Source organism: Chaetodon trifascialis, chromosome 5 (genome assembly GCF_039877785.1).
Source record: "Chaetodon trifascialis isolate fChaTrf1 chromosome 5, fChaTrf1.hap1, whole genome shotgun sequence".
In the NCBI taxonomy this organism is placed as follows: Eukaryota; Metazoa; Chordata; class Actinopteri; order Chaetodontiformes; family Chaetodontidae; genus Chaetodon; species Chaetodon trifascialis.
The window spans coordinates 5,014,589-5,120,848 of record NC_092060.1 but is presented as its reverse complement, the minus strand read 5'-3'; the positions used below and the strand labels follow the sequence as shown (position 1 = coordinate 5,120,848).

Sequence of the window (106,260 nt, the reverse complement as noted above, 5' to 3'; positions counted from 1 at the left end):
AAGATAAATCCTGCAACTGATGAGTTAAATACTGTAAATGATGATGTAAATACTGCAAATGGTAAGTTAAATACTGCACCTGATGAGTTAAATCCTGCAAATGATGAGTTAAATCCTGCAAATGTTGATGAAAATACTTCAAATGATGAGGTAAATCCTGCAAATGATGATTTAAATACTGCAACTGATGAGTTAAATCCTGCAAATGATGAGTTAAATCCTGCAAATGTTGATGAAAATACTTCAAATGATGAGGTAAATCCTGCAAATGATGATTTAAATACTGAAAATGATGAGGTAAATACTGAAAATGATGACTTAAATACTTCAAATGATGAGTAAAATGCTGCACACAATGAGTTAAATACTGCAAATGATGATGTAAATACTGCAAATGGTAAGTTAAATACTGCACCTGATGAGTTAAATCCCGGAAATGATGAGTTAAATCCGGCAAATGATGAGTTGAATACTGCAAATGATAATTTAAATACTGCAAATGGTAAGTTAAATACTGCAAATGATGAGTTAAATCCTGCAAATGTTGATGAAAATACTTCAAATGATGAGTTAAATACTGCAAATGATGATATAAATACTGCAAATGGTAAGTTAAATACTGCACCTGATGAGTTAAATCCCGGAAATGATGAGTTAAATCCGGCAAATGATGAGTTGAATACTGCAAATGATAATTTAAATACTGCAAATGATGAGTTAAATCCTGCAAATGATGAGTTAAATCCTGCAAATGATGAGTTAAAACCTGGAAATGATGATTTAAATACTTCAAATGATGAGTTAAAAACTGCACCTGATGAGGTAAATCCTGCAAATGATGAGTTAAATCCTGCAAAGGATGAGTTAAATAGCGCAGATGATTAGTTAAATATCGCAAATGATTAGTTAAACATCGCAAGTGATCAGTTAAACGAGTTAAAAGGTAAATACTGCACCTGATGATGTAAATTCCGCAAAAGATTCGTTAAGTTCTGCACACAATGACTTAAATACCGCAAGTGAAGACGTAAATACTTCAAATGATGAGGTAAATCCTGCAAATGATGAGTTAAATACTGCACCTGATGAGTTAAATCCTGGAAATGATGATGTAAATACTTCAAATGATAAGGTAAATCCTGCAAATGATGAGTTAAATACTGCAAATGATGAGGTAAATCCTGTAAATTTTGAGTTAAATCCTGCACATGATGAGTTCAATCCTGCAAATGATGAGTTAAATCCTGCAAGTGATGAGATAAATCCTGCAACTGATGAGTTAAATACTGTAAATGATGATGTAAATACTGCAAATGGTAAGTTAAATACTGCACCTGATGAGTTAAATCCCGGAAATGATGAGTTAAATCCGGCAAATGATGAGTTGAATACTGCAAATGATGATTTAAATACTGCAAATGATGAGTTAAATCCTGCAAATGATGAGTTAAATCCTGCAAATGATGAGTTAAATCCGGCAAATGATGAGTTGAATACTGCAAATGATAATTTAAATACTGCAAATGATGAGTTAAATCCGCAAATGATGAGTTAAATATTGCAAATGATGAGTTAGACAGTAAATAATGAGTTAAATACTGTAAATAATTAGTTAAATATCGCAAGTGATCAGTTCAATGAGTCAAAAGGTAAATACTGCACCTGATGATGAAAATTCCGCAAATGATTCGTTAAGTTCTGCACACAATGACTTAAATACCGCAAGTGAAGACGTAAATACTTCAAATGATGAGGTAAATCCTGCAAATGATGAGTTAAATACTGCAAATGATGAGGTAAATCCTGTAAATTTTGAGTTAAATCCTGCAACTGATGAGTTAAATACTGTAAATGATGACGTAAATACTGAAAATGGTAAGTTAAATACTGCACCTGATGAGTTAAATCCTGGAAATGATGATGTAAATCCTGCAAATGATGAGTTAAATCCTGCAAAGGATGAGTTAAATAGCGCAGATGATTAGTTAAATATCGCAAATGATTAGTTAAATATCGCAAGTGATCAGTTAAACGAGTTAAAAGGTAAATACTGCACCTGATGATGTAAATTCCGCAAAAGATTCGTTAAGTTCTGCACACAATGACTTAAATACCGCAAGTGAAGACGTAAATACTTCAAATGATGAGGTAAATCCTGCAAATGATGAGTTAAATACTGCACCTGATGAGTTAAATCCTGGAGATGATGATGTAAATACTTAAAATGATAAGGTAAATCCTGCAACTGATGAATTAAATACTGTAAATGATGATGTAAATACTGCAAATGGTAAGTTAAATACTGCACCTGATGAGTTATATCCCGGAAATGATGAGTTAAATCCGGCAAATGATGAGTTGAATACTGCAAATGATGATTTAAATACTGCAAATGATGAGTTAAATACTGCAAATGATGAGTTAAATCCTGCAAATGTTGATGAAAATACTTCAAATGATGAGGTAAATCCTGCAAATGATGATTTAAATACTGCAACTGATGAGGTAAATACTGAAAATGATGACTTAAATACTTCAAATGATGAGTAAAATGCTGCACACGATGAGTTAAATACTGCAAATGATGATGTAAATACTGCAAATGGTAAGTTAAATACTGCACCTGATGAGTTAAATCCCGGAAATGATGAGTTGAATACTGCAAATGATAATTTAAATACTGCAAATGATGAGTTAAATCCTGCAAATGATGAGTTACATCCTGCAAATGTTGATGAAAATACTTCAAATGATGAGTTAAATCCTGCAAAGGATGAGTTAAATAGCGCAGATGATTAGTTAAATATCGCAAATGATTAGTTAAACATCGCAAGTGATCAGTTAAACGAGTTAAAAGGTAAATACTGCACCTGATGATGTAAATTCCGCAAAAGATTAGTTAAGTTCTGCACACAATGACTTAAATACCGCAAGTGAAGACGTAAATACTTCAAATGATGAGGTAAATCCTGCAAATGATGAGTTAAATACTGCACCTGATGAGTTAAATCCTGGAAATGATGATGTAAATACTTCAAATGATAAGGTAAATCCTGCAAATGATGAGTTAAATACTGCAAATGATGAGGTAAATCCTGTAAATTTTGAGTTAAATCCTGCACATGATGAGGTAAATCCTGTAAATTTTGAGTTAAATCCTGCACATGATGAGTTCAATCCTGCAAATGATGAGTTAAATCCTGCAACTGATGAGTTAAATACTGTAAATGATGATGTAAATACTGCAAATGGTAAGTTAAATACTGCACCTGATGAGTTAAATCCCGGAAATGATGAGTTAAATCCGGCAAATGATGAGTTGAATACTGCAAATGATAATTTAAATACTGCAAATGATGAGTTAAATCCGCAAATGATGAGTTAAATATTGCAAATGATGAGTTAGACAGTAAATAATGAGTTAAATACTGTAAATAATTAGTTAAATATCGCAAGTGATCAGTTCAATGAGTCAAAAGGTAAATACTGCACCTGATGATGAAAATTCCGCAAATGATTCGTTAAGTTCTGCACACAATGACTTAAATACCGCAAGTGAAGACGTAAATACTTCAAATGATGAGGTAAATCCTGCAAATGATGAGTTAAATAGCGCAGATGATTAGTTAAATATCGCAAATGATTAGTTAAATATCGCAAGTGATCAGTTAAACGAGTTAAAAGGTAAATACTGCACCTGATGATGTAAATTCCGCAAAAGATTCGTTAAGTTCTGCACACAATGACTTAAATACCGCAAGTGAAGACGTAAATACTTCAAATAATGAGGTAAATCCTGCAAATGATGAGTTAAATACTGCACCTGATGAGTTACATCCTGGAAATGATGATGTAAATACTTCAAATGATAAGGTAAATCCTGCAACTGATGAATTAAATACTGTAAATGATGATGTAAATACTGCAAATGGTAAGTTAAATACTGCACCTGATGAGTTAAATCCCGGAAATGATGAGTTAAATCCGGCAAATGATGAGTTGAATACTGCAAATGATGATTTAAATACTGCAAATGATGAGTTAAATCCTGCAAATGATGAGTTAAATATTGCAAATGATGAGTTAAATACTGTAAATTATTAGTTAAATATCGCAAGTCATCAGTTAAATGAGTTAAAGGGTAAATACTGCAACTGATGATTTAAATACTACACACGATGAGTTAAATACTGCACATGATGATGTACATAATTCAAATGTTGAGGTAAATACTGCAATTGATGATTTGAATCCTGCAAATGATGAGTAAAATGCTGCACACAATGAGGTAAATCCTGCAAATGATGATTTAAATACTGCAAATGATGATTTAAATACTGCAAATGATGATGTAAAAACTGCAAATGATGACTTAAATACTGCAAATGATGAGTTGAATACTGCAAATGATGATTTAAATACTGCAAATAATTAGTTAAATATCGCAAGTCATCAGTTAAATGAGTTAAAGGGTAAATACTGCAACTGATGATGAAAATTCCGCAAATGATTCGTTAAGTTCTGCACACAATGACTTAAATACCGCAAGTGAAGACGTAAATACTTCAAATGATGAGGTAAATCCTGCAAATGATGAGTTAAATACTGCAAATGATGAGGTAAATCCTGTAAATTTTGAGTTAAATCCTGCAACTGATGAGATAAATACTGTAAATGATGACGTAAATACTGAAAATGGTAAGTTAAATACTGCACCTGATGAGTTAAATCCTGGAAATGATGATGTAAATCCTGCAAATGATGAGCTAAATCCTGCAAAGGATGAGTTAAATAGCGCAGATGATTAGTTAAATATCGCAAATGATTAGTTAAATATCGCAAGTGATCAGTTAAACGAGTTAAAGGGTAAATACTGCACCTGATGATGTAAATTCCGCAAAAGATTCGTTAAGTTCTGCACACAATGACTTAAATACCGCAAGTGAAGATGTAAATACTTCAAATAATGAGGTAAATCCTGCAAATGATGAGTTAAATACTGCACCTGATGAGTTACATCCTGGAAATGATGAGTTAAATACTTCAAATGATAAGGTAAATCCTGCAACTGATGAATTAAATACTGTAAATGATGATGTAAATACTGCAAATGGTAAGTTAAATACTGCACCCGATGAGTTAAATCCCGGAAATGATGAGTTGAATACTGCAAATGATGATTTAAATACTGCAAATGATGAGTTAAATCCTGTAAATTTTGACTTAAATACTGCAAATGATGAGTTAAATACTGCAAAGCATGAGTTAAATACAGCAAATGATGAATTAAATACCACAAATGATGAGGTAAATACTGCAACTGATGATTTAAATACTACACACGATGAGTTAAATACTGCACATGATGATGTACATAATTCAAATGTTGAGGTAAATACTGCAATTGATGATTTGAATCCTGCAAATGATGAGTAAAATGCTGCACACAATGAGTTAAATACTGCAAATGATGATGAAAATACTTCAAATGATGAGGTAAATCCTGCAAATGATGATTTAAATACTGCAAATGATGATTTAAATACTGCAAATGATGATGTAAAAACTGCAAATGATGACTTAAATACTGCAAATGATGAGTTGAATACTGCAAATGATGATTTAAATACTGCAAATAATTAGTTAAATATCGCAAGTCATCAGTTAAATGAGTTAAAGGGTAAATACTGCAACTGATGATGAAAACTCCGCAAATGATTCATTAAGTTCTGCACACAATGACTTAAATACCGCAAGTGAAGACGTAAATACTTCAAATGATGAGGTAAATCCTGCAAATGATGAGTTGAATCCTGCAAATGATGATTTAAATCCTGCAAATGATGAGTTAGACAGTAAATAATGAGTTAAATACTGTAAATAATCAGTTAAATATCGCAAGTCATCAGTTAAATGAGTTAAAAGGTAAATACTGCACCTGATGAGTTCAATCCTGGAAATGATGATGTAAATACTTCAAATGATGAGGTAAATCCTGCAAATGATGAGTTAAATCCTGCAAATGTTGATGAAAATACTTCAAATGATGAGGTAAATCCTGCAAATGATGATTTAAATACTGCAACTGTTGAGTTAAATACTGCAAATGATGAGTTAAATCCTGCAAATGATGAGTTAAATCCTGCAAATGTTGATGAAAATACTTCAAATGATGAGGTAAATCCTGCAAATGATGATTTAAATACTGCAAATGATGAGGTAAATACTGAAAATGATGACTTAAATACTTCAAATGATGAGTAAAATGCTGCACACGATGAGTTAAATACTGCAAATGATGATGTAAATACTGCAAATGGTAAGTTAAATACTGCACCTGATGAGTTAAATCCCGGAAATGATGAGTTAAATCCGGCAAATGATGAGTTAAATACTGCAAATGATGAGGTAAATCCTGTAAATTTTGAGTTAAATCCTGCACATGATGAGTTCAATCCTGCACATGATGAGTTCAATCCTGCAAATGATGAGTTAAATCCTGCAAGTGATGAGATAAATCCTGCAACTGATGAGTTAAATACTGTAAATGATGATGTAAATACTGAGAATGGTAAGTTAAATACTGCACCTGATGAGTTAAATCCTGGAAATGATGATGTAAATACTTCAAATGATGAGTTAAAAACTGCACCTGATGAGGTAAATCCTGCAAATGATGAGTTAAATCCTGCAAAGGATGAGTTAAATAGCGCAGATGATTAGTTAAATATCGCAAATGATTAGTTAAATATCGCAAGTGATCAGTTAAACGAGTTAAAAGGTAAATACTGCACCTGATGATGTAAATTCCGCAAAAGATTCGTTAAGTTCTGCACACAATGACTTAAATACCGCAAGTGAAGACGTAAATACTTCAAATGATGAGGTAAATCCTGCAAATGATGAGTTAAATACTGCACCTGATGAGTTAAATCCTGTAAATTTTGACTTAAATCCTGCAAATGATGAGTTAAATCCTGCAAATGATGAGTTAAATACTGCAAATGATGATGTAAATACTGCAAATGATGATGTAAATACTGCAGTTGATGAGGTAAATACTGCAAATGGTGAATAAAATGACACACATGATGAGTTCAATCCTGCAAATGATGAGTTATATACTGCAAATGATGAGTAAAATACCGCAAATGATGATGTAAATACTGCAAATGATGATGTAAATACTGCAGTTGATGAGGTAAATACTGCAAATGCTGAGTAAAATACTGCAAACGATGAGTTAAATACTGCACATGATTATGTACATAATTCAAATGTTGAGGTAAGTCCTGCAATTGATGATTTAAATACTGCAAATGATGAGGTAAATACTGCAAATGATGAGTAAAATACTGTACACAATGATGTACATAATGTGTACATAATTCAAGTGTTGAGGTAAATCCTGCAAATGATGAGTTAAATCTTGCAAGTGATGAGTTAAATACTACAAAAGAAGACTTAAATACTGCAAATGACAAATTAAATACTGCAAATGATGGGGTAAATACTGCAAATGATGAGTTACATACTGCACCTGATGAGGTAAATCCTGTAAATTTTGACTTAAATCATGCAAATGATGAGGTAATTACTGCAAATAATGAGTAAAATGCTGTACACGATGAGTAAAATACTGCAAATGATGAGTTAAATACTGCAAATGATGAGTTAAATACTGCAAAGCATGAGTTAAATACAGCAAATGATGAATTAAATACCACAAATGATGAGGTAAATACTGCAAATGATGATTTAAATACTACACACAATGAGTTAAATACTGCACATGATGATGTACATAATTCAAATGTTGAGGTAAATACTGCAATTGATGATTTGAATCCTGCAAATGATGAGTAAAATGCTGCTGACAATGAGTTAAATACTGCAAATGATGATGAAAATACTTCAAATGATGAGGTAAATCCTGCAAATGATGATTTAAATACTGCAAATGATGATTTAAATACTGCAAATGATGATGTAAAAACTGCAAATGATGACTTAAATACTGCAAATGATGAGTTGAATACTGCAAATGATGATTTAAATACTGCAAATGATGAGTTAAAGACAGTAAATGATGAGTTAAATACTATAAATAATTAGTTAAACATCGCAAGTGATCAGTTCAATGAGTTAAAAGGTAAATACTGCACCTGATGATGAAAATTCTGCAAATGATTCGTTAAGTTCTGCACACAATGACTTAAATACCGCAAGTGAAGACGTAAATACTTCAAATGATGAGGTAAATCCTGCAAATGATGAGTTAAATACTGCACCTGATGAGGTAAATCTTGTAAATTTTGACTTAAATCCTGCAAATGATGAGTTAAATCCTGCAAATGATGAGTTAAATCCTGCAAATGATGATGTAAATACTGCAAATGATGATGTAAATACTGCAGTTGATGAGGTAAATACTGAAAATGGTAAGTTAAATACTGCAAATGGTGAATTAATTACTGCAAATGATGAGGTAATTACTGCAAATGATGAGGTAATTACTGCAAATGGTGAATAAAATGACACACATGATGAGTTCAATCCTGCAAATGATGAGTTAAATACTGCAAATGATGACTTAAATACCGCAAATGATGATGTAAATACTGCAAATGATGATCTAAATACTGCAGTTGATGAGGTAAATACTGCAAATGATGAGTAAAATACTGCAAACGATGAGTTAAATACTGCACATGATTATGTACATAATTCAAATGTTGAGGTAAGTCCTGCAATTGATGATTTAAATACTGCAAATGATGAGGTAAATACTGCAAATGATGAGTTAAATCTTGCAAGTGATGAGTTAAATACTGCAAATGAAGACTTAAATACTGCAAATGACAAATTAAATACTGCACCTGATGAGGTAAATCCTGTAAATTTTGACTTAAATACTGCAAATGATGAGTTAAATACTGCAAAGCATGAGTTAAATACAGCAAATGATGAATTAAATACCACAAATGATGAGGTAAATACTGCAAATGATGATTTAAATACTACACACAATGAGTTAAATACTGCACATGATGATGTACATAATTCAAATGTTGAGGTAAATACTGCAATTGATGATTTGAATCCTGCAAATGATGAGTAAAATGCTGCTGACAATGAGTTAAATACTGCAAATGATGATGAAAATACTTCAAATGATGAGGTAAATCCTGCAAATGATGATTTAAATACTGCAAATGATGATTTAAATACTGCAAATGATGAGTTAAAGACAGTAAATGATGAGTTAAATACTATAAATAATTAGTTAAACATCGCAAGTGATCAGTTCAATGAGTTAAAAGGTAAATACTGCACCTGATGATGTAATTTCCGCAAATGATTCGTTAAGTTCTGCACACAATGACTTAAATACCGCAAGTGAAGACGTAAATACTTCAAATGATGAGGTAAATCCTGCAAATGATGAGTTAAATACTGCACCTGATGAGGTAAATCTTGTAAATTTTGACTTAAATCCTGCAAATGATGAGTTAAATCCTGCAAATGATGAGTTAAATCCTGCAAATGATGATGTAAATACTGCAAATGATGATGTAAATACTGCAGTTGATGAGGTAAATACTGAAAATGGTAAGTTAAATACTGCAAATGGTGAATTAATTACTGCAAATGATGAGGTAATTACTGCAAATGATGAGGTAATTACTGCAAATGGTGAATAAAATGACACACATGATGAGTTCAATCCTGCAAATGATGAGTTAAATACTGCAAATGATGACTTAAATACCGCAAATGATGATGTAAATACTGCAAATGATGATCTAAATACTGCAGTTGATGAGGTAAATACTGCAAATGATGAGTAAAATACTGCAAACGATGAGTTAAATACTGCACATGATTATGTACATAATTCAAATGTTGAGGTAAGTCCTGCAATTGATGATTTAAATACTGCAAATGATGAGGTAAATACTGCAAATGATGAGTTAAATCTTGCAAGTGATGAGTTAAATACTGCAAATGAAGACTTAAATACTGCAAATGACAAATTAAATACTGCACCTGATGAGGTAAATCCTGTAAATTTTGACTTAAATCCTGCAAATGATGAGGTAAATCCTGCAACTGACGAGTTAAATCCTGCAAATGATGAGTTAAATACCACAAATGATGAGGTAAATACTGCAAATGATGATTTAAATACTACACACGATGAGTTAAATACTGCACATGATGATGTACATAATTCAAATGTTTAGATAAATACTGCAATTGATGATTTGAATCCTGCAAATGATGAGTGAAATACCGCAAATGATGATGTAAATACTGCAAATGATGATGTAAATACTGCAGTTGATGAGGTAAATACTGCAAATGATGAGTAAAATACTGCAAATGGTGAATTAAGTACTGCAAATGATGATGTAAAAACTGCAAATGATGATTTAAATACTGCAAATGATGATGTAAAAACTGCAAATGATGATTTAAATACTGCAAATGATGAGGTAAATCCTGCAACTGATGAGTTAAATACTGCAAATGATGAGTTATATCCTACAAATGATGAGTTAAATACTGCAAATGGTGAATTAATTACTGCAAATGATGAGGTAATTACTGCAAATGGTGAATAAAATGACACACATGATGAGTTCAATACTGCAAATGATGAGTTAAATCTTGCAAATGATGATGTAAATACTGCAAATGATGATGTAAATACTGCAGTTAATGAGGTAAATACTGCAAATGATGAGTAAAATACTGCAAACGATGAGTTAAATACTGCACATGATGATGTACATAATTCAAATGTTGAGTTAAATACTGCAATTGATGATTTAAATTCTGCAAATGATGAGTGAAATACCGCAAATGATGAGGTAAATACTGCAAATGATGACATATACTGCAAATGATGAGTTGAATACTGCAAATTATGATTTAAATACTGCAAATGATGAGTTAAAGACAGTAAATGATGAGTTAAATACTATAAATAATTAGTTAAATATCGCAAGTGATCAGTTAAATGAGTTAAAAGGTAAATACTGCACCTGATGATGAAAATTCTGCAAATGATTCGTTAAGTTCTGCACACAATGACTTAAATACCACAAGTGAAGACGTAAATACTTCAAATGATGAGGTAAAGCCTGCAAATGATGAGTTAAATACTGCAAATGATGAGGTAAATCCTGCAAATAATGAGTAAAATGCTGTACACGATGAGTAAAATACTGCAAATGATGAGTTAAATACTGCAAAGCATGAGTTAAATACAGCAAATGATGAATTAAATACCACAAATGATGAGGTAAATACTGCAAATGATGATTTAAATACTACACACGATGAGTTAAATACTGCACATGATGATGTACATAATTCAAATGTTGAGGTAAATACTGCAATTGATGATTTGAATCCTGCAAATGATGAGTAAAATGCTGCACACAATGAGTTAAATACTGCCAATGATGATGAAAATACTTCAAATGATGATTTAAATACTGCAAATGATGATTTAAATACTGCAAATGATGACTTAAATACTGCAAATGATGAGTTAAAGACAGTAAATGATGAGTTAAATACTATAAATAATTAGTTAAACATCGCAAGTGATCAGTTCAATGAGTTAAAAGGTAAATACTGCACCTGATGATGTAAATTCCGCTAATGATTCGTTAAGTTCTGCACACAATGACTTAAATACCGCAAGTGAAGACGTAAATACTTCAAATGATGAGGTAAATCCTGCAAATGATGAGTTAAATACTGCACCTGATGAGTTAAATCCTGCAAATGATGAGTTAAATCCTGCAAATGATGAGTTAAATACTGCAAATGATGAGGTAAATACTGCAAATGATGAGTAAAATACTGCAAATGGTGAATTAATTACTGCAAATGATGAGGTAATTACTGCAAATGGTGAATAAAATGACACACATGATGAGTTCAATCCTGCAAATGATGAGTTAAATACTGCAAATGATGACTTAAATACCGCAAATGATGAGGTAAATACTGCAAATGATGAGTAAAATACTGCAAACGATGAGTTAAATACTGCACATGATTATGTACATAATTCAAATGAAGACTTAAATACTGCAAATGACAAATTAAATACTGCAAATGATGGGGTAAATACTGCAAATGATGAATTAAATACCACAAATGGTGAAGTAAATACTGCAAATGATGACTTAAGTCCTTCAAATGATGAGTTCAATCCTGCAAAGGATGAGTTAAATAGCGCAGATGATTAGTTAAATATCGCAAATGATTAGTTAAATATCGCAAGTGATCAGTTAAACGAGTTAAAAAGTAAATACTGCAAATGATGAGTTAACACAAATAATGAGTTAAATACTGCACACAATGAGGTAAATACTGAAAATGGTGACTTAAATACTGCAAATGGTGAGGTAAACGCTGCAAATTATGAGTCAAATATTGCTAATAATGAGTTAAATATTGCTAATAATGAGTTAAATACAGCAAAAAATGAGTTAAATACTGCAAATAAATGCTACAAATGAAGACAAATACTGCATACGATGAGGTAAATACTTCAAATGATGAGTTAAATACTGCACGTGATGAATAAAATACTGCATATGATGAGTTAAATCCTGCAAATCGTTAGCCTAATAGCATAATTGCCTAAGTCATATTTTAAGGTTTTCGGGCGATAAGGCAGGATGAAGCAGCAGTGTCAGGATAGATATCTCAATTTGGCCAAAAAATGACTTTGGAAATTACGCTATGAGGCTAACGAAATCATTAGTTTAATACTTTAAATCATGAGTTTAATACTGAATATGATGAGTTAAATACTATAAGATGAGTTAATTACTGAAAATGAGTTAAAAACTACAAATGAAGACGTAGATCCTGCAAATGATGAGGCAAATACTACAAATGATGAGTTAAATACTGCCGGAAACGATGATTTAAATTCCGCAAATGATGAGTTCAATACTACGCATGGTGAGGTAAATACTGCAAACGATGAGTTAAATACCGCACACGATGACTTAAATACTGCCAATGAGTTAACTACTGCACACAATGAGTGGCTTGATGATACTCACAGTGGTTCCTCGATAAAGTAACTGTCCACAGATCCTGCAGCGTTCTGTACATGTGACAGATACTTCTCTCTGGCCACTCAACAGCTCAACCTGTTGGTCGGTGAAAAGTCCGTTTCTGGCTTCTTGTCTCTGAGCAGCACATTTATACATAAAGTCAACATTCCAGAATAGATTTCTGACATCTTCAAGGCCGCCCAACATTCTACTGTAGAATGTCCTTCATGAAACAAAATGGCTGAATCAATTTATCGATCGTGAAGGGAATGTTGATCTTCAGTTTGTTCACAGAAACTGGATGTACTTCTGCTGCTGCCCTGCAGCTCATGGACAGAATGTGACATCCACATGTCTCTGATGACTTTTCCTTCTTCATTATTCATGATAACATCATTTTTTCACTTTTTCCAGTGTTTTCAGAAGCGTGCCACTGAACCCACGGCCACTTTGGGTGCAGCTTCAGCAGAAGAGGTTGGAGAAAAAAACAAAACCGCCAGATGAGGATGAAGCTGAAGCTTCTCTAGATAGCCCGGAGAATGAGCCCGGCGCTAACACAACGCCAACCGCTAAGTGAAATTAGCATAGCAGGGGATTGTTGGCATATTTAAATATGTTGTAGCGTCCGTCGGTACATAAACCACTATCATCAGCTGGTTTCTCGATTCTTTATTCGTGAATAACCAGGCTTTTGTGGGCCGTAGCCAACACCAAAACAAGCAAACTCAGCTGACCAACTTTTAGCTCAGCTCTGTCACTCGCTTACACACTCAGAACATCCCCCACTACCCGCCCACCTGCAAACAACCCATTGTCATGGGAACGACAATGACTGACAGCCCCGAAGTGTTTGTTACACCCATAATGTGTATTGACACATTACTATGGAGCAAACAAACTGCCTATCTTCACCTGATTGTGTCAGTCTAGACTCTAGAATCACTGATGGAAGTAAGTTTTTATATGACAGCTGCTTCCCCTTACCGCTTGTCGTGTGTGAACGCACCATTAATAAGGAGCTATTTCAGGTTTGTGTGGGCTCACCTGTGGTCACAATGTTTTCCAATTTTTGTTCATATTTTTGGACTCAGTTCCCTAAAGAGCATATAAGCTGGTTTTGGGGGTTGGCCTCACTTAGAGGATAAATACTTGAATCTAACACCATTTCATTAGACTAGAGCTGTCCTATCTAGTCTGATGCGCATGAACTGATGAAGCCTGCTCGAATGAGAGGCGAAACGCCTTCCAAGACAAACTGACAAAGTCCAGTTGCGAACGATTGAATGCCCTGAAGCTTACAATGACCTGGATGAACGAGAATATGCACAGGCAAGCATATAAACTGTATCCAAACACAATCGCCAAATATTAAACCTGTTCCCTCGTAGAATCCCGAAATGCATAGCAGGTGGCACGCAGTAGTCAGGATGGCCGAGCGGTCTAAGGCGCTGCGTTCAGGTCGCAGTCTCCTCTGGAGGCGTGGGTTCGAATCCCACTTCTGACAGGCAATTTTTTCAGCGGAAAACTGCTTGTGGTACGATGCAGGCATGACTCCTGTCAGAACATTTCGACTCTGACGTGAAGTCACAAGCATGGCACCTTCCCCGTATCACCCTATATAATCACAAAAGTACGTCAAAGCCGGATGTGTTATTTCATTTGGTTTCCTCTTTACACAGCTTCACATAAGAATATCCGCAAGAAGGATTTAATTATTAAATTTCACATAATTGTTTAATTTATTTAGTTATCTATTGGGGGGGGGTTCTGTTTTCGTCTGTGGTGAGTTGTTTGTGTGTGGGGTGGGGTGCGGGGGGGGGGAGCACTCAGAACCTTTACTTCAATAAAAGTAAAAATACCATGGTTTAAAATCTTCAGTTTCAAGTGAAAGTCCTGAATTCGAATTTCCATTTATTTCCCCTTAGAGAATCTCAATCCATTCAGAAGACGGTGACATAATTTGAAGTGGGTGTAACTTGTCGTCTTTCAGGTTGATTTGCTGTCGGCCTGACCAATCAGGAACAGCGCATTGAGACAGGATTTCCTCTCGCGATAGTTCATTATAGTTCAAACTGTGTGGCGGTTTGGCAGTCTACTGGTCGGTGACTAAAGGTAATTAAATGTGCTCCTTTGTTATTGTCGTTATTATAGCGATAGTCGATACAGATTCAGTAAATTCTCTCTAGAGTTCCTTCGTTACTCGCCTCAAGGTCTCCGGTTAACGGAGTTTTACAGATAAAAAACAGGCTGTGAAAGTGACGTTATAGCTAGCTAGTTTAACGCCATTACTGTCAACAAATGTAACGTTAAACATAAACGTTAAACCATCCGATGCCGTTGTGTGGAACCTGTTTCCGCATAACGTTGTGCTATCTATCAAGCAGTTGGTGACCATTACAGTTGTTTGAATATCAGTGCTAATATCAGACTCCCTCTATTTATGCAGAGCTGAATGCACAAATCACCACCAGGCTAAAGGGACCCTGGTGTGAGACTTTGTGTCTACAAATAAATACTAATAACCAGTCCCAGAGGGAGACAGAATATAACGTATAACACACGAGAAGCCGCCTCACTAAAAACAAAGGTCTAAGTTGTGGGAACCAAATATACAATAGTGCTCTGCTCTGTCTCAGAAATAAAAGACACACCAGAGATACTTTATACATAAAAATTAACCAAATCCGTCATGGCCTCCTGGGCTGCTGGGTTCCTGTGAGCATGGTGCTTGAAGCATAAATATCCCTTTTTCCTCATCTTTCCAGATGGCAGCAGAGGAGGAGATCCAGCGGCTGAGGAGCCAGCTGAAGGAGCGGGAGGAGCAGGTCCATCAGGCTGCCCAGGCTGGCTTGGACCTCCTCAACCAGCAGATGGAACTGCAGAACAGACTGGATGAACAGAGAGTGGAGATGACCAACGCACTCGAGGTATGATGCTGCACGTGAGGTCAGCTGACCCAAAGACAACAACAGCAACAGAGCTCTCCTCCCATGGCCAGTGGTATCTAGCTTTCAGTTCTGTTCTCTAGATTTTGAGTTATTAGTCTCTGAAAATTCTGCCCCTATGTCAATACAGACCTCGTTATCTGCAGGTTTCAGGGATCCTATTTTGTAGTGCAAAAGCAAGGCGGGGTTCTAGGCTTGCATTTATTATTAGGGCCACGAGTGTCATTCAAACTGGTGCAGCCAACTCATTTTTTCACATTCATGCACTCCCATCTTTTGTGTTTCAAAGTCTCTGGAGCAAGACAAGTACTCCCTGCAGAAGGAAGTGGAGTTAAAGTCTCGGATGCTTGAGTCACTGCAGTCAGACCACGACTGTGTGAAGAACCAGCAGAGACAGCAGCTCCAGGAACAACAAGAACATCTGGAGAGGAGTCACAGCACAGCACTCAGTGAGCTAAATAATAAGGTACAACAACCTGTGGTCCGCTTACAAAAACAAAAGCAATCCCTCATAACAGTGGACATCTGGACATGTCGTAGAAAGAACATCACAGGTGTTACTGATAACAGCAACAAGGGCTCTGACTGTCACACTGTCACGGTTAACTGGAACACTTTGAATAGAACAGAGCTGTGATTTGATGTCTCTGGGGAGGAGTATGAATTTTGATGCAAATTTTGGCCATTAGAAACTGAGGGTTTTAAAGCACCTTAATTGCCTTTCACCTTATATATTATGCAATATAGCAGCTGTGACAATTAGGGCCAAACTGTTGTTGTGTGGAAAAGATAATTAAGAGAGGAGGCTGTTTATATCCATCCATTCGTTTGCATTACAATACTCAAATGTGGTGGAATCAAGAATCTAGCATGTGTGTGTGGGTGTGTGTGTGATCAGTGTCCATCAGAAACACCAAGCAATTAATTGCACACAGTAACAGCTGATGTGTCTTCCCGTATTCTTCTTAGATGCTGAGGCTGCAGTCAGCTCTGGAGGAATCCCAGCTGAATGAGAAGCAGCTGAAACACAAACTTGAGGTGCAGACTGAAACTCTGAATAACAAGATGGAGGAGCTGCGTGCTCTGAACGAACACACGCAGAGCTCCATGACGTCTGAGATGATGGAGGTGCAGATGAAGATCATGGATCTGGAGAACATGAGGGTGAGGGGGGTGTATGAGCAACACATCTGGAGTTGATCTGTTTGTTTCTTTGTTGTAGTTACTGTCATTTATTCATCTTACTCTGTGACCTTTAGGGCTGGGCGATAAAATGATAGCGATATGTCTCGCGATAGACACATCATCAATATCAATAAAAAATGTGTTCAATAAACATTCGATTTTTTTTTTTTTCTTCGGCGGAAGAAACCAGAAGTTGTGAAGCGAGGTTGGTCGCATGAACAAAGGCACTCGCTCTCAGGTAACCGAGCAACGTAGGGAGTAATCGCTAATCAGTGAGAGAGACACGTTAACACACCAATCATGTAACAGTATCAAGTTCGTTTGCGCCATCTCGTTGTCTCGTGTTTGATGCTTCGCGAGGAGTGAGATGAGAAATAGAAAGTGCTGCAGCGAGCGAAGAAATTGTCGATAAAACAGGGAAAGTCAGCTCGCCAGTATGGCAGTTTTTTGGTTTTTAGAAGTCGGACCGTAGTCAGACCAATGCGGTCTGTAACTTATGCAAGACTGTCGTCCCCACCAAGACCGGTAATACCACAAACTTATTTAACCACCTTCTCCTGGTCCTTATTTTAAATAGGTCATAAAAAAATCAATAATTATCGATATCGACCAATATAAAACACTTATATCGTGATAGAGTTTTCAGCCCTATCACCCAGCCCTAGTGACCTTAAACTTTCTGTCTGTGCTGATCCTGATTTTGGTATATTCTTCACGATGCCGTTGCCTTCCTCTGTCAGGTAGAGTTGTATTCATAAGTCAGGTGAATGTTGTTTATCTGCCAGGTGGAGTTGGAGCAGACGCTTCAGGAATCACAGTACAGAGAGCAGCAGCTGGAGCTGACCAATAGCAGCCTGCAGCGCCACCTGGAACGAATCATAGAGGAGAAAGAGGAGCGAGAGAAGGAAGCTGTTTCCTGGTTTAATGCATTAGAGGTAAACATGCCATCATTCAGCTACACTAAATTATCACACTGCAGGTCATAGCTGAAATAAGTAGATTCAGTGGCCATATTTGTTCAGCTTTGTGTTTGTGTGTGTGTTAATATGCTTTTGATCATCAAGTGTTCTAAACACAGGCGAGTAAAGGCTGATTCCAGTACTGACTGGACTGACGCTGCCAGTGCTACATACAGATATTACACCTTGTTAAATCTGTGGATATTAGAGCTCTGTGGCCAGGGTGTCCAGAGGACTTTAATTAGTGTTTTTCACTTAGTCACTTCAGAGGAAACAGGGATTACTTGACGGAAATGTCTCTAATCTGCTATTGCATTCTAAAGCATGTCTCAGTATCCCATCTGCTGGTAATGTAATTCAGCCTGTAAAGGACCAGTGTGCATGGTTTAGGAGGAGCTATTGTCAGAAATGGAATATAATAATCAGAATTATATTTTCATTAGTGTAGAATCACCTGAAAATAAGAATCATTGTATTTTTATTACCTTAGAATGAGCCCTTTGTTGCCATTTCACATCGCTAATATCACACATTATCATGGAGTTTATTGCAAAATATTTTAGATCCATTGTTGCAACATTGACAGAGAGTTACTTACTAATTACCCCCTTACTTATGTGTTACACCACTATGTTTCTACAGTAGACTAGAATAGACAAACCACTGGCTCTTGAAAACATTTACATATTCTGTTAGCAGTATGCTAATTTTATTCTGAGAAATCATCTCACATGGTTTATCGGACAGTGTGTTTGCATGCACCATAGTAACCAGATTACTGTAAACTCCTTTGAGCACACTGGTTCTCCATACTGCTGTACTTTGTGAGTCAGACTTTAGCAGAATGCAAGGATGCATTGATACAGCGTTCCATTCCCTGTGTGAAGTCTTTGTCCTGCACATGTGTACTTGTGAAAAGTAGATGACAAAGTTGGCTACCTGTACGCATGGCCAAGAAATGTGCCTTCTCCAGACAAAATGCAGCTCTGTGTCTGTGTGTTTCTGTCTCTCCACAGAAATCTCGTGATGCTAACCGGGACCTCCAGCTCCAGTTGGACCAGGTTCTGCAGGAGGCCCAGGATCCAAACAGCAAAGGGAACTCCCTGTTTGCTGAGGTAAGAACCAAACTGAGCGTTAGACACTACAGGAATCTAACGGTCTTTGCTGCTCAGTAGAAAACTAAATGAATGAAAGTGAACTTCTGTTAAACTGTTCTACCTAGTCTCAAAATGTCCAACATGCCAACAATTCTCCGTAATTCCAGCTTTATACAGTAATAATCAGTGTGCGTGTGTCAACTTTTCGTATTGCAGTTGGAGGATAAGCGTGCTGAGATGGAGAGACAGCTCATCAGTATGAAAGTCCAGTATCAGTCACTTCAAAAGCAACATGCCTTCAGCAAACAGCAGCTGCAGCGCATGAAGGTATTGTGTGTTGTTGAGGGCAAACGTGAACTGTTGTTTGTCTGTAGTTTGAATGACAGCATGGATGTGTATGTGTCGTGCAGGTCCAGATCGCCACTCTGATGCAGCTCCAGGGTTCCAGGGCTGATCCTGCTCAGCTGGAGAGACTCCAGTCCATGCTCTCAGAGAAGAATGGAGAGATTCAAAGTCTAATGACCAAACTGCAGAGACTGGAAAAGGTGGAGGTAAGTGCTTCAAACCATCAGGTCTTAGAATATCAATGGAAAAATGCCATTGTTCATAGAAATGAAAGCCTGAAATGAAATATCATCAATGACAGAATGTATTGTCCAAATTTTGTGTGTAGATGATGCTGAAGTCACAGCCAGCTAATCCTGCTCCAGCAGAAAGCAGTGATGGCCAAGATGAAACTTACTACACTGACCTGCTCAAAATGAAGCTCAACAACACTGTGTGAGTTTAACCCTCTCCTCGTGCATCACAAGTCAGTGGAGCAGTACTGTACGTCACTTAATGAAACCATTTGCTTTGTTAGTTCCAAGATGTAGCAGAAATCGCCGTTAAAGTTCCAAAAACGTTACTGATGCTTTAAGACCTCTGTCGTCTGGTAAATTTGTATTTTTCATGAATTGCCACAAAGAGGAGGACGGCAGCGCTGACAAACACTGTCTGTCTCTGTCTGTCTTCAGTAAGGATGCCGAGCGTCTAGGAGATGAACTTTCTCTGCAGAGGATGAAGTCTTTATCAGAGAGCCAGAGAGCTTTGGAGCTGGAGAGGAAGCTCTTCTCATCTGAGCGGCTGCTCAAACAGGTAACAAGTGACGCCTGACTGTTTCACAAATCTGTTTGTTTTGCTCTTGTATAGATGCAGTACACACACAGCAGGGAAGGGCAGCACTGTAGTACAGGGAACTCTGAATACATGTTTGAGGTGATCACAGTGTCATCAGCAGCACATCCTTGAGCTACCTCGCTCGGTCAGTGAACATGTTCACCACACTACAGAGAGCAATCGTTTCCTACAAAATGATCCATGATGTAATCTTACAAAACACAAAGACAGAGAAATGGAAACTTCATTTGTGGTTATGGTTGGTGATTCCACTAACTGTTAACAATTATGAACACTGCAGTGCAAACACTAATTATGAATGCCCATATGCAAACACAAGATTGACTTCCATCCACACTTTGTACTGTTTGATTGGATATTTCTGTTCCCTGCTGCAGGCTCAGAGTGATAAGATCAAACTGCAGCTACGAATAGAGGAGCTCCAGCACAAATATGAACCTAAAGGTGACGAGATGAAAACCAAACCCACATTTGCACATTGGACATGTGTCTCTGCTGTTAGGATGGAAATCTGAGGACTTAATGACGTGGATGCAAGTGCATTTCAAATGTTGCTCTGTGAGTGTCTAAACATTGCTGTCTCTTGCAATTTTTATCTCTAGAGGCAAAAAAGAATGTGACCCAGAAGAGAAAGAAAGAGAAGCTTCCTGTTGACATCATACCCTCCTCTGAGGGGACACTTGACAAAGGTGAACCGGTTGTGTCCATAGAGACGGATGTCACAAGTATTAAGACAGCAGAACCTGAAGCACACACCTCTCCTCCTGCTGAGGCAGTGAGCTCCACGCAAGGTGTGTGCATCAGACGTCAGTAACTTTGCATTCTGACACAAGATCAAAATGTGAATTAAAGCTGAGTCCAGCTCCACAACATGAGCAATGCAGATAAACAACAACAAGGCCAACGTATTCTCTACTCATATTATGTGATGGCACCATTGAAATTTGTAGGTGCAGAAACTGAGTCGCGGCCTGCCAAGTGTGTGAAGATAAGTGGAGACGAGCCTGTTGTGATTCCCAACCCCAGGTCAGTGTGTCTGTGTGGAACAGGCCAGGTCACCTTGGGCCTTCAGAGACAAATTAACCATGTAAATACGTTAGCTGTCTTGATGCTGTCTCTGGGTCATTGTTGTCCTGCTCACCTTAGTAGGGGGACAACAGTTAGGGCTGTATTGCTTCTCTCCATGGACTTTGTCTGAATTAATGATGACTCTAAAACTTAACAATCATGTAGTCAGACAAGTGGACAGACAGTTGGACAGGGGCAGTCAATAGAGCCTGCTTGTTTCCATCAAGACAGAACACACCAAAGACGATGATCATGATTTCATGAATAGTTCAACTTAACATGAAGTCAGAAATGCAGGATTAAAACTGTAGTAACTCCAGCAAAGTATCAGTGAAGTGACACGGAGTCATTGTGTATTTGTGATCTTGGCCCAGCTCACCTGTGACTGACTGGGAAAAGGAGATGGAGGAGAACCAGCAGCAGAACAAGAGAGAGGAGAGGAGAAAGAAAAGAACAGTGGAGATGATCCATGTCAGCTCCAACAGCAGTATGGAGAACCAGTGTGCTCAGCAGTAGGACTCATGGGAATGTGCTGGCACACATATGGATGTTTATGTGTTTGTATGTACGTGTGCTGCAGTAATCTGTCTTTTTCATTCAAATATTTCAGTTCTTTTACCTGTTCTGCTCACTTCACTGTATCTGCTCTGCACTGTAATTATGTTTAAGCTATACTATGCAGGAATTGTTAGCTACTGAACATAACATTCAACCTTCCTCCACGACACAACAGAATTTGCAGGCAGACACCGAAACATTCATCTTCTAAGTATGAAGTATATGCAAGATTACAGCACTGAGTTTACAGTTAAGAACGTAAATGCACACATTTACAAACTGCCAGCAGCACCAAGTCTCCAGCGGTCAATGTACTGTACTGGTTTGGGCCTGCAGCTGGAACCTGAGTGGCTTGTGTGTTAGACAGAAAGTCATTCAAAGCTCAAAGCGAGCACTGCAGGCCTCAGGGCTTATGGTGTTAAAAAGTAAAGTTATTTGCATTGGTTGATCGTCAGGCTTAGTGTGTACATGCATTGCTTGTACGTACACTGCAAACTACTTTCTAGGAACGTTCCATTCATTAGAATGGAAATGCTGATACTTTAGCAAGCTAAGTAAGCTAATCTCCACCTACTACTTCACCTGTGCTGTGTTTTTGGCTGGGGGCTACACACCCACCATCCAAAGGGTGCAGGCCAGAAACAGTCTGGCAACAAACAGAAGAAAATAAGAAAATACACCGGCACACATGTCTAGTGATGACTGAGAGGGATTACATTCATATGAGTCTGCATGTTGTTTTTAAAGCAATCCTGTGTAGTATGCTTTTCAGTGTTACAGTATTAAAAACATTTAGCAACATACAGCATTCTGTGTTCAGTGTACAAATCTAGTTATGACAATTCTCTGTTAATGTTGTAACAATAGATCTAAAATATTTTGCAATAAACTGATGTGCGATGTGAAAGGGCAACAAATTATTTTGCATGGTGATGCCTTCAATGCCAGCTAGCAGTCATATCAAACACAAGCAGTAAGCAACACCTGAAGGCAGGTTTTTTTGGGATGAGGTAATGTAATGTTGTAGTATATTGTTTTCGATATGCATTGTTATATAGAGAGAAAATGCTTTCTTCAAAGCTTTAGAGGGAAAAATGATAAGAGAACATAGTTTTCTCATTGTGTAAGCACTGCAAGTCAGAATGTTTAGATGTTTTGTCGCTATGGAAGAGGACCATTGAAATATCCCTCATGTCCACCTCTCAGTCTTAGCCCAGTCCTTCATTGATAATGGTTACTGTACTAGTTTTTTTGTCTAGCTAACAGAATACAATTGTGTATAAAACCGGGGGAAAAAATAGCATTTTACAGTAAGAGTAGCCTCCAAGGTTTGACATCACACATTGCACTGATACTGCCAAGGATATTGTAACCATTATTATTCACACACATAAAATAACTTCCATACATCAGAGTAAAAAGAAAATGTATACAGCATAATATACTGTAACAAAAAACAAGAAAAAATTATATGCAGCCTACAGTGCTGTAAATAAAGCTGGAGTTTCACAACTAACACTTCTTCACTGGTCGCTGTCCACATCCTTCCTCTCCTGGCCGTCCTCCTCACCCTCCTGGCCACACTGCTGTCTGTCTGGTCGTCCACATCACAGCGTATATTCTCCCTTGCAATGCAACAAGGGAGGAAACAGCGTGCATGTCGCAACCATCCCCTACACTGATTGAAGAGGATTGTACTGGTCCTGGTCAAGCTCTATATATACATGTTTGGCAGCATTCACAACCATGGACAGCACCTGTCAGGTAACTAAACATACTGTTTGATTGGTCATCTGAGATGTTTGAAACTCCTCCTTCGTTAGTCAAGTTCTAGTTTCACCTGACTGTCAAGTACTGTAATCAATTTATCAAATGTTCCAAGAGATTCATATATGGTATTCATGATGTTATGTTCTTGACTAATTTTGACAACTGAACAGACTATTTTGCATGTGATGACTTATACAATGAAATGATGCTGACATGTTTTGGAGAGAACAACCATTAGACTGAGAATCAACAATCAGTTTAGATCAAAAAGATCTATTCATTTGGAAATTGTGCTAAATGTAGGCTAACTGAGCTAACTGTTGGCTACCTGTACTTAATCATTTGCAAAGATATACTGAGACATTGAGACATGTACTAAGACATTTGCAATTTGATGAAATGAATGAGAAATTCAATTCTGTTGTGAACACTTGCCAAGTAGTTTGGACGTTTGTCCATGTTATTTCGAGAATATAATTTCTGTTTCAAGAAATGAGCCAAACCAATGGAGAAAAACTATAATATATTAAATTGTGTTATTCACCCTCCACGCCAACCGGTGGCAGTAATGCTCAATGTAGTTTTCCAACCGCTATAACACTCTGACAAAGAAGAGGAGGCTTCACGTGGACCAATGAGCGTTGAGTGGAAAGTCGCACGAGCCTTCAGATACGTGCGGGAAGTTCGGGAACCGTCTGTATGTTTACGTGGGTCAAACCAAGGGAAAACTGCGTCTCACCTGCTGAATCACCGACGCAGGTGAGCTGGTGCTAACATTGACCTGCTGCGTTACCTGATAAAGCCAGCTGCCACCACCATGTCAGTGATATGTCTATGTCGGTAGATAACTAGCAGGTATACTGTAACTGTCCCAGTAATATCAAGTCAGTGAATCTTTGCTGTTCAGCCACGCATGCTGTTGTACTGTCGCTTTCACACACGGAAAGATGAGATATGACACCAAACCCCGTTCAAATTCTGGACTCAGTTATGAATCAGTACTGACAGCTACTTACTTAGTGGTCATACATCTGTCATATGGTGTATTAACATGAGCTCATACCAAAAGAGTAAGTCAAATAAAAGATAAAAAAGAGACAACAAAGGGAGACAAACAGATACATGTTATATTTTCCTAATGTACACTTGCAAGGCAACAATAAAACAGCACATTTGTGAATGGAGTCTGGTCGGATTAGAGAGTCTGTTCCTTTCCCACGTTCAGCAGCAGATCCAGTTCTAACAGGTCTTCAGTCAGGCTCTAGGATGTGCTGCTGATGTTTGGCTGTGCTCCTCTGTGTTTCAGTCATCATGAGGCTGAAATCCAGCAGTGTGAGAGGAGCTTCCCTCGGCGGCTCGACCCTGGCTTTCCTCTTGTTGCTGCATTGCTGTCACATAACCAGCATTCTTGGCCAAAAGGTGAGTTAGCTAGGATTGCATTTTTGTTTCATGTCATATATTCTTGATAAGTCGTGCAGTTAAGAAGTGAGTCGCTTTAAGGTGTTATAAGTGAAAAGGCATTGTTGTGTTGATTCTGATGTGTTTTCATAAGCTTCATTGTTGGCATTTTGTTGGAGTCTAAAGGTCATGCAACAGGCTGTCCTGCATCGTCCTCCCACAGAGCTCATAGAGGTCTGAAAGAGGAGTCATGTACAAACATTTAGATACTAAGGATTGTTTTTGGGACCATTGTGAGAGTTGACAAGACAGAAGTCTGGAGTAAGTAACAGGCGGTGCCTACACATAGCTATATGATTCCTACTTTGTAACATTACATCAGGTTTGATGGATGGAAGTTTTTAAACAATGACCTAAGGCTGCTGTTCAGGACCATTGCTGGCAAAGTAAAATAGTCCCAGCCTCAAACACGACTGTGCAACAAATATACAAACATGCACAAAAAACTTGTTCAAACCTGTTCAAAGCAAATTGTTTTTTGCATTTCAATCAAAACCTGCAGAAAGTTGTTGGCCACCAAAAATACTTTCATTGTCTTTCTGTGTCTGTGCAGTCTGACTCTGCCTTAACTGTGGTGGAGAGTACAGAGGGAGCAGAAGGAGTAGGTGGTGATGAAGAAGAGGCGATGGTTGATGAAGGAGATTCAGAGGTGGTCCAACCAACTGAGGAGTGGCAAACACTCAAACCAGGTGATGTACAGGAGGATGTGCTGGTACTTTGACAGAGTGTCATCATCAAAAAGCATCTCATTCTGTTTAGACTTACGTGTGTGTGTGTGTGTGTGTGTGTGTGTGTGTGTGTGTGTGTGTGTGTGTGTGTGTGTGTGTGTGTGTGTGTGTGTGTGTGTGTGTGCAGGCCAGGCAGTGCCAGCAGGTTCCCATGTGAGGCTGAATCTGCAGACGGGTCAGAGGGAGGTCAGACTGGGTGAAGAACAGCTGAAATACTGGACACAGGAGCACAGGTGTGAGTCCTGAGTGACACCTGACTCTCAAAGGTGCAATGTGTAAGATATGACCAGAATTTTTGTGTGAACCACATCTTACACATTGTACCCTTCAAAGAGGAAGTGACTTCAATAAGTAGTTTATTTCAGCTATTTAACACATTGTAGAAGCAGCACACAGCCTCCACCAGCAAGGCAACAGGGTGGACAACACGTGAGTGTTAGATCAGCGGTAAAAGTCTGTCTTTGCAGGGAAAACGAAGAGACGCAGTCCTCCTTCAGTCCTGATGAGCTGAAACAGGCCTTGAAAAGGATAAAGGAGGACCTGAACTCTGTGAGCAAAGACACAGACCAGCAGGTAACAGTATACAGATGAAGTACTTTGTCATGTGGTGAGGTGCATTGTGGTCCTCTCTGGTCATAGACATCATATTATGGGAAAGCCATCGTTAAACTTATTGAAGCCAGTCAATACCCTGATTGAAAACTTACAGCACTGTCATAGAATTACTTCTAAAAATCTGTACTTTTCAATGTAAAGAAAAAACATGCCTTTGAATGTACAGTATGTGTATGATTTAGTAATAATCTTATTTAAGATCACGCTAACTTAAAAAAACGTGCGCACCTTCATGATGAAAGTGAGTCATCACACTCAGACTATGCTGTGTGTGTGTGTCCTCTGCTCTGTGCCTGTAGGACTCTGTGGCTTCTAAGTATCGTCCCCTGGAGGAGCTAAAGAGAGACATGGCTCAGCTGGACCTGCTGGTGGAGACGGATGTTCAGGTAAATCAGTTTGTGGTCTAAGTCATTTCTGTCCACGTCATCTTACATGTAACCCCAAAAAACTGTGGTGATCAGAAAGTCCAATTATTCCAGATAAAGACTGCTGATTCTGCTTTGCAGATACTATAAAACGTTTGTGTAACTGTCACTTTGATAAGCTCTGGTGAAATGTCTCCCCAACAGAGTGACAGTCGTGTTGGTAAGATGTTGATTCAGACTCATCACAGTAAAGACTCGCATCAAGTGAACTGAAAATGATCTTCATTGTGAAACAGCTGCAGGATGTGTTGTTATGGACGACTGTCAACTGTATTGTAGTTGTTAGTTAAGCTGAATGAATGAAGTGTGTTATGGTGTGTAGATAATGAGGCGCCTGCTGGAGCAGTTGAACAGCAGCAACTCGACCACAGAGCAGAGGCTGAGCGTCCTGCTGGAGCTGGAGTATCTGGTGCATCAGGTAACACTACACACATACATTCACACACATTCAGACCTGCACATCTACGGTGAATATGTTAGCTTATGTTTGTGTGTGTGTGTGTTAGGTGGATAATGCTCAGACGCTGTGTTCGATGGGGGGTCTCCAGTTGATTCTACAGGGTCTAAACAGCTCTGACTTCAGATTACAGGAAAGCTCTGCCTTTGTCCTGGGATCTGCTTTGTCCAGGTACAAACAGCATGCTCACTATAGATTTGCACATGTCTGACGGGTCTCATAGATCGACAATAACAGGTGACCTCAGTCGTTGGATGGAGCTGCAGTAGTCTGTCTGATGTGATCAGATGAAACCTTCAGCAGTGTAAAAGTGAAACTATAGAAGATCCACAACTGTCTCAGCACATGCTGGACCACCTGGCTCATGAGTCAGGGGGATTGTTTTTTAGATGTGAAGCACCTAAAGGAGCTGGCCAGTAACTCACACACTCATGTCTGTTTAGCAGGCTGAAAGTCTCCACAAGGGGGAGCTGTTTGGTTATGTTCACAGCCGTTTTACATAATATAATATAAAACTGCTGTGAACATAACATATTCTGCTAGCTTTTTGCCAAATATTGTCAAGCAAAGTAACAACAGCAATTGGATCTGTGGATGTGGACATGGTGGTGGTGCAGGAACAGTAACAGTAACTTCACGTTATCATTTTGCAGTCGATGGGCAATACAGCTGCAGTATGTTGTGTGTTTGTCGTGTTCACATGTTGGCATTTTTTCTGGTATCGCATGTTAACTAAAATAAAATGAACAATGGATGATCAATGTGTCTCACTAATGTCAAGTGAATATTAAAGGAGTGTTACTACACCTCCATAAAGTTGGGAGACAGATAAAAAAAATCCTATCATAATGGAGGCAACAGAGAACAAGATATCTTAACTATTAATCGTATATATGAGTCAAGTTTCAAAACTGCTGAATCCTGTAATTCCCGAATCAAACTGACCCAAGCTGTGGAAAATCAGGTGACTCTGTGAGTCAGTATCTCTGTCAGCTGTCTAACAGCTGTGCGTCTGTCCTGCAGTAACCCTGCGGTTCAGGTGAAGGCTGTGGAGAGTGGGGCTCTTCAGACGCTCCTAACCATACTGGCCACAACACCACCACTCCGAGTCAAAAAGAAGGTACTTACACAAGTTATTGTTAAGAAGTTGTGTGTGTGTGTGTGTGTGTGTGTGTGTGTGTGTGTGTGTGTGTGTGTGTGTGTGTGTGTGTGTGTGCATGCACACAAACACATACAGTTCAACTGGACTGTTTTCTGTCTGGACTGTCCTCCTGTCAGGTTCTGTTTGCAGTGGCCTGCCTCTTACGTCACTTCCCCTACGCACAGCGTCACTTCCTGTCACATGGAGGGCTGCAGGTCCTATCAGAGCTGTTCAAGGCAGATGCTGGTGGAGTTCTGCGTACACGTATTGTCACGATGTTGTATGATATGATCAGCGAGAAGGTACAAAAAACAAGTCATTTTGAGTTCATGTGGGAGCTAAAATCTCAGCCGGGCTTATTTTTACTGATGTAACGAAGCATGATTTTCATTTTCTGGCTCGGACTGTAAGGGCACTGCTGGCCCTTGTTGAGGGTGCAGAATATGACTTCCTACATGATGCTGGTGTCTCCTGCTCCACCAGGAGCTGATCTCTCAGGCAGGCCTGGACCTGACGCTGGATGGCTCCCATGAGGAGCGAGTGCGTCAGTACTCGAAGGTGTCCCTGCAGGGCGAGCTGCTGGAGAAGGGCTGGTGCAGTCTGGTCCCACAGCTGCTGGAGTCCACCGAGCATGACTACAGAGAGAAGGTGGACTGACTTTGATGTATTGTGGATGTTGATCATTAACACACATTATCGTGCTGAATTCAGAGTATTAGCCTTTAAGAGATCCAGACTGGCTGAACAAATGAACGTAGTGTATGAAATGAGCTTGTCCTCAGTGTTTGTGTGGTTTTTCTTCCAGGCTCTGCGGGCTTTGTTGGCGATGGCTCCCGTGTGTTTGGAACAGTATCGCTCAGACAGCTCTCTGCTGGGCTCTCTGCTCTCTCTCAGAGACCAGTACCAGGAAATGGTCCAATCAGAGATGATTCTAGGAGAGGAGAACGGCTACTTTGCAGAGATTGTAGAGCTTATTGATGCTCTACAAGTCAAAATGAAATGACAGTTGTATTGTGCAGAGCAACATTTTACATGGCCATGCAATGCAGAGAGGAGTACACAGACTTACAGACTGTTGGGAAGAACTCAGAGCATGACCACAGAGCAACAGACCACTTAAGACAAAGAGTCTACTGCATGTAAGTGACAAGGGACTGACCCTGTAGATGATGGATCCACAGGGTGCTCAGTATGAACTTCACCATCTAAGATTTCATTTGTGGCCTTAGAACATTTTATAGGGCTGTCATTGCAAAATATTTTTACTTTGTGTTGATAAAGAATAGTTTTGTTTTTTTTGGGGGGGGGGGGGTTCAATTAATTTAAGAATTTAATAAATTATTTTCAAATGGTGGTGTTGCATGTATGTATTTTGGAACAAATGAGTTTAAGAATCTGCTGTATGGTTACCTTCATATTAAACCACAAATTATAGATCACATTCTGTTTTAGTTAAATATTATGCAGCGTCCCAACTTTCAAGGATTGGGATTGTTAAATGAGTCAGTGACCATGGTTTGCTTCATAATATATTACCCAGACATCCTACTCATACGTCCTGTTTCGTGCCAATGTAACTGCATTTTAAGATGGTACGCTATCTTTATTAGCTTTGGTACCAGTTTCAGTCTTAACATTGCTGCTGTTATGTGATCTGACAGCAAATATCTATCACCCTTGAACTGCTATCAGCCACATTGTAAGACCTAAACTCTGATGAATAGTTCAAAGCCAACAGCATTGTGCAGGAACAATATTTAGATGGACATCTTAGAAGAATGTGCCGCATCTTACTGTCAGGCAGGAGCACCACAACCTATAAAAATTACCATAAAGTTGAATCAGTGTCTCTCTGACACAGTTACATCCAGAATTGTATTAGTATTATTCATTGCTTGACTTGTTTAACAGCTCAAAAGTGGAACAAACACAGTACAGGGAGCTGGCCTAATCGAGGCTTTTATTCTGAAAAGTCGAACCGGTAGTACAAGCAACCAACGGAAATGTGTTATTCCATAAGAGGAGGCTCTAAAACTGTGAAAGGATGTTAATATAAAATGGGACAAAACAGCGGCCGTCAGTTTAACTGCTTATGACATGAATGGACGTTGGCTCACTTGGAGCAAACCGCTGGATAATTTACTTAGTTTGAGTTTTTTATAAAGTAAGCGACCAGCTGGTGAGTTAAAGGGACAGGCTGTGTTTACGTTTGTTAGCATTGTAGCAGCTAGCTAGGAGACACTGTTAGCCTTTTAATTAACGCTAATTTCCAACTCAACCTGGACTTTAGCAACGTTACACTGTTGGGGAAAGAGGCACGCCGTGTGGATTTAATATTTCTGCATATTTTTCATAAATTTTGATTAAAAAATGCGTAAACAAGTTAATTCTAAAGAGTAACTCACTTGAAATTGGTATTTAAAATTCAGTGTAGCTAACGTAACCTATGCTACATTCTTACTGGTACAGACTGTCTAGTTAACACACTGTCTAGTTCAGATATTCCCTCAGGGTAAACTCCTCTTATTCCGGTGTATATTCCTGTTCACAGGTGTGTTGATGAGCAGTGATGGAGCTGTCTCAGAGGGACAGGCTGTCAGAGCTGGTGGAGGAGCTGACCACATCAGGAGAGACACAGCTCAACCAGGACAAGATGAAGGAAATCAAGAGGATCAGCAAGTATGTCACGATCTGAAGGGCACATGCCTCACCACAGGGATCATTCAACTGTGTAGCATATAGTGCTGAGAGGAAGCAGGTTTACAGCAGATTTCACTAACTAGTACCTCATCTGAAATAAGCCAAAACTCGATACAGAAGTGCTTTATAATGATACAATAATTCCAGCCATTTGGTCTTTCGTTGGAATCAAAACATGCATATTGTCGGTGCTCAATGGCAAAAAGTGATCAGTACTCATAAAAACACTTTAAAGCAAGGAGAAATGAAGCAAAGCATGCTCTAAATATGTTTTTTTTCAAGGATGCTTGATACTTTGAATCAGAATTACGATAAACTATAAAAACTACTTACTATAAAAAGCAAAGATGTCTATGAACACTTTTCTGCCGAAGGATTCTGGGCAGGAAAACCATTTGAGACATGAGAGTCATGGTAAGAAATCACAGGATTATAAGAATACAGATAAGATCAATAATTCCATATAAAATATTCACACATGTTCATGTGGAGCTGAATGAAATTAAGTCATGCCTCTTTACTTAATGTCTGTCATTCCTCCCAGAGCGTCTAATGACTGCGTAGACCACGTGTACCACTCAGTGATGTCCCAGCTCAACCAAGAGCACGCTGAGATCCGGCTGTCTGCCTTCCAGATAGCCAGCGAGCTCTTCTCCAGGTCACATCACTTCAGAACCCTGCTGGTGGACAACTTCCAGGTACTGGCATCGTGTAGACATGCAGATCAGCTCAGGTGTTTCTTTTATACTGTGCACAAAAACTACTTTCCTAACTATACTGAAGTGTTTGGTCAGAGAACGAGAGCATAGTTTTTATTTTGAATGCATGCCAGTGTTTAAAACAATTTAAGAATCTGGATTTAAAAATGTATGTCATGTTCCCATCCCGTCTACTTCTCTGTCTCCTACATTTGTCTCCCGGTCTCTCTCGACCCTCCTCATCCCAGGAGTTCTTGGAGTTGACAGTTGAGACTGACTTGGAAAATCCCCTCCCTCCTCCAAAAGAAGTAGCCAGGAAACTGAGGTCACTGGCCATCCAGACTGTCCAATCATGGCAGGCCTCTTACGGGACGGCTTATAAGAAGTTAGCTCTGGGCTACCACTTTCTCAAACAGGTTAAGAAGGTGAGAGGGATGTAAAACAGTACAGTACAAGCTGCATGCTGTCGAGCTGGTCTATCAAAGTGTCACATTTTTTTGAAATATAGTTCCTTTATTTGGAATCACATAACAGCAGCAGTTCACACAGTCATCTTTAGTGAGGCACCTTCACAGAGTGATCCATCGTGCAGCTTTTTCCAGTGTAAACAGAGAGCATGGGTGTTTGTCATTTGAAATAAATAGATAAGGACAAGAAAATAATTAAATGAACAAGTTTTCACAAAAGAAAAGCATTTCAGGGAAATATAATATTTAGGATATTTCCACTTCTCCCACTTTTCCACTATTCCTGAAGCCTGATGGAGAAGGCGATTTTTTTCTATGACAAAGAGTTCAGAAATGATGTCTCTGTCATTGGGTTGTCTGGCTTAAGCCTTTTCTTTGCCACAATTCCTCCAGCAGATTTGTCCAACCAAACGCTCTCCGTGAGGTTGAGCTTGATATCCTCCATTGAAATTCTCAGTGTTTTGTCCAGACTTCCTCTGGAATGCAGCTGTTAGTTTCCCTTTTCTCATTTTTGCTTTATGTGAGTGGTACCTTACACAATTGGGCTGATATATGACAGGCAGAGGAGGGCAAGTCCTTCCTCATTTTACTCAGTGTATCAACTTTTTTGGAAATGGGTTTGTAGAAATAACTCTTTAAAACACCTGCTGTTTGATGACTGTTGCTCCAAGGCTGATTGTATTATAGTGCATCAGCAGAGTGTCATATAACACAAATAGACAATTAAAATGTGTTTCTAACTGAAAGAACAGGATGGACATAAAAGCTGTAGCCTCATTAGTTTGTGAACGACCATGGGTTCGGTCTGAGGTCCTTTTCAGGCTCAGGACGTAGAGATTAATAAGAACTGTGATGTGTCCATGTTGTCAGGTGGACTTCCAGGATGCTGAGGCCAGGACAGTGGCAGAGAGGAGGAGGGAGGAGGCGAGACAGAGGAGAATGGAGAGGCTCTACAAGGACAAAGTGGAGGCAGCCTCCAAAGACATGGAGGGTAATCATGTCATTCAACAATGCTGCTGCTACTGATACTGATGACAAGAGCAAGAAAAACAATAGATTCTACTGTTAAGAACTGGACTGTACCAAATATCCTATTTGACTCCACTTGTCTCAGTTTGACAGTCCAGCATATTCCCTAAAGCCCCATCATTTGTTTTTGTAAGACACTTTCTTAAATGAGGCAAATATTTCTTACTTTAATAATTTACTTCGTAGGTTTGTTTTAAATTTGATAGCACAGAATGGTTCGTATGTAAATGACACAAAAAATCTGGCATTTAAATACGTTTTTTTAATCTAAACTACATTTGAAGGTTTTTTTCTGTCTTATAAAGAGAACAGTGACACCTAAACATGCTGCTATTTGATTTAAGTTTTATGTGTTATTTCTTCGTCAGAGTCATACCAGGAAATTGAGGCAACGTTGACAGAGATGGAATCCTGCATGAGGCTGCTCTTCCCTGAGTTTGATCTTACAGGCATCCAGATGACCAATAGCAGCCCTCCAAAGTCCCAACCAGCCAATGAATGTCCATCAGTTGATGAACAGCCCTGCTGTAGCCAAGACCTGAGGGAGAACAAGAGAGGAGTGATACAACAGAGGGAGGAAGGCATTGAAGAAAAGAACAGCAATGGAGAGGAAGACAAAGGAATGACAGAGAAGATGAGCAACAGGGGGGAGAGAGAGAAGGGAGAGAGGGGAAGGTCTGAAGATGAGACGAGTGAGGATGAAGAGAGGAGGGATGGGAATGAGCAAGAGGAGAAGAGGAGAGCGCATGTAGAAGATGAAGAAGAGACAACACAGAGGGAGGGAGAGGAAGAGGAAGACAATGAGGAAGAAGAGGACGGAAGTAGTGAAGAGGGAGATGATGATGAAGACTTGTTTATTCGGAATTCTGGGCTCATCTCTCACTCCTACAGTCTGGACCTGAACCTCAGTCCTGGTGGGTCCAACTCACATGGATTTGGATGAAAGGTGGTGAAGGATGAAGAAGAACAGATCTGAATCACAGGGCAGATGAATTATGTTTCTCTTCTGTTAACATTTCAAGATTTAGCTTTTGGCCCTTGTGGAATAAATTCCATAAATCTTAAAATCCAGTAGATGGTAGTAACGTTCAATAGTGACTAAACAGCCAATCAGAAATATGACAACTCTGTATCGCTGTCCACGTTCAGGGGCACCAGTGATCCTCTGGGGTCATCTACACATGTAGTTGTTCTTTTTCTTTCCTTTGCTTTTCATGTCCTCCTCTCTCTACAGGTCTTCACATTAAGGAGAACGAGGATAATGAGGCAGTGGTCTCCACGGTGAGAGACCTCCATAGACTCATAACAACCAAACACCTTCCAGCTGTGCAGGGCTGGATTCAGGTTGGTACACACAGGCCTCAGATGTGTAAAAATGTAAGCAGTTATCATGTTAAAGCACAAAGAAACTATGAGATGAGAGGACCACTAATTCAGTGCTAATGCTGCCTCCATATCACTTCTTTTGGCTAATACTACTGCCATTACTATTATGATTATAACCTACGAGCCCTAATTCAGCCTCAGATCTGTCCAGCTGTTTCTGTAACAGGACTGTCTGTCTGTCTGTCTGTCTGTCTGTCTGTCTGTCTGTCTGTCTGTCTGTCTGTCTGTCTGTCTGTAGGTCTTTACCAAGTCTGGTGCTGAGCAGCAGCTGTTGAGGAGAGCTCTGGATCTGAAGAGGTCTTTAGAAGCTGCCCTGCAGAAACACAAAGAGCTTCACATTGACTACAAGACCAGGGTCCGCAAAGTGGTGAGTTCCATGCAGTATACGTTCCTAACTGACTCAAGGTACATCAGGTCATCTGTCTGGGCATTGACCTCACACACACAAACACACACAATGTTCGCACTCATATTCTTTTGGAAAATGGAAGAATGGGCAAACATGTAGGAACATTTTGTCTTAATTGAGTGTCACTGTGCCCACTGTGCTCCTATGAGGAAATGACTTCATCATTAGGAATCCTACATATTTAAAGAGCATTTTTACATCAATAAAGATAGAGCAGCACAAACATGGACTTATACAAAAATAAAGACTTTCTGTCATGTACACACTTCAGCTTCACCATCTTTATATTTACAAAGCCAAAGCACAGGGTAGTATACATCACTGCCAGCAGATGGCAGCATCCTCCCACAGATCAAGTAACATAACATCATCACTGGTAACAGTACAGATGAACCATTGCAGAGGAGTGAGTTAGTGTGAAAGAACAGCTGCACAGGATTGATGTGTTGATAACCAGCTCCCTCTCTGTCTCATTCCATCAGCCTGGAGAAAAGTCTGAGCATCACTAAAACATACTAGTCCTAGTGGGGCCCTCGTTTTCACGCACACCATCTAGTGGCCACTGAAAGAACTGCATGGTCAGATACTTGTCACCACTCACACCACAGGGCTGTGGTCTTTGCTGCTTGTGTGGAACCAGTCAGGCCATGTTCAAACTGTGAAACACTTTAAGATGACAAGTCAGCTCATATTGAAGTCCACTTAAGACTATTACTGAGCTGTCTCAAGACATAGTTCAGCAATATAAAGAGTTTGGGCTGAAATCGTTGACAATAAGTAATTCCTTTTTGTTTGCAGTCTACCTAAGATAATTAAAAACATAATGCTGGGAAGTTAAAAGACCAAGTCACATTACAGATTGATTTGGCTCTTGTTATGTTGGGCTTTCCACCTTCGACTCATCGAAACACCCCATTTCTCTTCCTGTTTTCTTCTTTTAAATGTCTTTATTCCTCCATTCCCATGGCCTCCCAGAGGGAAGCGTCCTGCTAGAGACAGAGAGAGGGAGGATGGAAATATTAATAGTAAAGACATTTGAGGGAGGTGAGGTAGCAAGGCAGAGCCGTAATGCATAATGCATCAGAAACAGAGAGAAGAAATTGGGGAGCAAGGGGGAGGATGTACCCACTCATTCACTTCACTGTCACTGATGTGCCCCATGGCTTGATGGCTGATGTGTCAATCTGGTCTCTCTATATCTGGCTTAGCATCGTCATTCTGCAGTTGTTTGAGCCGGCCTAAAATGGAGGCACAAACTAACCAGGCCAGTCTCATCATAAAGCTTGTCATTTGGAAAGCCTTTCACCCAAACTAATTTCTTATTTGACGGCATTAATTGGTGCTGAAATGTCTGTGTTTTAGAGACGGGGGGGCTGGATATTTTTAGTGCTGAGAGGTGGAAAAAAGAAAATTCAAGAGCAGCGGACAGCAGCTTCAGGCTTTAGAGGACCAATGAATATAAACTGCTGTGTGCATTTGGAAAAAAAAGGCATAAAAGTTGTAGGCTGTGAATCCATCTTTAGCTGAACAGAGCAGCAGAGTGACAGTGACAGAGCGCCGGGCGTCTCGCTCTGCCTGGTTATCACTGTCAGGGACCAGTCTGCTGCACCAGCAGGCCCAGCACTGCGATAACCACACAACTTACAGCCCCTTTATCATAATTAGCTTTTCCTTTTTAGCCTTAAAAGGCCTTCCATTACTGGGTCCTTCTCTATCGGGCGAGTGACACGCCACACGATTGGTTTCTCTCTCAACGGGCCTCTCAATATAGTCTCCCATAACGGGGGAGAACGCTGGCAAGAGAGAAGAGGAGCGTTAGAGAGGCAGATAGAGAGGCGTGTTTATTGAATGAGAGAATAAGATGGGGGTTCAGAAGACTACTGAAAAAAGAAATGCACAAAGCTGTGTTTTTTTTCCCCATAGCTGACTGCTGAGTGCGTGCATTTGAATGTTTGATGTTAGCTAAATTTCACAAAGTTAGCATACAGCATGAGAATAAGGCTGCTGATGGTCTCAGTTTCAGTCCTGTGGTGTCGTGCTAGTCTGACAAACTCCAGCCTTGTAGCTGGTAAAAACAGCTGTATAGAACAATGGTGCTTTACATCGAGAGTTTGAGAGCCAGCAGAGGATAAGGCCAGCATAACGACAGGAGATTTCTTTAAATGACACTATCTGGTGGCTGATCGAAGCCATAGCTGGAAGTGATGGCTGTGCTTAAACGGAGCACAGTGCTCTGACACCCTCAGAGCCAACGATGGTGCCACTCTGGCCTCTCAGAGGTCTGTGTGAAAGGCAGTGTGGGGTATCAGTGGTGGATCCACTGAAGCGACATGTTGCCTCTGTGCCTCCAGCCCTGAGCTCTTAGGCTGTGTGTAGCAGCAGTGATTTGTAAGTCATTCCTCTGAAAAATGAAAGGTGTGAGGCGGCAGCAGCCTGTACTGTACAGGGGATGTTTTTGCTGTCTTTGTTCTGACATTTCAGGTGTAGTTTCTAGTAGGATTAACCCAACTTACTTTCCCAACAATGATGCTGGTAATAAGTGGTAATCAATCACAAATTCGAAACATTTGTAATGTTCTTTGTGTTGAACTCATCAGGATGATTTTTATGTGGGATGACATGAGAGCAGACTCCCTTCTGTGACTGGAGATGCCGTGTCTCTTCATAGTCCTCCTCTTCTAACTTCACAGCTATGCGTCCCCGTCAATTAAAATGTCAAGACCGGCAGATTTAATCATCTCACCCTTCACCTTCCATGCTGTATATTAGCGTGGTGGAGCATGCAGTTATCCCCATTTGCTTGATTCATCACATCTTATTCCTCTTTATGCTGACAGGCTGGTCAGAACAGCCATAGACACTGTGCCTTTACACGTGGTCCAATGACCTGTCATGTGACTTTATTTGTTTGGCCTTTACCAGTAAAATAATTTTGTGCTGAGTAAAGCTTCTCTGTAATAACAGTTTTCTCAATATGAACAAACGAGCAGCCGTCACAGTGTCTCGTCCAGCGCTTTCATACATTTTGGGATAGTGAGCATGTTTGAAGGGGCTTTTCAGTGAGAGCTATGACCAGGAGAATCCCATGTGCATCCGCTGAGTGCTGCTAACTGAAAGCACGGGCTCGTGTTTAGGAAAGGATAAGACATGCAGACTTATTTGAACATATCTGTTTTTAAGAGTGTATTCAGTCACTCCTGGCTCCATTCATACAGGCCCAGGCCTTGTTTACTGCTGATAACCCATCTTATCACAGCACAATGGATGTGGCCGCCTGTTTCTCACGGGAGATAAACAAAAGAAAGACTATCCCTCTATTTCTCTCCTCCAGCTCTCCCTCCTTTTCATTTGTACATTCATTCTCTCAGTGTGTCTCCTTCTGTACACAAGTAATATGTTTGTCTCTCGCTCTCTTCGCCTCTGTTTCTCACTCATTATACATTATTTTCACGGGGAGTCTTGGCAATGTGTTTGTTGCACCTCAGAAATTTGGTTCATCAGTTATTCTTTCATTAATGGTGGAAAAAAGGATGCATATAAATACATGTAGTAAATAAAACTTAATGGAATCTTGGTGGAATAAAGGTCTCAGCCTAATGCCTTCTTACTGTAGCTGCAATGGATGTGCTTGACTTCACACCTTTGGCTAGTTGCTTGTCGCATTGTGTTTCAGCTATAATGCAAGAATATGAAATATACAGATTTAGATTTGGGAAAAAGAGAGTTGAGGTATTGGGATCTGGAGTAAAAACGTCCAGCTGCTGCATCCCAGAATGTATAGCGTGCATTATGCTCAGACATGCTACAGTGCTACAATGCCCTTATTTCAGTCACGTTTTGTCACATATTGATGTGTTAATTGTGAAATTGGAACTGAACCAGTGAATTTTTATGCAGTGTCATTGTGTTTGTGGTTGACGCCTTTCACCTCTCTTTGGCCAGTCACAAAAGCATACATACTGCACATATAACAGAATCCTCAAGCTGATTTTTGGTTTATGAAAAACATTGTATGTCAGAAGTAGATTGGATCAAAATGCAGTCCTGTTTCTGCTGTTGGAGTCAAATTCAGTCAAATCACTGATTCCATCAGGGGTCTGTAATAATGTGAGAGGAGGTGGTTTCCACTGGAGGTGATGGATCCACAGATGACGGGGCCAAACCGCGTAGCACAAACCTCCAGGGGTCTTTGAAGGGCTCATGCTCCTTTTCAGGACATTCCAGGTGTCCTCCCACAGCCTTCAGAAATCCCCAGTAAAAGGAGGAATAGCACTGTGTAATTTGACTTGGGCAGTGGGTGAGTGTATAATCATGACTGTTTTGATCACAGATTGAGACAGGCTGGGAGGGGGAACTGAACCAGACAGCTGAGAATAAGCTCGGTGACAGGGAAAGGTTTGCGAAGCTCTGGGCTGGCTAATAGACCTGCCAGGCTAGGTTAGTGAAATAAAGATGTCACCCTATAGATCATATAAGCTGACTGCTCCCCAGAGACAAAGGGCGCGTCTCTGCGTGTGTTTGGGGGTGTTGGGGGCGAGGAGTATAATGGGGTAATGCAGCAGAGAAGAAGCAATGGAGAGAGCTTTTTTCTCATTAGTGTGGGATCCCATGGGATCCTTTCTAGGTAGTAATGAATAGGAGTGCAAGGTGGTAATAGAGATGTGGGATGTTGTGGCAAATCAAGCCCTGAACAGGTCAGACTCCACTGGAAGCTTTAGGCCTAATTAGTTTGTAAATATGTTGAAATCAATCAGCAGCAGTGCACTTCCAGCTCCTTTTCACAGAACAGAGAACACTTTAAGAAGAATATGTTTTAACAGAGCTAATGACGAGAATGGGCACGGCTTGATTTGTCTGTCAATACAATGCAATACAAAAAAAAGTGTATGAAAGGACAGGAAGTTGTGAGCTCATGCCACAACTGCTCAGTCCTTAAAGCTTATATTTTTAAAACCGGCCCTTAAATTTGTGCTTTTATAAGCAGGGGAACATATGCTCAGCCAATGACACATATCACAACACGTGTAGCCTGAGCTAAGGTGAAGTGACATCATACAAATACACATCAGGACAACACATCCAAAACGAGACAGAAAGCAAACATCAATGTGATAAAAATACTTTTAAAACTAAATGACAAACAGGCATTATTTACAACCACATGGCTGAGCCAGGTTTAAAAACGGACTTTAAAATGATCCCAGTATGATCCATTTTCAGTTCTGTGGTTAAAGCTGCCACAGAACATCAGCACTGCAGTCACACTGTGGACGGCAAGATGAACTTTCAAGTTCATCTATAGCTGCCCACTAACCTGACTCTGACCTTTGACCTTCCCCAACAACACTTTGCCTCTCAGGTTAGGCATTTGAATTTCATAGCAGTCAGTGGACCATTTTTAGAAGGTTTGGGGAGCAAAAAAGATTATTCTTTATTCTTCAGGGCACACACGAGATCACAGTGTCCACAGTCTGCAGTGTGTGCGTGCGTGTGTGTGTGCCTTCCTAATTTATGTGTAATACTCTCAGTAAGATGACTGTGTGTTTAGAAATGCATTTGTGTATAATGTGTTCATTAAGCTAACTGGTTCTCACTTGCTCTCTCTTAAGGAAAATGTCCTGTGATAATGATGGCATTAGAGACACTCAGTATTCCCAAAAGACATTTTCCATTTCAGCCTTAAATGTAGAATGAAATAATCTAGTCACTGCGTGTGTGTGCGTGTGTGTGCGTGTGTGTGCGTGTGTGTGCGTGTGTGCGTGTGTGCGTGTGTGCGTGTGTGTGTGTGTGTGTGTGTGTGTGTGTGTCTGTGTGTGTGTGTGTGTGTGTGTGTGTGTGTGTGTGTGTGTGTGTGTGTGTAGTCAGGTGGAGAGCTATATTAACTTGTCAGAGAGACAATGGAGACATCTCATAAGGCTTTCTCACCTCCTTGTGTTCTCCTCCCGTCTTCTCCGCTGTCCCTTCTCCCTCTGCTTTCACTTCATCCTCCTCTCACTGCTGCTCTCCTCCTCTGTGTGAGCGTGTGTGATGGTTGACCTACCCCTCCCCTCTCTGCCATACACCTGACTTATGGCTGTGCAGTAATAATTTGCCAGACCTTGGCAGGCTGAGTGTACATTAGCATATAAATAGCAGATGCACTGAATGCCCATCACAGTCGACTACATTTAATTTTTGGTTTATAAGATTGAATGGGTTTTTAAACGCAGCGCCATCAAACTTGCCAAGAGACAAATGAAGTCAGGGGAGCAGTTGTCCGAGGCGGCGACTTCACATAATTTTTATAAAGGATAAGAGTCTTACTTAGGGGGCAGGAGATGGGAGGGGAGAGGGTGAGATGCTATAGAAGCTGAATGAGTAAGACACCTGTGGAAGCAGCAGCATACGTACTTTAGTGTCTAATCCTGCTCAGACATTGATCTTTTGTTTTTATCCAGTTGTCAATCTGTCTTCCTGCTCAAGATATGTAATATATATGACTTAAAGTATGTGGACACCGAACCATTACACCCATATGTGTTAACATGAGCACCCAAGACCATGGGCATTTAAGTGCTGCTGTGAATGGTTTGAGGCTGTCCACCAGATGTTGAACCTGCCTGTAGAGCTTTGCTCCCGTTCAGCCACTTGAGCATTGAGGTCTGGCCAAAGGTGTTGGCGGGGGTTTTAGGTGAGACTACTGTGCAGAGCAGTTGAGCTGTTCCACACCAAACTGAGAAAGTGTCCTGGCCTTGTGCATGGGAGCCATGGGCTTAGTGCAACAACATTTTCATGTTCTCATCCCAGAGCTTGTGCAAGAGTTCCCAGTCAGATTCAGGAAACTCTCCTGACTGCACAAACTTGTTGTAAATTGCTCGTTTCAGCTTCATGGACACTATCTGTTCATTAGGAGCAGATTTGATCATTAGCATAACCCAACACCCTAAAACTGCCTGTTCTGCTTAGTTTGAAGGAACCTCAGGTCCTAATGCTGAAAATCAGAGGACTAAAACATAACACGTTTAGCAGAGTCAGTGTAGTGGCATTAGAGGACCTGAAACAGATAATAATGCCACAGCTGCCAGCATGTCTGTGTGGACCTGTCCTATGAGTGAGTCTCTCTTTCTTTCACCCAAGGCAGAGGGTTTTATTCATTGCTTTAGCATGTTCTCTCCATGCTGTCATCTGCACTCCAGGCCCCTGTGACTGTAAACTGGAGGAAACACACCTTTGTGATGCATGAGATCATGGTCCGGCTGGTCGTTGTATGAAGCATACTGTCATCTCACCCTGGATGGTCATGTACCACTTTGATTCGACAGTGGTGTACGCTGAAAGCAACAGATCATCAGCCACCAACTGTTTTGGTAATGTGATGTGTCATTTTAAGTCGATATCAGGCAAACTTTGCAAGAAATTGCTGCTTAAAGCCTCTCAAACGTCTGGATCTACTACTTTTCTAAATTCAGTATCTTGACGTCTTGACCCTGGGCTCTTGAAACTGTTGTGGGCCATTTTCACTCTTTCATGACATTTCATAGACATAGATTACTCGCTCAATCAGAAACATAGTTCAGTGAAACTGAAAACTCTTGCATGTTGTAGCCTCAGCCCACGGTCGTCTCTGTGCTCCTCTGATGTTTAGCTGAGGATGTTTGTCACTGCACCAGCTGTTGAAGCTGTACTGTCAGGCACTTACTTTAGCAGCCACTTCCAGGAGATCTCTTCTTTATTTGGTTGTTAAAGAACTACTTATTTTTCTTTCTCCTTCTTATTTTCCCTGCTTTATTTTCTCTTTGAGTAAATATTGCCATTACAGTAACACATAGCCCTATTTTACTTAAACAACTTTTTTATTTATTCTGCTCTGTCCAGGAACTATTTTTATTTCTATCTGGGCCTGTTTTTAATGTTAAAGTTACCAATATTTGTTTTGTCTTTTTCCCATTACAGTGACACATGGCCCTGCTTTCCTTAAGCCATCACTTCTAATTTGTCTGGTAAATCTTGAGTTTCAGTTAGAGAAGCAGTTTTTATCTCTTGTGGGGAACTCTGCATTGCTGTGTGATTTTCTCCTCATGTGTGTCCTACAGAATAAACCAAAGCTCTGTTAAAATGCAAAGCAGCCCCCCATGCAGCCGTGTGGGGGAATAGAGGCCATATTTTAGCCGCGCTCCCCGTCAGCAAAATGTTTCTGGAGGAAAGCTAATTCTACTGTGAGACTTACAGCTCTGCCAGGCCAGCCGACAGCACTCGATGCTATCAGGATTAAATTAAGGTGAATTAGAGACAAAGAGGCAGAAAGAGGGGGAAAAGGGATGATGTTAGGGCAAGATTTTCCTCCAGCTGGGTGATCACTTCTTAGTCTTAGGTCATTGATCAGAGCAGAATAAACCAGCCGGGATTAAAGTAGACAAGCACAAAACCTATAGAGGCTATATCTGTGTGTATGTGTGCGTATACGTGTGCTGTGTGTGAATCCATTGTACTGCGAGGATGAATAAGAGCCGAGGTGGAGTAGAGTAATGAACAAAGTTTGCTTTGCTGTTTAAAATGTTACACTTCTGTTTAACGGCATTCTCTCCGCTTTCCTTTGTGAAAGAAATAAGATCAAGTCTGAATGTCTCACACTCGAGGTGTGATCTGTGCAGCATCCCCTCTGAGATCATCAGGATCATTTGCAGTAATAACAGCTGTTTGCTCAGACTTTACCTGCCGATCTTTTCCTTTCTGCAGCATTACGTTTCACGCTGATAGAGGTCACTTTGGTAAGGTAACAGTGACATTCACTGTTTTATACTGGGATAATCAGCAATGTACTTTACTCTGTTTGCTACTTTGAAAAGGGAGACTTTAGAGGAAGCACACACACACACACACACACATACACACACACATACATCATTTTGACCACAACCACGGCACCTCTGACATTTTATTCAAACATTTGAGCTGACTTATTGCTGCCAGTGTTTGTTGTGTTAAGGACGAAGGTCGGCCTGCAGGGTTTACCTCATGTGATGCCAGTGGTTGGCTTCATGTAGTTTACTGCTCAACATTTGATTACATTATATAGGATACAATTTTGGTACACAGGCATAAGGTCACTCATTAGCAGAGCTGCACAGGATAAATGGTTAGGTAAAATGAATGGACGAAGCATTGGCTCCCAGTGCCCCATATGATCAGCAACATCTTGGGTGGGATTGGTGGTACTTGGTAATGGGCCAATTTATTGAACCACAAATGAACAGCTGCCTGCAGGTTTCAATGAAATATCCCAATATACAGTGAGTTATCAGCATTCAAGACAATACTGTGACTACATTTGTATCTGTGTTTGTCAAGAGGTGAATAATGAGATAATGTATAGAAATGATCTTGTCTCCTCACTTTGAGCCCAGACAGAGAGGTACTCACTCAGGGTAATATGGTTCTTTTGATTTCGTAGGACCTAAAAAGAATAACTCATAAAAATAATCCATTTGACCCTTTGCCATCTTCTTGTTGTGTGTTCAATCTGAAATCTTGTTTTATATTTCTTAAATGAGGCCTCATCTCTGTCCCTCATAGACCGCCCACCCACCATGCCTCAGCCTTTGTGGCTGCATTAATGAGCACTAATTGGGCTTTAATTGTTTAGTTGCTAGTTAACTGAATAGTGAGTATTGCAATATGAAGTGGTTTAATTGGTGTGTGTGTGTGTGTGTGTGTGTGTGTGTGTGTGTGTGTGTGTGTGTGTGTGTGTGTGTGTGTGTGTGTGTGTGTGTGTGTGTGTGTGTGTGTGTGTGTGTGTGTGTGTGTGTGTGCTGGATGAAGAGGGCTGTTCAGGGTTGGGACATGGTTAACTGACTCTCCCCTGTGGCTCGGTGTGTGGGGGGGTGTTTTAGTAATCATCGAAGGACTCATCGTTTGTTAACTAATTCTAACATTTTAATGGGCTTTATCAGCAGTAACACGTCAGCCTTTCTGTCGCTCACACACACACACGCAGGTATTACTCACTAATGAAAAAGAGGCCTTTGGGAATAGGAGGTTAGTTTAACTTGAGGTTTTACTGCTCCTCATAACGCTAATCACTGTGATTATTATGCTGCTAGACTGGACTGTGTATATGTGTCCTCAGCTGTTATAGGCATAGCCGCCCCAGCACACACACACACACACACACACACACACACACACACACACACACACACACACACATTTGTGTTATGGAAATGACCCCTGTGTGTATAGGAGTGTTGTGTTCTGCATTGTGGCCAAGCCAATGGCTAACAACCTCACCAGGAAATTAAAAACCATAAATTCTGCTTAGAGCTGATAGCAGCTCATCACATGCGCACGCACACACACACACACACACACACACACACACACACACACACACACACACACACGCATGCATGCATGCACACACACACGCACACACACAATCGTTGTCATCCTTTTTTCCCTGAAGCCAAAGGATCACACAACCCTGAGGAGGACAGTAAAGGAATGAGGGAGGAACTGGGTGTAATTATTCACCGTGTGTGGTTTGGTTGATGTTTGCATTCAGTGTATCAGAGAGTGTAGTTTTACTTTCAGTGGGCCTTATTTAGCTTTGTGCAGACACAAACCAAGAGTGAATGTATCTACTGAAAGGGTGGTACATTCACATTCAAAATATTTTATTTAAAGCTTTTCTTTAACAGTGAGACAAATTGACAAATGAAATATGATCATGACCATACCTACAGAGAAATTATAATAAATGAAAATAAAACTTCCACCACAAAAGCAACAACATGAACAACATGAAAGGCTGCTTGGTAGTATCGAGTACCAAGATGTGCTATAAACTGCTCTCAGATATACTCTGAGAAAGACTGGGTGGCTCTGAGCTGCTTTTATTTTGCACTGATGACAACAACTCCTGGATTAGTTGTTTTTTCATCAGTGACAAAGCTACGCTGGGTCCAGTGCATGCATCTTTTTGTTTTTGAAGATGAAATAACTGTCTGTTCCTGTCTGGAACACATGTAGAACATTGGAAGCTTGATTTCAGGACACTGTGCAGATGTTGCATTTGTTGTTTAAACTACTGAAGTTTGCTGGAATCCATGATTTGTGTGAGTGTCCTTGTCCAAGATACTGAACCCCAAATTGCTGCAGATGCTGTTCTTTCGGTGTGTAAGTGTGTGTGTTGGTTATCACTCCTGATGAGTAGTGGCGCCTTGCATGCTAGCCTCTGCCACCAGTGTATACGTGTGTGGATGGGTGAATGCTGGCTTGTGTTGTAAAGCGCTTTGAGTGGTTGAAAATGGCGATATAAATTCAGTCCGTTTACCGTGTAGTGTAGTGTGCGTGCAGGTGTGTGCATGATTCCTCACCTGTTCTTGCTCTTGTTCACACTGCATTGTATGTCTGAGCAACAGGCCTGTCCTGTCTCATCTCTTTCAGCCGCTCTGCAGTAACTAGCTCACTGTACTCGTCTTTCTTATCTGTCTATCAGCCAAACAGCTTTGCCCTCAGGTTGATATCCTTTACACACAATCACACACACATAGACACATGTGTAGTCTGACCAGACTGAGGACTAAGCTCAGTGCACACTAGGTGATGGATATTGATGGATAATCTTTGTAATACTTGCTGCCCCACATAGACAAAGACACTGCAGCAGGTGTTCGGGCCTTTATTGTTATTATTTTACAAAACACACATATCAGAGTTTGACAGCTAATTCTCACTGCACACATCACAAAATGCATTAGAAATAGATCACTTTCTGTTAATAATAATAAACTTTGCTTAAAGGAAACGCAGCTCAAAGTGCACAACAACAACAACAACAACAACAAAAGTCTCTGGGTTTAAAATAGAACAAATGTTTTCTAATTTTAATAAAAGCTAAACCTTACCGTCTGTTCCTCAGATGAAGGCTTCTTCAAACGGAGAGGAGGAGGAGGAGCAGGAGGATGACGATGATGATGATGATTTTGATGAGGTTCCAGAGAAAGAGGGATACGAGCCACACATTCCAGAGCATCTACGAGCCGAGTATGGTGAGTTCACCACCCCCCCAACACACACACACACACACACACACACACACACACACACACACACACACACACACACACACACACACACACACACACACACACACGCGCACACCTTAAATCTACAGACACGTGCATAAATAGTGGGATTAAGCTACAAAAGAAGACCTGCTGCTGCCCTAATCTAGTAAGATTCTCACACACACTCTACAAACAAACACACACACACAGACACACTTCAAAGAACCAGCTGGTAATGTGCAGAAGTTCTTCTTAAATGGGTTTATTTATACAGCCACGGTTGAAGATATGTGTTTACATCTAAGTGTGTGTATGTGTGTGTGTGTGAAAGAGAGAGTTTGTAATGCTTTGTTAATTTTATTCCAAGAATTCAAAATGAAATGAGAAAACAAAACCATTGGCCAAGACTCAGCTGTTAGCTGGTTTCCTCTGACTAACTTCAGGGATACCTTTGATGTGAGGGAGCCAGATAATAAGATTGGATTGGAGAACTTCTTTTTCCACTTCATTGAAATCACTGATGAAGTTGTGTATTTTGAGTTGGAAGTGAGTACTTGTCATCTGTCAAGTCCTGACCCTCATCAGTAGCTACGACATTCAAACATGATATTGCCGAGATGCTGGATTAAGCATAATTAAGCGCAGTCGGGCTGTCACTGTTAATTCCTAATTCAAATAGCAATTGAATTGAATTGAATTGAATTGAATGTGGGGAAAAAATGATCAGTAATGATGTGTTAAAATTCAAAATTCATTTTACAAATGACATGTTTAGTCTTATTTGTTCGACCTTTTCTGAATACACGCCAGGCCTCGTCAATGCATAGTTAACTGGATATTGACAGCATTCGCAGAACAGCAGCCGTGTTATTTCACTTTAAAGCTCCATCCATTGGATTTTGGCCACTTGGGGGACACAGAACAAACACAACATTGACATATTCTAAGCTTTTACAGTTGCATATTTACATATCCTGCAGATGCAGAGCAACGTCAGTGTTTGTGTCCACCTGAAGAATAGAAATCCAGGATTCACCCTCTTTTAGCTCTGTTTTTGGTCTCCACCATCTCCTGAGAAAAATCTGATTTAGCTGCTAAATGCTCCACCATGTTCACCAGCTAGTCCCTAAAGTTTCTCTGTCACTCATATGCTGCTGTGCAGTGGGTTTTTAGAGCTTTTCACTGGAAACTGGAGGCTAATTAGAGGTAAAACTGAATGAGCTGAATTTTTGGGCCCTAAAACCAAAACAATGAGCTGAAAGATGCTAAAATGCTCAGCAAAAATATTGATTAGTGATGCTTTAAAAACCTGAAGCAAAAACCAAGCATGGCCTTACAAGTGGTGTGTTCATCCACTCAGTGAAGGCAAGCTGTGCATGGTCACCTGCAAAGGAGCTTTGGTGTATACTCTGGACTGACTGCACCTTAAAAGCCTACTGAGCCTTATCAGCTCACAGTGAGTGAGCTTGTGGTCTAGCCGAGTCTCGCTGGGTTCTGTCTGCTAAGTGTGTGTTTTTGTCTGGATTGGAATGCAGCACAGCCTTGTAATGGAGACAGATAGTTTCTTTTCCACCGGCATTTTCCCTGTGTATCTGTGATGGATATAGTCCTGTCAACACATCCATTTACCTTCACATGCAGAGTCGTCTCCAGCTACATATGAATGGCTGTTGTAATATTGTTTCTTCCTGCGCTGTGGTTGCATTGGACTTTTATGGATTATGTCTAGCCTCCAGCATTCTAGGTTAAAGGTCAAATGTTCAGGTCATTAACCAAGTAGCTGCTCATCGTATTGCTATGTCAGCTACACAACATGTTTTTTTAAATATTAAATCGTATTTGAATGCCGTTCATGCTGCTCTGTCAGCCATATTTATGCTCCTCACCATCACTCATAGATTCACACGTGAGCCTCAGTGTGTTTAAGTGTGTGTCTGTATTTATGTGTCTGTGCTATTGACACCTTAGCAGAACATGTTGTAGACAGTGCTGTTATTGCTAGGTCAGCCAAGTTGTTGTGGCTGTGAGGTGGCCTTTAACCCCTGGCCAGTACTCCCCAGCAGCCTCCTGAGTCATTACATTCACACTGAGCCTCTTCTTTACCTGTGAGCCCATCCCTCTCTACTCCCACCTCCCTCCATTACCAATCAATTAGACGTTAAAGTAATTAGATTGTATCTGATGTGCCCAAAACAGCTCTGTGTGTGTGTGTGTGTGTGTGTGTGTGTGTGTGTGTGTGTGTGTGTGTGTGTGTGTGTGTGTGTGTGTGTGTGTGTGTGTGTGTGTGTGTGTGTGTGTGTGTGTGTGTGTGTGTGTGTGTGTGTGTGTGTGTGTGTGTGTGTGTCAGGGTGATTAGTGGGCTAGGTAATGATCTACAGGGGCCATACCAAATTAACAATGCAACCTCTTTAATGAGCGACTATTAGCCCTGCACCCAGATTTTACCACACACACACACACACACACACACACACACACACACACACACACACACACACACACACCAGCCTGACATCTTTCTTAAATATAAAGAAATACTTAATGTTTATAAAAACCTGGTCTGACAAAAGTGTTATGTTTTCGTTGCTGCTTGGTATGTCTGGATCTTTATACCACAGACTGGTGTCCAGCCAATCAGGTGGCACTCAGTGGTGAAGGTACAAAACACTTGATTTATGCTTCATCCAGCCACATAGATGTTGTGTGCTTATTTCTGTGGCTTTAGCTGTTCAGGCATACCCTCATAGACCGAAGCTAAAGCATCCATCACATGTATCCATTGTTTGCTTGTTTTACCAGATAGCTAGCATTTTACTGGTTAGCTAACCTGTCCCACCCGTTTTATGAGGATGTGCACATTTTTCGCTGTGTCACTTTCTGGATCCATCATTCCCTCTATCATGCGTCATCTCCCAGCCCCTGCAGCAGAAAAATATGGTTTACGTTAGACGAACAGTTCAGGCTTTGTTTCATCACTCCAGAGGATTTTGCTATCAATGGTCTGAGAGTCGTTCAGGTGCCTTTTGGTAAACCCCCAGCAGGCTGTCCTGTGCCTTTTAGTGAGGAACGACTTGATGACAGGTGCATGCCTGACCACTCTACCACAAGGGCCTGATTGGTGGAGTGCTTCCCTGATGGTCGTTCTTCTGTACGGTTCATCCATCTCCACAAAGGAGCTCTGGATCTCATTCATAATGACCGCTGGCGTCTTGGTTACCTTTGTCCCTGACTGCTCAGTTTGGCTGGGCTGCCAGATTTTGGAAGATAGTCGGTGGTTCCAAACATTTTCTGTTTGAGAATGATGGAGACTGGAATACTCTTACACTTTCAGTGCTTCAGAAATGTTCTTTTAACCTTCCCCACATCTGTGCCGTGACACAATCCTGTCTCACAGGTCTGTGGACAAGTCTCTGGACCTGGCTTGCTTTTCACTCTGACATGCACCATCAGCTGTGACAGGTGCACGCCTGTCAAACTGTAGAAGCCTCTGAAGGACAGATGATAGAAATATGGTGCAACAGTAAGTGTCATAACAAAGGCTCTGAATACTTATGTATACAGGACATTTCAGTCTTTTAGACACTCCAAAACCCTGTTTTTGCTTTGTTGTTGTTGAGGGAAAAATGAGTCTGAAAACAACAACATAACAAAATGTGGAAAATATGAAAGGGTCTGAAAACTTTCTGTCCCATGTCTCTCTCTCTCTCTCTCTCTCTCTCTCTCTCTCTCTCTCTCTCTCTCTCTCTCTCTCTCTCTCTACCTCCTCTCTTCCTCTCTTTCTCCCTACTCCCCCCTCTCTACTTCCTCTCTTCCTCCATCTCCCCCTCTCTCCTTCTCTCTCTCTCTCTCTTCGCCTCCTCTCTTTCTCCCTCTCTCCCTCCCTCTCTCTCCTCTCTCTCTCTCTCTCTCTCTCTCTCTCTGCCTCCCCTCTTTCTCCCTCTCTCCCTCCCTCTCTCTCTCTCTCTCTCTCTTTCTCTCTCTCTCTCTCTCTCCCTCCTCTGTTTCTCCCTCTCGCCCTCCCTCTGTCTCTCTCTACCTCCTCTCTTCCTCTCTCTCTCCCTCCTCCCCCCTCTCTACTTCCTCTCTTCCTCCATCTCCCCCTCTCTCCTTCTCTCTCTCTCTCTCTCTGCCTCCCCTCTTTCTCCCTCCCTCTCTCTCTCTCTCTCTCTCTCTCTCTCTCTCTCTCTCTCTCTCTCTCCCTCCTCTGTTTCTCCCTCTCTCCCTCCCTCTGTCTCTCTCTACCTCCTCTCTTCCTCTCTCTCTCCCTCCTCCCCCCTCTCTACTTCCTCTCTTCCTCCATCTCCCCCTCTCTCCTTCTCTCTCTCTCTCTCTTTGCCTCCTCTCTTTCTCCCTCTCTCCCTCCCTCTCTCTCTCCTCTCTCTCTCTCTCTCTCTCTCTCTCTCTGCCTCCCCTCTTTCTCCCTCTCTCCCTTCCTCTCTCTCCTCTTCCTCTATGTCCTGTTCTGTCATTCTGATTATCAGTCCTCTTATCCCTCTCTCTGCTGTCAGGACACTATCTCTCTCTTTCTCAAATTAACATTTTAATTACAGGCCCTGCTTAACCTGAGAAAATCAATACCTCTTTCCGCCTTTCTCTCTCCCTCTTTTACCCTCAAACCCCCTTAACCCCCTTTTTCTCTCTCTTTCTCCAACAACCCCCCCATACACACACACACACACACACACACACACACACACACACACACACACACACACACACACACACACACACACACACACACACACACACACATTTCCTCCCATTGATCTGTGCGTCTTCTTAACATCCACAACATCCAGACAAACCTCTGCCATTTGGCGGTTTGAAAGGAGCAGATTGAGTCTGTATTTCACCATCAGACAGAACGAGATCATAGAGGGGGAGAGGGTGAGGAGAGGGAGAGCGAGGCCTCGCTTTGAAAATGGAACTGATTCTACAGTTTGTAGCGTCTTTGTAGCAACATGCGTATTTGAAACAATGTATTCCAGCACAGCCTCATTGGTTCTGCTGATGTTGAGCTTCGAGTGATGGTCGTTATCCTCTGGAAGAATAGTCTCTGAGTGAAGACGCCTTGTTTCTCACTGGAATCATACATGTCAATTCAATGATAACTTCCATTTAGACAGAAATGATAAAACCTTTCTTCCCTACATGTTTTGTATTAGCCTGGACAGGCAGGCTGGTGGAGGCTTGCAGTCGCAGGGTGGGGATTCTAGTTGAAACCTTGTGAAAATGTTATTTCTAAACTTGAACATGTAAATGGTGTGTCAAAGCCTTGCTCACATTGCCACAAATATAACTTCAGGGAAGAAAAAGTTTTGAGCTTGAACTCGCTGGTTTGGTTTTACAGTCTGCAGTGTTTTAGTTTGGCTCATTCTCACCAACCTCATCAGCCTAGCTTAGCTAACACTACTGTACAAACTTTATAAGGTATTGAAAAGTCAGTGTTGTGCTTACAGCTTCTTGCGCTGACCCCAAGTGACCGAAAAACACACTTATTCTTTATTTTATTGTCACACTTGTACATAGGGAAGACATGAGGTAGGGCCTCAGTGCTAGAGGCAGTTCAATGAGTTTCTAAACACAAACATCAAAAGTACAAAAAGGCTTATGGGATGTGAGGCAGGCAAATGTCACATCCAGAAGAGGCCAACAAATCCAACAGGGAAGAATCGAAATCCATTGTCCAGGTAAATTAGGCAAAAATTCAAAACCACTGGAAATAAATACTGGAAAAAGGCGAGACACACAAGGTACACAGGGAAGGGAAAGACTTAAATAGACCAGGGAGGGAAGGCTAATGAGAGGCAGGTGAAACTAGGAATACACACAAAAACAGACAGTGAAACAAAACATGACACATAAGGAGAGTGACTGTGGTACAGACCATGTGAGGCTTGTATAGAACAAGGACTCTCAGATTTGTGTTTTTCTTCTTCCACATTTTCATACTTCCACAACACAAATTGGCATTTCAATCATTTTGGAATTAGAGCAGTAGAGAAAATATGCATGTGGGCTGTCCTAATGTTCAAACAGAACAGAGGAGTCACACTGTACATCCAGGTCAGCCCTAATAATGTGAGGGATCAGCGTCCTGGCAGCACGCAGCTTACTGCCTCCCTCTGATCTCACCTGCAGTCTGTTTGCATGGGTGTGTCTGCTGAAGTCCTGCTCAATCCCCAGTGACCCGGGTTGACCCAGTGTGTGACCACACACACACACACACACACACACACACACACACACACACACACACACACACACACACACACACACACACACACACACACACACACACACACACACACACACACAGATGCAGCAGCCCTTGCCTGACATAATTTATCCTGGATGTGAGAGTGCACATAGCCGCAGTTCTCTGTTCTCTCCTGTTAGCATCATAGATGAATCTGTCAGTTCTGAATGTTTTACGGTCTGTTGACAGCTGAATAGATCTACCTGACAGTATGACAAACAGCCAAAAATACAACATATAGAAACATTTGGAGATCATTTAGTCATGATCTACGATGAGGAACAGATGAGATGTATGTTTCATGTGTGATGTGATGTGATGATCATTGTACTTGCTCGGTGCTGCCAGTGGGGCTTTAGGCTTTTAAAAAAGATCTTACTTTCCTCTCGTGTCTCTCTTTGCAGGCTTAGATCCATCTCCTTCCACCTCAACAGCACCAGTCACAAAGAAACCTCCTGCTAAAAGGCCTGCAGCTCTACCTCCTCCGTCGTCCTCCTCCTCTGCTTCAGCCAGACGGCTAAAGCGACTTGCGGAGGAGGAGCGTGATCCAACATGTGCAGCTGCCACACTGCGCCTCCTGAGGCAGAACCTCCCTCCACCAGCAGAACCCAGGTACACCTGCTGACAGGTGCTGTCAGCTTACCTCTCACCTCACCTCTCCACCTCTTTCACCTTCTCTGACCTCTGTTCACATGTTCTCCTCTCAGTTCACCCCCCCATCATCTTTGAAACTTATTGAAGTTTCTCTCCTGAGGAAAAAACTCAAATTCATTATGAGTGTTGATGAAAACACAAGGAAATGATGTCATCAGTTGTTGATATTTATCCTGCAAATCTCTTTAGCATCATTAGAGATAAGCCGTGCTGTCCTATGAGGGCAAACACTCAAGTGCGCCACGGGGGTCAAACCCTGATGACCAGGCTAATTAGATCAATCTTCCTGCCGTAGAAACTAAGGATGTTCAGATACAGTCAGTCACACATCAAACAGCTCATGCAGAATGTCCTGAAGTTCACTTTTTAAAAATGAAAGGGATTTACTTCCAGTTTTAGGCCTGGCTCAGACTGCACAGTCTTAAATGAATTACCAGCATTGTGGCCGATGGTGAAGGACAATCAGTCGTCAGTTCTCGTGCAGTGTGACATGCGGCGTCTGGGACGTCCCACAACACCCAAACACAAAGACCAGCATTGACACATCTCATGTGACATCTCCACCGACATGTTACTGAGCATTGACCAATCAGGTGCTCTCTCCAGAGTGCAGTCAGGTAGCAATGGCGAAGAGGAGGAGGAGGAGGAGGAGGAGGAGGAGGAGGAGGAGGAGGAGGAGGAGGAGGGATGCTGAGGTTGCTGCTGTCAGGTGGGACAACAACAGAGAGGAAGAGTTTGTTAATCTGTGGTAACAGTACCCCTGCCTCTTTGACGTTTCCTCTCTTCACACACATCGCTTCTGTCAGTTTGATTGACAGTTGCTCACAGTCACTCACCTCCCTGATGACGTCTGATGTCATGTGTGGTCGTGTAAGAAGACATCCTGTCATTGATCAGTTGTCATACGTGTAGTCTGGCCGTTCAGCCAACCAAGACACGGCAAGTTATGGCAGAGTGTGATTGTTAGATCTGACACGGTGGCCGTCGTTTAAGACGGAAAACATCATGCAGTCTGAACCGGGCCTTAGTTGAAGCTGTTAAAAAGTCATTGTCAGTCCTTGGTGAGGTCACACACACACACACACACACACACACACACACACACACACACACACACACACAGAGTTGGTCACCTCCACATGTTTTCCTCCAACAGCACCTCATCAGGTCCAAGTTCATCCCAGTCCAGTTCAGACCGCAAGGCCCGCGATGCTCCTGTGGTTCCATTTGGTTTGGACTTGTACTACTGGGGCCAGCAGCAGCCCAACGCCGGCAAGATCGTCAAGTAACACACTCTCTCTCTCACACACACGCGCAAAACCAGCATCAGTACTTTTAAACATTTTGCTATCCAACTGTTTTTGTAAGGATTTGTTTTAATTTCTGAATGACTTTTTATTCCAGGTAAATTAAACTGAAACGGTCTCAGGTGTGGGTTTCTGACTGATGTGTTTTTTCCTTGTGGAGGTCGGCATCTCAGCATCAGTTCTGGGTTCATGCTGAGGTGGAGGAGGAGGTGGAGAATGAGGAGCTCCTGGCAGAGAGCAGGAGTAGATACATCACCTTCCCTGGGAAATTCACTCCTGTCAGCCATTACTGCAGAGCTCCACTGGGCAACGGAAACCTGTGTCAGAGGCAGGACCGCCGCAAGGTAACAGGACAAACACAAAGTGATTCAAGAGACAGTTCTGTCTCTTTCTGTTTCCCATACCGGTAGTGTGTGTGTGTGTGTGTTTGTCCTCCAGTGTCCTTTCCATGGCTTGATCGTTCCTCGAGACGAGGAGGGTCGACCCGTCAGGCAGGAGGACCGACTGAGGGAGGAGCAGGAGGAGAGGAGGAAGAGGGAGGAGCAGCCTGGTAAGGATGACACACATATACACACTCACACACACTCTTCCTCCGTCCATTCAAGACACAGAGGATGGCATCTGAAAGGCTTGTGTCCTGTAACAATAGAGCGCCATCCATACATACCAACAAATATGCCAGGGTCAGCAGCTGCTAACATACACCTGGACATGCAAGTGTAAGCTGAACATGATACCAATACTGTTTGTTTGTCCTCATGTTGTCCATTCAGAGTAAACACATTGTGCTTGTCGAAATAACCAACCATCATCATGGGTGAATTTAACAGAAATCACAGTGTGAGTTGGTGCAGAGGTGTCGGTGGTCCAGTGGTTTGGGGGATTTTTCCTGCTGGTGTAAATGCCTCAGATCAGTTTGTGAGTAGCTCTGATGAATAGATTAGCTTTAATGATATATTTTCCTTTTATATGCACAAACAATAATGTCCATCACAGCTCAGTGTGCTGCCCAGTCACTGGACTGAGTGGAGAGAACCAAGAATACACACATTAACATTGCATGTGTCTGTGTGTGTGGGTGCGTACGGGAGAGAGTCTGCAGGATGTCCACCAGCTGCCTGCAGTGTCTTGTTAACCAGCTCTGTGGTGCGTGTGTGTGCGCGCGCGCGTGCGCGTGCGTGCGTGCGTGTGTGTGTGTGTGTGTGGCCGTGGCATGCAGTCCAGTGAGTTGTGAAATAGCATCTTTTGTTACCAACTACATTATTGATCCAGGAGTCAATCTCACACCTGTGTGTGTGTGTGTGTGTGTGTGTGTGTGTGTGTGTGTGTGTGTGTGTGTGTGTGTGTGTGTGTGTGTGTGTGATCTCACAGTGGTGGGCCGCAGTGGTCGCAATGACTTGATGGCTTCAGCTCCTTCCACCTACTCAGTCACACACTGACACAGAAACATATACACACACCAACACACACATGAATATACAGTGAGGTTAAACAGTGGAACGTTGTGGGGTGCTGTGAAGGTGAGATGAGACCAGTTCTCATGAAGTATACTGTTAACTGATGTTTTCTGAGTGACTGTGTTTTGATGGCCATGGCTGCTCATGATAACCGTACGTAGCAGAGATGCTTCCAGTTTGGTGACTTGAATACAACCAGCAGCGTCAGTGGGTGGGAAGCTGGTGGGGGTCTGGGCCGCACTGCTGTACTGGCCACTCATGCTGGTCTCACTGGTGCAGTGGGGGGATAGCATGAAGCTGCTGGCTGACAGATGAAATGAAGCAGGTGGTGATGTCCATCAGAGGGAGCACATGACTGTCTGCACCCTCTTCAAGACTAAACTGAAAGCTAACAGCAACACGGAGCAGTGCAGAGGAACAACGGCCATTCAAAGAAAAAAGATGGCAGAAAGTCAACTGAGGAGTGGCTCAAGCTCATCAACCCACTTAATGTGATCAGTTCATTAATGCAGGCAGGAGCAGCCTGGGGGAAGGTGAAACAGCACAGTTCTCGATTGGCACTGCACAGTATTAAGGTCATGCATGACGAGTATGACTTCTCAACATTGCCTGTCCACAGCGCCCCCAGCTGCATGTCTGCTGCCACTGCTTTACTGCTGCACCGCGCTAAAACCACAGGTCAATGATTAGTCTACAGTGACACAAAGTGGCCTGTTCTGTGAAACCGCTGCTCTGAGGATGCAGCCCAGAATGAACAGCCATGTGAGGCTCAGAGGCGTGTTGGAGAAAGAGCAGCATGGCTAGCAGTTGTTAACAGTAGAAATATGGAGTTCTTGTCACTAAGTGCTCGAGCAGTGCTGCTGAAGATGTCTGTGCTCTTGAACCCAAACACCAGAAATGAAGCACGCATGCTGTGACAGCACAGGCTGCTGTAATCCATGTTTACCTCCGCTCTACCTGATCTGAACCACAGTTTAAAGGAGTGAGGAATGACTCTGAATCAAGCACACAGACAATAACAGCAAAGAGAGGAGTCCAGGCAGCTGACGGACAGACAGGGATGACATACACGCACACACATGCACACACACACACGCACACACACACACACACACACACACACACACACACACGCACGCACACACACGCAGGGCCCCTGTGCTTAGTGGTGCGTAGCTGAGAGACGTCTGAACAAACCAAAGACCCCAGATGCCTTGGTGGATGTGTGTGGCCTGGCCCCTACCCTGACACACACACACACGCACACACACACAGACCCCAGCTGGAAGGGCTAAGAGGTGTTGACAGAGAAAAGAGCCCTGCTGCAACACTGATTAAATTCAGAAGACTGTCTTTCTCTCTCACCATCTTTCTTTTTCTACCTCGCCTTTCTTTCTAATTTCCTTTTTCTCTTTTCCTCATTTCTTTCCTTTTATCTCTTCGAGTTTTTGTTTTTCATTTTCTTCCTTTCTCAAACTCCTCCAAGACGACAACAACAAAGTAGTAGAGGACACACATTTGACACACACCCCAGCACACAATGTAAAGGCAGCTGCTCCTCTTTTAGCAGTAATTATTCTCCTAAATACACCAGCTGCTTTTCAATTACTGCTCTTCTGCCTCTGTGTGTGTGTAATGAGGGATAGTTGAAGGTCCAGTCAGACCCAGGGTCAGACCGGCTGATTAATAACCCCCCGCCGCCGCCACCACCACACACACACACACACACACACACACACACACACACACACACACACACACACACACACGCGCTGAGCTGGGGTCAGTGTTTTGACAGAGTGGAGAGCCCGGCTTCAATCCCATCACAATCACAGTGTAATTACTTTGCATTACTGCAGGTTTATCTGAAATTCCAGTGCAGTACGTCATTAACTAGAAGTGTCTGTTCGTTTAGGCCGTCATTACTCTGCATTACTGCCGCTTTTCCTTCATCACACAGAATTATGACATTACACTTTGCATTAACAGCAGAGGTGGGTCCAAACGAGCCTGTATGACACCCTTTTTACTGCTCAGGCTCCGTTAAACTGTGGGGCATGAGCTCGTTCATGTTATCAGCTGTAATTACGTCATCACACTTTTCCTCAACATGACTTTCTGGTCAATTTTCAGTCTGTAATCATGGCACTGAGAGAAAGAATCTATCTGACTTAATAACATAAAATAATGTAAACTGGCACGGCTGCTCTGTGATTAAAGCATCATGGACTTTGTTTTTTGGGTAGAAGATGCTACTTTTTCAATGGATTCACTTCAGTCTGAGATTATTTGAAGTCTTCAGTCTGAAGTTTCTCTCACCGGGTTACCATTAATGTATTTTTATGCCCATGTTGAAGTATTGCGTTAGAAAAGGTTGATGGAAATGGCAAAATTAGAAAGAAAAGTCCTCAGTTTTCCTTACATCAAGTGGTTGCCTTTGTTAAGACCTATAAAAATGAATTCCAACCAGAAATATTTTTTGCATTTAATGGGCGATGAAAACACATTTTTTTTAAGAAATGTTATCACCTTGTTGCTCCCTCTTCTTCTGCAATGGTTAGTGTTTTTCCATCCAGGGAATTTGTGCCACCTATAGCTTATCTTATGGATAACAGCAGTGGATGAAGACGAGCTTTCATTCACATATTCATTTTTGCTGATTTTCTTAATGATACCTTTGGATGGAAACCATCTACTTTGTCACAGTGTTCACTTTGGCACCTGGTTTTGGTGTCGTTTTAGCCTCAGTATGTTAGCTTTACTCACACTTCAGTCATTTTTTGCCATCTTGCCATCTTTGTTGTGATGAGCAGCCAGAGCACTGAGTAACAATGATATTCCTTCAGTGACACTTTAGAGGAAAATGGCTGACAGTCTAGATAAATGACTCTCTGACATGTGACCAAGCTTCTCCACATAACAGCCACGGAGCTTTGAATACAGCTACACTGTACACTGTGTTCTTGTGCCATTTACCAGGAGCCATAACAAACATGTGGTTTCGGAAACATCAGCCAGGAGAGATTTTCTTCTTACGTCACAGCTGAATGATTCTTGTCTGTGTGTTGTAGACTGGCGTGACGCAGAGCTGATGCGAGACATCGAGGCAGCAACAGGAGAAAACCTGGGCTCTGACAGGCTGGGGAAAAAGGGAAAAGGAAAAGGGAAGAAGAAGAAATACCCCAACCTCAGTGACCTGAAGCAGAGCACCAACACCACCCGCTCCAGGCTGGAGAAGAAAGTCTTCAACAAGTACGTCACTTCCTGCACTTCCACACAGTTACAACACTGGCGACATATTCCAGCTTTGAGTCCATAGTAGGAAAACACGGGATCCCACAACTGCCACAGCACAAGCTGCTTTCACCAGCGGGCGTTTACTGCATGGAGAGTTAACTGACATTCATGTATAACAACAAAGGAGGGCTCCTTTAAAATGTGACAAATCCAGATGCTGAGGTTGTATCATGGGTCAGTATTTTGCCTACAGACATGATTTCAGTTCCACACCAGCTAAGGATGGTTTTGTATTCTACCTTTAAATGTTTAACAGTCAAATTTCCCTCAGTAACATTCAGCTAAAGGGTTAAATGTTTATGGCTGATCCCTGACTGCATACGCCATGTTTCTGCTCATTTCTCATTTCCATCCTCTCTTCTCCGGTCTTCCTCTCCTCTCTCTGTCCTCTACTTCCTTCCTTCCTTCCTTCCTTCCAGGAGCACCCTGCGCAGAGTAGCTGAGGTGATGAGTAAATCTGACCGGAGAAAACACGAGAAGTTCTCCAACCAGTTCAACTACGCTCTCAACTGACCTCCAGCCAGCTGTTTTAGAAGGAAATGTTTTGATTTATTGACGTGCACGCACAGGAACTGAAGAGATTAACGTGATTTAATACTATTTAAAAGACTGTTTGAACACTGTGATTCAGTTGGAATGATTTTACCTGCTTGTTAAGGAGAAGCTTTTTTTAAGATGTGATCATTAACCCTGAAACGTGTGTTCTGCCTCTGCTGAATGTTCATGTGCAGCTTCTGACACACAGGATGAATAAACATCTTTTGGCCTCATTTCTGGGCCAAATTGTTCAGCTTGATAATGCCTTTCTATCAGCCAAATCCAGTTTTCATTATGTCTCAATAACTGAATTTGTACTCTTTTTCAAGTGTTTTCTAGTGTTTCACTTTTTGTATATTTTTATTTATTTAAAGCCATGTATTCGAAATGAACCTGATGATGTACAACGATTTGTTCCAGAAGTAAAGTGTAAATGTTCCCTCAGCCTGCTGTGTTTTTGTCTTTGTCCTGTCCTCCACTTTAATCAGCTTAATTCAGGGTTAATTCAGCACTGCAGCACCACACTGACTGGGACAATGTTTGGACAGGAAGGACTTCAGAAATAATTGGGGATGAATGTGATCATTAGGGAATGACTTCCATGCTGTTTTTGCACTTTAATTTGGTAAAACAGCGTGAAGTTTTTGCTCTCCATTGCTGTTCATCCAGATCAGAATCTATCTATCTATCTATCTATCTATCTATCTATCTATCTATCTATCTATCTATCTATCTATCTATCTATCTATCTATCTATCTATCTATCTATCTATCTATCTATCTATTTTTTCAACCCTGTGCTGAGCCTGATGCAATAGAAACTTCGTTCGGCATACACCTGCTGTTCACTGAATGAAAATAAAGTTTGTCTATGCAACAGAAACAGAAAGGGCAGAACTGAAGCTGCAGAGGCTGAAATATCCAAAAACACTGGATCCTACATTTCCCATAATGCAGCTCCTTGTCATTAGACTATCTTCTTGTTCCAGCACATAGAAGTTAAATGAATGTACCCAGAGCTCTACGATCAGTGCATTTATACACATGCAGACTGTCTGCTTGCCAGATGCCAGAGGATGCAGACTGATGGCTTTGGATGGAGTCTTAGCAGCGTTCCGTGCAGAACAAATGGAGATCAGGAAGAGATTCACATTGTTCACAGAGTCTCTTGAAAATTTCCAGTCTAATGTGACTGGAATTGATTTAGAACAAAGTGAGCTCAGCGGACTCCTGTAGCCTGTTCCTCACGCTGCTGCAGGCTAGAGGCTCCAGGCTACATTAGCGGAATAGCATAGCACACCCAAATCTTTACCCAAACTGTCAGCAGTCAACTTGGATTGTGGGTAATGTAGTCACCAAGAATGTGTAGAATTAGAGAGAGGATATCTCTGGTTCTGCTGCATTGATTTGATCTTTTTGTGAGTCTGACAGTGTTACAGGAGGACAGTGCTACGTCAGTGTTCTCTTCTCAGGCAGCTAACTTACTGCTGTTGACTGCTGCGAGCTGCAGCTCCAGCTGACTTGAGCTGAGTGATCTGAACCAAACTAAGTGATGTGAATGAAACTAAATGGTTTGCTCTAACCAGTCAGTAACGAGTGACATGTCCATCCCACCACTGTCATCTTCAGTACACAGAGCTGTGCTGCTAACCTTCACAGCTTTGAGTCATTCATGCTTTTCACAGCAATGGAAACAAAAAACCTCCACAGTTGTGTCGATCCTGTCTGTTTTTGTGGTCATTTCACTGTCTCTGTTATTCAGCTCTGTGAGAGGTCAATGTCTGCTTTCTTCCTCCCACCTGTAACACTGATTAACTGACTGTTTCTCCAAGCGGGACATATTGCTGCCAGTGCGCACAGAACTATAGTATTTGAATCACTGACTGTGAGGTCTGGAAACAGCCCAGTGAAATCATGCTGAGCTGAAGTGAATCGGATCAAACTGACCTGAGAGCGTCTGCTCTTGAATATTCATCAGTTTTCAGTCATGCTAACTACACAGCTCGAGGGTTAGCGCTGCTGGTCTGCTGTCAGGGCCACTGCTTTGATCCAAAGCGAAATATCTCAAATATTTTACAGACGATGAATCCTAATTATTTTGGAAATCTCCTGATTTCCCCCCCAGCACCACTTCAAGGTTGAATTTTTGATTCACGATGAATCCTACTGACTTTGGTGATCCTTTGACTTTTCATCGAGCGCCATCATCAAGTCAAGATTTTAATTTGTAAAGCACTTTGCTTTATGAACAACTGCTTGCAAACCTAATGAAATGAACTATTTGTTATTACTTTGTTTGCCAGTTAGCAGATGTTCATACACCACCATGCTAAGATGCTAAATATTATGCTTGCTAAGCATCAACATGCTGCCATTGTCACTGTGAGCATGTTAGCATGTTGATGTTAGCATTTAGCTCAAAGAACTGCTGTATCTAAGTACAGCCTCACAGTTTGGTCCACACAATGACAGAAACCTGCAGTTCCAGTGCTCCTGACTGTGGGAACAAACGAGCACAGACATGTTTCCTCTTGGAGAGGAAAGCAGGACCTCACTGCTGAGAGAAGACAGCGCTGATGCTGAGCCGCCATGCTGTTCGATGCATCACACTGTTCCATCACAATGAGTTCACAGGGCTAGTTTTCACTGTTTAATTGTCATTATTTTAATATTTTCATATCAAAGGACGATATCATGTTGAGTTGAGGATTCAGTACATTCAAGGATTTTATGGAAACTGTCAAGAAATTCAATAAATAACAGAAGTGAAAACAATCACAGCTGGAGTTACACGTTACTGACAATAGATCAAGCCATTCCTAAAGTCATAAATAAACATCCAATATTCATACAGACTTTTTCTTAAAAACAAAGAAATGAACTATTTGCCTATTGCGTCGTTAAAACAGCATTCGGAATAAGGAGCTAGAACATAGATTTATGTACAGTTTCTGGTAGATATTCACATTCTATCAAAATAATCCGCTGAAATTAAAGCCTTCAAACGTTGGTAGTAAAAAGGAGAGCAGAGCTGAGCGCTGACAGTCTGCTGCTGCGCTGCACTTCATTCATACAATGAAACATTTCAGTCTCTCTGGGCTCTGAGGATGCGTCTGTCAGATCTGACATCCTCTGAGTGTGTGTGTGTGTGTGTGTGTGTGTGTGTGTGTGTGTGTGTGTGTGTCTACAGGTGTGTGCTGTAGAAGGCGGGTGCAGCGTAGCTCTGCGTCCCCAGCATGAAGGGGGACAGGACGTGGCTGGCGGTGAGGAAAGGCAGCTGGACCAGGCTGCCGGTGGGGGGGTGATGGTGGCTGGTGTAGCCAGCGTGCATGGCCAGGTGCCCGCTGATTGGAGGGGACGGGCTGAGAGGGCTGAGGCTCCCCAGGCCTCCTGCTCCTCCTGCACCTCCAGCTCCTCCTGCTCCTCCCGTACCAGTTGGGGCGGACGTGTCGGCTCCAGGATTCTGTTTCTTCCACTTGGTGCGGCGGTTCTGGAACCAGATCTTGACCTGGGTCTCAGTGAGGGAGAGTGACAGGGCCAGGTTGAGCCGCTCGCACACTGACAGGTAGCGCGTAGACTTGAACTTGTTTTCCAGCGCCACCAGCTGCTCGTAGGTGAAGGCAGTCCGGGCTCTGCGGGGCTTCCCCGACTTGGAGTCCGAGCCAGAGCGCTTCCTCTTCGGCTTGCCCTGCGGGCCTTGGCCCCCGTTGGTCTGGGCATTGGAGATCTGGCCTGCAGGGCCTCCTCCGGGGCTCGTGGTGTCTCTGCTGGGGTCCTGGTGGCTGTGCTGGCCCAGATCTCTGTCTCCATTACTGGGCAGAGCTGAGCTGCTCTCCTCACTGCTGTAGGGCCCGTCTGGGGCCTCTGAGTCTGGAGTCCCAGATCTGTGGTAGTCGTCCTCATCTGGGCTTCTGTACACAAAGCCTTCCTCTGGAAATACACACACACAACAATGACAGTGTCAATAAAAACATCCTTTGCTCATTCAGAATGTAGCTACCTGAAACAAGCTGTGGACGTCCAGCAGTAAACATGTGTGTTTGTTGGGCTGCAGTTCCCCTAATGGCCACTATATGCTGGCCTCCACAAAAATAATGAACAAATGACTTGAAATGGCGTCTGTGGCAAACACACACTGAAGTGGATGCTGTCGGATGTCTTTGCAGATAGAAGTCGGTATGTCGGTTTAATCTATGCTATTAAAAAGACAAATAAATGTGACTGACGAGCTTTGATGCTCCTTACAAGAAAATGTGGGCAAACTTTTCAGGTAAATTCTACTCTTTAAACCCACTACAGGGCCCCAGGGACAAGTTAGGCATGGGCCCTTTTTGCTGCATGTACGTCCTGTTACCTTTTGGTACCCATCATTATATTCTGTTTGTGGTGTGTCTGTCAGTTTGCGGTCATTTACGGAAACGCAGGTAATAGAAATCTGCACCATGTAAGCCTAATGTAAACTGAAACAATAAAGGCCTCAATCTACACATCGAAACAGGGCGTCTCTACCACACACAGCCTCAAGATTAGGCAAAAATTCAAGTACAGTATCCTTTTCATTCATATTGTGCTTTAGCGATGTTAATCACCAAATACATTTACAATAAGTGAAATTACTACGCAGTGATCGGAGCACCTTCAGGGTGTCTGAGGCTCCTGACGGCTCTCTGGTGTGAATGTGTTTGTTGCTGGCTTTGTCCGCCTCTGTCCGAGTTAAAATGTATTGTACAATATATGGCACCAGGTTATAAAATAACACTAATAACTTAAGGTATGTGGCTGATTAAAAAGTAACTCAACAAGACAGCACAGAATATAAAACTAATGATAAAATGAAAGGTAATAGTTGAAATGAACTTGTGAAATGTGACCGACAATCAGCCACAATAAAAATCATTGAGGTCTGTAGAGCCTTAATGTCTAATTAGATTACTTAAATGCAAATCATTAAAACTTTCAAAAGAGTTCCAGAGGAAGTAATGGAACAATTAGTCAAAGTGCTGCGTGAAAATATTGTTCTCTATGAGTTTTTATCAGCCAAACATTTGGAGATTGGCCAATTAGCAACTGAATCATTTAATTAGGAGGAGGGATCTAAAGCAGCCTCCAGGGCTGGATGAACCCACTAGAGGGCCCCAGGACAAAACAGCAGCGGGTCACTCCTGAACCCCCCCCCCAACTCTGTCCTCATAGTGTAAGCATGACTTTATGTTTAAGTGGCCTTCAGGCCAGCTGGATCAATGCTGTGGGGTTCTGATAAGAACTGAGCCCACACCACGCATCAGCTGAGAACATAAAGGTATTTAAACTACATCTGACAGAGAGCCATGAAAGACAGAACGTAATGGCTCAAAATACAGGCCTTATCATTTCAGTTTATATTGTGCTTTGGTGTAAAAAAAAAAAATAAAGTCTATCACTGACAAGGTGAAATTCAATTACAGCAGACTAACGGTCACACAGAGGCTTCAGGGCCACAGAGAGTCCATGAAGTTACAGTCCACCCTGACCCAGTGCTCATGTGTTTTATGTGTTTTTACAATTTTATCAAGTTAAAACACAAATCAAAACCAAACAAAAAAATATGTTTAAAAATCCTAAAAATAAAATGTTTACAGTTGCATAAAAGTGCAACATTAAAAATGTTTAGTTAAAGCTTTAAAGTTGTGAGTTTGAACAAGTCTGTTTCTATCTCCAAAAATAAAATAAAATAAAAAAAAAAATCCACCTGCTCTCTGGTGAAAATCCACCGTGAGCTTGTTCACTTTATGACAACAACAAATCACAAGTCTAAATCTAAATGTAGAAAAGCTGTCCGGCTGACAAAATAGAAATGGAAAAAACAATGTATATAAAAACCCTTAAATTAAAGCAGAAAATGTGATTAAAGATTTATGCTGTGCTGGTTCAGTTTTTGACATGTTAAAGTTAAATCTTACATATGATTTAAATCACACTGGTTTAGTCTGTGGTTCACATCAGTGTGTGATCAGCTCACAGTCCTTCAGGGGAACAAAGAAACCCTCCAAAAAATGGACTTCACTGTTAGATGCAAACATGCTATTATTTAGTGGTATTTGCGATTTTTATGGCTGTATGAGTTTAAAAAGAAATACCTGCCCAAACACATACAGAAATCATCCGAATGAATTCGATTTCAGTATGCTGACAGTGAGTATTTTTCATATTTAGGATATATGAAAAATGTATTTACAGTAAATGGTGTTCTGACTGCATTGCCTCTAAAAAATAAGCTGAGCATGTGTTTGATAAGACTGGACTTATTTGTAAAGGGTTTCGTTCAGAAAGTCCAAATAGTGCAAACAGTGTAATCATCAAAATGACCTTTATTTTGAACAGTGTGGAGATGATTAGAGGAACATTCAGGAGATTATTACTCTGAATGTATCTCAGTATTCTCTGCACTGTAGACTTTTTATTAGCCTATAGAAACAGCTCTAAGAGGAAATTCTGTTTTATTTTTCCGATTCAAACTGATGCTACAATGGAAAGAAAAACTTGTTTTCTTATTTTTTAGTACCGTGTAATTAAGAGATCAGACAAATAGCGAAATTCTAACTATAAATTTAAGGCTAGAAAGGGAAAGAACGCCACATGAGGAGTAAATGAAAAATAAAAGCAGGGAATAATTCAAAGGAAAGAAAAAAAAGAAAAGAAGTGGAGCAGAGAGGGACCGCGGCTCGTGTCTGAACAGCAGACTGTGGAGAACAGTAGAACATCCAGCAGAGGAAACGGAGCTGATTGGAGCTAATGGGTTTGAATGGAGGCTCACACACACACACACACACACACACACACACACACACACACACACACACACACACACACACACACACACACACAGTGTAGACTGCTGGTTGAAACAGATATTCACCAATCAATAACACCGATCACACACACTCACGCACACACCAACCGTGGCCAATTACCTCGCGCCCCTTTTCTCTTTGAACTGAGCTTCAATTAAAGGCGACGTGTTTTTCTTTTTTTCTTCGGCCGACTGTCGAGAGAGAACGTTCAGACCGAACACGCGCAGAGCCGCAGCTGCTTTCTGTCACTGTCGATCTGTGACGCCCAGAAAAAGGCGACTTTGGAAGATTTGGGTTCTGAACGGCCATCAGGACTCTCCTGGACATTTGCACTTAAATTCAGCTTTCTGTCTGACACCTTTAGATCATTCAGAAATCCTCCGTGTAAACACACACATTCACACCGAGAAAGTTGCCAAACTGCTCATTCTGTTAAAGCAGAAGCTATTCACGCAGAAAATTGGATATTCCTAGAAATTAATTAAAAATATAGGCGAACAAAAGTCACATCTAATCCAAACTATACATACAAAAATATTTCCGAAATAGAACTCGAATAAAAAAGAAAAGAGGCCAGCAAAGAATCCGTCATTTTCACTGAAATTTGGTGTGTGGGGGTTAAACACAGCCTCCAAATGATCAAATAAAAATTAATATTAAAATAAAGTGAGATTTAGTGAAAGAAAAAGCATTTTAAAATGCTGAATAAAAGCAGCGAGATAAGTAAACTTAGTTTAAAAGCGTTTGGACAGAGAAAGAACGAGGCCCTGGAGGGACGACTGGCGGGAAAACATCCTGAGCCCAGACAAAAAGCCACAGATGAACTGGATCATTCGGGATGCTGGATTCACGGGTCAATACTCACTGCTCTGGTACTCCTCAGCACCGTAGCAGCCTTTGCTGGGCTCGAGGCTGGGCTCGCGCTCTCCCGCTCCTCCTCTCCTGTTCTCCGCTCCGCACGCGCTCAGCTCGCGCTCACCTCGGTGACCCGCGAGCTGCTGCTGCTGGAGTCGACGGCTGCTGGTGAACTTGTTGGGGTCCAGGATGTCCAGTACGGAGAAAGAGGTGGTCCGGTGCCCGGTAGGGCCCTGGCAAACAACGCAGCGGAATTATTCATCCACAGTATTATTATTATTATTATTATTATTATTATTATTATTAGATTATTTTCGTTTGAGCTTCTTTTATTTCGTCTTCGGTCAGGAGAATGATATCCTGTTTCAAGTAGTATGAGACTCTAGAGCTCCCAAATGTTGTGTTTCTCTCTTTTTAATGTATGCATTCATTCATAAATATCATTGTTAATTTGTAACGCTTGCCACAATTATTTCAACGAATAATAATAATAATAATGATAATAATAATAATAATAATAATAATAATAATAATAATAATAATAATGATAATAGCGTACAGTCCGTGAAACACAGCACTGACATTAGTCTCCGTATCTGTAAGCCTAACTAGTGTTAAAGTATTCAAGTAAACTGTCATCTGAAGGCAGACAAACACACTTCACAGCCAATAATACGGACGGTAAACTGGATTCATAAAGCAAACACCATGAACACAAATCAACTACATTTCCTATATCCGATAATAGCAGGTCTATCAGAGGGAAAACGACTCAATCCCATTTTTATTAATGCAGATCGAGTGTTGAAAGAAAAGCAGAGTATAGGCAAAGGGGTAGCAAACCTTTATTATTATTATTATTATTATTATTATTATTATTATTATTATTATTACTTCACTGTGAAAATAACTGCAAAACAAAGTTGTTTTTAGAGTTTAATGAAAGCATTCATTTATGATTTTCATAAAATCCCTGATACTCATATGACTCCATCAGTTTGACCCTGTGTGCGCACACCGTGCTGACTCTATGATATAGATATGTACACTGAATTTATATCCTTTAGATTTATGTCAAGCCAAAAGGTGACCAACTGTATTAAGCAGATAAAAGGTGGTGCAGTGGCTCAGTGTGGCTTTCCCCCGCACTACACCCTGATTAGGATCATTCATTTATTAATGAGGCCAGTCTGGAGCATGTCGACATGAATAATCCCACATTAATAATATTATAATTCTCTCTTTAAATAATCCAAGGGAGCATGCGGGTGTAGCACCCAGGGGCCCATTAACATCTGATGATAAGAATAATCACACAATGCCACGATCAGAGCTGTGATTAAGGGGAATAATCCTTTATTTGCGGAAGAGTTTAGGGTTGTAATCTGAAACAATGAAATTTAACCGGCTGGATATAATGCGAGAGATTTCTCCACGATTTATATACATACTTTTTAAATTATTCGTTTTTGAAAAATAAATAAATAAATGAACAAAAAACACACAAACAAAACAAAACTATTACTTCATTGAATTTTCGTTTAGTTGAGAATTGTTCAGTGTATACAGGGAATAAAATAATTATGGTGTTTAGGCCCACATTTTGTAAATCATATTAAATCACACAATTGTGGAATTATAAAGTTCGCATGTTTTCGTTTGTGTTTCGTGGATTGGAGAGGAGCAGAATCCCAGTTTCTGTTTCTCGCTGATCTTTTGATGCTATCGAGTTCCATTTTATTGCTTCCCATCACTGCAGCAAATTGGCTGTTAATTTTACGGCTATATCTTAATTAAGGCCTCATCTGCCTGCTCGGATCGCACAACCGCAGCATGATAAACGCAGGCCCAGGACGATTTACATGAAACCGAACGATCACCAACATCATCAGAGAAACAAACCCAAACAAACAAACAAGCAAAAAACAAAAACAAAAACAACAACAAACAAACAAAAAAACCTACCCATCGCTCCACTCGCACTTCTGCATTCCTTCGTAAAGTTATAAATATATATATATTTCAATTTGCGCACTCTGTGGAAGCTGCAAGCCTCACTTTCCTGACACTTTTCATGCCATCTGAACTGCACTGAACGGTTATTTTCATGCATTGCTCGCTACCGTCTTAACTTGTTCTGTTTGTCTAGTGTGATCAAGCTGCTATGACACACACCTTTGACACCTCAGAGGGATCGTTTCTGTGTCTGATCTGCTGCTACAACTACACGCTTCCCCCAGAGAAACTCCATGAAGTTTGCTCCCATCTACCTGCTGTGGCGGCGCTAACACCGGGTTCGTCGGCGGAGGTTCTGAGTGGTTCTCCGCGACCTGAGCATCTCTGGCTGCGGCCACCGCGTTGGCGAAGAGCCGCTTCTCCCCGGCGGCTCCTCCGTCGAGCATGTCTCCGCTGTCCGGGCCCACCACGGTTTGGACCCCGTCCCCGCCGGGAGCCGGTACCGCTCTGTCCCGACTCATGACGGGCTGGACTACGTCCGCCACGGGGCCTGCTACGGCTCTGTCCCGGCTCATCACGGTCTGGACCCCGTCCGCTCCGGGCCCCGGTACCGCTCTGTCCCGGTTCATCACTCACTCTCCCTTTCCCATATATTCAGACTCCGGATTAAAATGCAGGAACGGTGAAAAAAGAATAATACTCAGACCAAACCTTTTTAACGGGACTGTATGATATTCATGTCAAAACGATAACTTCACACCACAGGCCGGTTCACGGGTCCCATCAGCATCCAGTCTGAGATGAGGTTTTCAGACCGTTAAAGTTTTCCATAGGTAAGAGTCTGGATAGATTACGGGCTTTACTGGACTACCGGACCTGGTCCCGTCAAACTTTAAACTTCTTCTCTCTGTCTTCTTCTCTCCGGCTCTTTCCCCTTCATCCTCCGCATCCACCGGGGCAACACAACGTCTTCGGTGATCTAATGTCTGTCTGTCTTGTACGGCGCCGTTATCCCGTGTTGGCACACACACATATACAGCGCTCGGCGTCCCGACCTCCAGCCTCGCGCGCTCTGTCTGGTCACCGGTGGGTGCGCGTGCTGGAAGCCTGACAGGAGCTGAAGGCGGGACGGACGCTGATCTATCTCTCCAATAGTTAAAACTAGCTCGCGCCCTCTATGTCCCTCTCTCCCCATTAGTTAAGTGAGGCCCCCTCTCTCCTCCCCATCTTCTCTCTCTCTCTCTCTCTCTCTCTCTCTCTCTCTCTCTCTCTCTCTCTCGCTTTTTCGCTCCTTCAGCTCGTGCAGCTCTCAACACCTTTTTTGGTTTTTAGCCGGCCCCCCGAGGACCCACTATCATATCCTCAGATATCTGTGTGTGTGTGTGTGTGTGTGTGTGTGTGTGTGCGCGCGCGCGCGCGCGTGTCGGTCCGTCAGCGTCTCCCTCTTTATTTATGCATTTATTCAACTCTAGGGGTTGTAATTGGCTACAAATTAATCCCACTTCCACTAATAGTCTATTATCTCGGGTCGCGCGCACGGAACGGTGCGGCTAGTTCACTGTCGAGCACGAGGAGAAACAGAGACAGAGAGCGGGAAGCGCGCGCTGGCTTTTCCCAGTTAGTCCGCTGTACAAGCTCACAGACCCTATGATGTAACTTTGTTTACATCTACACAGCACTGAAACGTTAACTGCGTTGTAGGTTATAGCAAGTGAAATATAAACCGAAACGTAGCAGGTGTTGTAGGCTACGGTAGGTTGACAGCAGTTTGGCTGTTATAGTCTGTTGGTAGGGAGAATTAATGTTAACTAGAGTGTATGAGAATTACAGTAGCTAGTGTGTTGAAAGGTTAACATGTCGAGCGATGTAATTGACGTGTAGCTGTGTCGCCTTGCTTTAGCTTTACTTGTGCATCCATATGAAAGGAGCCCTTATCTTTAATGCAGATTCCAGGGTAGGGCCTCTCCTCAAAACTCAATTACTGCCTGAATAAAGCCGGTAATGTCCCCGCTGCAGTGAAATATTGATTCCTAATCCTTGGCAGTCATTACTATGCCAGAAAATAATAGACCACAGAATTGGATTTTGATTTAACACACGACGTGTTTATTCAAATGCTAGGGACTTAATATTCCGTTGACTCTCATTTTCAGCCACGGAGGAGAAGGGAATAGTGATGGAGGCTCTGACGCCACACTTTTTATATTGTTGTGGAAGAAATTTAAAAAAGAAAGAGGTGATGGGACATCTTTCCCGTCCTCCTCCCCGGCCCTAATACACAAGGTCAGCTCCATGTAATTGCCTTGCTCAATGATCCTTAGGAGGAAAAAATTAAAAGTTGAGCAAAATAATGACTGAAACAATGAGACATGATTAGCCAATCAGAGCGCCGAACCTATTACGGGAGCCTTTTGATCTACTTCCTGCTTCCGCCTGGAGGCTTTATGGCTTTATTTTAAAACAGTCAATATATTAACTGTATTAAATATCACAGCAGCTTATTCACCTTGGAAAATATTAGCATTTTAACTATGGAGGAAGAAAACTATAAAGCACTGCCAACACACACTGCTACAGGAACAATGAACAGAGAGGAAGACATAGGAAATATCAGCTAAGTGAGTATGGAAGAATATTCACTTTATGTTTTTTTTCTGTGAAGTTCAAGCAGTCTGTCATTGTCTTCTGGATTTCAGTAAGAGTAAATAAATACCAGGTTTACCATGTCAGATTAAAGATGTATAACAATTTATGACTTAAAAGATGGAAGTTTAAACATCAATCTAACCCTATTCCCCACCATATCTGTGACAACGTAATGACATAATGACATGTATGATTTGTCTTTTGGCCCTTGTGCCATTTCGACTGAACTCCTAGTCCACTTCAAGTCCTCATTGATACTGAACTGTAATTTTGAAGGTGCAACAATTGCAATGATAATAAATAAAATAATAAGAATAAAAAGACAAATCTCAGCAATAACGTAATAATGATGATAAATTATATAAAATAATGTAATTCTAAAAATAACAATAATATTAAAAACATCATTAAAGGCAAAGTCCGCAGTACTGGTAAAATGTCATAATATAAGTGTGTGTGTGTGTGTGTGTGTGCGTGTGTGTGTGTGTGTGTGTGTGTGTGTGTGTGTGTGTGTGTGTGTGTGTGGAGGGGATTACTGAGTCATAATTAATAATTAACTTCAAGTGAGGATCTGTGAAATGTTCTCACTTGGCAGCCTTTTCTGCCTCATTTTATTATTGTTATGGGGACACTAGCTCCTCACAATGATAGTCACACCATACCATGTGTGTGCACACACACACACACACACACACACACACACACACACACACACACACACACACACACACACACACACACACACACACACACACACACACACACACACACACCCCACACACACACAGTGGCAGTCCTGGTTCCCACACTGTGTGCCAGCAGACACTGTGGGAACACTCCCAAGCCTCTCCCTCTCACCAGTCAGCATGCGTGTGTGTGTGTGTGTGTGTGTGTGTGAGTGAGTGAGAGAGAGAGAGAGAGTGAGCCCGTGTGTGTCTTGCGTCTATAATTATTCTAATGAAGGTTAACGAGCTCTGCTCAGCCTCCTCTTTATTAAATTAATCTCAGCCAGTAATGAATCATAATTACTATAATTAGCAGCTTGAGCTGCCTGATCTCACACTGGTGGCTGGTCAGAGTGAGGTGATGATACCAAGGCTTTCATCGGACCTACAACCTTCATCTCCACCGCTCTCTGCTCTCCTGTCTCTGTCTCTGTCTCTGTCTTGTTTTGAACACATGCATGCAGGTCCACACTGGACATTTATTCAAATGGTATATTTTTGCTGAGTGTCCTCTGATATGATACACTTTACATTATTATTATTATTATTATTATTATTATTATTATTATTATTATTATTATTATTATTATTGTACTATATATATATATCACAATTCAAACTTTGACAGGCCTGACATGAAGTGACAAGAAACATTCAAATACAAAATGTCTGCTATCAACAAAACTGTCCAAAACTACTGGCTTTCAAAACCCTCATAACCTGTTTATTTTTTATTAAACATGTGCTTTAGTTGGAAGGATTTTCCTGTCTGCCTCATTTTTTCTTCCGTCTCCGTGCTTCTTCCATTCCTCCTGTTTTTCTATTTTGTGTCTTTTCAAGGTTCTATATTTTAGATTAACCATCCTCCTCTTCCCCATTACTGGAGTAATAGCTCCCCATCCTCCACTCACACACACTTGACCCACACACACAAACACACAGCCCCCCCCCCCCCCCACCATACACACACATACTCACAGACACTCAGATAGCATCTGACCTGAAGAATTAATTAAATATGATAGCTGATTAAAAATAGCATAACTAATAGTGTAATATCTCAAGCTGTCGTCTTTAATAGTCAACATTGTGTGTGTGTGTCTTATCTGCTGCAGACAGACGCTCTCACTATTGATTCCTGTTCATTTCAGTTGTCAGGCAGACCACTCAGCTCATCTGGAATCATTAAACTCTACTGTCTGCCTGTCTCTGTCTCTCTCTGTCTCCCTCTGTGTCCCTCTGCCTGTTTCTCTCGCTGCGTCTCTGTCTTTCTCTTACCTCATTTTTGGACTTTAATCCATCCATATTTGAGTCATTTCAATTCCAGCATTTTTCCTTTTAAAAAGAAACTGCATCACAGCCAGGCCATATTACGATCACTAACAGATGACTGTGAGTAGTTAAAGGATAAGGATATCTTCTTTCACTGTGCCATAGAGCTCCATTGTTGTCCAAAAACCATTAAAAACACATCAGTGAGCCACACTGTTGTACTGGGTAGCATGTTTATTCTTTACACACTAGTTTACTTGGACTCAATCCCACATACACCTGCACACATCCTGCTGCCACAAATACTCACTAGAGCACCAAATTTGGATTAATTGCTGAAAACAGTCCTAAACAAAAACTACAGTGGCCACCTGTGTTAGGAAATGACTGATTCTTTGTAAAAAAAAAAAAAAAAAAAAAAAAAAAAAGAAAAGAAAAGAAAAGAAAAGAAAAAAAAGTGTGTTTTATTACAATGAGGCTGATGTTCAAAATGTTTCTTACTGTCAACAAATTCAGCAAAACCTATGTGGAAGAAAATTAAAATCGAATGAAAAGACCAAAATGTGACAAATTATTACAGTGTGTTTATAATGATTCGATATATGTCCAATAACCTTTCACTTAAACAGACTCTTTATTTGTCTCTGTCCTCATCACTGATATTTAAAAAAAATTAGTAAACCTGGAGGAATCAACTCTTTTATTGTGTCACAATAAACCCCCCTCCCCCCGTTATTGCTCTGTGGGTGTTTGCTTTATTCCCGGTGAAAGAGCTAATTCCTCTGACTGGGGTATTCAATCAAAGGCTTTATAGGTCACAGTAGATGGAGAAATACACACAGGATGTTATGGTGGTGGTCATGAGCTAACTGTGACACGATGCATTATTTAGTAAATGTTAATGGGCCAAGTGACTTGAGCAGGGATGAGGTCCAAATCAACATGAATAGCAAATAAAACTCAAGTTTGTGAATTACTAACTTAAAGAAATATTCTGTTATGTTTTTGTCTATTTTACTTTAATAAGTTTTGCTCAGTTGAGAGGAGAGGAAAGGAGAGCAGAGCAGGAGTGCGATGAGTGGCAGACAGGTGAATTCACCTTTGCCTCTCCATCTGACTAGAGGTCATTTTGGTGATCTCTGTGGCAACCCTGAGGTTAGACTGAGGTAGTGGGACCAGATGAGCTTTAATGGTGGAAGTCACAGCTCAGTGATCAATGTATGTGTGTGTGTGTGTGTGTAACTATAGACACAGTCCTTTGATGAAACTAACACACTGCAGCGTATGAGAGACCAGCAAACTTGTTATTGTCTCTGTTAAGCAACAAAAATTGGTAGAAATACCATTTGGAAATTAAATAAACCAATGAATTTGGAGCATGAACCTATTTTTTGACCACCACTCTTACACCAAGATTTCCACTTGTCCTGGACACTATGAGAATGCAATAATTGCATCAACAATAATCACACAGCAGTCCACCAATTAGATATGTTGTGTGCATTCGTGCAGCGTCAAGCTTCCCTTTAAAAGCTACAGATGAACTTCTCTGTGAAGGCAGAATAAATAACACCTTCAGCAACGTCTCAGGACCAGGCAGCAACCTCCCGGGCTGAAAAATGAAGCCGATGTGGACATGCCAAAAACTGCAGTTGCTCTAATGGCCACGTAAGGCTGGCTCCAAAAGCCAGTCAGTTCCCATAGACCCCCATATTAAAATGCCTCACTTACCTGCAGGAATAAATGTCTGCAGCCTGGTACGAATCTCTATAGCTCTATAGCTAATTTCCTGGTCATGACAAACGTATGTGGGGTAAATTTTTATGTAGCTCACCCGTTTAAATTATATTAAGCCTTCAAGTTACATAATTGTGGGCATGGCCACTTTGTGTTAGAGCTACCAGACTTCATTTGGCCCACCACAGCTCCATCCACACTCCACCTCTCAGGCCTTTTTTGGATTAATGGGGAGTTAGGCAGAGTCAGGCACTGCCCAGTTTTATGATCAGGACATTGTCCAGAGAACCAGCCTGGTCAAGACTTCTGAATGAACATGAGAAGAACACTTATTAGTAACAGGTGTAAATGCAAAGGCTACGGATACAGATCTCATGCTGAGACCAAGTGGAAATGGGCTACTGGCGTGATTCTGGAGCTGGACACATCCTGTGAAGATTATATATATTTTCACAGCTAATTGCACTCTATTTGTCTGCCCATGCTGGGCATTGACCACAGAGATATGAATGCATGCTTCTCTTCAGGAAGTAAAACTAAACAGCAGACATGCTGTGGTTCAACACTAAAGCTGTTATCCACAGACTTGGAGACGTGGCAACCCCAGTGGTCGCAGGAAACAAGACGCTGTGTCAGACAGTGATCTCCCTCAGTGTGTTCTGTAACCCACAGTCAAGTCTGTCAAACTGGATGGCAACATGAATGTTTTCATATTTCAATACAAGGTCTCTGTGTGCTTCTGGTCAATCTACCAAACACTGACACTCAAACTGCTGACCATACACTGTGCTCATTCACGCACACACACACATGCACGCACGCACGCACGCACGCACGCACGCCGTCAGCAGATCAATATTTATGAGCTATCATGCTCCTGACAAAGCAGGAAATTATGGCAGCCAATCAGTGCAGCCTAAAGCTCAGAAACGCCATTTTATTGTTTGCTAATTGATTAATCAATTAATCATTCAGCAGTGTCTTTGATGGTGCTGTACTGCTTCCACCAAATAATACTGGCTTAATTCTGTGTGCATGAAGTAAAAAACGGGTTGGCTCTGTCTTGCAGTAGCATGTTAGAGGTTCAGCTAATCTGTAATATAGAATGTTTGTATTTACTTAATCCGCCCATGTGTGGAAGAGAAGCCAATGTAAGGACTGGAGGATGGTTAGTTATTTTAGCCTGTGTAGAAGTTGATGCACCTTGTTCAGGCATTCTATATCAGTGAGTATATTGCAGCATTTTATCTGTATCAGTCCAACAATATATTACCATATATAATATTGTTTGGCCTGGAGTCCATATGCTCAGTGCTGATTTGATATATCAGTTATGTGTTAATTACAAGTAAGTGCACGAGTGTGTCCATCTATTTTTGCCACTGGCTGTTTACAACTGCTAGCCACAGAGTTAATATCTGAACTCTGTGCGTTTCATTTTAGTCACCAGCATAACAGTTAAAATATTTAAGGAAAGCTTTCAAGGATCCACCTGCTGGAGGAAACAAGCAACAAGCAACTGGTGAAAATGTTCCGCCTTCATAAAAAATGAAATAAATTTGCTCTTGATTTAAAGTAATTTCTACACATCTCCTTCAGACACTTGCAAGCATTTTAGTAATAAACTGGGACAGGTGGTAACAAAGTCTTTATTACATGTCTGCATCTGCCGCACGCATCAGTAAACCGTAAACTCCACTGTATACACAGTAGCATTGCAATGAAATGCAACATAAAATGACCGTGAAAAAGATTGGAAAAATGGATTTTGGGAAAAAATGTTAATACTGTGCACCAGCACGAGAGACCCTGCTAAGATGAGACCCTGTGAACTGATGAGGGCTGCTGTCCAGCTTTAAACCCTGAAATCACTTTAAGGTCTTTGTGGGTCTTCAGGGCTAAAATGGTTCAACATAACACCTCATTCTCACACTGGCTCTTTCACGCAGTAGCAATGATATCTCCGCTGCCAAGTCCTTCAGTGTGGATGCGTCTGTGTATGTGTGTGTGTGTGTGTGTGTGTGTGTGTGTGTGTGTGTGTGTGTGTGTCAGTGATTGGTTTCTGTTTTATGGACTGGCTAGCAGAGTTCTAGTAATCCCTAGAAATAAATCTGCTTTATTTGACCTTAGTGTTAACTCCAATAAAACACACTTTACTGCTGGGACAACAGTCTCTCTCTCTCTCTCTCTCTCTCTCACACACACACACACACACACACACACACACACACACACACACACACACACACACACACACACACACACACACACACACTGGCCAGCTATCAGGTCATAGCTGCCCACTTGACAACATTTATAAGGACACAGAGAGGGAAACCTTCTCTCCACCAGAGTCCACTCATTCCTTCAACTAATGAAACTGTGAGCTGTTGTCCTGTAGCCACACGTTATAGACAAGAGCCCCAGTGAAGATAAGCACACACACCTCTACACACCTCTACACAGCCTTTGACAGTCTACCACCGTTTCAGGATGACATATGCACGTGTGTTTTCCATTTAGTGTTGCAAATAGTTTTATGCATGATTCTTAAGTTCTTCTGTAACTTTATTGTCTCATGCACCTTTTTAAAGTTATTTTCCCTTCAACTCCTGTGGTTAGTCATAACAGCTGCTGCATTACAAAAATAAAGGTCCCAGAGAGCCAAAAAACAAGAACACAAAGTGCCATACAAATGTGTGGGCAGCCAGCAGGAAGACAGCATGTTCAGCCAAAGAAGGCCTCTAATATGCTCTGTGGGCCCAAAAACATGGAAGGCAGGAGCTTGAAAACTTAATTAACTTTTGATCTTGGGGACTCAGTCTATTAAAGTCATGATCACTACCATTTGTGTAGCAAAAAACATGTAAAATCTTCCTTCCCATTCCCATTCCTTCCCAACAATCCTAAACCCTTATTCAAATGCTGCTTCATCTGAATAAGGCGTCTTTAAAGAGAATGCAGCAAATTGCTTACATGTACTTGAAATAATATAGCAATTATTACTTTGAAGTATGTGACCAATTGTAGTCTTCACAGAAAACACCACCATGTCTGCCCATTTCATGTCCCTTTTGTCATCAGCTATCTTGTTCCTGTCACATCCAATCACAGTGGAGGAAAGACTTCCTCTCCTCATAATGATGACAAGATGTTCCAATCTGAGGAGCTCAAGCTTGGATAATTAAACCCGATTCTCTGACAATTATAACACCAAGCTACACCTGCTCCATAGACAGTTAGAAAAGTGCCATCTTTGCTTCATCTTACACAAGAATTAGTTTGTTAAAAGCAAACAGCTCTTGGGATTCAAGTAGAAAATGTCAGTTTGTATAAAGTTAATAATAGTGTGGAAGTAATGTTTCTACTGCTCTCAAAGTCTGATTAAATTACAGTAAAATATGCTAAATAGCAAAGAAGAGTGATCAAAACGATATATATTTAATTACCTCTTACTGTCCAGTGGTGTGACACTAAACAACTATATTCAGCTTAAATCCTCACTCACACAAGATCACTGGGAGTTCAGTTGCTGTACATGCTCATCCTGAAGCTATTGACCATATCACCAGGTCCTAATAAGAGTTTGTTCAGTTGTAGGAATTGTAGATGGTCAAGTATTTCTTTTAGGACTTTTAGGACTTCTCACCCAAGTTGGTTTAAAAGTTGAGTTTGGCAACTCATTTTTGACCTCGTTGTCAAAACAGCCTCTGCTCAAGGTCCTCTTTCTAACAGAGCTTTCGATGGCCAGGTTTAACTTTTAAGTCAACATGGACCATAATGGCCATCCACACAATCAAAAATGACAATAAATATCAATATCAATAATTTATTATTTCATCTTTTATTATTTCATTTATTGCAGATGGAAATATATTACTTTGCTTTACAATAACAAGCAAGTATAAATGATCTAATATACTATGTATGTATGTATGTATGTATGTATGTATGTATGTATGTATGTATGTATGTATGTATGTATGTATCTATCTATCTATCTATGTGTGTGTGTGTGTGTGTGTGTGTGTGTGTGTGCATGTGTAAATGCAGTGTACATTACTGTTTGGAATCACCTGTTAAATAGATATTTTATTCTATTTTCCTTCAATAACGGCTACTTTAACATGGCAGTATAGTTCAATTATTTATATTTGAAATTGTTTTGGCAGAAGAAGACTTAAATGATTAAAAATTCAATTTCAGGAAACCTGGAAAGACTTTCTAAAATCTGAAAACATGAAAGACCATTCAAATATATAGTGTGGTCCTCTCAGCCATCTGACTGTACTGAATCAAGCTTCTATGACAGGCAATTCCAAACTTTTGAATGGCAATGTAGACACACACACACACACACACACACACACACACACACACACACACACACACACACACACACACACACACACACACACACACACACAGTGTGTAAATTGACTGAAAAAACAATCATAATCATACCTATATAAACAAATGCAATAGTTTTATCTGGCTTCAATACCTTGTGTACTGCTACAAATGTGGTCTGCTGCCTTTAGCACACCACACTGATGCCAAAAATGTGACCATTAAGTATCAGGTACAGGACAGTAACATTAAAGAACACCGTGCAGAATGTTTCTGAATCAACACAGACTAAAGGCCTAGCCACAGCACTATTTAACAGTATGATCAGTTCATTTCAGTGGAAATGCCATGATCAGTGGCCTAGCATGCTAGCAGTTGTTCACCATGCCAGTAGATGACTAGATGACTAGATGTGTAGATGACTTCGCTGCACCACCTTCCAGTGTGACCGCAGGTACCAGACAGGCACAGGGACAGCAAAATAATAAACTGTGATGAAAAGATCGGTGCAGGACAATTCCAATTAAATGATTCAATAATTACTAATTAATAATTGCATTACTCAATAATACATACATGAAATGAAATGAGATTGAAGTTCTGATGATTACACTTGAAGAAAATGTCCTAACTTTGCTGGTTTTTTCATCTTATTATCATTGGGAGGACATTACAAGAACATATAGGTGCACACACTCACACACACATGCACAGCTGTCAAGTATAACATCAGAGCTCCAGGCAGAGAAATGTGGCATGTGTGCAGCAGCAGAAAAAAGCAAATAAAGCAAATAGTGTTATCAGTAATTTAACAGCAGGCTGATATGGCCTATTGATCTGTCCACTGGAATCTTTTATCTCCACAACACAATGTATCCACTCTGCTGTTTATGACCCCCACCACCAACTCCACCACCCCCACCACCACACACACATAGTAAAACACAAACCATGCATCTCACAACACACACTGCAGAGACTCTAACCATGATACACACACACACACACACACACACACACACACACACACACACACACACACACACACACACACACACACACACACACACACACGAACACATTCAAAATGTAAGCAATCTAACAACATAAAGGTTGTTTAAGGACCTGATTTGTAAATGAGTGTGTGTGTGTTTTTTTATTCTATCACTAGGAGTCTCCAAAAATGAACATTTCAATTCAGCCCATTATCTTTCTCATACTTAAATACTTACAAAAAATATTTATTCATGTAAATATTAACTTTATAATCAGTATACCATCATTAATGTCATTGTGCCTTGAGACACTAATCAGCTGTTCTTTTTTTAATTAGCCTGGAGCTGGCTAGAAATATAGGACAGAAATGTACGCCAAAACATGCAAGTGAGCTTAGAGTCAAAAACTGGTAACTGACCCAACAGTCTAACAAGGCTGGACAAGCCCAGTTTTGGTAGTCAACCTACACAATAATGTGAGTATACTCTTAACCACGATAATATACGTACATTGTACATTATATTATTTTGGCATTGAAAATGAAATTTGGCATTGAAAAAGGAAACACAGTCATTGAAAGTTGGATTAGCACCAAAACAAGTACTGGCACTGAAAAATAAAACACAAACATTTAAAATGCTTTCATTTTATTTTGATATTTTTCTTCATGTCTTTCTTTGAATGACTGGTTTTCAGTTTCATCATTCTGTCACTGCTTTGTGTGAGTTTGAAGTCAAAGAGAGTGAGATTTACATATCTGCACACTCATGTTGATGCAGATATTATGATAAACAAGCAAGATAACGTAAGGACTGTAAGAATTCAGTTCACTGAAGCATGTACCTGTGCTGTAGGTGACTGAGGTCCCGTTAAGCCCTGTTGAAAAAGCTGACCTCCGTGAATGTTACTGTAGAATAGACACGCTTTGTATCTCCAGCACAACAGACATGTCATTGGTCCTTCTACCACCACCCTCTTCTTCCGAGGAGGATTGGTGCCAAAATTGTATCTGAGTGAGTGACAGAAATGTGACCGAGGAAGAAAATGAAAAATCCCGCAATGGTGAAGATATGAGCCGCCCTACTCTGCCTCTGATTGGTTATAATATTCTTTCCCTTGCTGGTTGGGTTGGCTAGGTTTGGGAGGAGTGATGTTTGGTTGGGGTGAGGTCACCACTTTGCTTCCAGCATTGTTGTGAACGTGTCCACTACATCAGTTCTGTCCATACTTTTTATGTTACGTCATGTCAAGCATCAGAATGTGACCTTTGCCCCCAAAGTAACCCTTGACCTCTTTGATCCCCGCCTTCCTTCAGATTGAGCATGACCCCCGGATGCCAGCCTACATCGCCACCCAGGGCCCCCTGTCGCACACCATCTCTGACTTCTGGCAGGATTGTTTAGAGCTGTTCGGAGGTGAGTGAGGATGGGACCTCTGAAGTGCTGCTGTCAGTGGGGCTAACATTCAGCTAGCTGTTGACACTTCCGAACCACAGGCTGGCTGCTGTTACCCCACAGCCTCTCATGCTCTGTTACATGTGTTAAAGACAGAGGCTGTAACGTGTTGCTGTGGAGGCTTTGGAGGCACGTGATAGAGCTGGCCGAGTGATGGAAAGTTACATAACCAGTAATGTAACTAATAACTTCTGCTGAGCCATTATTAATGTCATTACTTTTTCAATGAGTGATAAGTAACGAATGATTGATCAGCCTTTTCATCTCATGTGCCGAAAATGTGCCCATAAACATGTAGTGTGGAGCTTGAACACAAGCAAACACTCGTTCATTAATCAGGTAGAGAATTTTGTTGGGGGTTCAAGGTGGTCCGAGTAACAGTGTGCCACCCAGTCAGTAAGGGACATTCACGATGCCAGGCCACAGTGCAGCAAAAAACAACCAGCTCCATCTACTGCTCGTCATAATACCATAATACCAATAATACCCACACACACACACACACACAACACACACACACACACACACTCCTCTCCCCAGTCTAAATTCTATCTGCTCTATTCGTCCATTCTATCCATCATAGAGTTAAACGACAAGCACTGTAGTTAAAATGCCCAATAAATCCATGTTCATCAAGCACTGTGCAGCAATTACATCTCATTTATGGCAGCCCCGTTGCCAGCAGCAGCCGAAAACCTTTTGTTAATTAAGATCATCCCATTAAGACACTAATTAACAATTAGCATAAACATAATTAGTGAATGCTGACATTTGGCGTGCTCCATTGTTAAAATAATTTCTAGAAATTGCCCTCAGAGAGGTTTTTGTCAGAGGGGGATAATGACAGCACTTTGTCACACGCACAGCCACACACACACACACACACACACTCACACAGAGCAAGATGACTAGCTAATTGTCATAGTCTGTGTGTGTGTGTGTGTGTGTGTGTGTGTGTGTGTGTGTGTGAGAGAGAGAGAGAGAGAGAGAGAGAGAGAGAGAGAGAGAGAGAGAGAGGAAGACGGTGACAGGTAGCCAACACTAAGCGGACAAGCCTGCCTAAATACAAAGTGAAGAAGAGTTTCCTGTTAATTTTTTTCATCTTTCCAAGAGCTTTCCTTGTTTCTGCTGTCTGCTCCTTCCTTCCTTCCTTCCTTCCTTCCTTCCTTCCTTCCTTCCTTCCTTCCTTCTTTTCCTTTCACTTGATGTCTTTTATGTCAACAAAGCACAATTTTATTTAATATGAAAAACTGTGTCCAAGATTCATACAGCATAAGGCCTCCGTTGGATATGAAACTCTCCATGTGATGTTTGTCCAAGCAAAAGTTGATCACACTGTGAAAGTCACTGAGTAGAGTTGCATAGGTGGCACACAGCAGCAATCTACTTTTCCACTGCAGAGCCTGTGTTTATCTATTCTGAATGGCCACAGCCAAATGTGTAAAATGACATGAACAACAAACAAATTCTGCACTTCACAGTTCACACATTTTTCGCGTTCATTCTGTTTTTTTATGTGCAGCACTTGTATGTGATCTCTTTGTTGTAAAGCACTTTGAGCTGCAATCCTTTTCTGAAAGATGCTATACAAATAAAGTATTAAGATTATTCTTTTTAGAAACACTGTCCTGAGAGACCCCACCTGATCCAATCAGACTGATGGACCCCGTGAAGACCTCTATTTTAGATTTACAGTCTTCAGTTCTGGATGTTGAGGAGAGCATGGATGATGTGCTGCTGTTGGTCTTTGTTCTTCTAATAATTCAAAAGCCTTTCAACATGACTCTACAGCCGTGATGCCTCCAGTAAAATAAAAATAAACAATGAAATAAATAAATGAAATAAAAGAATTTTTATTCATTTGGTTACACGGAATGCTACAAATGAGAATAAAGGCTTCATCTAAACGGTGGCGTGCACTGGCTACAGACAGAAAGTCAGCTGAGTCCCACACACACACACACACACACACACACACACACACACACACACACACACACACACACACACACACACACACTGACCAGTCTCCTATCATCTTCTCTCCTCTCCAATGGGCAGCAGTCTTTAGAAAATTAACTTTGAGAAGTCTGGAAGAGACATACAATTCATCACATACAACTCTGTCAACCACAACACTATTAGAGAGGGGAGGGGGAGCAAGTGTGTGTGACTGTGTGTATACTGCAGCCATTCCACTTACTGTAGGTTTGGCTGAGGTGATGGGTGTGCATCCCAGTGTGTGTGTGTGTGTGTGTGTGTGTGTGTGTGTGTGTGTGTGTGTGTGTGCCATCTACAGAGGCTTTGATAAATGTGTCTATTTGGTGGTGTGTTTCAGGCAGACTGGCTGTGTGTGATGGATGGAAAGAAAGCAGCTGCTAATATGTGGGATGGGACTAAACACTGCTACACTGCTATCACCTACACCCATCCCACTATTACCACATCAGCTATACATACACAGTGCAAGAGGCCATCACACACAGCTGTTTATGCTTAACGGGCAATATTGTTCCTGCTAATCTCTCTAGTTCTTGACTGTTTGCTTACACACTTTAATGCTGACCAGTGTTTTAGGTTGACAGTGCTGGTGGCTGCTATCCTTGATTCATCCTCTTCAAAGTGGTCATTGTTCATGGGAGAAATACACCTCTATGTGTCAAGTTTTTTCCATCCAAATGATATTTCAATCTGGGTTGACATTATTGTATGTATGTATGTATGTATGTATGTATGTATGTATGTATGTATGTATGTATGTATGTATGTATGTGTGTGTGTATGTATGTATGTATGTGTGTATGTATGTATGTATGTATGTATGTATGTATGTATGTGTGTGTTGAATTAGTGTGTAGCTAATGTGCTGAACACTAACTTGTGAGGCTGCTGGATTTACAAGATAAAAGACCACTCCAGGCCAGAATCCATGTTTTCAGGTATCAAGTTATGTGCTTGTGATGAGGCAGTTATTCCGACCAATCGGCATCCTATGAGGAACTACGGGCAGGTGTGGGCAGGTGTGGTGAAAGTGTGCCCATTTGAAAACAACAATGGCTCCTGTAGAGGTTAGCATAGATGCTGTTTTAGCAGTAATTATCAAAACTTGAACGAAATGCAAAGAACATCACTGATGGCTTGTCTCCACGGAGAAGATGTCTTGACTCCTGAATGGCTTTGGCAGGGGTTCGCTTCACTGACTTTCACTGCACATCAACTGACAAATGACACCGTAAATGCTGACTGCAATGGCCTCCATGTTTACTTGTGCACTGGAATCTGATACTGGCCACATTTGAAAAATAATGCGAACAGCCACAGAAATCTGAGTTGAGCACTACTAAGTTGAGGCTTCCAGTGTGAACATAGCCTTATTTACATATTTAGAAATACTATCTGTTGTTGCCATTGACCTGAGTGCCCCAACATGGCCACCACAGCTACAGTACAGTCTATGGAGTGAACTGTTTGACGTTACCAGCGCTGTGGAGAGATGGAGCTCAGTATTGTTGCCTGTTGTGTATCTACAAAAGGTTTTTGTGTTTATCTTGGAGCACATCTCCAGGTCAACAAGGTCCCTGTGACCTTCTACCTCTTCCCCTGTCCTACCCCCCTCATCCCACCCAGCTAACAGAGACTTCACTGTCACCACCTGGCTTTATCGACACTGACACGAACAGGTTTGGCTTTAAACTGCAAAAAACTGCTTTTATGTAGCCGTACCAGATGTATTTGACCGTGTGTTTTCCAGGATCTGTTACTTTCCAAAGAGCCATTTTCAGTGAATGAAGTGAAATTTGAAAATACTGAATATTGTCCGTCGGTCGTGTGGCTTCATTGCAGCTGAACCCTCAGTGTCAGTCTGAGGAGACTATTGATTTTAATTAGTGTCTGCCCACAGGGAGCTGGCTGATGATTGGAGAAGAGTAGGATGTCCTCAAAACTATGATAAAAATCACACACACGCACACACACACACACACACACACACACACACACACACACACACACACACACACACACACACACACACAGAGCTAATTATTAGGTTTAATCAGTGGTGGAATGGCTGTAGGTCCTGTCCAAGGTGCTTAGAGGTGGAAGGAAACACACAGAGACAGAGAGAGAGAGAGGAGAGAGAGAGAGAGAGAGAGAGAGAGAGAGAGAGAGAGAGAGAGAGAGAGGAGAGAGAGAGAGAGGAGAGAGAGAGAGAGAGAGAGAGAGAGAGAGAGAGAGAGAGAGAGAGAGAGAGAGAGAGAGAGAGGAGAGAGAGAGAGAGAGAGAGAGAGAGAGGAGACACTAATTGTCAGGTGAAAACCTCTGATGTCCAGTTTGGTGGTTTGCTGGACATGTTATTGTATAAACCAATTTACACCTGCAGTAAAATTTTATTGAATCAGATACTGTTACAATGCAAAACAAACAAAAAACAGTGTTCAAATTAGAGGTCGCCCACAGTGGATAGCCGATATAATAATGATCAAAGTGAGAAAGCCTTAAATATGGGGGCAATGATACTACAGTTACTGATCAAATGAAACCTTTTAAATAAAGTTGGGTTTCCTACAGTTAGCAACAAAATCATCCCAGAGGATTTCTAGCTGATTGGCCTATATCTGGGGAAAATGAAAAATAAAATAAATAAATAAAACACAACTCAAAAAGCATCAAAGAAGCTATCATAATAATCTTATGTAAAAAGTGAATCCCCTTCATCACTGCAGCGTCACTCGGAGTTTGTGGTGTTTTCATGCCTCTGCAGCAGTCTACCTGACAACTATCGCATTTTTAATAAATCAGCTTTTGTCAGTCTGAATTTAATCATTAGTAAGAGAACACAGAAAAGTGTGATTTCATGGATTACAAGCGTGTTTTGGTGGAAATATTAGTTGTATTTATTTACAAAGGGCGATGTGCTGTTTTGTGGCTTATAGCTGGCCTGGATTACTTCTATTGCAGGTTCTGTTACATTGTAGGAAGGAAGGAAGATCCTACAGTGTGTGATTTCTTATCTGGATTATTTGGAAATCAGAACAGCAAATTGGTACGCAAAGTAGCAGTTGAAAGATTTCCTCTCCTGCCTGTCTTGTATCATGGACAACATGCTGATAGTATCGTGTCATATATTTGAGAAATACCTGTTGTGGGGAGAAATAAACTAAAAACGGGTCAGATATGATATGAATGCCTTGCTGTAAAATCAGCTGTTCCCCAGAACTGCAAAGGTTTAGCTCACATTTTCTAACCCTATCACCATGATAATGTGTTGAAGGTTTGTCCATAGAGTGGAGGATTGCTTTCGGAGAAATGATCTCTGATGGAGTCTACATTGAAAAACATCATTTAAAATCTGCCATGCATTTATGGCTGGAGCACAGCCAGCACTCCCCCCACCCTCCCAGGCTTGAAATACGAGTGACATTTCATGGGGTCTTTAAAAGTGGTTAAGATTATTATAAGGAGTTATAATATTGGCCCTCAAATGAAATAATGACTAGAAACGATCTGAAGACGACGCTCGCTAACAAAACTGAGACAGTATACTTCCAGCAGGGCAGCAGTTACATAATCTATTACTCTAATGCATTAATAATGCCAAACTATAACCAACAAGCTTATCATGCTCATAATCTTCAAGAAAAGTTGTCTCATATCAGGTTAACTGTCATTTAATCATTGCAGGTACACAATGGCATTACCTTGACTTCCATGCAAAATGGTGATGTAGGTGACTGGTGGAGGCTGCTCAGCCATCATCCACCTCTCAGAGACCTGTATTTATAAGATATCCTATCAGTGCTGATTAATTAGCCAAACTGATTAATCAGTCAACCTTGAGGTCAAATAATGGCAGAGTCTCAAATACTTTGCATTTGCAGAATTTTACATTCTATGTGTCTATGTGATCAGTCAAACAGTATAATGTCGTCAAATACATCTCCTTATTTAGCTTCTTGCACTAATAGGTGCTATCTTGCATTTCAGCGGTCGTGTCTCTGCCATTGACATTAGTGAAATGTTGTCAGTTCTTTGAAGGAAAATGTAACATTTTTTTTGCACTGTATTGATCTTATTGAACCTTTCATTTCTTTTCATTCAAACATTGTGTTTCTAATCTCTCAGAAAGGGTGAGGGCAGGATTAATGTAAGATGTCAGATATCTAAATCTTCCTGTAACACTCATGTGGACAGAGCCAATTTGTCCAATTGTCTCATCTAACAAGGAAGTGAATATGCATTTTCTCCAAACTGTCCAACTACTCGAGACTTTGAATGTGAAAAATTAACAACAGTAACAAGATGTGTCAGGTTTAATGGACAGCTGAACATAATGAGTGGTAATAAAAAACAGAAACTCAGCAGCAGAGAGGTGATTATGACATGGCTGTTGTCGTATTGATGGTGTTAATGCTGTGGAAATGCAGATTATACAGAATCGATCAAGACAATAACAGTGTCAACAGCAAATTGAAATGATCAGAAAGAAGTGAGTAACAGAATACTTTCAGAGTAAAATATAATAAGGTCTCTAACATGAGCCTGTTTCAAATCTCCTCATCCCTCCCCTCAAGTGTCCCGTCTGCCTTCCTTCATTTCTTTATTTCTTTCTTTGTTTCCTGTTTCATGGTGTTCAGAAAATCCAACTCCATCCATCTCTTCCTCTTTCCATCCCTCCATCCAGGGTAAAACTGTGGGGATTTGTTTTGACATTATATTTGTGCCGTTAACCAGCAGGAAGTGTGACCGGTCATAGTGTGTGTGTGTAATATCCTCGTCCAATCAGAGCACGGGATGGACTGGATCGCTGTCGCTACACAATTACTGTCAAATGTCAATTTCATGGAGGCAATATTGAGGAGATTAACACTCACTCACACTTTCACACACGCAATCTGACACATACACAAACACAGAAACACACAGACAGTCAGAATAACAGGAAGACAAACACCAATAAACACACACACACGCGCGCGCAGCAGAGGTGGAGTGAATGTTAATGTATGGCCTGAGGAAGGGTGAAAGTGAAGGTGACTGAATGCTGTCCAGGCTAATGGAAAGCTAGCCAACCTTAACCCTATCACTGAAAATCACCTGCACGCCACAAAATAGCTGCTAAACACACCCCATCATACACACCTCCACATACTGTAATTCACATCTTATGACCTGGTACACAGCTGCCAGCCTGTCCTGTAGCATCTCTGCTTTCAGCTTCCTGTTGATTCAGCCTCACTGGCAACTAATAACAGGCTCTAGCTTTCAGACAAACGCTGACCTGGGACACATTGTCAGGGGCATTAACTGATGGGGGTCAAAAGCTGTTAATGTTCAAAGCCAGTCATTTAAAAATTCCTTCTTTCCAAAATTCTTTCTCGAAATTTGATCAAGCTGATTGTTGCAGTTGAAAATAAAGCGTAATTAGTAATTGTAGGTCTGATGGGAGCCACATTCTGGTTCCCCACATGACAGTCAGACATGTTTCTTACCTGTCCACCAGTCTGATCTCTGCTTCCTGACTTTCTCCAATGCTACTGGTCACTTAATGTTGGCACTGAATGTAAATCATGAGGTGCAGAATTGTTCAATATCAATGTAATTTTAGCTGCCTAAACTTAACTAAACCTGAACCACAGCAGTAGCAGATGAGAAAATATTAAGTCAAGCTGTTTTGGAAGCCTGTGTCGTCAAACAAACCCAGCCTAGTGATAAATATCAGCACTTTTACAAAATTCAACTGGAAGTTCCTTTCCAGTCGTTACTCAGGATAATCCATATCATAGAACACAATAGTCAACCCAGTAGTGGCTGCTTGGCCCACTGATCATTCTTTTGCTACAGCTGCAGTCATCTCTGACACACACACACACACACACACACACACACACACACACACACACACACACACACACACACACACACACACACACACGTGTGCACACAACCTCACACACAATCACTCTTTCACATGGTCTATCAGGCTTGACTCTGGGCTTCAAAGCTTTGTTCTGAGTGATTGACTGGCCACTGACTGCCTGACAGCGAGCTTATGTGTGCGTGTGTGTGTGTGTGTGTGTGTGTGTGTGTGTGCCTGTTTGTATGTGTGTGGTCTGGAGTTGTCAGTCCACCTGACAAACACACATTTAGAGTACCTGAGTGATCTCACAATCCATTATGGGAGGTTTTCTTACTGAATAAAGTGGTCAGAACATTGACTGTGGCGTTAAATAGGTGTCAGACAGTTGAAGTGTGGAAGCTCAGGTCTCCTGCTCGAGGCCGTTCAACATTCAACACACTGTCTCTGCACACTGTAAACACACAAGCTATCTAACACTGGAATTTTAATGCAAAGTGCTGCTTTGAAAAGATGAAAAGATTAAATGTAGTAGGAAATGTTACCATATATATAAACACATTGCCGTAGATTGCAAATAGAAACAAGAAAAAATAGAAAAACCTTTTGACATTATCACATACAGACAAATACAAACTGTAAAAATGAATATGAATATGCATGTTTGCTGATTCATGATGTCTAATCGGTCTATGTCTCTCATTTGAAGTGAGCGTTTTCAGCAGACTGATGGTCACTGTAGCCACTGACAGTTATGGCTTAATGATAGACTATAACAATAGAATAAGTAAGCTGACTCAGTAATGTCACTTAGACTCTAGACATCTGAAAAAACACAACAACATTCAGATTATGGAAAAAAATAGGACACTGTCTTGTTGACATGGAAGAGCTAAGCAGGAAGTGACAAAACAGGAAGTGCCACGTGACACGAGCAGACAAATCATATGAATTCTACAAATGTGTCTGTTCAGCACTTATTAAGTCTCTTTTTTCAACTAGTAATACAGGTAGGTGTCAACCCATTATTGAAAGCAGAAATTTGAGAGAGATAAACAAATGGCTTAAATGTTGTGTGTCCCCCTCCCTTCCTCAGACAGTTCGTCCATATTTATTTCTGACTGACGTGTTCTTTCAGCCACATTTACACTAGTGTTAGAAACTGCTCTCCAGAAAATGAGCCACATTCTGTATCTGTGATTAAGAATCTGGTAACAAACACTCTGTTGTAATGTTAATGTTAATTCAACATCACATTGATTTCTAATTGAAAACATTACATTTCATAACATATTGTAGCTTATTGGGAACTTCAGCTGCGTTTGTCCAAGGGCCAGAATTTTTCTAAGCAGACACTGTGAAGCCTGGACTTTCACATAAAATAAAACAAAGCCTAATTAGCCTGTTGTAGTGTAAAATTTTCATTTACTTACAAAATTAATGTTATTTCTATCAGAAAATCCATAATGATAATTAGATATTTAACTAGAAAATGCTCTCAGTCCTCCTCCAAGAGGCAGTCAGTGCTCAGTACAAAACCCACAGTTCATCTACCAATGAATGAGTCCTGATCTCAACCAAAAAAAACTCTTCAGGATCGCAGGAAACAAACAAAAATACTCAGTTTGAGACTCAACACAACAGTTGGCCAATGAAAATAAACCCAAATGATGCCTCTTACATGTAATAGACGAGCTTTGTGATTCTCTGGAGTTACCTCCTGTAGTCCAGCCAGTGAGCTGCTGTTAGCTCCAGGGACTGACCAGCTGGGAGCCAAGCTGTGTGATGGAGGGTCCACGAGTAGAGAGGATGGAGTTGGAGAATAATCAGAGTCTGTAGAACAGATGAGCTATAAATTGTGGACTTTTCTGGCTTAATGCCAGGACTTGGAAAGCTAATCAACGGTCACTCTCAGGACAGACTGGGCCTCGTCCAGTGGTCAGTAACATTAGATGTGCACATGTGCTGAATTCATTAATATTGTGCAGGATGGATGTGGCCTGTGGGCTGCCAGCTGATGATGGGCTATGGGCTGGGGTCTGCACTCACCTGCCGTTCAGCTCGGATGTGGACCGAGGTCCAGACTTTGAGAACCCCTGCCAGAGGCACTGAGCTTTATCTCAGGTCAGTTAAAGGTATATATTTAGTCGCTGGACATTTCATATGTGAAATGTAATTCACATGTTACATCTTTTCTCAGTTTTATTTATACATTGATTTTATTATATATCAGTATATCAGTATCAAAATTCTAAACTAAATTTAATATTGCCTTTTTCATTTTAATCTTATTTGGAAGCCCCATTACAAAAAATCACATTAAAATTTATCACATGTGAAATGAGTCAAACTATGCGACTCTATCACTGCACATTTAAGAAATGTATTTCACAAGCTTTCACTGCACATCTCTCATAGGTATGTTACCTGTTTTTATATTGTTGCAAATAAAACCAGCCCAAAATAATGACATGAAAAATAGATCAAGTAAAGAAGATAGAGCAGATACACAGTGCCTGGTGTTCTCCATGTAAAAGGTTGTGTAGTGTGTCAGTGGGCAGTGGAGGCTGCAGGCTGCAGCTAAATCTGCTCCACATCTTGTCCGCTGGCCACCGTCTTAAATCTACAACATTCTGTTGAGCACAGCTTTGCTAACCTCAGACAGCCACCTCTGTGGCACCGCTATCACTCACTGTGTGTGTGTGTGTGTGTGTGTGTGTGTGTGTGTGTGTGTGTGTGTGTGTGTGTGTGTGTGACCAGACCATACTCCAGATAACCTGATGTTATTGATGCTCAAGACCACAGAGCCACTGCTATCTACATGTGCTGCATAACACAAGCACACACACACACACACACACACACACACACACACACACACACACACACACACACACACACACACACACACACAGTGAGGCCATATTAGCAGCCTGCTCAGGTCTGACAGATTTTGTTAGACAGCCCACTCTCCTCTCCTCTCTTTGTCCTGTCCATGTTTCCTCTCCTTGCTTCTCCCCTCATCTCATCTCATGTTTTATCTCCTTGTTTCCTCTTCTTTCCACTCCTCCATCCTGTAAATCTCTTTTCCTCCTTGCTTCTTCCCTTTTCTCTGTTGTTTTTCCCTTTCAGTGCCTTCCTTCCTCCTCACTTTTCCCCTCTTACCTTTTTACTCTTTCATCCTCTTCTCTCTATTCTCTCCTCCTTCCCACTGCGCTCATCTCATCTCTGGATTGTCTCCACAAATGTTTCTCCTTCTCCTCTTCCTCCATTCACTCTTCCCTGTATCATTTCTCCTCCTCTACCATCCCTCCATCCCTCTCTGCACTGTTCTCATAATCTACTTTTCTTCACCACTCTTTCCTCCCCTTCTCCTTCCCTCTAGCTCTCCTCCCCTCTCTTCCTCCTCTCCTCTGTCTCTCCTGGCCATTTATCTAAATCTGTGCTCTCCTTAACCACTTCTTATCAGAAGTGGCGGTCGCTCTCCATCCTAAATGCACCGCTCCAGATTTTAATTTTCTTTAGATTAATGTCCTCCTCTCCTCTCTTAATGCCTTCAGCCTTCAGCTATCTGGCTCCCAGATGTCTATCAGCGTGCACTCACACATGCACACACACACACACACACACACACACACACACACACACACACACACACACACACACACACACACACACACACACACACACACACACACTCACACACACACACACACACACACACACACACACACACACACACACACACAGTTGAATCATTATGTGCACACGCATACACAGAATTTCAACCACTTAAATATACACATTTGTTTCCTCTTCGCTAAACCATCTGCACACTTAGAAAACACACACACACACACACACACACACACACACACACACACACACACACACACACACACACACACTGTTACAACCAGCAGGCTGGGAAAATGGAATGGAACAATTTTCTCAAATTTCCTGTAAATTACAAAATCTAAGAATGCTCTGCTAAAGTGGAAAGAAGGCCGGCCCTGAAATCTTTTCATTACAGCAGAGCCAACTGAGCGCAACAAACTCGACCAGAGCAGAGCAGATGAAACAAAACAGACCAGATCAAATAAGACCACAGACAGATTGTAATATTAGGCACCAGCAGGCTGAAGCCTGAGGCCACCACCTCCAGCAAGGACCCTGAATAAAAACATCAATCACACATATAAACTAAGATGTTCATGGTTTGTCATCTGTAGCCTGAAACCCAACATTTCCAGAGGGTCTTTTATTTTATCAGTATATGAACCAGTATACTTCAAGACACTGTGGGAGTTGAGGGTAGAGCTTAATGTAGCAGTTTCCACAACAACAATGAAACAGATTTAAGTGGGCTGAGAAAAGAACCAGACAAACCTCTGGACCCTCTGGATCTTCTTTGAATATTTAATTATCAAAGTGCAGTGATGATGAAGATGGTAACATCTCTGTCTTGTCATACAGTGATGATAACAAACCTTCTCTTCTCAGGTTGAGAATACACACAGCAGAATAGGTGCATTGTTAAAAGCTAGCAGCTCTTATGAACTTTGAAGGTTACTGCTGACCTCCAGCACCGTCAGCAGCAGTCGTTTTCAGAGGAAACGTTCAGATAAATCCACTGCACACTACCTGCTGCTTAAGAGCTAAAGAGCCAGATCTCAGCTGGTAGAGACCAAAAACAGAGCTCGAAGTGGGCGAACTCAAGAACTTAAGAACATCAAGATGGACACAAACAGGACTCCAAATGAACGCTAATGTTTTTTGGGGCAACTTTATGCTCACACATTAGCCTTATCAACCTCTATCTCAGCGTTGTGTTTACAGGTTGTTCTGCTCCCCCCAGTATAAACAGCTTTAAAGGCGTTCAGTTGTAGCAGTAGCCGATCAGACAGAATAGGCAGTGCTTTGGGAACCCGACTGCTATATTGAAGAGGTCACACTACATTAATTACAGGCAATTATGACACATTAATTAAATTCAATTATGCTGGAGTAATTAAATTAAATGTCTACACTAATTTGATGTGTAGTTTCCATTTATATAAACACTCTTCACAGAAAAGAAAGAACATCCACTAATAATGAATTATGATCATAAAGTAACAGCAAACAGAGTGTTTATGTGAATCTCTTCTCAGTAAAAAGAAAAACAAATGAATTATTGCAGCTTTAAGTGAGTGCAGATTTGTTTGCATTCATAGATGGAATACAAGTTATATAGTGATCGGCTGATCATGGATTCAGCAGCACAGGGATGTGTGAAAAGATGCAGTTTGGTGAGAGCAGCCCAGAGAGAGGACGACAGTGCAGTGTAGGAATGTACCGCCTAAATTTCTGTCAAGATAACATAAACCACCAGAGCTGCTAATGCTCTCTCTGGAGCGCATTAAAGCAGTTTTAAAGTAGTTACAGTGTGATGTTGTTTGAATAAATGCCTGATTTTCCCCACTGTACTATGCTAAAATAACACAGTGTTTAAATCGATATTCACTCGGTTCTTTCCTGAAGAACGTCCTCTGCATCACAAGGATTTTATGTTTCAGTTTATTTGAAATGAATAGAATATGAACTGGAAGATTAGCAAAGTCCCTGTACAAGGCTTCATACATGATGAAGAGCATCATCATCATGATGTGTTTGCTGTTAAATGAATGAAACATGTCAGCACTCAGGTGTGATCTGGACATTTGATTTATGCAGGGTTTCTTTTAAATATTATTATTGGGCATTTCAGCTTTATTGAGGTAGTGACAGCTGAAAAGAGAGACGAGGGGCAGGGGAAAGAGAGAGGAGAGGGCAGGGGGAAGAGAGAGGGGAGGGCAGGCAGCAAAGGGCATTAATACATGGTACACTGGTGCCCCAATTTAGGCAGTTTTTAATGGTCAAGTAACCTGATTGGCCAGGCTGTAGCTGTGTGTTATTTGCTGTAAAGCCTTTTCACAGCATGCATTTTGACTTGTCGTAGCACAGGTGTCATGAACAGTGGGTCAGGCCTGGGAGCCTGCGTGCACCCTGAAATGGAAGAATGTCTAGTCATTGTTAGTGTAATTAATGACTCCTGTGCTTCTCCTGCTATAGCATGTTAAAATGACTGGTATGGAGAAAGGCCATAACGTCACACAAGCTTCTGTGTCTGCTTCATTTCATTGTTTTTTACAGCTGATTCAACACCTCAAAACCTGATTTCAGTGACGTCCACATCACTGTAAAAACATGACAGGGATCATCTACATCAGTGGTCCCCAACCTTTTTTGCGCTAAGGACCGGTTTAATGTCAGACAATATTTTCACGGACCGGCCATTGAAGTGTGGCGGATAAATACATCAAAATAAAATGATACGACCGTCTGCCCCTCTGCTCTCTTTATACATCGATGCTCTGCCCCCTAATGCTCTCTGGTCGCTATGGTAACGTTTAAACATGCCTTCAAAATATGATACAGTGCATGAAAAATCTAACTCACCTTAACGCAATTGTGTCTCAATGTCTTCTGCTATTTCCTCAATGCGCCGAGTAACGGTGCTAGCCGACAGAAGCACCTGTGCTATCTTTTTAATCGCATCCTCTCCTAGAAGTTCACGACAAATGTCTTTAGTGGCGGGCAGGATCAATTCTTCACCAACAGTGAATGGCTGCTTAGCCTTAGCAATACGGTTAGCCACCAAGTACGATGCTCTCAGTGCACTCGCATTTGCTGACGTGGTGGCCCTTAGTAATTTTTGGCCCTTAACATTTCTGTCCTTCCTGTTCCCGCTTTTTTCTTTCAAAAAATTCCGAAGGCTTGTCTTTTAATGCAGGGTGCTTGGTCTGCAAGTGGCGAAGCAGTTTTGAAGGCTTCATTGGCTCATTAGAGAGTCGATCGCCACATATAATGCAGAGCATGCTTGGTGCATGGGAATCACCTGTCGCGGTAAATCCATATTTTAAGTAGGACTCCTGGTACTGTCTGTTAAACGCAGCTTTCTTTCTCTTTGAAGTCGTAGGCTCTTCCTCTGCCTCCTCACTGGGCCTTTCTCCCTTCGCACAGAAACTTTCTAACAATGTCTGTTTTTTGCTCATTTTGTTAGCTTGACTGTAAAATTTCAGCGGCAACGTGTCACGTGACTGAGGTGTACCGGAAAGAAACCTCATTTTTCAAAATAAAGCATTGTTCAGACTCAGATAATAAATGAAACGGAAATAATGTAAGTTATTTTATTCTTTCTGTGCAGCCTGGTACCCAATGACCCACGGAACGGTACCGGCCCGTGGCCCGGGGGATGGGGATCACTGATCTACATGGTGCAGGGAGCCAGTGATGAAAGCAATGCTACAAAGACCAGAAGAGGAATCTTCAGCTTGCTCTGTATAAAGTGATTTTTGAACACTTGTGTCATCACTGATATTATGAGTGACATGGGTGCTTCCTCTGCTGTGACGGCTGTGAAAACAGTTCAGAATCAGAGTGTGTGTATTTACACAACATGTAATTGCAAACCTTATTCTAGCACACAGACACAAAAAGGTCTCACAGACACTTCCTGTATGTATCAAACACAAAAGAGGAAGTTCATCCTGTGTGATGTGTATGTTGAACGTTACATCCCTCTGCACATTGTGGTGTCTGTTAAATCAAATGTTAAAGGATAAGGTGGCTGATGTAATATATTTATATTGTCAACAAATTCCATGAACAGACCAAAAGAAACAGTGAATCAAAGTATTAAAGTGTGTTATGTCTTCTTCCTCTGTGCCATAGAGCTCCACTGTATGGACAACATGTCCCTTCATTACCATGAACACACACAAGTTCACCAGTCTGCTGCTGAAAATAATCACTAGTACACAAAATGCAGATTACTCCGCTGTTGAAAATAGTCCCAGACAGAGGCAGCATTTCCTCCTCTTTGAGTCACATGTGCTGAATGACAGTATCCAGCTGTTTTTGGGAAATTACTGAACCTTTTTTTTTTTTTTTTTTAAATAAAATGTTTATGTAAGCTGAAAATCTATGTCTTCTGTAGGAACCAATGGGTTAGGGCCTGAGGTCTGCTTACGTGGTAGAGAAGGCAGGAATGACTGAGTGACAGACAGACAGACAGACAGACGCAGCAGGAAAAACGTCAGCCTTATCCTTTTCTTTGGGGCTGTGAGTGTAATGGAACTCAGCAGTCAGATACTATCTGCTTTCCTCTTTCTTTCCCCACGTTTCTCTCTGCCTTCCCTGCATATTTTAACAATAGCATGTTTCCACACAGGATGTGTTGTACTTACCTTTCACTTATTGCCATGAAACATTTGATCTCATTTGGAAGAAATAACTCTAGTCACTGATAATGATCAATTAATGGAACATTTCTTTACTAAAAAGACTTTTCATTTTGGAATCAGATTTTTAATAATCGCATGTGCTCTTCAGTCGGACAATTATTTTTGTGAAGATGTAACCGCATAATTACATGTAGGAATAATTATTTTTTAAGAGGTCTGGCGCGAGCGAATGTAGCAGCAATACATTCTAATTAAGCCAGAGGCTGACGAAAAGCAGCAATAAAATTAGCTGGCAATCACTATTAGCAGAGTCTATTACTACACATTAGTGAGCCAAGGACACACACACGCACGCACGCACGCACGCACGCACACACACACACACACACACACACACACACACACACACACACACACACACACTTACATTGTATGCCAACGTATGCGGGCACTCTATCTGGCTCTCTACTGCTCTTAACACAAGCTCACACACACACACACACACACACACACACACACACACACACACACACACACACACACACACACACACACACACACACACACTGATATCCCGGGCCTCTATAATTATTTTAATAGGATTTTCTCTCTATTCAGCCTGAGCTTGTTGCTTTAATAACACCATTACAACCTGAATATAACCTCAATATATTACTGCCTGATATCGCTTTGCAGCCCGCCGCCGCGCTCTGTGTGTGTGCGTGTGTGTGCATGTTGGGGTTAATAAGCTGCTGTGTGTTTTAGAAGAGGCACTTGGCCCCGCTGCTCTCCCTCTTTGTCTCTGTGCATTGTGCGGCCGGGGGGAGAGAGCGCTGACAACGGCAGAATAGCCTCTGGAGAATAAAACAGCGGTCATTGTTTTCTATTAGCTAACTCTCCTCTCTGCGTTCTCTAACCTCATCTCCTCATTTTACATTGAAATGAAATTGGCTGGGGAAATGTGAATAAATATATGTCCGTCACAGAGAAACACACTCCCTCCTTTTATCTGGGCTACATATTAAAGCGGCTCCCACCAGCGCGCTCCTTTCTCCAGAATAATGTTTAATTCTCTTAAACATGAGAATTAATTAGTGCAGATCTACATCTCAATGGCAGCGGCTGCATGCTGTGGCCAATCACCGCGGCCTTTCTGGGCCCTGTCACAAACACCGCCGTCACATCACAACCCTGTAACTGCTACAAACGTGAGGAAGAGCCGGCCGGTTGTACTGCTGTTGAACTGAATCAGCAGAGAAGAGGCGGCAGCAAGCTCACTTCAGAGGTGGAGAAGTGGCAGTGAAGTTGTGAGGTTTCCACGGGACAGCTGTATAATAGAAGGAGCTATTATGGAAGCAGCCTCTAACTCTGTGGAAATAGCTTTAGTTTAATCTCAGACACTGTCCACAGCAGCTCTGGGGCCATGATGTGCTGGGCTGTAGCACTGTGTGTGTGTGTGTGTGTGTGTGTGTGTGTGTGTGTGTGTGTGTGTGTGTGTGTGTGTGTGTGTGTGTGTGTGAATGCTGTTGTAGAAACTATAAAGCAGCAGGACAGTCCTCTCTGTCAAATGGAATACCTTTTGTAGATGAAAGTGATTTGAAAATTAATGAGCAACTATTTCGATAAAGGATGAATTGTTTTAGATGCTTCTGTCAATTTTTGGGTTTTAGGCTGTTGGATGAATACATCAGCCTATTTGAATACATGGCCTTGGGCTGTAGGAAATGATGGCGGGCACTTTTTACTCCTTTTTTTTCTAACATTTTCCAACATTTTATAGAAAAAACAATGAATTGCTAAAATAATCTGCAGACCAGTAAAGACACAGTCATTAGCTGCTTGCTTAGTGGAGTCTTTCTTCATTTCATTTGTCTGAATATATGTTAGAGCTATGCCATAGGGCCAAGTTTCTTCAAACTTGAATGAGTCAAGATTTAGACATTTTTCTTCTTCAATGCACAAAGACTGAAACATACCTGTTATTGTTATGCATGTCTTAAAAACAGAAAGTCTTAATGTATCTGCTTCCACCGTTTGAGACGTCAGCCTGACATCTGCAGGCAGCCGGCTGCTTAGTGTTCACCACCCGGCTGACAGCGACAGGCTGGAAAGAGGAGAATCCACATGCAGCTGACTCTGATGGCGTCATTCTAGAGATAATCTTCACCATAGATTGCATAATCTTAGTAGACACATAACATTAAGCAGAGTTGTTTGTCAGTTGGTTCTTCTTGCTGATTGCGAAACTTAAATGAATCAAACAGGTTTGGTATATCTCAAAACTCGAGCATAGGTATTATATATTTTTTTCATGACTGTCGGACTTTTAGATGGATCATTGTGTGTTTATATCCAAGGAGCTCTCTGATTGGTCCAGCAAGTTGAATTTTACCTGATGGTAACCCCTCTTTATGAAGCTCCTTTGTGACTTTGCTGGCTTCATCATCTGTTGTGACTTTCTGCCTTTAAAACCTATGTCTCTGTGACAGGACTGTTCTGTTCTGGCCATGAAAGCCGCAATGCTCAGCCCACATCTGGCATCAAGTGGACAAGAATCCGAGCTGAGAACAGCAGTTAGTTGAAAAGTAAAGGTATTAAGGGAGGACCAGTGTTTTCTTTTCATCATGTACAGCATGACAGACCTGCACACTGACCTGCTCAGCTCAAATGGGTTAAAATGCTGTGAAATAGTGGCAGCATTTGCCTCATTCAACCATTTGCATCAGATCATCTTTTTCTATGACTCTTTAAGACTCATGAGATTCATGCATTTCCTTTTATGATGTGTAAAGTTGTGGTCTTGTGGAGTCTGGAGAGATACAGCGTAATTGAAATCACAGAGAGAAGCTCGTCCAGGAACATGGCGCTACACTTCCATCCAGATCTCCTTTACATATTATTACAATATAATTCGAGCTGCCAGTTCTGCCGCGGTAATTTAACAGCCTGGCTGTCATTCTGAATCAGAATTTATTCTTAAATGCCTGCCTGCTTAAATAAAGGTTAGATTAAAGGAGACAAATTAGAGGAAAATGTTAAATTAAGGCAGAAAATAATAAAGTTATTCATCGATGAGTTGTCAGTGTTGATCATCTCCTTAAACTGCAGTTTCATTGTCCCGATTCATTATCACTGCTATAATCCCACTATCCCAGCCTAGTCAAAACACATTATCCACCTGGAATGACATTATCACTGTCTACTTCAATGACTTGAGAATGTCAGTTTGACTGAGAGGCGTGCAGCCAATCCAACGCATGGCTGCGTCCTGAGGAGCCTCAGACAGCCAATCAGCTGTCAGAGCCACAGATGTCTCCTCCTCTTAGGCTGATGAGCAGCCAGTCAGTCAGAACCTGAACACAGGTTCGCTCCACACTGGCCAATAAGACATGGGAGTTCATGTTCATATGTTCATATGTGATATTTCCTTATGTCAGTCAGTATGCATTAAAGGACAGAGTCACATTTTTAAAGTTTGTCTGAAAACAGTAGTCACATGCTGACATGTGCATTGCTGTAATTATTCCCTCTGTTCATTCCTGACAGGCTTCCATGGAGTAAAAATCCACAGTCCTTATTTCCTGTAAAAATATTTTCCAAAGTTTATCTGATGTTACAGGGTTTCAGCACTATGAATGTCTTCTTAGTACAAGATTTCAGTCAGTGTTGCTGTGCTGAGCTGTGGACAGGCTGTAGCTCTGAAAGATTCCCACCTGACATGTGTCACTCAGACAGCTGGAGCCTCACAGTAACCTTTGGGCCAGAAGACTGGGCCACACACTGAAAGACATATCACTATTAGACGCTGTGAGCATCAGTCCCGTTGGAGAATGGCCCAAGTCTTCACCCTAATATTTAATGATTTATATTATAGGGATCCAAAAGGAGGATGAGGTTTTTGTTTGGTCAGTGTTAGAAATGCAAAATACACAACTAATTCTGAATTGTGATGTAAAATTATATCAATGAATAACTAACAAGTTTAACCCCAAATACTGTTTGCATACACATGCTAACTGTAGACATTCTTCCCTGATTCGAGTCCACAAAGGGTGAGCTATCAACCACAAGTGGTTCCAACTGTATATTCCTTTAAAACAGGGACGGAGACCCTTTTTCATACCAAGGGCCTTTTCAAATTTTACATCCTTTGAGGGGGCTGCACGGTGGCGCAGCAGGTAGTGCGCATGCCTCACAGCAAGAAGGTCGCAGGTTCGATTCCCAGGTCAGGCCTGGCCCAGGTCAGTTTGCATGTTCTTCCCGTGCATGAGTGGGTTCTCTCTGGGCACGCCGGCTTCCTCCCACAGACCAAAAACGTGCTCATTAGGTTGATTGGTGAATCTAAATTGCCCCTAGGTGTGAATGGTGTGTGTATGTGCCCTGCGACCGGTCCAGGGTGTACCCTGCCTTTCGCCCGTTGACAGCCGAGATAGGCTCCGGCCCCCCCGCGACCCCAAAAGGGATAAGCGGCATAGAAAATGGATGGATGGACATCCTTTGAGGGCCATTCTAAGTTATTGAATAGTAATAAAACTAATAAAACAGACTAAAAGCTGGTTGTGTCTGCTCTTCTGTGTTTTCATTTATATAATGCAGAGATGTTCCCAGCATTTCACTTTCAGCCAGGTGTCTGACTCTGATCACTTCTGCAGGGATGAGTTAACTTAATCCTTGTTGCTCTGATATTTTTTTTAAAAAGTGGCTGCCTAGTGGTGATTTTAGGATTCACTATGTGTCTCCTTGTCTACATGTAAGGGCTATGTGGACAGTGGTAAAGGTAAAATTTCCCATATTTTCAAATCCCAGTGTTGAGGTATGGGCTACACACCAGCTCCACCCTGCGCTATAAGGAGCAGAATGTGGGAGGATCCATTGTGCTGTGAAGTTTGTATTACACTTGGAAAGTGGAAGCTAGTTAGCCTAGCTTACTGGCCTTAGCACTGATTCCCACTGCACTTGACTTTTCACTCTTGTTGTTTCATGCTGAGTTATTACCTGCTCCTGCATACTCAACACCATGTTCCAAGATGATGCACCATTCAGTCCAAAAGAAGGTGCACACCAGACACATGTGGAAAAAAAGATTTTTCAGTTTCTTGACTGTAAGAGAACTTTTCGGGTATTATTGGACATATTGTCTCAAATGGTCTACAGTAGATCAGTAAACCTTGTCAGTGTCTATGCTCACCATACCTGAGTGAACTGACAGCTGAACTTGGTGAACATAGGTATCAAAGTGCTGCTGAATCGTGTTTCTAAAATGTCTGGGAGCTTCTTGTTCTCAGCAGGAAATGACAGATAATGATTTCCTCTCACACATAAAATCCACCTGCTTTTTAGTGTTAAATCCACAGAATAAAAGGTACTGTAACAATAAGCTGAATAAGTTGTATCTTTTTACTGCTGAATCTCCTACAGCATGATATGGATTTCACATCAAACCATGGTTATAAGGCAGACAGCATGAGATGGAACGTAAAGTATTAAAAATGTACCTCACACATGTGTCGTAGAGGGCGATAGAGACGGGCACACACTTAGATGTTCTCTTTGTTCTCTGGTTTAATTGTAATAAAAATGGTTAAAATCACCAGAATGGAATCATTAAAAGGTAAAAGTGTGTCCTGCTCAGTGAAAATGTCCCATTAGCTGCCTGCTGTCTTCCATCTCAGCACACTGATGTCTAACTAATGTTAAAGTCAGCAGGTGGTGAAATCTGGAAAAGATTAACAAATTGTTTTGATCATAATTCATTTTGAGCGTATAATATCATGTAAGGCAGCGTGCTGCTGGTGGGCTGCACGTCTGCAAACCATTTAAAGAACTGATTCGGAGCATGTCTGCACAACACTTTATTCTGTTGGGCAGACGGATGATGACACAGATTTCTCTAGAATGTAGTCAAATTGGATGATAATCACCATTGTTTACGGGGTGCTGCTTTATAGATTTTTTAGATGCAGCTGATGTTTAGAGTTTAAATGCAACGCACTTCACTGGAAAATTCATCACAATGATTCACTCAGTTCAAAACAATTAATCTTTTTTATAATGCTGTTTTGGAATACAATGTGTGCCAGTAGGCTGCTTCTAAAGAGGAGCAAGGAAGGGGATGCTGGGATTTTTGAGATTTTGTGTTACTGCTCACAGCCTGAGTGGAGCTGAACTAGTATTTCTGCCTGTCCTGAATGTCAGGCAGAAAACCTGCTGTCATAGCCTCCTCCTGACTGCATCGCACTGACTTCCTGATCTCTCTCAAAGAATTCTGTGTCTTTTGCAGGTCGTTGTGGTCTCAGTGTGATGGATCATGGGATATCAGAATCAGAATCAAATATACTTTATTGATCCTGGGGGAAATTGTTTAAATATATATGATATGGTGCACACTTTC

At 41.3% G+C, this 106,260-nt stretch overlaps 4 protein-coding genes and 1 non-coding gene across 5 annotated transcripts; 4 read left to right on the top strand and 1 right to left on the bottom strand.

The window, feature by feature from the left end:
• The first annotated feature begins 14,515 nt into the window (after window positions 1-14,515).
• On the top strand, window positions 14,516-14,598 carry trnal-cag (transfer RNA leucine (anticodon CAG)). Its single transcript has one exon. It is a non-coding gene; the product is annotated as a tRNA-Leu (tRNA).
• A 550-nt stretch (window positions 14,599-15,148) lies between these two features.
• spdl1 (spindle apparatus coiled-coil protein 1) lies at window positions 15,149-22,989 on the top strand. Its single transcript, XM_070962818.1, has 14 exons — window positions 15,149-15,206; window positions 15,860-16,021; window positions 16,329-16,505; window positions 17,009-17,203; window positions 18,010-18,159; window positions 19,200-19,298; window positions 19,497-19,607; window positions 19,691-19,831; window positions 19,954-20,060; window positions 20,297-20,417; window positions 20,837-20,903; window positions 21,062-21,250; window positions 21,410-21,485; window positions 21,902-22,989. Exons 2-14 carry the CDS (start codon window positions 15,860-15,862, stop codon window positions 22,041-22,043), a joined length of 1,737 nt encoding a protein of 578 aa, XP_070818919.1. The 5' UTR covers window positions 15,149-15,206; the 3' UTR covers window positions 22,044-22,989.
• Window positions 22,990-24,503: 1,514 nt separating this feature from the next.
• Window positions 24,504-30,117, top strand: sil1 (SIL1 nucleotide exchange factor). The gene is made up of 12 exons (XM_070962703.1): window positions 24,504-24,614; window positions 25,162-25,274; window positions 25,867-26,002; window positions 26,169-26,274; window positions 26,509-26,614; window positions 26,956-27,042; window positions 27,404-27,499; window positions 27,588-27,709; window positions 28,562-28,658; window positions 28,817-28,981; window positions 29,163-29,327; window positions 29,485-30,117. Exons 2-12 carry the CDS (start codon window positions 25,167-25,169, stop codon window positions 29,680-29,682), a joined length of 1,386 nt encoding a protein of 461 aa, XP_070818804.1. The 5' UTR covers window positions 24,504-24,614; window positions 25,162-25,166; the 3' UTR covers window positions 29,683-30,117.
• A 545-nt stretch (window positions 30,118-30,662) lies between these two features.
• uvssa (UV-stimulated scaffold protein A) lies at window positions 30,663-61,371 on the top strand. Its single transcript, XM_070963282.1, has 15 exons — window positions 30,663-30,858; window positions 31,231-31,358; window positions 31,924-32,077; window positions 32,326-32,502; window positions 33,415-33,535; window positions 33,942-34,487; window positions 34,808-34,917; window positions 35,198-35,326; window positions 47,268-47,397; window positions 54,079-54,286; window positions 55,485-55,613; window positions 55,796-55,979; window positions 56,074-56,185; window positions 60,164-60,344; window positions 60,809-61,371. The coding sequence occupies exons 2-15, from the start codon at window positions 31,249-31,251 to the stop codon at window positions 60,900-60,902; spliced, it is 2,385 nt and encodes a 794-aa protein (XP_070819383.1). The 5' UTR covers window positions 30,663-30,858; window positions 31,231-31,248; the 3' UTR covers window positions 60,903-61,371.
• Window positions 61,372-64,110: 2,739 nt separating this feature from the next.
• nkx1.2lb (NK1 transcription factor related 2-like,b) lies at window positions 64,111-71,196 on the bottom strand. Its single transcript, XM_070963337.1, has 3 exons — window positions 70,882-71,196; window positions 68,622-68,844; window positions 64,111-64,856 (listed from the first exon to the last, which is right to left on the bottom strand). Exons 1-3 carry the CDS (start codon window positions 71,194-71,196, stop codon window positions 64,111-64,113), a joined length of 1,284 nt encoding a protein of 427 aa, XP_070819438.1.
• Window positions 71,197-106,260: the final 35,064 nt, after the last annotated feature.

Excerpts from the sequence above, each read along its gene's own strand:
- spdl1 (XM_070962818.1), top strand. The coding sequence starts at position 15,860 with ATGGCAGCAGAGGAGGAGATCCAGCGGCTGAGGAGCCAGCTGAAGGAG. Across the intron at positions 17,204-18,009 it reads TGGATCTGGAGAACATGAGG|GTGGAGTTGGAGCAGACGCT; the intron begins GTGAGGGGGGTG and ends TTTATCTGCCAG. Across the intron at positions 21,251-21,409 it reads GGCAGTGAGCTCCACGCAAG|GTGCAGAAACTGAGTCGCGG; the intron begins GTGTGTGCATCA and ends TGAAATTTGTAG.
- nkx1.2lb (XM_070963337.1), bottom strand. The coding sequence starts at position 71,196 with ATGAACCGGGACAGAGCGGTACCGGGGCCCGGAGCGGACGGGGTCCAG. Across the intron at positions 68,845-70,881 it reads TGTTAGCGCCGCCACAGCAG|GGCCCTACCGGGCACCGGAC; the intron begins GTAGATGGGAGC and ends GTTGTTTGCCAG. Across the intron at positions 64,857-68,621 it reads TGCTGAGGAGTACCAGAGCA|AGGAAGGCTTTGTGTACAGA; the intron begins GTGAGTATTGAC and ends GTGTATTTCCAG.
- uvssa (XM_070963282.1), top strand. The coding sequence starts at position 31,249 with ATGGAGCTGTCTCAGAGGGACAGGCTGTCAGAGCTGGTGGAGGAGCTG. Across the intron at positions 34,918-35,197 it reads CTGTGCAGGGCTGGATTCAG|GTCTTTACCAAGTCTGGTGC; the intron begins GTTGGTACACAC and ends GTCTGTCTGTAG. Across the intron at positions 55,980-56,073 it reads AGAGGCAGGACCGCCGCAAG|TGTCCTTTCCATGGCTTGAT; the intron begins GTAACAGGACAA and ends TTTGTCCTCCAG.
- sil1 (XM_070962703.1), top strand. The coding sequence starts at position 25,167 with ATGAGGCTGAAATCCAGCAGTGTGAGAGGAGCTTCCCTCGGCGGCTCG. Across the intron at positions 25,275-25,866 it reads CCAGCATTCTTGGCCAAAAG|TCTGACTCTGCCTTAACTGT; the intron begins GTGAGTTAGCTA and ends GTGTCTGTGCAG. Across the intron at positions 26,275-26,508 it reads TACTGGACACAGGAGCACAG|GGAAAACGAAGAGACGCAGT; the intron begins GTGTGAGTCCTG and ends CTGTCTTTGCAG.